This window comes from Boleophthalmus pectinirostris, unplaced genomic scaffold, assembly GCF_026225935.1.
Source record: "Boleophthalmus pectinirostris isolate CB_2022bp ecotype Guang Dong unplaced genomic scaffold, ASM2622593v1 HiC_scaffold_19, whole genome shotgun sequence".
Lineage (NCBI taxonomy): Eukaryota > Metazoa > Chordata > Actinopteri > Gobiiformes > Gobiidae > Boleophthalmus > Boleophthalmus pectinirostris.
In genome coordinates this window covers 39,172,916-39,282,298 of record NW_026571140.1, presented here as the reverse complement: position 1 = coordinate 39,282,298, position 109,383 = coordinate 39,172,916, and the positions used below count along the sequence as shown (strand labels likewise).

Below are 109,383 nucleotides of genomic sequence, written 5' to 3'. Positions count from 1 at the left end.
TACTACACAACAACTTAGTTTAAATAAAAGTTCAAACATTATGAGACTTTTTGAGCCGAATATGACCAGGAAATTGGGGCTTGGTATCGTTAACAAGTTGGCGATACGACACATATCTCGATACACAGGCCACGATATGATACATTAGCCATGATACGATATATTGGCCACGATACGATACATACCATGATACGATACACAGGCCACGATATGATACATTGGCCATGATACGATATATTGGCCACGATACGATACATACCTCGATACACAGGCCACGATACAATACATACCTCTATACAGTGAGCTTTCGATTCGATACGATATATTTAAAATTTATTCTATACAGTTCAATAAAAAATAATGGCAAAGTCATTGTTATGATGCTAAAAGTCTTTTAAAAGTTAAAGTCTTGTGCAAAGTTGATATAAAAAACAAACATTTTAATCATCAAAACAGTGAAAATGTCAAACGTGTCACATAAACGAGTTTCCATCCTCTAAAGAATCAACAAAACTGTAGCACTGTTACAAAATAATTTAGTAAAATACAGCAAAAAATACTCTTGGTGACATATCGATACATTAAACAATACGATAATCGATATTTCAGTATTTTTGCACACCCGTACAAGAAATAGTCTTATTTAATTTATATATCAACCGATATTTAGAAGCCGATATCTGATCCAGCAAATGTTTCAGTATCTTCAGTATCGTTGCAGATATCAGATACTAGGGATGGGACAACATCTCGTGCCACAAAATCTTGCAAAACAAAATGTAGATTTTTTTATTCCTGAATTTACTTTTGGCTTGAGCAAAAAAAAAAAAAAGAGTTAAGAGCTGGTGAGTTACACAATTTGGAAGCTGTAATTTTAAGAAGCAGTTCTACAATGACAGCTAAAGTAGTACATAAAATAAATAAAAATGGTGAAGCCAAAATTGTAAAATGGACTGCACTACTTATTAGGCAGAGAAATTTGGCGTTTCGTTACTGCGGCCAAGATAATTACGATTAACGATAATACCACGATAACTATTAAATCTGCTGAAGACTGATGAATTAAAAATATTATGGATATGAATAATTTGAATAGGTTCCATATTTAAACAACTTTTATAAAATTGTACTTTTTTATTTATAGTCTGTGATATAATAATCTTAGTCAACTAGACAGACATCAACACAACAAATTAAACAATAAACACAAATAAAAACAATAATATTCAACTAAAATTACAACCAAAGATTAAACCACACTGTACTTTGTTATAAGTTGGAATATAACAAAATCATAATCCCTCGATACGATATTTTCACGATACGCATCTCACGGTTCGATATTTATTGCGATATTTAGTGCAGGCTTTAAAAAAAATTGTGAAAACGCCACTTTTTACTTTTTAAAATGCCTCGGAAAAGCCTTGAAAAACCTTTAGTACTGTTAAAATATGAAGAATTAAGATTTGAAAGTGCTTGATTACAGTTATCTCTTCACGTAGCAGCAGCAAAGGATCATGGTCTATGTAGTTCCTTGTGTTTTTTAGTAATTCAAAGTGGTTTACAGAATAAGAAAGACATTAAAACCACAAATAAAGACATAAAAACTATTAATTTAAGCAAAAAGGACTTGTAATTTGATATATTGTGATGACCCGCGATATTACTGTGAGACATTTGACGATACGATATCACGATATTAAGGTTATAGTCGCATTCCTAGTTGTAAGCGAAAACAACAGTGATCTAGAAGAGTCGTTTAAATGTTATTGGCCTATAAAATGTTGAAACCCAGCAGTTGGATCGGTGCATCTCTATTATATCCACCGGCACCGACCACGTCCCGCCGAATCGGAGCATTCACCCCCCCCCCTGGCCCCTCTCCAGATCGGCCGGGCTCACTCCGCTCAGGCCCCTATCAGCGGAGGATACTTGTGCCGTTAATTGCGTTTAGCCAAGTGCCAAGGTCGAGAGGGCCAAGATTGGGGATGAAAACTTTCCTGGATGTGATGGGACCCACTGCTGCTCAGTAAGTAAAAGCACCGGGCACAAGCCAAGCTGCACCAAGTAAATATATAATTAACCACCCCCAAAAGAATCACAGTGACTAAGACATTAATAAGAAGTGTGGTTTGAATATTAGAAAATGGATCTGTATGTGTGATTCACCAAAAGAAAGACTTGGTTTTCACGTTTGCCCGTATTAGGCTTATCAAAAGTATCAAAAATCAGATGGACCACTATGTAAACTATACCTGGATCACTGAGGGATTACATTAACATAAAAAAGTACTATGATTTAATCTTGAAAATCACATTCTATTGTCTAAATAAATAGTATCGGGATCGAGTATCGGGTCTATTCGAAACACAAGCCCATATCATATTTGCATTTGCCAGAATCTGAACTGTAAGTGAACAAAATTGGGAACTCGCTTTGGCAATATGGTGCAACATAAAGCAATGACTAATAAAAATGTAAAATATAAACTATGATCAAATACGCTGAGCTGAAATAAATAAAATTGGATAAATGCTTGCATAAAAATAAGCGAAACGGGGAGAACAATATTCCTACTACAGATCAATTTTAAGTTTATTTTATTTAGTAGTAAGCTATACTCAAGTCTATGTTAGGTAGACTACAGTAAAAATTATATTAATTATATTAGAATGTGTTTTTTTCCCCAAGATGTTTCTTTTCTTAAAGCTGTGCTGAAGCTGATCTTGTACTGCTGGTTTCAGTTTTTCTTATCCCAGTATTTTCACCAGAGTTACGTTCTACAATGACAAAATGCCCCTGTACAAAATGTGCTTGGGAGAATTAATCTGCATACCTGAAAAGCACCACAGACACTTTCAAAGCGCTTAGTTGGCAGAAAAAAAATTTAAATGTAAAAAAATAAAATAAAATCGTCCAAAAAGTGAGCTACTGAAGCAAGGTAGAATTTCTGATGCAAATTAAACACTGCAGATTTATGATAAAATATTAGAATGCATAATTTATCATAGTTTCTCAAGTAAAAAAAATCCACTTTGCGCAAATTAAATCGCCTCAAGCTTACCTTTCCGACGATGTCTCCTCACACCAAGTTCATACTCGTGGTTAAAAGACGTCTTCTGGTGTCAAAGGCCAGCGAATGCGTGGGTAAAACAGTATAAATCGGGTTATAATTGCTTTAAAAGTCCGTTTTTATGAGTAAGAGTAAAGTCCCGAGGATCCGTGGCCGCGTAGAGTCCAACTTGAGCCGTGAGAGCATCGCCTCTGAGCTGGAGCTGCTCCGCTGCAGCGTCTCTTCAGCCTCAGCCAAAGAGTCACAACACAACAAGAGGAGAAATGTCACCCACTGCTGCGTCGCTTTCAATACGTTTATACGATTTTATATTTATTTCTTATTTTTTATTTTTTATGCTTAGTTTAGTTAAGAGGCATGTTTATAAGGCTTTGGTATTTATTTTTTATTTTTGTATTTGGTAAATGTATTAATTTTTTTTTCCATTATTGCCAAAGAATAAGAAAAATCAAGAGAACTCAAAACGCAACATCAACCACAAAAGGAGTCAAAAAACTGTATCACTAATCAAATTAAAGCAATATAGTGTAGTGTTTTCCATGTAACAAATTTTATAATTCATGTGTACGCAATTAAAAGTGCTTTTTTCCCTTGTTTATAGTGATTTTTAATTAACTTCTGAGAGCGATGTCACGTCATCTCCGCACTTCCCGAAAGTTGTTTAGGTTAGCTAGTAGTGCGAAATGGTAGCAGCATGTTCCCGCGTTATGTTAAATCTACGGTGTTTTGTTGCTTTGTGTCAAACTGAAACATGATAAAAACGGAGAGGGTTCTGCATTTGAAGAGCAGCCGCGGGAGGAAGGTCCGTGTGGTCCGGGAGCATTATTTGAGGGAGCGGGTTCCGTGCTACAGCTCCCTGTGTCAGGCGGACTGTGACAACGGTAAAGAGCAAAACACTGCAGACAGCACCGACACATGTGGAATTATGGGAAGAAACGGGAATAAATATGACTGAAAAGAAAAGTGATGAGCTAACTGCAGACTTTGATTTAATCATTACGAAGTTTTTTTAGTTTGCAAAAGGATGGAAAGCTAACTTGCTATATTTTTGTTTCTTGATCTGGGTAAAGGTGACCAGATGTCCCTCACTGTTTAACCAGGACACTCCCAGTTTTGAGTCCTGTATCCCCTGTCCCAGCAGATTTATCCAAAACCAGTGATTTGTCCCAGTTTTATACAACAAATGTCCCAGGTAGAGATGGGTATCATTCAGTAGTTGCCGAAACGATACATACCTCGATACATAAGCCACGATACGGTGTATATCTCGATACAGTGAGCTTACGATTCGATAGGATTCAATACGATATACTTCAGATCGATTCGATAAAGTTCAATAAAAAATAAAGGCTAAATCGTGGCTGTGGTACTAAAAGTCTTTGTTAAACCACTTCTTGTGCAAAGTGAATATGAAACCAACCATTAATATGAAACCACACCCATTTTACTCATCAAAACAGTGAAAATGTTAAATGTATGTATGCATAAACGAGTCTCCTTCTGCACAAGCAGCAAAACTGTAGTGCTGTAACAAAATAATTGAGTAAAATATACCTAAAAATACTCTTGGCGATATATTGTTTGCCAGGCTGGCCTCTGCTCAGTTTCATTTCTCTCCAGCGACTAGGGAAGGAATCAAAATACAATAGACGGTTCGCAAAAAGGATTTAAAGTCGGAACAAAGAGAATGTTTGGTGAATTTTATCAAGGGGAAAGACGTTATTGTCCTTCTTCCTGTGGGATTTGTGAAAAGCTTAATATACTAGTTAGTCCGTTACCAGCGCATTATATACGTCACGAGTCACGACCAAATAGCAGCAGTTGGATAAATGATAAAAAGTACCCGCCTACCATCGAGCGAACAAAATCTAATGCTGTGAGGTCAGACGGTTTGTACGAAGTGAAACCGGCTGATGAATCAGGCTAACAAAACCGTAGCGTTGTAACAAAATAATTTAGTAAAATATACCAAAAATTACTCTTGTCGATATATTGATACAGCAGCCCTCGATATCAATAGTGTATCATCACATTAAACGATCGATATTTCAATATTTTTGTACACCCATAGTCCCAGGTGTCCCTATTTTTGACCAATTTGATCCCTGCCAACTGTAAAGAGAGACATACATTGTAATTTGTTTAGGTAAAATACAAAAAAGCTGCTTAAAAATGACTAAAACACAAAGAAAATATCACTATACTGACTCACTGTTAGTCATGAATGAGCTGAGCGCAGAACTGTTTTCCTTAATTACACATTCTCGTTTCACAATTTTATTATTACCAACCACCACCAAAAAAAGAGGGAATGTCCCAGTTGAAAAAGCTTGTGGTATAATAATGATAATCAACTTGGGGCTACAGATGTGGGAATCAAATAATCAAAATCATGTACATTTTAGTAGTAATTTAACTTAATTTCTATAAAGATGATATTGTATGGATATAATATTTTATGATTGCTCAGTTAATTATCTAGACCTTCCCATGTGGGCATTGGGAGCACCTCAATGTAACTACAAATCAAAAACTGGTGTGTTTGGTAATAATAAAAGGAAAGGAGAATTGTTATGCACTCGTTTCATTCATGACTAACATGTGAGTCATTATAGTCACATTTTCTTTGTGCTCATTTTTAAGCATCTTTTCTGTATTTTACCTAAACAAATGACAATGTATACCTCTCTTTACTGTCGGCAGGTATCAGATTGGTCAAAAATAGAGACACCTGGGACATTTCTTGTATGAAACCTTAACAAATCACTGGTTTTGGATAAGTCCGCTGGGACAGGGGAAACAGGGCTCAAAACTGGGACTGTCCCGGGTAAATATTGACGTCTGGTCACCCTACTACAGCCACAAAGTTGTAAAATTTTTCTGTAGAAGATTCTGTAGAAGATTGTAGAAGGATTCCTCTTCCAAATAAGGGTGGCACAGGGGTTAGCACTCACGCCTCGCAGCAAAAATGTTTCTGGGTTTGATTCCTGGGTCGTCTGGGCCTTTCTGTGTAGAGTTTGCATATTTCTCTGGGCATTCTGTTTTCGTCCATCAACTCTCATGCACCATAGGTAGAGCTGAGGTTGTCCTGACCAAGAGTAGCTCAAGATCGCAGAGATGGGTCCCTGAGTTGCATCCACTGGTCCTGGCAGTTTGCTCAGCGGCATTGAAGGATGGGTCAAATGCAGAGGACAAATATGGGGACAACATAGTGTATTTTAACCTAAAGTAGAAAGTACAAACAAAGTACAACTACTCTTTATTTCAGATTGTGTCATAGTTAGATCACTGTTTGATTTTGTTTTGTCATTTGCTCGCACTGCTGTAAGGACAATGTGGACAGGATTAATTCACTGGTTATGAACAAACCTAAAATGATGTTCCTCCTCTTTCTCTTTCAGAGGGTAAGGTGCTTCCTGGAGATCTGACCCATTACGTGATTCCTGATGTCGGGATCGTCCTGGACTTTCTGGAGATCCTGGAATTCAGAGAAATCCAGGGAATCATCTTCACACAGACGGCGTGTCAGGCTGTGCAGCACAACAAAGGAAGAAGGTAAGAGATATTAAAGAAGTATGCAAAATCGACTTTTAAGAGCTTTTGATCATTGTTATAGTTGTTTTCTCTCACCATTTACCCTCTCAAAGTTGTTTTTGGAGTCATTCATGCATTTTTGAGTGAACTTTATTATATTCAAGACATCAGCGCACAACCACTGCAGTTTTCCAGTTCAGAAGTCGGCGGGCTTGTTTTGCTTATGAAGTCGTTTTAGATCAATATTGAGATTTTAAAATTCACGAAACATAACATAATGATCCACAGGTGTCATAGATTATAACTATATAACAAACACAAACACAATAGGTCTGTTTTAAGGCTGTCCACTGTATGACAAAGCTACTGAGACTGCATTTGTAAAGTTTTAATTCTATATTTTGATTTTTCCATTGTCCAGGCAGTACAACCGTCTGCGTAACCTGCTGAAAGACCCTCGTCACGACTGTGTGCTGTTTGCCAATGAGTTCCAGGAGTATTCGTACTGCCCCCGAGAGAAAGGAGAGAGCCAGGAGAAATGGCAAACCAGGTCTGGGTTTGGTGGTCCTTCATTTTATTACATTATTGTGTTACATAGAATTTGATTTGAACAAACTATAAGCTGTATAAGATGACTTCAATGTGTAAAAATAATCAGATTATAACGATTTATATTAGAAATTGTTAAATTGTAAAGTTGGTTAGAGATTGAGAACTTGCAGGCACCACGCAAAACATTTACAACTTGACATTTAAAGGTGTATTTGCACGACTTTGTCTCCATGGAGATATTATTGTTTTGTTTGGAATGTTCCACGGTATGGCATTAAACATCTGTCTAGCATTTCATTCATTACGTGTGTTTCTATTGCTCAAAAATACAATAAATCCTTCTGTGTATAGAGTCGACTCTCCACAGATCTGACCTGTAATGTTGCGTAGTGCTGTTACCTGCTCGTCTCCTTCGTGACAGACAGGTTTAATCTGTACTGTGTAACATTCTAGACAAAGCAGTAACATTTCCATGGAGACAAAGATGTGATGGACCCTCCACTAGAAATGTTACGCAGTGCAGTTGTATTATGTAACTTTTCTTTCCAGGATGATTAGGTGTGTGTAAAAATATCGAAATATTAGGGATGTAATGATATCCAAATCTCCGGTATGATATTATCACGATATGCATCTCACGGTACGATATTTATTAAAATATTTTGGAGAGGACACTTTTTTGCTTTTAAAATACCTTAAGAAGATTTTGGTGTGAATCATTTTCGCCATAATACCAAGAATTCAAGTAAAAACACATCTCTTCGTGTCGTTTGCACTGAAATGGATCATGGGATATGTAGTTCCCGATGTTTATAAGCTGTTGCTAATATAAAACAATGCAGTTAAGCAAAGGAACTTGTAATTCGATATATTGTCAGACTTTTGACTATACAATAGCACGATATTTCAGTTATTGTTACATCCCTATGAAATATCGTATAATTTAAGGTGATGATACAGTATCGATATCGTGGGTTGCTGTATCAGTATATCGCCAAGAGCATTTTTTGGTTTATTTTACTGAATTATTTTGTTACAGTGCTACAGTTTTGTTGCTTGTTTAGAGGAAGGAAACTCATTTTTGCGACACATTTGACATTTTCACTGTTTTGAGGTTTTAAGTGTTTGTGTTTTACCGTATTTTCTGGGCTATAGGGCGCGCTCTTAAGCCTCCAACCCCATAAAAATGCGCCCCGCAATCCAGAGCGCCCTATACACGAATCCACTCGAGTGTCCCAGCACGACTTCAATAAACTACAAAGCCGCACCACCCAGAGTGCACGCAAACACGCGCAGACAGTATGAACGTAAATCTGTTGCAAAATGAGAGAGTGTGTACACTTGATTTGAGATGTGTAATGTGTAGAACAAAACTTTGAACTTGTAATTGCCTATTTTCATATACGTGTGTGTTGAATTTGCAGTCACGGTGAAAAAAAACACACGAGTGCTTGAAAAAAATGTATGCACTTGGAGATTGAAATTTTCACTTGTGGAAAATATTCACGCACACGGGAGAAAAAATATTAACAAATATATAGAACAAAACTAAAACAAAACAAATTTTTTTTCAAGCACTCTTATGTTTTTTTTTCATCATGACTGCAAATTCAACACACACATATATGAAAATAGGCAATTACAAGTTCAAAGTTTTGTTCTAAACATTCTCACATTATATTCTACAAGTTCTCAAATCAAGTGTACACGCTCTCTCATTTTGCAACAGATTTACCTTCATAGACAGCGACCATGCAGCGAAACACACCCACAGTCACACTCATCACTCCACGCCGATGAGGAACGGAACGGAGGAACGAACCGAAAAAGCGAGTGCAATGTGCCGCTTCTAGACACAACTGAACAACTGAGTCACTGCGAACACGCCGACAATCCAGCGGTCCCAGACAGCACCCTCCCTACACGCCACAACTGAACAAAGCCCAGAGTCACCGTGAACGCCACAAACAAACAAAACCACTCACCCATCCAACTGTTGTGTTTCCTTTAAAGTCCGGTGCGGTTTATTTGTGAAAAAAGTTCGAAAATAGACCATTTAATGACAGTGCGCCTTATAATCCAGAGCGCCCTATAGTGCAGAAAATACGGTATATGAACTTTGCACAAGAAGTGGTTTAACAAAGACTTTTAGTACCACAGACATGATTTTGCCATTATGTTTTATTGAACCATATCGAATTGATTTGAAATATATTGTAATGAATCGAAAGTTCACTGTATCGAGATATGTATCGTATCGTGGCTTATGTAACGTGTTGGCAACTTCTTAATAATACCCAGCCCTAATGGTGACTGTATTATTTTGCTTAGAACATATCCATCTTACTTATTTACTATTTACTATCTTCCTGTCTCTCTGTTGGCACATCAGGCAGAGCGCGTCCTTCTCCAACGGACCCTGTCCTTGGCTCTGATCTCCAGCTGTTTGTTTTCCCGCAGGCCTGTGTGTCCTGCCTCCCTGTTCTCTTTAGAGTTTCTTTGGGCCTTTCTTTCCGTCTTCCATTTGTCAGTGACCATCTCCAGAGCTGTAGGGGTCTCCTGTGGTTCTGCATCCTCATTACCTGTCCCCAATATGACCATCTTCTTTCACGATTTCGAGGATGCGTTTCATTTTGGGCTCTTTTAAGCAGTTGTTCTACTTGATTTTCACGACGAAATTTTCTCTGAAAGCTAGACAGGTGTTTTTCTAAGTCTTTTGCCATCTTCCATGTTTCAGAGGTATATAAAAGTGAAGTTACAGTGACCAGATGCCCCTATTTACCTAGAACAGTCTGAGTTTTGAGGCCTGTGTCCCCTGTCCCAGCAGATTTATCCAAAACCACAGATTTGTCCTAACCTGATTCATCAGCCGGTTTTACTTTGTAGAAACCGTCTGACCTCACAGTGTTAGAATTCGTTCGCTCGATGGTAGGTGGGTACTTTTTTATTTAACCAAGTCGCTGCTATTTGGTCATGACGTTTTTCCCAAATCCCGTAGGAAGAAGGGCAATAACGTCTTTCCCCTTGATGAAATTCACTGAACATTCTCTTTGTTCCGGCTTTAAATCCTCAATCTTAGGAATCATTGACAGCACTGAATATATGACCCTTCACTGATTGGCTGCCCGAACTTGCACTTCCGGGAATTTTTGCGAAACGTTTAGTGTATTTTGATTTCTGACCTAGTCACTGGAAATTTAGCGGAGGCATTAGGTGGCGCTACTCTAGCTAGATTTGTCCCAGTTTTACACAAGAAATGTCCCAGGTGTCCCTATTTTGACCACTTTGATACCCACCAACAGTAAAGATGGGCATATATGATGGATGATGATGATATATTGTCATTTATTTAGCTAAAATACAGAAAACTGAGCTTGAAAATGACCAGAACAAGTCACAAGTCCCTCAGATTATGATTGACCCACAAAGTAAGTTAAGAATGGACACCCTCTTTTCACAGTTTTATTTATACCAACTCATCCCAACTCGGGTGTGTCCCAGTTTTGAATTTTGAAAATCTGGAAATATCTTAACATAAACCTCAAAAAACATGCACTCTTAGGTTATGGACTGTTAAAATGCAGTCATCTCTAAAATATAAAGCCATGTTGTGTTTGTGACGTTGTTCCTCTGTGTCGTAGATGCGTGTACTCCGCCGCAGTCTGGTATTACAATCACCTGGCCGGGCTTAAGGACGTGGTGATGGTCACGGACGACTCGGAGGCTGTGGAGCAGTACAAAAGCCTCAACTCTGGGGTCTACGTCATCTCAATGCAGGTAACTACAAGACAAACTGAAAATAATAACCTCTGTGAAGTAAATGTATTGATACTTCGCAACATTCCCTGGGAGTGTGACGCTGTCTGTAGGCACTGTTCCATCAGAGACTTGTTAGACTTTAATCTGATCTTTATTTTAATGCAATCTGACCATAAAGAAACTGACTTAATTGAAAATAAAATAGGTGAGCTGATTTTGAACTGTTAAACAAGTCCCTCTCAAACATTATAGTCACAAGATCAGTGTTGCCAGTGTTGAGGAAAACAACCTTTTCCTCTCATGTTCTTTAGTTTCTGCTTAGATAAAAATTACACTTGAAACAGAAATAAAGTCCAAAAATAATTGACTTACTCCAATATTAGAAAGTCATACTTGTACAAGGAGTCTGTGCTGACATTCCCATGCAGAGACTCAAATGTTTTACGCCTGTACAATGACTTTTATACACAAACTATAGGCGAGTTTCAGCTGACGTCATTGTTATTAAAAGCCCGCGTTGCATGCTGGGAAATATTTTGGTCGGAGGCAAGAAACACGGTAGCGTCAAACACAGTGCGTAACCTCGCGTATTTATCCCCGATAATGGTAAATTCCTGCTGCATTATCAGATGCACAAATAGAAACACGGAAGAAGGAAAATGTCTTTTTCGTATTCTGAGTGAAAAGAACCGCTAACGGTGAATTAAACGGCTTTCAAACATTTGCAGAGCAAACGTAGAAGATCCTAACAAACCGTGGACTCCAACAAGTTCAACAACACATCGAGACTCTTGGAGGTTTTCATCTTTTCTGCTGTGAATGGCCCAGGAGTTTCCACCAAGTCATTGTGGATATCGCCAAAGTGAATATTTAGCCAGGTAGTTGGCGATTCTGACCAGAAATTTGGTTTGGTCCACCTTTTGTCGGGGTTGAAAAGGGTGATTTGGCGTCTATCGATGCTTATGACCAATTTCTGGTCAAATGGTCTTGGGTGCTCTGCCGTTAGAGTGGATAAATAACCGGGATCAATGCCCTTTACGTGCTTTCTCGCTCCGTCCGTCATGTTGAATTAGTGTTTCTTGCCGCCGACCAAAATAATTCCCAGCATGCAACGCGCGCTTTTGTCAACAATGAAACTCGCCTATAGTGGGAGGCTACTGCGGTTTAGACTTAGCGCCTCTTCGTTGGTGCACGGACCAGCCAGACCTTTTGGCACTTTGCACAGCCCAGTCAGACTCCATCCGGGGAATTATCTGGCTAACAAGTCATGACATCATCCCTATCAGTAGTTGTTGTCCTATTTAGTTAGTTTGCTGTTAGATAGATTGGAATATCCTGCATTTGTCTTGTATATCTATGAGTCTCACAGCTGTGATCAGAGCCCTTATCTTCAAACGACTTCAGTACAATAATTTATCCTAACACCAGATTGGGCGACTTTCGACAAGTTTGGGCTTTTTTTTGTTTGTTTTCACACCAGTCAACGTGATACACAGTAACGCAAGGAACAGGGACTTTCACTCCCGTCCAGTCTTATAGAAGTGCACTCCGGCCTGTGCACAAACGAATGGATGTCCGCTATGCTCAGACCTCCCTGACAGCTGTTGCAGAAATTCAGTTCTTTGACGTATGAGTAGGTAGGCTATCTGTTTGCCTGCTGTTTTTGCAGTAGCCTAGACCAGGCATGTCAAACTCAGGCCCGGGGACCAAATTTGGCCTGCGATATAATTATACTTGGCCGGCGAGATCATATCAAACATGTTTTAGAGCTGCCCGCCAGCTACAGATCAACTATAGAGACATTATTTATTTAAAATTTTGCTATTATTTTATATTTTGCTTGTTCTAGAGTCAGTGTTTAAGCAAAACTATTATTAAACATTTATTTTAGTAACAAAAGGTTTAACATTACATATCTCGAAAGGAGAGAAAATGTTCAGTAAATATTTAGTTTGGCCCACAGCTTATTCCCAATTTTTAAATTTTGGCCCTCTGTGAATTTGAGTTTGACACCCCTGGCCTAGACTATAGCCAACTATTGATTTTATTAATTTTTATGCATGATGAAAATGCTGTTCTACATTTTACCAAAGGTTTTACAGAACATGTTTCCTCAATCCTGGCAGCGTTTTTAAAAAGACTACAGATTAAATAACCTACAACTTTTTTATTAAAATATCAAATTTCCTTTTTTCTATGATAAATGAAAATGCTTTTCTACATTTAACATGTTTTCTCAATACTGGTAACGTTTTTAAAATTCCCAACAATAGATTACATACTGTACGTTGTTGAGCATTTTTTTTGCTGTGAAGAGGTCGGGTTTTCGAAAGTGATTGGACGGAAATCACTAAACCCAATCTGACAACACTGCACGAGATAACTAGCATTACAGTTTTTCACTCAATCTCACACTTATTGTTGAAAATCAAACTCTTAAACAGGACCCTGAATGCCTCTAATGATCACCCGCTCCTGAAAATGTCTTTTATGAACCCATTTTGTATTGTTTCTTGAGTATTCAGACAATCTAAACACTTCTTTTTGGGCAGTGTTTACTAATTTGTGCATTCTGTCTCCATGGTAACTGCTGGACATTCCATCAGATATACATAAGTGTAAACCCCCCAGTGCGATGTCACTGCAAAATATAGTTAAGATTCTTCAGAGTTTCTCATATATTCAGCTAAGACTATATGGGGACATAGGTAATCTTTATTTTAAGACATTAATTATTACAATTAGTTTGAGTAAAACTGTGATGTAGTGCCTCTCTTTAATATTTAAATGGTTCTTTAGATGGTTCAGTTAATTGTATGTGAAATTGTTAAACAAGCAAAAAGGATCATTTGTAATACCGGTCTATTGTTTGGCTTGTTTTTAGACTGTGAGGGAGAAAATTAGATCAGTCTCCTCCTCTATTAATGGAAAACACTGAATGCTTAACAGGCCTCTTAAACTGCCACACTGTAGTCATTATTCTTTCACTAAACTCCGGTGTAGAGCCGAACAAATTTGGAAAAAATATTGAACTGAAGCGCGCTTTTCATACACAATCTGAAGCGTTAAAGGTGCATTGTGTAACTTTTCTGGTGGAGGGTCCGTCACGTGCTTTTGAGATGCTATTGCTTTGTCTGGAATGTTCCACAGTATGGCATTAAACCTTTCTATCTTCATGGAGACCAAACCAAACAAAGTTACAGGTCAGGTCTGTGGAGAGGCGACCCCGCTCACAGTCAGAATGTCTGTTTTTCTGGGTATTTTTGAGCTCTAAAACCACCTAGAATTGAATAAATGTAAAGTAGAGCTGTTTAATGTCATACTGTGGAACATTCCAGGTAGAGTAATGATGTATCCATAGAAAAGTTACACAATACGCCTGTAACATTTGAGAGAAGACTGAAATACGAACTTCTAAAACTAAAACTAAAAACTCTAAAACTACTGCACATCACACCAGGTTTGTGAAGTTGTAGTGTACAGTTTTGTGTTTTTCAAGCTTTTTTTATATTTAAGAAGACATATTGTGCTTGAGTCTGCTATATTGTTATAATTTACAACACTAGTGGATTATTATGTTATTGCAATATTCATCTAAAATTAAGAAACAAGTCAGCTGATTTTCACGTTAGAAAACGTCACCATAAACGTCATCACAACAAAAAGACGACCCCTCCGATGGATAGCTGCATCCAGTCGAATTGAGAATGCCAGAACTGATGGTTAAATGACTTTTAATCTTTTGCTTGCCGTGTCATAGAACCAATGTAGGAGTTAGACAAGAACAAAATAACAGATATGATGACCATGTGATCGCCGTATCACTAGCTCATTACATTTTAACATTAATTCAATACGAATTACAAAAAGCTCAAATACACAATCACAAATAAAACAAAACTTGTTGCCCTGTCGACTGTTTTTATATTTACGTTTTTTATATAACTTTTAACCATTGTTTTTGTTTTTCACCGTTAAAGTTGCGGTGTTTACTTTGCGTCTTTTCTGTATACCAAGCAACATTTTTACCTTAACTTCCGCTCACACAGGAAGTCACCAAAATAAAAGCGTAACCTTACTATTAAATGCCATGGACTGTATGTTAACGTATATAAGAGCAAACTTGACCTTTGCACCAACCAACTATGAAAATAAGGGCCTGGAGCTTAAAAACGCAAAAATCTAAAACCACTCTCCAGAGTAAAAAAGCTGAATACGCTTCCGCCGTAACTTTTCCGTCTACACTGCCCAAGATGCAAAACTCTGGTCAGATCTGCTCACGTCACGTATGCGTTTACGTCACATACATCATCACCTAGCACAGGGGTGTCAAACTCAAATTCACAGAGGCCAAAATTAAAAACTGGAACAAAGTCGTGGGCCAAACTAAATATTTATTGAAAAACATCTACATGTTTTCTCTTTTTTCGAGATACATAATGTTAAACCTTTTCTTTTCTTATTAAAATAAATGTTTAATAATAGTTTTGCTTAAACATTGAATCCAGACCCAGCATAATATAAAATAATAACATTTTAAATAAATAATGTCTCTATAGTCTGTCTGTAGCTTTAATATATATTTGATATGATCTCGCGGGCCAAATATAATTATATTGTGGACCAAATTTTGCACCCGGGCCTGAGTTTGACATGTCTGACCTAGCATCACCGAGCCGCCTGGCATGCATACTCAATCGAATTCCACAAACTTTTGCGTCATCGTATGCACGCTCGTTTAAATGCGGACTAAAACTATCATCATATAAACGTAGCTTAAAACTGTAGAACGAAGTTAGTTCAGAGCAGCGGTGGTGGTGAACGCGAAAAACAAAGTGAACGAAAGTAAGTGATTAAAGATTACTCAAACGTGCACGATCACTCACATCACTCCAGATACAACTTCAAGAGGGTAAATGAGAACGAAAAACAACTATAATATGGTTAAAGGCTCTAAAACGTCGATTCTGCGTAATAAGTGCTTTAATGAAAAATTGCTGTGTGAACCTGGATAAATGTGAGCAGAGCTGGAAGGAATGAAAGACATCTAAAACCACTTCAGGCGCGTTTTTGACGAGGGAACAACGTTATAACGTGGTAGAAAAGCTTCCAAAAGTCAGTTTTCATTACAAATTAACAAAGGATGGCAGTTGCACACATTGTTCTTACCGCTGTCTGTGATTTCAGATTCAGCCTTTAGAAATCACATCTTGATTTTATGAGAGTCCCGGTCACAATTTCAATTTCATCACAGTTTTGTCAGTGTGTTTTTCGATTACATATTCTCATTGTAGATTCAATACTTTTTCGCATTATTATTTGAAATTAGTTCAGGACAAAACACTGAACAACTGGCTTCTTATTATCCCAAGTGTGTTGAGTGTTAAGTTTGCAAAAGGCTCTCTCCTTTGTTTGTGTTTATACATAATTTATCAGAGGATGGTCCTTAGTTTAATTCAGCGCTGTGGCCTGGATTGCTTAGACTGCTGAAATAATACTGTACTCTTATAATTGTATTACATTAGCATACTCCGCTTTAGGCTGAACCCCTATCTCTGCAGCGAGCGCTTTGACAGCAAATATACACCAGGTGAAAGGAGCTGACGGAAAAAAGGAAAATCTGAATTTTAAGTCCAAATTGTGAATATTGTGAATGTTGTTTTGAAGAAGTGCAAAATTTGAGTGGTTTATTACAAAAAATGAGCAGACACTGAAAATCAAAATGGGAAAAAAAAAGTGAAGGAAATTTACTTTAGATCAGTCTTTGCGATTTACCAATACATGCATCCCGAATTTCGGACTTCCGGGATGCGTCTATTGACGATCTTGTCAAGCCTTTTGAACCATATCGTTTTTGTTTCTGGTTCTGATACTGTCATATTTTAGTTTTGGGATTCGGACTTTGTAATTGTGTGGTTGTTGGAAGTGGAAAACGGGCTTCGGAAGTGAATGAATAGGCAATATTAAAGGAAAAAAGAATACAATGACTTCTAGATGAAGAAAACCAGGCCATTAAGTTAGTTTTTTTCAGATTTTGTCAGAGTTTTCCGGTTTTGTGACGTAAACGTGAATAGAGCCCATTGCGCACAGAGCCTGTTGTGTCTGTTCAAATTGCAATTTTGGTTTGTGCGATTAATCTGGCACCTAAAGTTACACTGTGTAACCTTTCCAGAGGGTGTGCCACCTGCTTATCTCCATGGAGAAGTAAATGCTTTGCCTAGAATGTTTTACAGTATGGCATTAAACATACGATAAAAACACCTATAAATGAATCAAGAAATATAGATGTGTTGAATGTCATGTTCTTAAAAGTATTGAAAATCAGATATTAATCGATGCTAAATAGTAATACTGAAACTAGATATTCATTTGAGCAGGTGTCGATACTAAAAAGTCACATTCACAGGACAGAAATTAACTTTTTGAATAGCTTTAGAATGATCTTGAGTTGTGTCAGAACAAGTATAAGACTAAGTTTACACTGAAACGAATCCGTGTATCACTGTATCGGAAACAATCTGCGTCCAGACATGTTGTTTCTGTGTCCGCAAGCTTTCCCTATCCACACAGCTTTGAGCACATTTGTTTACATTTTACAGAAACGAAACTTAAAACCGCATGGCTCATTTGCATAAATTGAGCGCTCAAAACACAGCTCGCTATTGTGCACTGATGTGGTTCAGCTTCTGTTGGACTAAAGGACACGACTCAGTGGATTAAATGTTTTTTTCTATGACAGAGGGATGTTCTGCTGATGGTGAGTCTGTTCTGTGTTTCTGTCGCTTTGGAGATGGTTCATGTGAAACCTTTCAGAGATTATACGTCTGCAGGTCGTACACACAGACCGTATAGATAAATGGACATATATTCTAGCCTCTTAGCGTTTTGGCAGTGAATTACTTCGCGGTGCATAGACCTACATCAGCGTATCAGTATTTTCAGGCGTCCACACAGCGCCTGATCAGATCTGTACTTAGATTAATTTGTGGGAGCTGATGACACCAGATCGTTCCGTCTCTGGAGCCGTTTTCAATCGGATAAGTGTGAACGAATACTGCATCCACAACGAAAACGACTCAAATACGAACATGGTTGGTGGATAATAATAAAACGAGTGAGTAATTAATTAATTAAGGAAAAAATTGTTGTCAGTATAGTCATATTTTCTTTGTGTTTTTGTCATTTTTAAACCACTTTGCTGTATTTTACCTTAACAAATGACAATGTATGCGTCTCTTTACCGTTAACAGGTTTCAAATTGGTCAAAAATAGGGACACCTGGGACATTTCTTGCATAAAACTGAGCCAAATCACTGGTTTAAAATCTGTATAAATCTGCTGGGACAGGAGACCACTGAGGGATTACACAGACATAAGACCACATGGAAATATAAAGTACTATGATTTCATGTTTTTTTATTATCATTGTGGTAATTGTGGCAAGTCTATTCCTTAGTACCGAAATCTAGTTGAAAATTTTAGTATAATGACAACACTACATTATTATTTTCAGTTATTTTAATTTATATTATGACTGGATAATTACAAAAATATCCAAAGTTAGAGCAGTCACCAACAAGGTATGTGATTGTAGATGTATTTCAGATTGGGTCAGGTATGTCTCTATATTATGAACGCGCGCCGTGTGTCCAGATAGAACCACGAGCGTCTGAGTTGTGACTCGGACACTTCTAAAGGCAAAATGAATTCGATATAAAATATTAACTACGCGCTTCATACTGTGCACCACTGGAGATATACGACGGGCTTATATTCACTGTATTCTGAACGACCAAAGACTTCCATTATAAAGCACATACAATATCTAGATTCTAATTTAACACTAAACTTAAAGCTGCACTGTGTAACATTTCAAGTGGAGGGGAGTGGAGTCACCGGCTTGTCTTGTGAAAATTTGTATTGCTAAAATGTTCCACAGTATGAACTTATCTATCTTGTAGCTATTAATTCAAGGCGTTTTTAGTTCCAAAAATCACATTGGCTTCTTTTTTTTGTGACATTTTGTGGAATATTTCACCTAAAAACTGTGAGGTGGGGTTAAATAAGTTTTCTTCTTTCCATTCCCTTTTGGGTAAATTTTTTGTTGTGGTTATTTCTGTTATGATTTCACTAATGTTATATGTTCCAATTGCCCAAAATAAATATATAAACAACAACAACAGCTACGACATATTGCCCTTTTAATGTAGCAGTATTATACAACATAATTTTTAGGGCTGGGTATCATTAAGACGTTGCCGATATGATACAGTGAGCTTTCGATTCAATATGTATTTCAAATCGATTCAATATGGTTCAATAAAATCATGGCTGTGATGCGAAAAGTCTTTGTTAAATCACTTCTTGTGCAAAGTGAATATGAAACATGCCAATTTTAATTATCAAAACAGTGAAAATGTCAAATGTGTCACATAAACAAGTTTCCTTCCTCTAAACAAGCAACAAAACTGTAGCGTTGTAATAAAATTATTTAGTAAAATATACCAAAAAATACTCTTGGCGATATATCAATACAGCAGCCCATGATATCGATACTTGTTAACAAAATAACCAAGATTTTAAAATGGTAAAACTAAAGTTGTGATTTATTTAGAAAGAATAGTAAGGTAAAACTAACAAAATAATGATATTTATACGAATTAAATTGCAAAATGTATAACTAAAAGTAGGCTATCCAAAACAGGGTATACAAAATGAAACAGAAAAACAAAACCAGTCTAAGTCACAAGGACTCTAGTGTCTCAACAAAATACACCACGAGAGACACAAAGGTAACAGGCAAGTCCACAGACAGAACAGCTGCCCTGAGTGGAAGGGGGCGGGTTCTTTTATAGGGCCGGTCCTCCGGATGTAGGCCCAGGACTGGCCAGGTGTCACTGCTTTCACCAATCAGCAGGAGGGGCTCCAGGTGCCATCTTACATTGAATCCTCCAATCACAGTCATCTGTAGTTGGAGGCTTGCACGCATGTATATAGCTATAGGAGGAGCTAGTATCATCACTAGGGGTGTGCAAAAATATCAGAATATCGACATATCGTATCATTTAATGTGATGATACAGTATCGATATCGTTGGCTGCTGTATCGATATTTCACCAAGAGTATTTTTAGGTGTGTTTTACTAAATTATTTTGTTACAGTGCTACAGTTTTGTTGCTTGTGGAGTGAAAGGAAGCTCATTTATGCGACACATTTGACATTTTTGCTGTTTTGAGGATTAAAATGTTTGTGTTTCATATGAACTTTGCACAAGATGTAATTTAACAAAGCCTTTTAGTATCACAGCCACGATTTAGCCTTTATTTTTTTATTGAACCGTATCGAATCGATTTGAAATATATCATATCGAATCGAAAGTGCACTGTATCGAGATATGTATCGTATCGTGGCCTGTGTATCGAGGTATGCATCGTATCGGCAACTCCTTAATGATACCCAGCCCTAATCATCAAATTAAACGACACAATATATCAATATTTCGATATTTTTGCACACCTCTAATAATTATGCATTTTCTTAACTTGGAAATTGAAAAATGTGGGTATGCTTGTCAGAAAAATCCCAATTCAATATTTTCCCCTATTGTTCAGATCTACTATAAATTAAGTCTTTTCTCATGCTCTATTAAAGGTGCACTGTGTAATTTTTCAACCTGTTGTAACCTGTTTGTCTCCGTGGAAATGTTAATGCTTTGCTTTAAATCATCCACATTATGGCGTTTTCCATTTATTCAACTGCAGGTCTTATTTATTGCTTAAAAATTTAAATATCTTAAAAAAACATTAAATCTTACTGCGGGTGGGCTCGCCTCTCCATAAATCTAATCTGTAATGGAAATTCATGAGTTTATGGCCATACCGTGGAACATTCTTGGCACATCTCCATGGAGACGAGCAAGTTACACAGTGCACCTTTAATAGCACTATAATAACAACACTATTTACAGCCTTAAAGTGTTAAAATGTGTTTGTAATATTTTCTTTTTTAAGTTCATTCTATTTTTAGGTAAGGTTATAGAAAGATCTGTGCATACACTCCCTCTGCACTCCCTCTCCGCTGCTTTAAATTTTTTACATTAATTTAAAGTCTAAAAGTGCCAGACGGTAAAATTGAAATTTGCTCATGCATTTTTCAGGAATATCTGCATAACTTTTGGTCGGACGTGAGCGCCGCCCATGAACTGTACAGCTCCATCGTCCAGGCTGTGCAGGAGAGGGAGAGCGAGGGGTCGGAGCGGGAGTACCAGGAGCACCTGCCCGCCGAGATCCTGGAAGCCGGGATCAAGTCTGGGAGATACACGCAGGTACGGAATCTTGATTTTTACTATCTAAAAAAATGTAAAGTAGTTCATTTTAAACGTTTTGCAGTTATTATCAGTGTTGGAAAGGTGACTTTTAAATTGTATTCCCCTACAGATTACAGATTACACACCCCAAAATGTAGTTTGTAACGTAATCCATTAAATTACTTCAAGTGAGTAATGTAATCTGAATACTTTGGATTACTTGATTTGCTGTAGAGAAGCAAAGATGAGGAAATCTTCACATAAGATGTTTTGTGTGATAAAAGAAAATGAAAGGGCTTTACTTAACCGTATTAAAATATTATTGATAGAAGAGGAGGAGACATGGTCCGCGCAGCATGAGTTAGTCCTGTTAAATCCTGTTTTAGACCTGTTTTAGACCTAGTTTCGTCCTGGTTTAGTCCTGGTTTAGTCCTGTTAAATCCTGTGTTAGACCTGGTTTTGTCCTGGTTTAGTCCTGTTAAATCCTCTTTTAGACATGGTTTAGACCTGGTTTTAGTCCTGGTTTAGTCCTGGTTTAGTCTTGGTTTAGTCCTAGTTTAGACCTGGTTTTAGACCTGGGTTTAGACCTGGTTTAGTATCCGGCAATGAGTGGAATTAAAAAGTGGAAGTGGAAAAAAAAAGAAAAAAAAAAAAGGGGGGGGGGGTATAGCCCCAAATGTGAAAACAGGAAAATCCCGCCGTGTAATCCATTTATTTCAACAAAGTATCTGTAATCCAGTTACCACTCACTGAAACAGTAACTGTAACTGAATACAGTTACTCATAATTTGTACTCTGATTACGTAACTATGGGACATGTAATCTGTTACTCCCCAACACTGGTTATTGTGCATTCAGAACATCATAATTATTTTGAGTTTATGAGCACTTTTCAGAACTTTCAGAGACTGGATTTTAATTTTGCCGTGATTGCGTATAAGAAAACAACAACTAGAATGCTGACAGCGCACTTCTTGCTGATTATTTGACAATGAAACGCTGCTACTTAGATGCAAGCAGAACACAGCAGACTTATTTTGACCTCAAGAGCCGCTTATACAACAAAGTATCTGTACTGGGTCAGTAATAATAGCAGGTTTTTGTTTGACCGTTTTTGTTTTCAGGGTATTCTCAGCGTGAATAAGCACCGAGCCCAGCAGGAGGCGTTGGTCACCACACAGGGCTTCTCCAACAAGAGCACAGGTACAGCGCTATGCCTCATCAACGTGAAAATTCAGTGTTTTTTATTATACAAAATACAATTGAATATAAAAAGGAGGTTGAGAGAGAGGTTGAGAAGGGGGGTATTATGCAAAATGTACTGGAGATTTCCACCATGTTATGACTTTCTCTCATCAAAAACATACCTGAAGAGGTTTTAGATGTCGTCAATGCATGTTTGAGTAATCTAGTGATCTCTCCCAGGCCATATTCAGTACAGTCCACACAACAATTCTCCATAAATTTACAAAAGCAAGATACAAAACGAAGCACAGCAACTTGATAAACCTGATGCGATGTGCAGTAGTTTCATTAGTGGATGACTGTGTTGTGACAGCGCTCTGAAGGAGGAGTGACTTAGCGCAGAGAGCGAAGGGAGGGGAAACTCAGAATACCAAAAAACGAATTTGAAACTTATAAAACGTGTTAATACATACAGTAGCTTATAGAAATATAAATATGTTACGCCTCTTTGATTAAATTCATTGTGTAATTTTTCGGTTAGGGGTCCCTTATTGTCTTGTTGCCATGGATATGTCATTGCTCTGCCTGGAATATTCCACAGTATGACATTAAACAGCTCTACCTTACATTTATTCAATTACAGCTCAATTATAACTCAAAAATGCCTAGAAAAAGAGACATTCTGACTGTGAGCGGGGTCGCCTCTCCACACATCTGACCTGTAGCTTGATCTGGTTTGGTCTCCATGAAGATAGAAAGGCTTAATGCCATACTGGGAAACATTCCAGACAAAGCAGTAACATCTCCATGGAGAAAAGTCACACAATGTACTTTAACAACACAGCTTAGCCCTTAGCCTGTTAAAAGTTCTGCATATGAATCATGTTAATACACTAATGTTTTTAAAAATGAGCTAAATAAATAAACTTGACTTTTTTTTTTTCTTTTCAGACCAGAGCCGGGACGTTCTGGTGTTCGGGGGTAAGAATCGTAACCGGGCGGTGCACGGGGACAGCGTGGTGGTGGAGCTGCTGCCTCACAGTGAGTGGAGAGGAAGGGCCACAGCTCTGACCGAAGTCCAGGGAGAAGAGAAGGGCACGGACGACCAGAGCAGCCAACCTATGCCCACTGGTAAACAAAATATCATCTGTACTCTATGCAATGGGTTAAGAGTCTGTAATTAATTTGTGTCATGGTTTAGGTGTGAAAATGGCGAGAGTGACTAACGGAAAAACTGTTGGTTGTATTTCTATAATCAAGTGATTGCGATAAGTTCGATACAAAAAAAAACAAAAAACTTAATTGGTTTAATGGAGATTCAGTGCAACTCTATGCTCAAACACAGACACACACAGTGAATACACGGTTAAAAATCAGATACTAATTCATAGGGATGTAACAACAACCAAAATATTGTGATATCATATCGTCAAAGTTCTCACAATAATATCGTGGACCATCACAATATATCGAATTACAAGTTTCTTTGCTTAAATACATAGTTATGGTGCAGCAATAGCTAAAAAAAAAAAGACAGAGGGAACTACATAGACCATGATCCTTTGCTCCATTTCAGTGTAGACTACAAGAAGAAATAACAGTTCTAAACACTTTTAAGTCTTAGTTCTTTGGATTAAGTCTTGTCAAGGCATTTTAAGAGGACAAAGTTGTATGTTAACAGTTTTGTTTAGCCTCCACAAAATATCACAGTAAATATCATGCCATGAGATGTATATCATCAAAATATCATACTGAGAGAAAGAACAAAAATGTGGCTGTTTGCTGCAGGTGTTCCAATCAGTAGGAGCAAGTAGAGGGTGCTCTTGGAAAAAAGGATCAAAACTCAAACACAACGGACTCCAGGCACTTCAGAACAGTAGGAAAAGTTAACACATCGCATGAGGAAAAATATAGGCAAGGCAAGTTTATTTGTATAGTTAAAAGATATACTATAAAAAATATAGTTAAAAGGCCTTTATTTGAATGGCCAAAGCCAACATGTTTCGTATCATACTGAGAGATTTGGATATTGTTACATCCCTAGTCGTGAGCCTCCACACCATATCATGAGTTTTCCCACAATATCGCAATAAATATCACACCATGAGGTTCATACTGTGATGATATCGTTTCATGAGACTTGGATATCGTTACACCTCTACTAATTAATACTAAAACTAGTATCTAAACTGGATACTCATTTGAGCTGGTATTTATACTAAAAAATCACATTCACAGGACAGAAATGAACCTTTCCTGAACAGCTTTGGAATAATCTTGAGCTGTATCAAGTATAAGAGCACATAAATTATTATGCACCAGGGACGGACTGGGACTAAAAAACAGCCCTACCATGCCTACTGTCATCATTGTCACCTATGACATTTCTACTACTTTAAATCTGTTTTTTCCACACAGATATATTACACCGGCAAAAAGCTCTGTAAACTTTTTGCATTTTGCTGCTTCATTTGAAAGTGACTTAGCTCTTTAACCTTTTCCCATCCTCCTTTCTTCTTACGTTTTCTGTTCGACATCTTTGGCATGTGTTGAAACCAACAAGTAACCCACTCTTCTTTGTCGCCTTTTAAGCTTATGCAATTTATGCTTGACAAGTGGCCAAATTATCATATTAGCGCCCTTTGCTTTTAGTATGGCCGACAGCCAGTAGCCCAGACGGCCGTTCTGGACTTTTCCACTATGGAACCTACCTGGACCACTGAGAGATTACACAGATATAAGAACACATGGGAAATGAAAAGAAGTAATATTATTTTATGTTGAAAATCACATTATATTCACATTTGTGTTTTTAATTATCATTGTGGTATGTGAAATTTTAGTAATGAAATAGGAGTACTAGTCTTTGTTGAGTCCAGTTCTTTGTACATTGTCATATGTCCCTCCTCTTGTGCAGGTCGTGTGGTTGGGATCCTGCAGAGAAACTGGAGAGACTATGTGGTGACGTTTCCTCCTCGAGAGACTCAGAGTCAGAGCAGAAACTCCCAGAAGATCCTGACCGTGCCCTGGGATCACCGCATCCCCAAGATCCGCATCAGCACCCAGCAGGCCGACACGCTACAGGTCAGACGTTTATCTAACATCTGTCAAACTATGCTCAAATCCAGAAGGAAGAAGTACTCAATTTTGCATGTAAAAGTACAGATATAGGATCAAAAATGCTTGTGTTAAAGAAAAGCATTTCATTTACTCAAGTAGTTTTAAAAGTTTTAAAATATCACATACAAAACTTTGCTAAAAGTGCTGAAGAATCATTTACAAATGTACATCCAGAGTAAAAAAGAGCAGCCACTATCACAGAGTAGGAGATTGGGTTTTTGGTTTTTAAAAAATGTTCTAACTTTATGGACAAATAGGTCAGATGTACCTTGTTCTAAACTTGGATCCGTGCAGTTATATCAGCAGTTTTTCCTCTGTAGGATCACAGGGTGGTGGTGCGTATCGACTCATGGGACAGCACCTCTCTGTATCCAAACGGACACAGCGTCAGAGTCCTGGGCCGAGCCGGAGAACTGGAGACCGAGGTCCAGACCATCCTCATCGAGAACTGCATCAGTGTCCCTCCTTTCTCTGAGGCACAGGTCGGTTATGTGAACATGTTTAATCATATATACAAAGATACTAAGAACTGTGGCTGTAAGGAAATGCCATATCGTCCATGTTTAAGTACACCATCTTCTGTCCCTCAGCTGAGAGAGATGCCGGTGGTGTCCCCTGATCGGCCCTGGACCCCTGACCCGGAGCAGGTGAGCGCGCGCAGGGACCTGAGGCAGACTCACCTGGTGTTCAGCATCGACCCCAAAGGCTGTGAGGACGTGGACGACACTCTGTCTGTGCGGCGTCTGCCCGAGGGGGGGCTGGAGCTGGGGGTCCACATCGCAGACGTCACCCACTTCGTCAAAGAGGGGTCCCTGACCGACCAGGAGGCGCGCGCACGGTGAGAGGGGATATACGTGTGTATAAGTCACTATAGATTTATGAACAGAGATTTAATACAGTTTATGCTTTTTTCCTTTTCTGTGTCTCCCAGGGCGACCACGTATTACCTGGCGGACCGCAGATACGACATGCTTCCTGAGGTGCTGAGTGCAAACCTCTGCTCACTGCTCGGAGGAGTCGACAGGTGCGAATTTCTAACAGCTAAATTATTTATTTTAGAATGTATTCCATATCCTTACCTTTGCTGTATAAATGTGTTACTTTGACTAAGACATAATGGGCTCAGAATTTACCCAGCGGTAGCCTGATTCATCAGCTGGTTTCACTTCGTAGAAACCGTTTGACCCTGCAGCATTAGGATTTGTTTGCTCGACGGTAGGCAGGTACTTTTTTTGATTTAACCAATCACATGTAATGCGCCGCTAACGGGGCTAACTGATATATTAAGCTTTTCCCAAATCCTGTAGGAAGAAGGACAATAACATCTTTTCCCTTGATAAAATTCACCAAACATTTTCTTTGTTCCAACTTTAAATCCTCGATCTCGGGAATCGTTGACAACACTGAATATATGGTTCTTCGCTGATTGGCTGGTGATCGAACTCGCACTTCCAGGGTTTTTTCAAACATGTCACTCAGGTCCGGAGGGCAACTTTGGCCTGCAATATAATTATATTTGGCCCACGAGATCATATCAAATATACATTATTATTTACATTTTTGTTGTTATTTTATTTTCTGCTTGTTCTGGATTCAGTGCTTAAAGAAAAGTATTATTAAACATTTATTTTAATAAGAAAAGGTTTAACATTATATATCTCGAAAGAGAAGATAGAAAACATGTAGATGCTGTGGAAATTTTTCAATAAATATTTAGTTTGGCCCATGATTTAGTGCCAGTTTTAAATTTTGGCCCTTTGTGAATTTAAGTTTGACACTCCTGGTCTAGTGTTTTCTGATTCCTGACCTAGTCGCTGGAAAGAAATGAAATTGAGCAGAGTCACGAGGTGGCACCAGTCTGGATAACCCAGAGCAGTAGTAGCAGTTGAAGTTAGTCCTTTCAATTGATAAATATACTCTGAATCGAAAGGAATGAACAAGGGGCAGTGCGTGAGACTGTTTAAATGCACAATGTGGAGTGCAGTTTACCATATTTTTCGGGCTATTAGGTGCTCTGGATTATAAGGCGCACTGTCATTAAATGGTCTATTTTCGAACTTTTTTCACAAATAAACCGCACCGGACTTTAAATGAAACACAACAGTTGGATGGGTGAGTGGTTTTGTTTGTTTGTGGCGTTCACGGTGACTCTGGGCTTTGTTCAGTTGTGGCGTGTAGGGAGGGTGCTGTCTGGGACCAACGGATTGTCGGCGTGTTCGCAGTGACTCAGTTGTTCTGTTGTGTCTAGAAGTGGCACATTGTTTCGTTCCGTTCCTCCGTTCCGTTCCTCGTCGGTGTGGAGTGATGAGTGTGTCTGTGGGTGTGTTTCGCTGTGCGGTCTCTGTCTGCTCCGTGTGTGTTTGTGTGTTCTGCTGGTGGTGCGGCTTTGTAGTTTACTGAAGTCGTGCTGGGACACCCGTGTATAGGGCGCTCTGGATTTTGGGGCACGCAGTCGTTTTTGAGGTTGGAGGCTTATGAGCGCGTCTAATAGCCCAGAAAATATGGTGAACGGTTGAAAAATGTGCATTTGCCAAGTACAGTTTGTCCATTATTTATTGGAAGACACATTTGTTTTCCAGTAGACATTACTTTCTAAAGACGTCTTCTGGATGTCCCGTTACCATGAACATCCCACACTCCTCTGTTTCTGCAGATACGCCATGAGTGTTTTGTGGGAGCTGGACTCGGAGTCTCTGGATGTACAGAGCGTGTGGTTTGGGCGAACTCTGATCCGCTCGTCCTATCAGCTCCACTATGAACTCGCCCAGGCTCTGCTGAACGGAGAGGACGCCGCTGTACCGGAGCTGACCCGGCTCGACCCAGAGGAGCAGAGTCAGAGGCTGGCCCACCTAAACCAGGCTTTAGAAACTCTGACTCATGTGGCACGACACCTGAGAGCAAAGAGGGACAGAGGGGGCGCTCTTGAGCTGGAGGGAGTGGAGGTGAGGAGGAGCAGATCACAATAACCTACACACATCAATAATAATAATATTTGATCCGATGCAATGGTTACATTCTAGTTCTAGTTGTGTTCATTTGTTAATTAAAAATAGTGCGTCTAAGTTTTGTCAACACTATATTTTTGCTCATGAAAACTGTAAAAAACTAATAATAGAGTATGGAAGACATAAAAATTATCATTATCAGTTATAAACAGAAAAATAAACTAAACTAAATGAAGATAATAAATTTGAAAAGTCCCTTTATAATACAGTTTGGAACTTTTTTTTCTTGAGACTGGAATTTAAAGAGGGGACACTGAAAAAATCGTCTTTGTCGAGGTTTCTACGAACGTTGCTCCGACAATTCTCAACAATTCTCCATAAATGTACAAAAGTAGAATATAAAACTACACTATAACTTCACAAAATAGCTGATTATTTTATTTAGATTATAAGGATTTATATGGGACAACAGCAGAAAGGCGTGAGCTAGCTGAGGATGTGGTATTTTTTGGCATTTATATAAAAAAAGACAGCTTAAACACAAAATTTATGATTCAGAAATTTTATATAAATACACTTTTTCCCAGTATTTTTTTCTGCATAAGTTGTTTTTGCATGAACTCCCCCTGCTGGTCTAGTCTTGCGAGTGCAGTTTGGGTCAGATACACAGAGATACGTAATAGTTTTTAGAGCTTTTGCCATGTCTACTTTTTGGTCGACTAATTATCCAGCAGAACTTGTCTTTAGTCGAACAAGAATTCGATGACGGTCCTAAAAAGCAGTACATACGTGTTTGATTTTCCCAGGTCCGAGCTCAGTTGGATTCAGAGAAGAACATCACAGCCCTGGTCCCTCGTCAGCCTCTGGAGGTGCATGAGACTGTGGCCGAGTGCATGATCTTCGCCAACCACTGGGTGGCGCGCAAGATCCAGGAGTCCTTCCCCCACCAGGCCCTGCTCAGACACCACCCCCCTCCCAGACAAGAGCACTTCAGTCAGCTGCAGGAGAGCGCCAGGGCCCGGGGCTTCACCATAGACACCAGGTACTGTGTATGGATTATTCCAGCGTTAAAGGTGCATCTTTGATTTGCTCTCACGTGTTGTTGATGTGGCCAAACCTCCTTCTTAAGCCTCATCTCATTTTCATTGTGTCATTGGTGTGCAAAAATATTGAAATATCGATGTATTGTATCATTTAATTTGATGATACGGTATCAATCGTGAGCTGCTCTATCGATATTAGGGATGGGAATTTGATAAAATTTTATTAATCGATTGTCAGGAGAATTAATGATCGATTTTCGATTAATTATTAAAGTTTTTATATGAAAAGTATCATCATTATTATTACTATTACTGATCTGCATAAATAAACTCAACTTTACAACAAATAAACCTTAACTACTGTAAAGCCACATCAGCCCATTTGAGATTAGAATGTGTTTAATTCAGTTTTGCACAAGTCTTACAGAAACTGAACTTAAAACTGCATGGCTAATTTGTATAAACTAAGCAGAGAAAAAAAAAAACAGCTCTTGTGCGCTGATGTGGTTCAGCTTTTGTTGGACTAAAGGACACGACTCAGTGGAATGTAGGTGTTTTTTCTGTGACAGGGGAATGTTGATGCTGATGGTGAGTCTGTCACGTTGGAGATGATTCATGTTTTCAGAGATCATATGTTTGCAGGTTTAGCACAGCTCTTTATGTTGCAGCAACCAGAATACTGCGTTTACATGCAGCATGGTGAAACCGGGATACACATGTGCATGTAAACACACTCAGTGAGAGGTGCAGTGATCTCCAAGGAGCCTGAGCCGAAACGTGGGACTGTGAGCCTGCATCTCCAGTGTTTGCGCTGTCAGATGCAGCTTCGTCTCTATGCACAGAAACCTACATTTGGTTTGTCGATTAGAAATGAACGTAATCGATGAAATTCTTAATGATCCATTTTCGATTAGTTGACTAATCATGCTCATCCCTAATCAATATATCACCAAGAGCTTTTTTTTGTTATATTTTACAGAATTTGGTGAAAGAGCTACAGTTGTGTTGCTTGTTTGGAGAAAGTTCACTTGTTTATGCGATACATTTGACATTTTCACTGTTTTGAGTAAAATAGGTGTTTTTCATATGAACTTAGTGGTTTAATACAGACTTTTCGTATCAGAGCCATGAGTTAGCCTTTGTTTTTTACTGAACCGTATTGAATCCTTTTGAAATATGTTGTATTGAATCGTACCATATCGAAGACCATATCATATTGTGGCCTATGTATCGATGTATGTATCGTATCAGCTATATTCCAAATTTAAAAATAAGATAAATGCAGAATAGGTGGAGGAGGTGTGACAGGTAAAATGCACTGCTGTGGTTGAAATGATTTGGTGAGTGTTTTTTTTTCCTCTGTGTCAGATCTAATAAGTCCCTGTCCCTGTCTCTTAGGTTTAATAAGTCCCTGTCCTTGTCTCTGTCTTTCAGGTCTAATAAATCCCTTGCAGACTCCCTGGAGCAGGCTGTGGACGTTCAGGACCCTGTGGTGAATCGTCTGCTCAGGATGATGGCGACTCAGGCCATGTCCCAGGCCATGTACTTCTCCACTGGAGCTGTGCCCGCCGAGCAGTACTACCACTACGGTAAAATACTACCACTGCGGTAAAATACTTCCACTGCGGTAACGTCTGTCACTACAGTAACGTCTGTGTTTAGACTTGGATAAACTTATTATTATACTGTTGAGTTACTGTGGCATAATTCCCTAAAGTTCAATAGACAGTGCAAGGAAGGAAATTAAAGAAAAAATCAGGAATACTGATGATAAAATATGGGAGATGCACAATAAAATAAAACAACTATAGATAGATATGTAGAAGGAGGAGAGGAGTAGCTGAGGTGGCTCGGGCATCTGTTCCAGATGCCTCCTGGGCACCTCCCTCGGGGGCTGTTCCAGGCATGTCCCACCAGATGTAGGCCCCAAGGAAGATTCAGAACACGGTGGAGGGACTATGTCTCTTTGCTGGATATGCCTTAGGGTCCTCCTGAAGGAGCTGGAGGAAGTGTCCGGGGTGAAGGACGTCTGGGAGTCCCTGCTTAGACTGCTGCCCCCGCGACTCGACCCCGGATAAGAGGAAGAAAATGGATAATATAGAATTTGTCTCAAATGTATTATTATGTATAATGTATTATCGCAAAATATTATACTAATAGTGCCTTCAGTTAACAAATAACTTAAATCACAATCACTTATTTAGTAGTCCCCAATATTTATTTTTGTGATTGGTCATCTGAGCAAAGGTTGAAATATGGCTAGTTCGAGATGAGAGTGATTAGACATTACATTTTAATAATGCCTGTCTTTATTTGAAAAAGTCCCTTGGAATGTGTTTTAGAGTCTGTATAGTTTTTCTAGAAGTGTATTTTTAATAGTCAAAAATGTATAAAAAAAAAAAAAAGGAATCACTGAAGTCCACACCTTCACCTTCACACACTGACAGCGTGTTTCTCCTCCCAGGTCTGGCTCTGGACCGGTACACTCACTTCACGTCTCCCATCCGCCGTTACGCCGACGTCATTGTGCACAGGCTCCTGATGGCGGCGCTGGACCTGGAGCGAGGCCTCAGCTCCGCGGTGGCCTCCAACCGAGAGCTAGAAGAGACGGACTCAGCACATCAACAACAGGAACAGGGTCTGAACCAGTCACTAAAGCGTAGAAACACAGACATATAATTAGAATGTTCATGGGTAGTAGAACGGTGATGGTTTTTCTTAAAGAATTAATTATTTTTTTTACATTTTGCAGTAGTCCAGTGTTATTCCTCCCTTACCTTATGCACTCAGATCTTTCTAATTATTTCCTGTGAGTTGATAAGAGCTCTTCACAACTATCAGATACTAGTGGAGAGTTTGTCTTGATGGTAAAGCTAAAGTTAAATAACACTTGGCGTGCTCGAGTGTTTGAAAGTGTATTGGCCTAGCTCTTATGCCCTCTGCCACTTGATAAGAGGTTGTGTGATACCAAATCAAAACTCTCTCTCTCTTTCTCCCTCCTTTCTCCTTCTCTCTCTCTGTCCCTGTTCTCTCGTTCAGGCAGCTCAACACGCTCAGAAGTTGTCCACCGAGCTGTTCCAGTGCCTGTTCTTCAGAGACAGAGACCCCGAGTCTGACCCGAGCTGCGTGTCTGACGCTGTGATCTACGCCATCAGGGACAACGGCCTCCTCGTCTTTGTGCCACAGTAAGTTTGGATCCATTAAATTACTTAAAGTGAGTAATGTAATCTGAATACTTTGGATTACTTGATTTGCTGTAGAGATGCAAAGACTCGGATATCTTCACATAAGATGTTTTGTGTGCTAAAAGAAAATAAAAAGCCCAGACTTTACATAACTGTATAAAAATATTATTGATAGAAGAAGAGGAGACACGTCCGTGTGGCATGGTTTAGTCCTGTTAAATCCTGTTTTAGTCCTGTTTTAGACCTGGTTTAGATCTAGTTTAGACCTGGTTTAGACCTGGTTTTAGTCCTGGTTTAGACCTGGTTTGGATCTAGTTTAGACCTGGTTTTAGTTCTGGTTTAGACCTGGTTTTAGACCTGGTTTTAGTCCTGGTTTAGACCTGGTTTAGACCTGGTTTTAGCCCTGGTTTAGACCTGGTTTTAGTCCTGGTTTAGACCTGGTTTTAGTCCTGGTTTAGACCTGGTTTAGACCTGGTTTTAGACCTGGGTTTAGACCTGGTTTTAGTCCTGGTTTAGACCTGGTTTAGATCTAGTTTAGTGCTGGTTTAGACCTGGTTTAGACCTGGTTTTAGTTCTGGTTTTAGTCCTGGTTTAGACCTGGTTTTAGTCCTGGTTTTAGTCCTGGTTTAGACCTGGTTTTAGTCCTGGTTTAGTCCTGGTTTAGACCTGGGTTCAGTCCTGGTTCAATCCTGATTTAGTCCTGGTTTAGTGTCCAGCAATAAGTGGAATTACAAAAAAAAAGGATGTAGCCCAAAAAGTGAAAACAGGAAAATACCGAAGTGTAATCCATTTATTTCAACAAAGTAACTGTAATCCAATCACCACTCACTGAAACAGTAACTGTAACTGAATACAGTTACTCATAATTTGTACTCTGATTACGTAACTCCGGTACATGTAATCTGTTACTCCCCAACACTGGTTAACACTGGGAGCAAAGGAAGAGGAGACTCAGTGAAACTTTTAAAACATGTTGATAAGTTGTTTTCCAAGATCCGTTGGGCATAAGAAATAAAATATGTAATAACTAAATGAAACAAGGCACAGTATTTCTCTCATCAGGCTGATATCTCTCTATTTTAAAAAAATCCAGGCCTATAGAAAACAAAACCAAACTCCCCCCAGTCGCTTTGAAGACCTGTAGAAAACGTAACGCATCCAACCTTTTCATTAACGCGTATTCATGATTGTGTTTCAGGTACGGAGTGAAGGGCCCGGTGTACCTGAGGAGCAGAGAGGGGGAGGTTCTGACCTTTGGAGCCGACGGTCTCAGCGAGTGGAGCAGCGGAACAGTGAAGAGACACTCAGACCACATCACCACCTCCTCTGTGAGCGGGAGCGCCACCTTCAGGCTCTTCCAGCACATCACAGTGAGTATAAGGGGACATTTATCGAGAAACCACTTCTGTCGGCATACTGTGAAAGTATAATGTTATAAAGTACAGATTCTTTGTGTTAATTTACTTTGTTTAAATGGATAACAATTACACAACAATTACCGTATTTTCCAGGCTATTAGTTGCTCTGGATTATAAGGCGCACTGTCATTAAATGGTCTATTTTCTAACTTTTTTCACAAATAAACCACACCGGACTTTAAAGGAAACACAACAGTTGGATGGGTCAGTGGTTTCGTTTGTTTGTGGTGTTCATGGTGACTCTGGGCTTTGTTCAGTTGTGGCGTGTAGGGAGGTGCTGTCTGGGACCATCGGATTGTCGGCGTGTTCGCAGTGACTCAGTTGTTCAGTTGTTTCTAGAAGTGGCACATCGCGCTCGCTTTTTTGGTTCATTCCTTCGTTCCGTTCCTCGTCGGCGTGGAGTGATGAGTGTGTCTGTGGGTGTTTTTCGCCGTGCGGTCGCTGTCTGCTCCGTGTGTGTTTGCGTGTTCTATGGGTGGTGCGGCTTTGTAATTTACTGAAGTCGTGCTGGGACACCTGAGTGGATTCGTGTACAGGGCGCTCTGGATTGTGGTGCATGCGGTCGTTTTTTGATGGGGTTAGAGGCTTAAGAGCGCGTCTGAAAGCCCGGAAAATACGGTAGGTTTTTGTCTATATAGATTGAACATTGCATTTTACAAAAGCACACTTAGAAAAGTCTAGGGGTATGATTCTCGCTTGGGGTGCAAGAGGTTCCAGGTTCAGATCCCAGACGAGCCCCCATTTGTTATGTTCCCTTTGTTAGGGGAGAAGGGAAGTAACAATAAAAAAAAAAAAAATTTTAAAAGATGTTAAAAATTATGGATTTATTATTTTACAGTGTCGGGAAAAAAACAGAAAAGTAGTAGCGAAATAAAAGGATTTAAACAAAGATAAACTACTAAACTAAGGAGCCCTAACTAAGTACAACAAAAAAAACTACCGTATTTTCTGCACTATTAGACGCGCTCTTAAGCCTCCAACCCCATCAAAAAACGACCGCGCGCCGCAATCCAGAGCGCCCTATACACGAATCCACTCGGGTGTCCCAGCACGACTTCAGTAAACTACAAAGCCGCACCACCTGCAGAACACACAAACACACACGGAGCAGACAGCGACCGCACAGCGAAACACACCCACAGACACACTCATCACTCCACGCCGACGAGGAACGGAACGGAGGAATGAACCCAAAAAGCGAGTCCAATGTGCCACTTCTAGACACGACTGAACAACTGAGTCACTGCGAACACGCCGACAATCCGTTGGTCCCAGACAGCACCCTCCCTACACGCCACAACTGAACAAAGCCCAGAGTCACCGTGAACGCCACAAACAAACAAAACCACTCACCCATCACACTGTTGTGTTTCCTTTAAAGTCCGGTGCGGTTTATTTGTGAAAAAAGTTTGAAAATAGACCATTTAATGACAGTGCGCCTTATAATCCAGAGCAACTAATAGTGCGGAAAATATGGTAACTAAAGTTGTACGGCAAACGAGGTGTTCAACGAAATCAACTCTCAAAAGGCAAGAGCCGGCATCTTAACAAAAAATGAGACACTCAACAAAAAAAAAACAACCAAACAAAAAGGGTGAGCTGACACACAGGGATCCAGCCGCCCCGAGCAGGCGGAAGAGGGGTCTTTTGTGGCATCCGTGGATTGGTGGGGGTGGAAGGGTGTCTGACCAATCTCTGGAGAGATCCGACGCCCAGTCTCCGTCCGGCGGTCTCTGCTCCCGCTCATCCAAGTCCAAGGCTCGCAGACTGATCACATACACACACACAAAAGAAACAAGAGACAACAGGAGCACTAATAATCAAACACCAAATGGCCGAGGCTCGTAACAACCTACAGGATTCTCCCAGACGAAGGCAACAACACCAGTGTTTTCCTGCTGATGATATTTGGATATTTCATGGCAAAGTACAAATGCAAAATCACCAGTGTTCAACCTGATCATTTCTGTTATTGACTAGACAAGACTAATGACAGTTTACACATAAAAATATTCTTCTGGAGAGAAATGTATGATCAGATTTGACACTCACACAAAGATCAGAATACAACAGGTATGAGGAAAGCTGGAAGCCATGGAAAGACTTTGTTAACACCCAAACATTAAAAAAAAAAGGAACATCAGTGACAATCCCTGTCCACTGCTACTCAAATGTTCAAATATTAGTTTTTTCTTGTTTTTTATTTTATTTTATATTTTACTTTGTATTCTTAATGGAATAACGGGGAAAAAAGAACATTTTCAATACTATAATAGACAGATATTATAATATATGTGCAGTGAAAGAAGGACGAAGGGGAAAAAAATTGTACATTTGTGATTTGAAACTGTCAATAAAAATGTATTATGATCAGATTTGACAGGACTGGACTCCTTCCCATCTCCTCACAATATTTTTCAATGCATAAAAGAAACAAAACAGATTCTTCTTAAAATATCGGACTCCACAGAGGCCCAAGTTTGGCTCGCACACCCCAAGAACTTGCAATATGACCACACAAATCTGCATTTTAACAATATTATATTATATTTTAACTGCCCATCTGTATTAAATATTATTGGCCTCAAATGTAGTGTGCACTGTAATTGACTCATGATTCCGGTTTCATTTTGGTTCCACACTGACAAAAACAAAACTTAAAGGTAGAAAAGAGCGATATAAATGTGATTAGTTACCATTTGGTTGAAAATACTAATTGAAATCCTGCTTTTCGTTCTCAGGTGCGTATCTCGGTGCAGTCAAACCGTTGCCACGCCGACTCTCTGAAACTGGAGGTGCTCAGAGACACGCCTCACGAGACCCCGAACCCAGACCTGGCCCAGACCCAGTCCAAGGTCCAGCTGATCCGGGAGGTCCAGAGACAGGCCGAGGAGTCCCTGCAGAAGGCTTCGCTCAGACCCAAACTGTCCCGGGAGGAGAGGCAGTACAGTCAGAGCAAACAGCCAAACCTGTACTCTCTGCTGGAGGAGATCAGGGAGCTGTCTCTGCTGGACGACGAGGCCAGTGCCAAGAAGTTCTGCGCCACCACGGCTTAAGGAGGAACTGTGGGTCTATATTACACTGTGTTCTGATTTGTTAAAAAGTTTCTTCATCAAAAACAGACCCCGAGATGTTTTGCTTCATTCACATTTTTTTAAAAAGCCACACATATTTAGGAGGTTTTTTTTTTTTTATCTGCAAACAGAAAACTTGTGACACCCTGTGATGTCATGTGGAGAAGAGGTGCTTCACTGTGTTATTAGGTTCTTTTTTCAGACTAAGAGTTTGTTTTCATACCTGACAGTTTCATGGTCTTTCTCAGAGTCACGTGATGTTGCTGTGACTTTGACTGGCCTGTGATTTAAACATGTTTTGGCGCCGTCTTCTAACTGGTGGAGGCAGGACGACAGCGCCATCTGCAGTCCGACTTGCACAGGACAGTATCCCAGGTGTGAGAGTAAAAAAGCCCCCTCGTCCCAGTTTATAGTCTCGTGGGCATGTTTTCGTATTTCGCTTGACTCTTTAATCCAGGGGTGTCAAACTCATTTTGGTCCGGGGGCCGTATCCAACCTACTTTGATCCCAAAGGGGCCGGATCAGAAAACTCCTGGCATATAAACCCTATAAATAACAATAAGTTCAAATATTTGTGCAGAGAAACACAAATCTATTGCAGACATATTTTTTAATTGACTCTTTCGTTTATAAAAGATTATATTATGACCAACCTGAAACCTTAAGAAAGATGCCATTTCAACACAATGTTTTAACATTAACTTGTCTGCAAATAGGAATAAGTCCATTTGTTTTGGAAAATCCTGCTCTCAGTGTCCACTTTTCTCGTTTTTGACATTTTGCTGATGAGGGTGTCACGGTCAACAGTCAAAACGATCGTCCTTTAAGAGCGTTTGGAAAGAGACAAGTCTTCATTTGTGCTGCTCTGGTGGGAGGGGCCACGTACAGAGACGCCAGAGACGCTGCTGTGATAAACACCACAGAAAATTACCAATATTTTAATAGAAAATATAAATAAAATATTTTAGTAGAAAATAACATAAATTATCAGAAGACCAGATGAACCTCATTGGACTGGTGCTTCACTGTTTTTAAACTCCATACACCTTCACTAGAATCATTTGGATGATTTCAGCCCTGGAATTGCTACTTTTTACTGAACTAAAGGTAAACTAAATTTGTACGTGGTGTTTTAGTAGCATTATCTGCTGCATTTTTGGCAGCTTTAGTGCAAATTAAGTAAACTTTGCTTTATTTTGAAGAGACATGATTCACCCGCTCACTTTGACCAGCAGAGGGCACCAGCCTCGAATCCCAATGTTTGAAGGGACAAACATTGGGATTAATTTTAATTACTTGCTCAGAGGATTTTTTCGAAACATATACAGTATTAAGTTTTGAAACATGAAATATTGATGCTATGATGTGTTACATTTTTAATAGAAACCAGGTTCTGTAAGAATAATGTCTACTGCTTCTATATACCTCAGAATGATACAATATTAAGCACTGATGTTTTGGTCGCAAACATTTTAAACAAAACAAGATTTTAACTTTTTATTACTGTATATGTACCAAAACCAAACATTTTAATCCTTAGAATCATGTTTACATTTTTGTTCCATTGACGGGTGCAGAAAGTTTTCTTAATTTAGTTTTTTACCAGAGGTTTAATGAATTAAAGTAGCTAAAGGTAAATCTTAATACTCAGCTGGTGGTCACATGGGGCTGCCAAACCTGCTTTTAACATTTTTGAAAATGTAAATTATTTTGACGAATAAACCATTTTTAGAAAATACAGTTTGTTGAATCATTTATAAACACATTAAAACATCACTCCACTATTTTTGGTTTTGCAACACTACAAAACTTCAAATAACTAGTGTAGAATTTTTGAATGAAACGTGTTGGTAAAAGTAAATTTATTGGGTTTTCACAATAAAGTGAAGGTAAAGGAACTTAAATAGATATTCTGGACAAACTGTACGTTAATAGGTTTGTGTTTTCACTTTCATTTACTAAGCCATTAAGTACTGAGTCTCCCAAAAACTTTAAACTTATTGAATATAAAATGCAACTACTCTTCCTCTTTAGTATCTTGACCCTCCTCTTCTCGGTTTTCCTCTGGTTCAGGGGCAGGACTTGGACTGGCCTCAGGTTCTTTGGGGTCTGGGGTTGACTCCACATGGTTTTCAGTGTCCTGGGTTTGAGGTGTTTTTTGTGGCTGACTGCTGCTGTTGGTCACTAGGTCCTGGTCCTGGTCCTGGTCTTGGGTCTCGTCTTTGTTCATGTCCTGGACTTGGTCAGGACTCTGGTCTGGTTCAGGGGGGACCTCTGTGGACTCCTCCATTGGGACCAGCTCTGACTCTTTGGTCTGGGACTCTGAAGGCTCGGACTGTGTGGATTGAGACTCCAAAGACTGAGATTCTGAGAGATTAAACAGAAAAATCATATGTTATAAAAGTGTAATTAACTCTTACAGAATATTGTAGAGGTTTCAAAATATTTCAAAATGTATGTGCATGAGCATTAAGGCTGGATATCATTAAGAGGTTACCAATACGATATGAAATATATCTCGATAGAGTGCACTTTCGATTTGATATGGTTCAATAAAAATAAAGTCTAAATCATGGCTGTGATACTAAAAGTCCTTATTACAGGGCCCATCTCATGCAAAATAACTCTTTTCACATTGTATCTTCTGCACATAAACAAGCACAATTTAGGTTTTGGAACATCCATTACACAATAGTTATGAAATCTTACTGATTTCTTGGAGGCATCACAGACCAGGAACTATGAAAGTCAGACTATTGCTCCTCCCCTCGTCCATCCTGAGAAAGCACAGGCTCCGCCCTCCAAACGTGACATAGGCTCTGAGTGAGCCGCCCTTCCTCCGCCATCTCAGGGAGGGAGGGGGAGACAGACGTGCACCTTGATAGCGGCAGGAATAAACTTTTATTCATCATGGTGATACAGCGCGTTCACCCGCATGTGTTGGACGAGGACTTTGAGGAGCACGAAGCTCAAGCACCATGTCGACATAAGCTGAACATTACTGATTGGTAAAGTATTAATAAACACTAATAGATAAACTTATATCGTGTTCGCTGTAGTGTAGAACAATGAGCTTATGCTGTCGCTTTTGTTTAGGTGTTTATGTGGGAATTGTCAGACGATGCAGGGTGGAGGCGGTGGAGCGGGAAGGGAGGCGGGTGTGAAGCGCTTTCTGCTACATCAAATGCGTCATAGGTGTAGCTGCCGCGTCATCGTTGTAGCAGCTTTAGTTCGTTGTCACATGGGAGGATGAGAGAAATACGCTGCAATTTGTTAAAAAATCAGTCAATCTAAAAACTACTTCAGCGACATATACTAGGTCCACACATCACTCTTAGAAAGTAGAAAGCTCTGAAAAGTTGATTTTGCATGAGATGGGCCCTTTAAATCACTTCTTGTGCAAAGTTCACAGAACACGCAAATTTCAATCCTCAAAACAGTAAATATGTCAAATGTGCATAAACGAATTTCCTTCCTCTAAACAAGCAACAAAACTGTAACAAAATAATTGAGTAAAATTTACGAAAAAATAATCTTGGCGATATATCAATACAGCAGCCCATGATATCAATACTGTATCATCACATTAGGCGATGCGATATATCGATATTTCAACATTTTTGCACACCCCTAATGAGCATGTGATTTCATTTCCAAAAAAAATCTCTCCTGGAAATTTGACCCATTTTTAAGGTTGGGGTCACATCTGTCAGGAGCAGTGGGTGAGTGTAGTGCAGCCCAAACTCTTGAGCTGCTTGAGGTTTGATCAGAAATACTTGATTGAAGAATTAACAAAACAGGGAGAACAGGTCTGCACATGCTACTAATTAAACACTGATAAGAGCAATTTCTATTTTACAGCTTATGAAATGTCCCTCTAATAATAATATATATTTTTTATGGTCTTAAAAAGTGTTTCGATAAATATAATTCTCACCTGCTTGCTGTTTCTGCCTCGCTAGTCTCTTCTCCAGAGCCTTGAGTCTGTTCTCGGCCATCCTCCTCTGCTGCTCCTCGGTGAGAGAGGGCGGAGAGGGCGGAGAGGTGGGAGACGAGCCCAGGAAGGGGTCAACGCTCTGGGCTGTGAAGGAGCTCGGGGCTGGGGTGGAGTGGGTCATCCGCGGAGTAGAAGCGCTCAGATGTTCTCCAGCAAACGGATCAGGATCACCAAAAATCTGCATTTCTGCGGGCACCTCCTCCTCTCCTGAGATACACAAGAAAGAGTATAATGTTTACTCCTGTTTAATTTTTATGGTTCTATCAATAATAATTAAAGGTTGTATGGAGGATTTTATTTTGGTTTCAAATTGTCAATGAAAGTTTAAAATACCATTACAGAGACGCAGCAACCTTGTAATTATGATGACCAAAAAAAAAAAAAAAAGAATGAAAACCTATCAACTGTGGACGTGTTGAGGCCAGATAAACATCAGCCAATAGAAAACGAGGCTGCCTCTTTATCTATTGTCTGTTAGGTTGTCAATCAAACTTCCCTCCGTTTCTAGTGTAACTGACTCGCCGGCGCGCAGGGATTACGTGGTTTATGCAGCGGTTCATAGAGGCTTTTTCTAACTGTAGCTTCCTCACATTTCGCACAAAGTTTGTTGCGATGGCGGACAAGAATCCACGACCAGTTCGCCGCAAAAGAAAGTCCGTTTGTGAGGTCGTTGAAAGAAGAAGAGAAGGAGAAAAGGAGCAAAGCCGATCTGAGGTGATTCGTGGAGATTCCTTCCAGCGATTTCACGACTGAATCAGACGAAGGGTCTAAAAACTGATGCATCGGTCGCTAAATTATTTCTAGACAGGTCACTTCAACAGTAATTCTGAACGCGCACTGGATGTAAACAAGCGTGATTTCTAGAGTCAGGAGGCGGGAGGTGTTTCTACTGAGGGAGCGGTGAAGGAGGAAGGTGGTGTCACACATGCACAACATTTGAAAAAGGACTGTCGCTGTATTTCTCTTCCCTTAAAAAAATCCTCTATACAACCTTTAAATGCTGATGGATTCTGTTAATGGTAAAATGTAAGAAATCTCACCCTCTTGTGTCGTGTAGTCTTCGTGTGTTAATGGCATGTCCAGTCTTATCCTCTTCAGGCATGTCTGTCACAAAACACAAAAACAGATTCAGAAATTTTGCAATATCTGTTTAAAAAAAAGTAGGTTTTTGGTCAGAGTTTAAGATTTTTACAAAAGAGGATGCTTCGAATGTCTGCAAAACAATCTTCTAAATAGTGGCGGCCTTTGCAATTTGATATCAACTCAAACTGCGATTCAGATTTGATTGCAGTATATAGTGCAGCTCTACCAATAAATAATCAGACAATACAAATATTCATAGATATACACAATGTTAAATAGTGAGAGTTTTATTTATAAAAGTTCTCTTGTCTGACCTGCACTTCCTTCTTGGCTCCGAGTCGTTCCACTTTGTCCATGAAATCCTCGAACTGAAGTTTAGGGAAAAGCCTGTGCGCCCAGTTCTCCATGCTCTTCATCAACAAACGCAGGTCCTCCGCCTAAAAACACAATTTTCTTTTCAGCACTTGACATATTTGAGTTATGCTGTGTTCAAACTGCAGTATGTGCTGTAGAAAACGCTCACCTCGTGCCCTTTGCCTTTAAATTTCACGTTGTTAAAGAGCGTACGCAGAGCTGGGAGTCCTCGCTCAGAGGTCAGCCTAAAACAAAGGAACCAGAATGGAATTAAATAACAGTGTATTTAAAGGTGCATTGTGTAACTTTTCTGGTGGAGGGTCAGTCAAATTATGTTATTGTTTTGTCTGGAAAGTTTCACAGTATGATATTAAACCTTTCTATCTTCATGGAGACCAAACCAGACCAAGTTGCAGGTCAGATCTGTGGAGAGGCGACGCCGCTCACAGTCAGAATGCCTGTTTTTCTACGTTTTTGAACTATAAAAACACCTGTAATGGAATAAATGTGAGGTAGAGCTGTTTAATGTCATACTGTGGAACATTTTAAGCAGAACAATGACATATCTGTAGAAGCAAGCAGGTGACAGACCCCTAAACCAAAAAGTTACACAGTGCACCTTCAAGTCAAACAGATGATAATACCATGTAAAGTACCTATGATTTAATATTGTAAACATTTATATACCATAATATAGAAATAAGATAAAGGTTGTTTAAAAGATACTCTTGGGTGGTTGTATGCAGGGCATGTGAGCCATTTTTTAATGGACAGGAAAGAACGTTGTATTGCATCTTTTTGTATGAAAAAAGGTTAATTACACTTAGACTTTATTGATCCACAAGGGAAATTACTTGGGCACAGTGGCTCACACATCACAATTTATTATAATAACAAAGAGCAAGAATATAAATGTAATAATTAAACCAAAATGAGAAGCAAAAATAAATAAAGTTTCATTTAATAAGAGTGAAGAATGAAGTTATAAAGATTTTTTTTTTTTTATCATCTTTGCTTTCATCATCATTTGTGTGAGCTACTGTGTCCAAATAACTTCCCTTGTGGATCAATAAAGTGTCGAAGTCTAAGTCTATTCCATTGGACTCCTGTGTTCACCTGTTTGAGTCGAGTTTGGGCTGTGGTCTCTTCACCCCTTTCCTTTTCGCCTCTGGGACCTCGGCCAGCTTAGAAACCTCTCCATTTTCACCATCACCTGGACAACAACAAGTACAACCACATTATGATGCACAAAATAATAAATAACATGTGTAATAAATCTGATATGCTATAAATACGACAAAAAAATATCCTAAAATGATCCTCTCACCAAAGGGGTCTGCGTTGTCCTCCCCCGGGGACCGAGGAGGCGGTAGAGCATCGAAACGCTCGTCCTCAATGCGGCTCTGATCAAACAAAGCGTCGTCTTCCATTGGATCAGATTCAGAGTGAGATCACTGCAAAACAAACAAAGCAGTTTCATTCAATCAAGTTTGAATGAGATGTGGAAATATTAGTTTGTTTACAAATAATTCTATATAACATGACCATGAAAAGAAAGAAAATGCATTAATTCCACTGGTTTTAAGTCTGTTTAAAGGCGTAATATGCACTTTTTAATGGGGGACCCACCACCTGCTGTTTTCAGTTCAGTTTTATTTTTTCTACAATTTTAAATTATAATCCCACAAAGGTACACATTTATATGTAAATCATGTTCATACAATTTACAATTGACATATATGTTTTGTATAATAAATAATATAGTTAAATAAAAATAAAGATAGATTAAAAAAACAAATTAAAATAAATAATAATATATAATAAAATGAAATAAAAAATAAATAAAATTAAGTAAAGAGGTCCGTATCTTTCCCTTTTTCTCTTAGATCAGATTAGATTTAGGTTATTTTATTTTATATTTAACTAAATAATTTAATTGTTTCTATTTATTTCTATATGGGTTTGAAACAGAAATATGTCACTGCATTATGTGCTTTGTTAGAAATATTCCACAGCTGTTCCATGGAGATAGATGAGGAATGATCAATACCGGATAATTCTGGGACATTCCAGGCAAACGATAACACTTCTACTAGGAAAGTTACATAGTTCACCTTTAGTAATCTAACAAGCGACTATGACTAAAGCTATTTTTTTCTTTTAAACGTTCGTGACACTGCCTGTTAAAACTACTAAAAGTAAACAGAAGTCACACAGATTACACTGTTTATTTATCACAAAACATAACGCTGACAAAATAACCACAAGTACATTTCTTAAAAATATATTATATATTTATTGTACACATATACCGTTGCCAAACTTAACCCATGATGCAAAATGAGAGTTAGAATCGCAGTGTTTTCACTAAAATGTAAAAATGTTCCTTTATTGAATGAAATTATTGCTGCATTTGACCACCATTTCACCGTGGAATTAGGTTAACACGTCTCAAAACACCAATCTTAACATTTGAGAGAGTCTTATCACGCTATAGAAAGGGAAATATATGATGTTATTTAATCAAATCTAACTTTAAAGCATAAAAATGCGTAAGTTTTACCTGTAAACCGAAGAGTAACAGCAGCTGTGGCAAATGTTCAAGGAAGGCGGCAAAACTACATCAACTTCCGGCAATAACAGGAAGTAGATGAGATCTTTTCAAAATAAGACCCTTCTTTGATATATCACTTTCAAATATGTGCAAAACTGTTTCTATAATAAAAGAATAATCCAAAAACGTAATTTATATTAATATTAGAAGCATAATATAAATTATGGATCATACTAAAGAAAAAAGACAGACCTTTAACACAATCACAACAACGTAGAGCTTTGACTTTGAAGGCAAACCAATGACCGCATTATATCTGAGAGGCAAGCTTATTTTTAAGGTACACTTTATTAGTTATTTAAGTACAACAATCATCCATTCTTTTTCTAGTAAACAAACAAAACACAAATAACAGTGTTTTTTTATGAGACAAGTGATGTTAATCCAATAACCTAGCCTACCAAGCCTGAGTAAGGTTTTAACTTGAAAATGATCACCTTAAAAAGCAGAATCACATTACAAAAAGCTCACTCAGGTAAGTTCAAATAAGTCATATACAATGCTAAGGTAAGTCTACTATTATTTCTGGTTGTTCTACATGATAGGAAGTAGTCTAAAATATTGTAAACCTTTTTGACTGGTTAAAGGTCCTATATTACACAAAATGGATTGTGTTGTTACCTCTTTAAAAAAAAATCACCAGAGTTGTGTTTTGTTTCATTCACACATGTCTGAGTAATCCTTTATTATTAGTTTCAGAGAAGAATTCAGTCTAAATATGCAGGGTTTGTGTGTTAAACATGTGTGAATGTAATATAGTCCCTTTACATTGTTCCTGTGTTTTTTTAAAATACATTTTCTTTTTAAAAACGCCTCCGCAACAGGAACATGAGGAGCACAGCGCTGAGGAGGATACAGAGTGTGCAGACTGTGGGGACGACTATCTCCGTCACCAGCTCCATGTGGCCGATCAAAGGGTCTAAAAACAGAAGAAGAGAGAGAGACAACAGTAAGAATACACCAGCACATTTATATTGGTGGTAGTGCAGGTTTCACTTTGTGGAAAACCGTCTGACCTCGCAGCATTATGATTCGTTGGCTCGACGGTAGGCGGGTACGTTTTTCATTTAACCAATCGCTGCTATTTGGTCATGACGTATGTAATGTGCTGCTAACAGGGATAACCGGTAGAGTCCGATGAGGTTAATTTGGTCTTCCGATAATTTATGTTATTAGGTTCTTTTTTCAGACCGAGAGTTTGTTTTCATACCTGACAATTTCGACTGTTCACTAGCGGTCTTCCTCAGAGCGGTGGCTGTTTAAGTCAGCTGACCGGACACGTCACAGCAACATCACGTGACCACTCTGAGGAAGACCGCTAGTGAGCAGTCGAAACTGTCAGGTATGAAAACAAATTCTTGGTCTGAAAAAAGAACCTAATAACATAACTGGTATATTAAGCTTTTCCCAAATCCCGTAGGAAGAAGGACAATAACGTCTTTCCCCTTGATAAAATTCACCAAACATTCTCTTTGTTCTGTCTTTAAATCCTCGATCTCGGGAATCGTTGCCAACACAGAATGTCTGTCTTTGTCTACATCCATCTCGACCACTTTGTTTACGGTTGTGCTGTTCCACAAAAGGGACCCAGAGAGACGCTTGTGTTTGACTTCACATTAAGCTGTTCAATTTGTCAACTGAAATATTATATTTTCACAAAAGCTTCAATGTGTGGTGGTGGTCACAAACATGCGATTGTTGCCATACAAGTAATATGTCAAGTTTATGGAGCCAGTTCCAAACAGTGATGAGGTTTAATATTTCTGGACATAAATTTGGATGTTTCTTTCAAAACAGTGAAACTTATTAGGACATACAACGTTTTGACAAATCTGTTAGGTATTTTCCTGACGAAGGTCTAGTGCCTAAACATTGTATGGCCTGATAAATCTCACATTTTGTAAGTAAGACAGTGTGTGGGATTTTTCTCTGTGTTCTTGGGCTGCTCCCTCTCGTCCAACGCACTCGTCTCAGTTAACTGATGTGGAAAGTTCTTAATCTTTCAAAATAGTGAACAGAGTTAAATATTTGCCAACCAAATTCTATAAGGTGAATGCAACTTATTTATTTATTTATTTATTTATCGCCATTTGCCTGTTTAGTTTTTGGTCCTGAGTTACATCTTACACACTTTAACTCTCAATGTTTAACTTAAGTGTTTGGAAATTACATTTTTTTGAACTAGAAGTGCCTTTCTAACAAAAATACCTAATGAAAAATGTATGAACTAAATTGGCTCGGGCAGGCGGGACAGACCCAGGCCCTACTGACCACATTTCTGAGTAGGGTTGAATCCAAGTATTGAAAATCAGATGCTAAAACTAATATCAAAACTAGATACTCATTTGAGCAAGTTTTGATACTGCAAAAAACATATTATCAGGACAAAATTTGATCCTTCCTGAACATAAATGAAACTTATTTATTTATCTGTCATCATTTACTTGTTTTGTTTTTGGTCCTGAGTTACATCATACAAACTTTTTACGTTTAATATTTAACTTAAGTGTTTGGGAATTCAATTTTCTGGAACTAGAAGTGCCTTTCTACAAAAGCAAATGAGCTAAATTGGCTCAGTGAAGTGTATCTTTAAATGAATTATGGCACAGTACAAACCTGCAGCCAGTAACTGATTACTGGTGGAGCACATCTCTTTAGATTTCCTCTTCCAACTCTCCACCTGAAGAAATGTCCATGGATTACTCAAAAATATTCTCTCAGACTGATTTAATAAAGTTAAATCTGTATTCGTGTCACCTCTCTCTGGTTGGGGAAGCCGTTGGAGCTGATGATGCGTTTGTAATACTGCACTGACGCTTTGGGATAACGAGGTTTATTTTTGCTGCTGAAGTCGACGTAGAAAAGTCCAAATCTCTCGGAAAAACCCTCGTCCCACTCGAAGTTATCCAGGAGCGACCAGGCCGTGTAACCTTTAACGTTCACTCCATCTTTAACAGCTGAGGAAAGGAGAAGAAATACAATTAAAAACAGTCAATATTCACCCTATATGCACTTAAATAAATAACGCCATGTTTTGTCTAATTATTTTATATTGATCCAAGGCATTAATATGATCTATTTACAAGTATTTAAGTTCATTTAAAGAGGGAGTATATTAACTGCAACATAACATATTTAGATAACCATGTTACTTTTTATTGTTTGGATAATTGTATTCACTGAAATCCAAATATTAACTTGTTTTATAAGTTTTGCATTTGTTTTTTATGAAGGAACATAATTATAACATGGTGGAAAGCTCAACATTTTTTGCATAATAGCCCGTCAAAACTAAAATATTTAAATGAGAAGAAAGTGACTCATAGGGCCAAGCCAGTTTTAACAATTTTACCAACACTTACACATTCATTATACTCCTATTTAATAGTCATTATCCTATTATTACTCATTATATATTACACATTTATTATTATTTATTTATCAATCATTGATTGATTGATTAATATTATTATTTATTTATACACTTAAGAGGGAAACACAATTTAGATTCTTCATCGTTTCATATGAAGAACTGACAATAAACTTTTATTATTTGAATTTGAATTTGACAACTCAGTTTGAAAATTGAGTTGTCAAATTAAATACTTTGGTTTGGTTGGTTTAATACTTTAATACTACTGCTACTCCTACTAGTACCACAAGCTCATACTGTTGTCCCCAAACATGCTTCACTGCAAGCTTTAGTTCACATTCGACATCTTTTTGAACAAACTTTACTTCTTATATTATGCTTATTTTAACATAACAAATCAAAGTACAGTTATATACACTACCAGTCAAAAGTTTTAGAACACCGCAGTTTTTCAAAGTTTTTCTTTTGGCTCGTTCTTTTTACAATACAAATCAAAAATTTTCTTCAGAAAGTTCTTCCCAATGCTGTTCCAGAAGTTCCCATAAATGTGTGGCACTTGTAGTTTTCTTCACTCTTCTGTCCAGTTCATCTTGTGTTTTGTTCTTTTATCTTTTTTTTTAACCTCTGTCTGTTCAGTTCTTACCTTTGCATCATTTCAAGCTCTTCATTGGACTTGCACAACTTGAATTGTAATAAATAACTGGAAAAATTAGGATGTTCTAAATCTTTTGACCGGTAGTGTATGACTTGTTATGTTGTACTAAAAATGCTCTGTTATGATTAATCAGCCTAAACCTCTGCATCATTATATCTGTATATAACCACATATATATGTATTTATTATAGGACTAAAAACACCTGATGAGAAGCACCTTTGAGCATCTCGTTGATGTAGTCCTTGTAGTAGTGGATTCTCCAGTCGTCACACAGGTCGGTGCACATCATCTTCTCCGAGACGCCGTTCTCCGTCACGTACACCATGGGGTTTCCGTACTGACTCTGAGGGGGAACAGGAAATCAATAAAGGCAACTACAACCATACAACAGGCCTGGAGTTTGTGGTAAAGTTTGTGGAAAATAAGTCAGAGGTGACAGAGTGGCCAGAGATTTTACCCAAGTAAGAGCAAGGTTTCTGCAAAATAATATTATATTAGATTATTAGATACAATACTCATCAAAATCGTAATTTTCGTGTTCCAAAATGTGTTACATCAAGGACCCTTTTTTGCATCGATACAGAAATTCTGGAGACAGTTTTCACATCTGGTTAGTGACAGCAGATCAGAAATGTTGTTTAAAAAGAGTTTGAGGAAATGTTTAATAAGTCATGATAATGTTTGATATTCATTCAATTGTGGATGTTTCATTGTATTTTAATCCATGTTTGAATCAAATGTATTTAGTCTAAGGTGTGTAAATGTATTTTTTAAATAATGCACAGCTATAATGTTCAATTTTAATGTATTCATAAGGTCGAGATTTTAAAATAAGCCCTTTTGCCTCTTCCCAAACCTACTTTTTTATCTAGCTTTTTATATGCTATATACGTGCAACATAAATAAATAAAATAAATAAACTCAAGTAGAAGTACAGAATAAGAGTAAAGAAGTATCTGAGAAAAGTACTACCCCAGTTAGAGTTACTTAAACTGTTTTTGATTCATAATTAAAGTTAATATAATTGAAATCTACCTGTGCCTAGAAAAGAAGCTTATAAGAATTTACAAACTTTACATTAAACATGAATCAATTTTCATTATTTTATCTTATTCTGTTATGAAACAATAGTATATCTACCATTTATTTTACTAATTTGAGGTCAATACTAAGGAAAGAAAAGGACTCGATACTCAATACCGATTCCAGTACCACAATGATAATAAAAAATACTCTTTCTTTAGTCAATAGAATGTGATTTTCAACATTACATCATGGTACTTTCGTTTATTTTATTACCATGTGGCCTTATTAGGGATGTAACAATATCTAAATCTCTCTGTACGATATTATCATGATATAAATCTCATGGTACGATATTTATAGCGATATTTTGAAGAGGCTAATACTTTATAATTGTAGATAGGAGACTTTTCTGCTTTTAAAATACCTTGACAAGATTTTGGTGTGAATTATTTCCATCATAATCCCAAGAATTCAAGTAAAAAAACATATTTCTTCATGTTGTTTGTGCTGAAATGAATCATGGGATATGTAGTTCCTGATGTTTATAAGCTGTTGCTGTTATAAAACCATGCATTTAAGCAAAGGAACTTGTGATTCGATATATTGTGACAGCCCACGATATTATTGTTGTGACTTTTGACGATATGATATCACGATATTTTGATTATTGTTACATTGCTAGATCTTATATCTGTGTAGTTCCTCAGTCAGGTAGGTTCTGATGCAGCTCTAGCTTAATACTAGTTTCAGCATCGATTAGTATCTGATTTTCGATATTTTTGACAACACGAATTACAACATTATTACCTTGATAAAGTTGAGCATTCGTCTGAAACCCCAGGGCACAGCGTAGAGCCACTCAGATCCAGGGTCCGGCCACACAGGGTCCACCAGCTCGGCCAGGTCTCGGTCGGTGAAGTAGCTGTCTCCCAGAGCGGAGGGCTGGTTCCTCTGGGTGACGTAGCGCGTGGTGAAATGCCCCACACCCAAGAAGTCGCAGGTGCCTTTGACGTAGCTCTTCTCCTGGGGTGTGAACACGGGCAGGCGGGACAGACCCAGGCCCTGCTGACCGCTCTTACGACCTGGAGAGACAATGGAAATCAGACGTAGTATTTCTGAGTTGGGTTGTCAAAAGTATCAAGAATCAGACGCTAATTGATACTAAAACTAACAGCGAAACTAGATACCGTATTTTCCAGGCTATAGGGCGCGCTCTTAAGGCTCCAACCCCATCAAAAAACGACTGCGCGCCCCACAATCCAGAGCGCCCTATACACGAATCCATTCGGGTGTCCCAGCGCGACTTCAGTAAACTACAAAGCCGCACCACCCGCAGAACACGCAAACACACACGGAGCAGACAGGGACCGCGCAGCGAAACACACCCACAGACACACTCATCACTCTACGCCGACGAGGAACGGAACGGAGGAACGAACCGAAAAAACGAGTGCAATGTGCCACTTCTAGACACGACTGAACAACTGAGTCACTGCGAACACGCCGACAATCCGTTGGTCCCAGACAGCACCCTCCCTACACGCCACAACTGAACAAAGCCCAGAGTCACCGTGAACGCGCTAAACAAAGCCCCATTGACCCATACAACTGTTGTGTTTCGTTTAAAGTCCGGTGCGTTTTTTGTGTGAAAAAAGGTCAAAAATAGACCATTCTATGACAGTGCGCTTTATAGTCCAGAGCGCCGTATAGTGCAGAAAATACGGTACTCATTTCAGCAGATATCGATACTAAAAAAGTCACCTTTACAGAACAGAAATGAACCTTTCTTGGACAGTTTTAGTGTTATTTTGAACATTATAAGAACTAGTATAAGATCTCATGGAAACATAAAAAAGTTAAATTTTATCTTTATTGTGGTCTCGTAATCGGTATCGAATACTGATTCAAGTTCTTAGTATTGAAATTGAGTTTGAAATTTCAATATTGTGACAATAGAATTTTTGAGGAGGGCGGTGGCTCATGTGGTCTTGTAAAGGGAAAGTTGGTGTTGATCTGTGGAAACTGCAGTTGTGTCCTTAGGCAAGACACTTCACACACAGGGTCAATGTATGAATGTAATGTAATAGGGTCATCAGAAGCAGTAAAAAAATTGATGCAATTTGATCAAACTAAAACAAGTATCGTTACTGAAAATCTCATACATAGGACACATTTGACCATTCCTGAATAGTTTTAGGATGTTTTTTTATGGATCTTTAGACTACATGGTAACAATAATAAAAGTACTACTGTTTAAAAAGGAGGCGGTATCACAAAATCGAGTTTAAAATCTTAGGATTGTGACAAGACTATTAATTAATAAGTGGAGGATTTTAGTTTGGCCAGCCACACATAGAGAGTAGTTTCTATGTCAGACTAAAGGCCATCACACACCACAGGATTTTTCGGTCTTAAACTATTTTTAAACGTGCAACAAAAAGTGCAGACCACAGACACGACAAGAATCTTAAAAGACTTAAAATCTCCGATCACAAAGACTACAGTGAGATATGTCTGAGGATTACAGGATATAAAGTTGTGAGCACGATCCACTCACTTTGAGACTCTTAAGTGTTCAAAAGATCAGCTCTGCATTTCTGGTTTAGATACAAGCCAAAACTGTGTTATTCTTACTTGTGAAATGTGGAGCAAAACTTCAGATACGTGATTTTTAAAGCATAAAAGATTGGCGATAAAGCTGCACCTTGATCCGTACGCTGTGTGGATGTAAACAGACACACGTGAGGAACTACTCCCACCTTTTTACTTTCAAAGAACGATTCAGACTGGATTAATAGCGTGATTTTGTGGACTGGAGGTTATTGTTTGCAGAGGATAATTTCTGTGGATAATCTGGATGAGATGCTGCAGTTTAAATTTACAGCTTTACGAGAGGTGAGGAATAAAGTCGCCTCATTATTTTTGCTATTTCCTAAGTTTGTATCTTGCTTCTCTGTGTCCATCCCTCCTCTGCCCCTGATGCTCTGTTTTATCGGCTGTTATCGTAGCGTTGCTGATGTTTGGTGGTTACGATCTGGCAGAGCAGCTCAGAGTCACACTGACAAGACACAAAGTCGGGTTATGCCTCCTCGAACTCGATGAGAAACAAATCGCTGCCAGAATCGGGCAAATTCTCCTGTAATGTGTGGTGGCCTTGGCTATTTTGGCGGCCCTGGTTTGACGTTGGTTGTGCACCACGTTGTATCCATTGCCAAATACTAAATTAAATTAATTATTTTACAACAGCGATGTGGCTAAGTTGATTTAGATTAGAATTTGTTAGGGTTTAAAGATGCGCTGTAGCCAGACTCTTCTCCGTAATGTTAATTCTGTGGTACATATTCCGTAGATGAGACAGTGGGTCATACCGATGTACTCCTTCATGACCTGGGGGTAATCTCCGTAGAAAACAGGTGAAGCGAACCAGCCCAGAGAGAACTGCATGTATCGGTCCGCCGCCTCGATGTCCCTCTGGTTTGTGCTGTCCACAGGCTCGCCCCAGTCTGCGGTCAGGGAGATGCCCACCATACCTACGCCGACAATACAGCAACAGTTCAAGAAACAGAAATTAAACGTAACAGGATTTGTAGCTGTAGTGTAAATTTGAAGTATATTGTAAGCAGAATTGCACATTATTTTATTCTTTGCAAATGACAGAGTGAAATGCAGCTAAGATTAAATAAAAAAACATCTTTAATTTCTTTCTCCAGATTGTGGATTAACTGTTGAGCGTAAGATTATTTTATTTATAGTACACATTATTATTATTGGGGCTTTTCAAACGTGTAAAAAAACACCAAAATGTGAGAATGTCTTATGTCTTTTGTCTATTTATAATTTTTTCCTGCTGCAGTTTTGCTCTATCCAAGTTTTGTTGTATTTTGTCTAATCTCTTGTTAACTGTTAATCTAAAACTCCAAAATATTGGTAGTTTTAATTACATTATTAATTAGATATTACGCAGCAAAAAGTGGAGTGCTAAAATTGACTCTCACAGAATCAATTTTAACATTTTAACAGGGAGTCCAATCTGTTCTAGGGTTAATTTAATATTTTTGGAAATATTAATTAAGTAACACTGGACCAAAGTTCCTGTTTAACCCCGAAATCAAGAGTTATATTTATATAACGTTTTGAGAGTAAACAGATAACACTTTGTACAGTTATCCTGATTTAGCTAAACAACACACAGAGGTGTTTTATTTTTAGACTATTTTAGTTAATTTAAGATGAAATTATGTACAAAACTGGTTCAGATTGGTCTTCTCTCAGGAGAGTTTGAAGTGGTGGGTGGGAGGAGCCAAATTAACACTAGAGGAAGATGAATTAACACTAAAGGAAGTTGAATTAACACTAGAGGAAGTTGAATTAACACTAGAGGAAGTTGAATTAACACCAAAGGACGTTGAATTAACACCAAAGGACGTTGAATTAACACTAGAGGAAGTTGAATTAACACTAGGGGAAGATGAATTAACACTAGAGGAAGTTGAATTAACACTAAGGGAAGTTGAATTAACACTGAATTAACACTAGGGGAAGTTGAATTGACACTAGAGGAAGTTGAATTAACACTAGAGGAAGTTGAATTAACACTAGAGGAAGTTGAATTAACACTAGGGGAAGTTGAATTAACACTAGAGGAAGCTGAATTGAATTAACACTCAGGGAAGCTGAATTAACACTAGGGGAAGTTGAATTGACACTAGAGGAAGTTGAATTAACACTAGAGGAAGTTGAATTAACACTAGGGGAAGCTGAATTAACACTCAGGGAAGTTGAATTAACACTAGGGGAAGTTGAATTGACACTAGAGGAAGTTGAATTAACACTAGAGGACGTTGAATTAACACTAGAGGAAGTTGAATTAACACTAGAGGAAGCTGAATTAACACTCAGGGAAGCTGAATTAACACTAGGGGAAGTTGAATTGACACTAGAGGAAGTTGAATTAACACTAGAGGACGTTGAATTAACACTAGAGGAAGTTGAATTAACACTAGAGGAAGTTGAATTAACACTAGAGGACGTTGAATTAACACTAAAGGAAGTTGAATTAACACTAGGGGAAGTTGAATTAACACTAGGGGAAGTTGAATTAACACTAGGGGAAGTTGAATTAACACTAGAGGACGTTGAATTAACACTAAAGGAAGTTGAATTAACACTAGAGGAAGTTGAATTAACACTAGAGGACGTTGAATTAACACTAAGGGAAGTTGAATTAACACTAGAGGAAGTTGAATTAACCTTAACCATATCAGCTCTGGCAAATAAACCCAACTCAAACCCCCATTTAACTTTCAAATACTTAAAATAACACTTTTTGCGTTAATAACAACTCTGAAATATTTTACCCTCCAGTTTCTGTTCTGTACTTTCCTATGAAATATCCAAAAGGTAAATGTTGAATCTGATCATTTCTTTTCATGACTAGACCCAAGAACTCACTGTATTATTGTTTGTAGCACTAAAAACCTCATTTTTAACAATATTAATTTTAGCTGTTCTCATCTGTATTCATTATTGGTGTGTAAAAAAGCAGAGTAAAAAGTGGATACCTTTCTGTTTGCTTCTCCACTGTGTGTCGTAGGTGTGCCAGACTTTAGCGTGAGCCTGGAGGAAGCAGTCGTTTTAAATAATACATAACTTGACTAATGTACATTTGCAAAAGCCTTAAAAAATTTTGTCGTATAAACTTCACCTTTATGATGTTATGCGCAGCCTTGTACGCGCCGACTCCTCTCAGCTTCAGCCCTGGAGCGTGTTCACCCGTCTCATATCCTTCCACGGCAATGGACTACAACACAAAAGGGTCCAGCATATATAATTTTGTTAAAAATAATTATAATAATTAGGGGTGTAACGATATCCAAGTCTCACGATACGACATTGTCACGGTATGAACCTCACAGTACGATATTTATTGCGATATCATGGGGAGGCTCATGATTAGGATGTAACAATATCCAAATCTCTCGGCACGATATTTTCACAATGTACATCTCATGGTACAATATTTATTTCAATATTTATTTTGTGGAGGCTGACAAAACTGTTAATATGCAACTTTTTCCTCTTAAAATGCCTTGACAAGACTTAATCCAAAGAACTGTTTAGAACTGTTTCTGTCTTCTTGTAGTCTGCACTGAAATGAAGCAAAGGATCATGGTCTATGTAGTTCTCTCTGTCTTTTTTTAGCTTTTGCTGCACCATAACTCTTAATTTAAACAAAGAGACTTGTAATTCGAGAACTTTGACGATACGATATCACGATATTTCGGTTATTGTTGCATCCCTATTAATAATAATACATTTCTGAGACACAGTTTAAAGAAAATATAAAGACAGTTATATTTAAATTTTTAAAAAATGATATAATGACTCATTTGTCAGAAAAGTTAACTGCAAGTTGCAAGACAGATATGTGTAATGCCATAGTGTGTGGAACAGTGTTGACTTTTTGGTACTACACAACAGTCAGACTTGAGTCACTATTTTTAGGACTTGAGACTTGATAAAATGGACTAAGACTTGGGACTCGACGTTGGACTTGAAGGTCAGTGACTTTGGACTTGACTCGGACTTGACTCGAGAAGACTTGAGATGCGTCTCCTGAAATAATATGTTTTTAGAAAATACTTTTCTCTTTACAGTTGATAAATGCGGTGCTGAATTTTACAGGAACAAACAGGAACATGTCCCTCCACTTCTCTGTTTATTAGTTTGGTTGTAACTGAAGTACTGTGAGATGGTGTCCTTAAATGTATTACAATAATATGCAGTACAATAATGCAGTAAACAGAGGGAACTACATAGAACATGATTTTTCTATTTCAGTGCTGACTACATGATAAAATAACTGTTATTTAGCACAAAAAAATCCTAATTCTTAATAATAATATCAATAAAATCTCATAATAATAATATCAATAAAATCTCAATAATAATTCACACTAAGATCTTGTCACATTTAAAATGGAAAACTAGCATTTCTACAACTTTTATAAATACTCGTATATAAATATACAATGACTTTTTGAGCACAATTTAGTTTAAAAGTCATATAAATTGCAAAAATCTAAGCTATACTTTGGTTTAAAGACTTGGATTTGCCTGTACTTGACTTGGGACTTGACTGGGACTTGAGGTCAGAGACCTGAGACTTGCAAAACAACAACTTGGTCCCACCTCTGCTACAGAATCATAGGTTACAACTTAATTTTGACAGTTTTTTTTTTTTTTTTTTTTTTGCTTCTGGGGTTATAATGTAATCCTGTGATATATAAATGTAAAAAAGATCTACCATCTGATTTTATACCCACTTTTATTACCTGTCCAACTCACCCATGGATTATTAAACGTGATCCAGTACTTCACTTTGTTTCCAAACTTCTCAAAACACAGATTTGCAAAGTCGTTGAAGTAGTTGATCATGCTGCCGTTCTGCCATCCCCCGTACCTCTCCTGGAGCAGCTAATAAAACAAAATAAAAATAAAAAAATCATCAAAAATGCATGAATAAAGTGCCCTCTAGTGGCTGCTTTAAAAATGTAAGACATATATATATTGTACCTGTGGCAGATCCCAGTGGTACAGAGTGACTACAGGAGTGATCTTATTCTCCAGTAGCATATTTATCAGGTCGTCATAGTATTTGAGTCCTTTTTCATTGATCTGTTCATCTGAAAGTACAAAATGTTAAATAGCAACTGGAGAGTACATCTTAGGGGACAAATTAAATTAGTTATTTTTTTCTGATAAATATTGTGACTAGGATTAGTATTGGAAATGTTTTGCCTGATATGTTCCACAATTTGGCATTAAACTTCAATCTAACATTTATTTTTTCCACTACAGGTGTTTTATTGCTCAAAAATAACTTGGAATGTTGTTCTTTTGTTACACAATAGTGAGAAGAGTCTTACTTTTCAGTCCGTTTGGTAAAATCCGTGGCCAGGAGATAGAGAAACGATAATGGTTCAGCTTCATGTCCTTCATCAAACCAACGTCGTCCTGTAAGAAAATAAACTTAACTGCATCTGTTTTTTTGACAGTCCTAGAGGTCATGGTACAATTATAGTGATTACTTTAAACTTGTAGTAGCCCTCACAGGAGGAGTCTCCCGTGGCGTTGGAGAAGATCTTTCCTGTCTTGTGAGCGAAGGCGTCCCAGATGCTCAGGCCTTTCCCGTCGATGTTCCAGGCTCCTTCAGTCTGATAGGCCGAGCTGGCAGCACCCCACGAGAAACCTACACACACGGGACGGATTTAAAGACAATTTATTATTATTAAGGCTTAGGACTTAGTTAGATAGTTGTCAACTATTTTAGTAATTGAATAATTGTGAACTGATTCATACGAAGCCTTCAAAACTTGATGAGCTGAGAGAAGAGTTTTATGACTTAGACCAGGGGTGTCAAACTTATTTTGGTCCGGGGGCCGTATCCAACCTACTTTAATCCCAAAGGGGCCGGATCAGAAAACTCATGTCATATAAACCCCAAAAATAACAATAAGTTCAAATATTTGTGCAGAGAAACACAAATCTATTACAGAAATCTTTTTTAATTGATGAACTCTTTCTTTTACAAAATATTATAATATTATGAACAACCTCAAACTTTAAGAAAAATTCAATTTCAACACAATGTTTTAACATGAACTTGTATGTAAATAAGAATAAGTCCATTTATCTTGGAAAATCCTGCACTCGGCTCCACTTTTCTCATTTTGGACATTTTGTTGATGAGGGTGTCACGGTCAACAGTCAAAACGATCGTCCTTTAAGAGCGTTTGGAAAGAGACAAGTCTTCATGTGTGCTGCTCTGGTGGGAGGGGCCACGTACAGAGACACTAGAGACGCTGCTATGCTGAGCACCGCAGAAAATTAACAATATTTTAATAGAAAATATAATTAAAATATTTTAGTAGAAAATCACCCAAGGGCCACATTAAAGGTCTTGGAGGGCCGGATCTGGCCCCCGGGCCTTATGTTTGACACCTGTGACTTAGACAGAGAAGGAATTACAAACAAGTGACACAGGTAATGTGAATTTTTTATTTTTTTTCTTAATAAAAACACTTGTTTGTCTGTAAATATGTTCTACTGGGAAGTTCTACTGGGATGTTCTTCTGGGATGTTCTACTGAGATGTTCTACTGGGATTTACTTGGAATGTTCAACTGGGATGTTCTACTGGGATGATCTACTGGGCTCTTCTAGGATGTTCTTTTGGGAAGTTCTACTGATATGTTCTACTGGAATGTTTTGTTGTGATGTTCTACTGGGATCTACTGGGAAGTTCTACTGGGAAGTTCTACTGGGAAGTTCTACTGGGAAGTTCTCAGGCAGCTTCACTTCAGGTTTATTTGGGGACAATTTATTAAAGTCTCATATTCACAGGTCTTTTGCTGTTTAAACAACTAATTGGTTGATTGAAAGAATAGTCACTAGATTAATCCTTTAGCAAAATAATTGTTAGTTGAAGTCCTGTAACTTATTACCCTACATTTCATTCATTAATAAATATAAGCAAAATATAAAGCGATATCTCAAGAGAAGAAGGTGGCAAACACTCACCAGAAAAGAAGAGTTACAAACCTTCATTTATTATCTGTACTGTTAATTTGGCGTGTGTGTGTGAGAGTTTGTGGAGGTCAGAGAGGCCGATGGTGAAGATTGGCCTTGACTACAGAAATATCTTACCACTGCTGCATGTGGAGTGAAGGAATAATGCACTTTAATGCATAACAATGTGCTCTATATAAAAGTATAAAGCATTAAGAACACGCAAAAGTACAGCTCTTTGTCGCTGACTTCTCCTCACCTCTTATGACTCAGTTGTACTTTTTCTGTGTCTGTACTCACCAGGTGGGAAAGTGCCGTAGTAAAAGGAGGTTCTCTGGTTCTTGGTCCAGTCGAAGTCTTCGCTCGCTGAGACCAGAAGGACCAGAGCTACAACATGGGCCCACCTCTGCATTCTGTCACTGCTGCTCACTCACACCTGCAGAAGAAAATAGAAAAACAAATACACATCTTTGTCTGATTTGAAGAAAGAAAAAAGATCTCGCTTTCTGAGTACTACAAGATCTAAACCAGGTCCCTAAAAGGACTATTCCAGGTCTAATCTAGGGCTAAACTGGGTCTAAAAGTGGACTATCTTATTTCCACTGTAGTTCTAAATAAGAAATGATCTAAAGGAGGACAAAAAAGTGCATAAAATGAACTTCACACCCACAAATTGAAGATCTGTCCAAGTACAATTTGCAGGAGATCGACAAAAACAGTCTGAAAGTACTTTATTCACCCTCTAAAAAAAGAAATTAATGTGTCCAGTGTCCATTTCCACCTTTCTTTCCACGTTCTCAACTTTAAAATCATCTCTGTAGCCACAAACGTCCTGAAGCTGGTGAACTGAAGCCGAGAAACGTGAACTGACAAACTGAGACAAGAATCACATTTCAGAACCTGTTTGTACAGATCTAAAATATTTAATTTCTCTACAGCGACTAGGTCAGGAATCAGAATACACTAGATCAGGCATGTCCAAACTATGGCCCGTGGGCCAAATGTGGCCCTCGGACAAATTTTCCTTGGCCCTCAGGCTTCCAGATGAATTGACCCAAATTACCTTCCATCAATTAAAATGAACTTTTTACTGCAAGTTTTTTGAAAATCTACCTTGATAAAGCGAATATTGAATATTTAGTGTGTGGTTTTAAGGATCTTAGCATGAATAAAGACTGATGGTTCATTCTAACGTGTTAAACATACACACATTTCAATTATTCACTGTACTGAGCATCAGTCTATGGCCCTCAATCAGCTGTCTGCTTCATCTGTGCTTAGATATGTGACCCTTGATGAAAAAAAGTTGGGACACCCCTGCACTAGATGGTTCGCAAAAACCCCGGAAGTGCGAGTTCAGGCACCAGCCAATCAGCGAAGAGACAGACATTCTGTGTTCGCCAACGATTCCGAGATCGAGGATTTAAAGCCAGAACAAAGAGAATGTTTGGTGAATTTTATCAAGGGGAAAGACGTTATTGCCTCTTTTCCTACGAATTTAGGAAAAGCATCGCGTTACATACGTCACGACCAAACAGCAGCGATTGGTTAAATTAAAAAGTACCCTCCTACCGTCGACCGAATGAATCCTAATGCTGCGAGGTCAGATGGTTTCCTCTATTGGGTTAGCAGTTTTTACACAGAATAAAACAGGAGATTTTGTTGTTTGTGGAGGAAATTGTTACTTAAATAACTGTGGCCTTAGTGATTTGCTAATTTCGTCCAGTCAAATAGCAATTTCGACTCAGTGATTTCTTAAATAGCAACACTATCTTAAACAATATCACGCTAGGTACTTTTATACAAGCAGAGACTGTAAACTGCCTTGCTCAAGGGCAATACAGCACTATAAAGTCAGCAGAGTTTGAATCTCCAACTTTCTAGTTTGTAGGCACACAAATATACATTAAGTTACATTCACACAGGTCCGTCGACAGAAATTTGAGGGCCCGGGGTCAAAAGCTTCACATGGGTTCCCCTGTAATATAAATTAATAGGAAGATGGTTCGATTCTGGGCCCTTAAGACCGTGGGACTGTCCTGCATTCACTTCATTACTGCCCTAAATTTACATATTTCAATCTTCTTGTTAAATTACAAACAAAACAACAAAACAATTCAACTTAAAAAATAATTTTCTATACCCAGGGAAGTTGGACTATCTTACAAATATTTTAATTTCAGACCATTGTACGACATTATAGACACAAACAGAAGACATAGACAGAAAATTATTCCGTGTTTCATTCGTTCATTCGTATTTCAATATAAAACCAAAAATAAAAAAACGACAAAAACAACTATTTTCTTCATTATTTGTCTCCAAAACCAAAATGTTTAAATGAAGAATGTAAAAAACGGACTGAATCAGGATTAAACCAGGACCGGGACCGGGACCGGGACTGAAACCCGGACTGAGACTGGGAACAGGACCAGGACTGAGACCAAGACTGAGACCGAGAACAGGACCAGGACTGAGACCAGGACCAGACCAGTTCTGTTTAGTCCTGGTTTAGTCCTGTTTTAGTCCAGGTTCAGACTGTTATACATTTTTTCCATTCTTCATTTAAACACAAAATCGAAAACTGAAAAAACGAATCGTAATCTGTTTTTTTTATTTTAGTTTTGGAGACAAATAATAAAGAAAATTGTTGTTTTTTCATGTTCTTATTTTTGGTTTTATATTGAAAAACGAATAAACGAATGACACACGGATTAAAATTACTGAACTGCAAAAACAGATCCTCATTTTGAAAAACTATCAAAAAAAAGTCATTTCTTTTCTACAGACAACTTTCAAAAACAAAAACATTACGACACAAAGAGTAAAACGCAAGACTCCAATTACTTTTTAAAATGACTTATCTGTTTTTTGCAAATTAACGCTTCAAATTTTAATTCTGAATAACAATTTTTACCAACTTACTTGTTAACATAATCCGTTTTGCATTGTCCAACTTGAAAAATCTCCTCTACAGAATTTCATTTCACCCAATTGTACGAAACAGTCACACAAAACGCGATCAGTGAGAGGAAGTACGCGAGCTTATCCAGCACGGTCAAGAAGAAGGACATCGCCAAACCTTTTTCAATTCTGTCAAACTAACAAACTACGAAATCTAAAATATTCTGTCTCGCTCTGAACTGCCTTTACTCTAGTCACCGCTCTCTCTTTGTAAACAGATACTTATCTAACCTGGGGCGCATTTGTGTCCGGGAAATGTCCAAGAAAAGTCCACAAATTTCTGGATCTGGTTGGTTTGAAGTTCAGGGTCAAAGCTGTAGTGTACACGGCCCGGCGAGAAGGATCCAGGGTCTGTGGGAGTCTATGGGGCCTATTGGATTGTACTGGCGTGTATTGTTTTGAATGCGGGGCTATTGGAGGGCACTGGGCTGTGAGTTTAAAAGTGCTGCTGCAGACGGTTCTTTTCACACTGTTGGTCATGTGATTGAGGCCTGTACTTTACAACAGGACAGTGTGGGCGATGGTAAAATGGCGTGTTGTATTGTTTACAGTTTTGGTAGAATGAAATGATCAATCGAGTCGTTTTTAACCCTCCAGGCGCCACCGTCAACTTAAGATGACAAGATGCCGCTCTGAATAAAATGGAGGATTTTGCCAAATAGGATGTTAAATTTAATTCAAGCTAAACCAGGTCTAAACCAGGTCTAAACCAGGTCTAAACCAGGACTGAACCAGGACTGAACCAGGTCTAAACCAGGATTAAACTAGGATGAAAACAGGACTAAACCAGGTCTAAACAAGGACTGAACCAGGACTAAACCAGGATGAAAATAGAACTAAACTAGGTCTAAACCAGGTCTAAACCAGGACTGAACCAAGACTGAACCAAGACTGAACCAGGCCTAAACCAGATCTAAACCAGGACTGAACCAGGATTGAACCAGGATGAAAATAGGGCTGAACCAGGTCTTAACCAGGATTGAACCTAGGACTGAACCAAGACTGAACCAGGCCTAAACCAGGTCTAAACCAAGACTAAACCTGGTCTAAACCAAAACTAAACCAGGATGAAAATAGGATTAAACCAGGTCTGAACCAGGTCTGAACAAGGTCTAAACCAGGTCTAAACTAGGACTGACCCAGGACTAAAATAGGACTAAACCAGGTCTGAACCAGGACTAAACCAGGTCTAAACCAGGCCTTAACCAGAGCTAAACCAAGACTAAGATGTCAAAAGTAAACATTTTGGGAAAAAACCTCTGGCGCCTAAAGCGTTAAACTTGTTGTGACGGCTTTGACTAAAGAGAATCTTACAAACACTCAATCAAAAAGTGAATGTTAAGTTCTTTATTGTTGGAAAAATGTAAATCATCTCCATTATAATGTAATTTAAATTATTTAGGTTTATCTAGGGCAGAGGTTTTCTACAAGTATTGCCCCCAAATAGAGATGAGAAAAGATCTTGTATCATAAAGTCGCAAGATTGTGCACATATATGGTGAGGCAGTACTTCACACACATTTACAATTACATTAACATTTACAATTACATTTAAAATTAAAAGTGCATTGTATAATTTTTCTTGTGGAGGATCTGTCAAATGCTTTTCTCTATGGAAATTCTATCTTGATGTGGACAAAACCAGACCAAGTTGCAGTTCAGATCTGTCAAAATGCCTGTTTTTCTAGGTATTTCTGAGCTATAAAACCACCTGTAATTGAATAAATGTGAGGTAGAGCTGTTTAATGTCACACTGTGGAACATTCCAGGCAATGAATATCGATAAAAACAAGCAGATGACGGACCCTCCACCAGAAAAATTACACAATGCACCGTGAAAATACCAAATTACAAATCAAAATGAGTAAAAATTGAAGGTCCCATCAGATGGTCTCATCTGATGGGATCTGTGTCTCTTTCTGAATTGTTTTCTTTTATATATTGAAGGGAGAGATATTAAAGAAAACAATACACGTTCAAGAACAACAAAGATAAAATACTTGCTTAATTTAATTGTTTTCTGATTATTTTGTGGGGATTGAACGTTTTGGGGAAATGTGCACACTACAGCGGGGGTTAAATCTATTAAATATACTGTATACTTTATATTTTTTCTCCGTATATTTGCCCCTCTCGTCTCTGGGGTCATGACCAGTGCGGTGAATACAGTGGGTGCTACACTACAGTTAAACCTGAGTCCCATTGTCCCGGAGCATTGTGTTAAACTGCTGAGCTTTGTGAATGAAAGGACCGGCCTCACCGCAGTACTACTCCACTCATGTACTTTCTACTTCAAATATCCTGCGTGTACCTGCGCGTTTGTGCACCGCTTGCATTTAAACCTGTGCCACTTTAACATATGAATGGTGCCCAGTCCAGAACACATTTGAGTTTTCCAGCACTGAGCTTCTGCAGTATTTAAGGGCCTTTGTAGAGGCAGGTACGAGCTGAAATGAACATCTTTAACAAGGTCCCAGGACTAGTCCAACAAACCAGGTATGTGTAGATCCAGGCTCAGTACCAGGGGTAAGAATAGAGTTAGTTTAGACCAGGGTTAGTCCTCAGGTTAATACTTTGCAGCCGATATCATCACTGTTCCGTTGGGGTGTGATGGTAACTGGAGACACTGCTCTGTCTTTAATCTGAGCTTTGTTTTAACACAATCTGACCAAAAGAACTGACTTAGTTGGAACAGGCGAGCGGATTTGTAAACAAGTCACTCCCAAATAAAATTTCAGTCACAAGCTGGCAAGCATTAGACATCAGTTTTTTGACTGGTCACTCTCACCTTTTGTGTTGAAAATCAAACTCCTAAATATGACCTTGAATGCTTATATCCATTTTGTAGTTTTTCTTGAGTGTTCAGAAGGTCTTAAAACTTTTTTTTTTGGCAGTGTAGTGTTTTCTAATGTTCGGATTGTGCCACTATATCTGCTAAACTTTCAGCCATAGACCTACATACAGAACCCCCCAGCAGGATGTCACTGCAAAGTATCAAGATCCTTTGTTTTAGCTGTAGGGGAAACCGTAAAAGACAAACTGAACCGGGGACCTCCTTAACCACTGAGCCACCGCCACCAGACGACTGATAGCAGCGCGCTGGACAAAGTCAAATACGTTATCATCAAAGTGTTAAAAACAAAATTACAATTGGAAATAAATAAATTTAACTCATCTGTGTAAAAAATGTTCAGTCTCGTTGAATTATGTGGCGAATTACGTGGGTACAGTCATCTTCAGCGGCTGAGTTCAACTTGAAAATGGCTTAGGACAGGGTTTCTCAAATTGTGGTACGTGGGCTGCCAAGATAGAAGATATTTATGTTTTTGTTTTTTTTAGGATTAATCTTCATTTAAAACTAGACCTTATCCCTATATCTTATCCAAGTCTTCTCATTTTAGACCTGGTTTAATCTCATTTTAGATCATGCCTTATACTTTATACAGTTTATACACTTTATACCTTCAGGGTTTGGTGGAAAGACTTCTTGGGAAGACAAATATTCTCTTAGGTGGTACTTGGTGTGAAAAGTTTCAGAACCGCTGACTTAGAGTGAGTTTCTATTCTAAGAGGAAAATGTGTCTGTCACTGATACAGACATGTTGCTCCTCTATATATTGACTGAATGAACAAGTCAAAAATCGGCTATTACATTCCATTTTTGTTGTTTCTGTCTCTGCAGCAAGCTGGGGTCTGTGCTCCAACGTGCCTTCTACGGGTCCAGTGGGAGGGTGAGTCACTGTCCCTGTTTTAATAAAAATAATATGATCAGTAATTAGTAATAATTAGCTTATTAGTATTCATAAAATGTGCATAAATTATAAAAAAGGTTGACCTCTCTCCTCTGGTCTGGAGCAGGTGACCCTTTTCGAGCAGAGGAACTTTGCAGGCCGTCGTCTGGACCTGAGCTCAGACTGCTCTCGTCTCAGTGACCGCAGCTTCCCCGAGAGATGTAACTCTGTGCAGGTGGAGAGCGGAGCGTGAGTACAGCGCCCCCTGAAGGACACGGCAGGGCAATTCACAATAATGTTTCTTTAGTTGGCACAAAAAAAAAACTATGAAAGAATATTAATGTATCAAGATTTTACAGCTGTTTTTGTAAGTGAACATTTATGTCCTTAGGGTCATAAGTGTGACAATTTTTTGAGCATTTCAAAAGGGTAGCAAAAAGAATATTGAAACTAAAATCCAGAAACTAGACAAGAAATATGCCTGCTCACATAATTTGGTGTCACTAACCTTAACTCAACCAAAATAGTGGGCGAACAAAGATAGAAAAAAGGCAAAATGTACAGAAATGTCCAAATTGAAGCCTGAGGGTTACATATCCTCCCTGAAGTTTGTGTGTTAAAGTCTTTATTTCTCTGTATATTCCAGATGGATCGGGTACGAGCATGAGAACTTCCGCGGGCGTCAGTATCTGTGGGACATGTCGGACAGAGGAGAGTACAACTGTTACGACAAATGGTGCGCTCAGGCCGACCACATCGCCTCCGTGCGCTCCGTCAAACAGGTAAAACCGACCAAACCAGTCGATATCGAACTAGGACCAAATCATGACAAGTGTGAACATCATGAGGCAGGTTCAGGGTTTTAGGTGGAACTTTTGGTTTTTCAGGCCGGCGTAGAAACTGTAAACAGATTTTTTAATGAATGCATTGACTCTTTTGTAAACTCCTTGATATCAGAGAAAGATCGATATAGGGGTTGGCCGATATTTTGGGCCAATATTTGCACTTTTGAAACTCCAACATAGGCCAGTATATTATTTCAGGTGACGACTTGACTAAAGGAGAGACTTTTAGCTTCATTGTCCCTATATATTGGCCCAAAAATATCGGCAGAGCTAATTGGCCATCATTTGCTCTGGTTTCCAAACAATCGGCATCGTCATCGTCCATAAAAAAACAATATCATCCCATCTCTATTTGATGTGAATCTCTTGTACCAGAGTCGTCATAACAGAAATGCATTAACCCGTGTCTCCTCTTTCCTTTTCCATCCTTCACTCTGCTCCAGGACACAAACCCGGCGCGTGCTCAGCTCTTTGAACGCGCCGGATACTCTGGAAAGAAGATGGACATCCAGGACGACATCCCCAACCTCATGAGCAGATACAGCCTCAACCGCATCGCCTCCATCAGGGTCATGGGCGGAGCGTGAGTCACACAAACTTTAACAACATTTCATAAAAACTACACTCCAATTAGTCTTACTTAAGCATGAACAAAGGCTTAAAGGGCCCGTAAAATGCTATTTTCAGATCGATGTTACAATGTTGTTTCCTCATTACAAACAAATCCGTGTATCATTCGTTCATTCGTTTTTTCAATATAAAACCAAAAATAAGAAAATGAAAAAACAACAGTTTTCTTCATTATTTGTCTGCAAAACCAAAATGAAAAAACGGATAATGATTCGTTTTTTCAGTTTTCGATTTTGTGTTTAAATGAAGAATGAAAAAAACGGATAAACGGATAGCGGCCGTTTCCCGTTTATGTGATTTCCGTGACCGCGAAGCCGGACTTTTGCACCTGCATACAGACTGAACCAGGACTGATCCAGGTCCGGGACCAGAACCGGACCAGAGCGGACTCCAAGCTTTAATTCCGAGCCTTTGCGGGGTCCGAGCTTCGGCTTCGAGCTCCGGCCCTGCCATGGGCTCTGAGCCTCCAGTCTGGTCCCAGTCTGGTCCCAGCCTGGTCTCGGTCTCAGTCCCTGTCTGGTCCCACTTTGGTCCCGGTCTGGTCTCGGTCTCAGTCCCAGTCTGGTCCCGGTCTGGTCCAGGCCTCGTCCTGGTCTGGTCTCGGTCTCAGTCCTGCTCTGGTCCCAATCTGTTCCCGGTCTCAATCCCGGTCTGGTCCCGGTCTCAGTCCCAATCTCAGTCCAGGTCTGGTCCTGGTCTGGTCCTGGTCTCGGTCTCGGTCTCGGTCTCAGTCCCTCTCTGGTCCCGGTCTGGTCTCGGTCTCGGTCTGGTCCCAGTCTCAGTCCTGATCTCAGTCTCGGTCTGGTCCCGGTCTGGTCTGGTCTCGGTCTCAGTCCCGGTCTGGTTACGGTCTGGTTCGGGACCTGGATCAGTCCTAGTTACTCAAATATGTGTGAATGACTCAACTCCAGGTACATTTCTAATGAGGAAACAACACTATAACATGTCTTAAAGCTCACAAGAATCAATTTTGCGTAGTCTAGGACCTTAACTCCCATTTTTATCAACTTCTTTTGAGTTCAGATGTACTTAAATCTCCTCGTATCTTGAGCAGGTGGGTGGTGTACCAGGAGCCAAACTACAGGGGGCCTCACTACGTCCTGGAGAAACGTGACTACAACAACTTCACCGACTGGGGCAGCCAGAACAGCACCGTGGGGTCGATGAGGCGCGTTCGATTCAGCTAAAGACAATAACAACAACATCACAAACAAAATAATACCAATGTAACAGCAAAATGAACCGGACACATCTGCAACAATAAACCAAACTTTTACTACAAACTGTTTCTGTGTACATCTGCTTTTTCTGCTTTAGAGCTGTAGGTCAATCAGATATTTCTTCTCTATTTCTATTTTTACACTGAAACGGAGCAAAGGATCATGGTCCATGTAGTTCCCTCATTTTTTTTTTAGCTATCAACAAAACAATGCATTTAATAAAGAAGCTTATAATTCTGTATACTGTGATGGCCCACAATCATCCGAATAGAAAGTGTTCATGGGACATTTCCAGCTTTTTCTGAACCTGCTCCAATTTAACGTCAAACTTCACACTGGAAAATTGTCACCCCTCTCTCTCTGTAACTGCTGCAGTGAGCCACGTCATTTTGGTCCTAAAATGTTCATATAAACCTGCTCTACATGATCCCTGTATTTTTATTTTGCCATTTTAACATTTTGTCTCTAAGTAAATTCCTATTCCTAATACAGAAACACTGCTACATATTCGCTCCTATAACTGCAAGCCTCAATGAGCTTCATTTGACTGGACACTCCCTTAGTCTGCTTCTTTCAAGATTCCTACAGGTTTCTTTTTAAGACAATTTATATAAAAACTTAATACCTATTTCACGACCTATTTCATGGACCTAATGGCAAAGAAAAACACAATTCTCAAATTTGTGTCCATTAATTTATCAAACAAAGGCATTTGGGGAGTGAAGAGACTCTTCCCCATAACTTCAGCATGAAATGTGTCGCTCGGTAACGTAAAGCCAACGTTAAAAACAACAGAACAGAGTTCTGTTGCATTAACACAAAGTTAATAAAACTTTGTGTCCTGCTAAAATAGTCTTTGATTTTACGCTTTTCTGCTGAGCTTGTTGCTTGTGCTGCTGTAGCGTGTGATGTTCAGAGGATTTTGACCCAGGGCTGTTGTGTTCTCAATTATTGGTTCTGCTACTCTTTTTTTAGGCTACGTTATTTAACCAAATAATGGCAGTTGACAAAGTAAACTTTTCAGGAGAAATGTGATATGGAGAGGTTGCGTACTATACAAATTTGAAGACCCAGATATAAAAATTCAAGACTTTTTCAGGTCTTTTTAAGGTATTATTTCCAAATTCATAAATTCAGTGCTTTTAAGACTTTTTCAGACACCGCAGGAACCCTGTTCTTTATTCAGTCTATGCCTATGATATTATTATGAGATCTTTAACAATACGATACAATATTCCAGTTATTGTTAAACCTGGTCCCCGAAGGGTTGACCAGGTTTTGTATTCACCCTGTGTGTCTGTCCACCCGCGATAATTCCACCATTTATAGACCGATTGTCACCAAATTTTGTACGTGGGTGAAGCCCCAGTGCCCTATGCCAAAAAAAAAATATTGGTGACGATCCGAGGTCATTTGAGGTCACAAGGGTCAATTGAAAGGTTATTATAAAGGATCGGCAATTTTGGCAATTTCTAAACCATCTGCGGGCTACAATATGCACCCAATCATCACACAAGTTGGCACACACATAACCGAGGCACACTGGATGTTACAGGTTGAAACCCGTAAAGGTCACTTGAAGGTAACCAAGGTCAAATATGTGTTTTTGGTCATAACTCCGCGAAGGATCGAACTAGAGCAACGGGAGTGTCTCAAAATCTCAGAAAAATCATCATCTATTTATAATTCTATGCATTTGTATAGTCAAATATAATAGTTTTCAAGAGAATCACTAATTATAAGAGTTCCTTTCTCTTTCAGTGTAGCCGTTAAAATTCTAATTGGAACGAAAATAATTTCCATTTCCAAATGTTCATGGGCCTGTACAGATACACACATTGTATTGTGGATATAATGATCATGTAATATGGGCTGAGCTCCTCATAAGCCGATTCTGTTGTGATGAACTGCCCCCACCGATGCTTTAAGGGGGACCAGGTTGATATCTCTGATTGGACGACAAAAAGCTGAAGCAAAAATAACCAGACGGACGGTAGATTTTATTTAAAAATCTGCTCATACAAATGACAAAAACAAAGACAATACTTCCCTATGTAAAACTTTATACAGGATGAGGAGGATGTAGAAATAAAGGCCTTCAGTGTAATATCTGTAGAGGAGACACACGTTTATGTGAAAGAGCTGCTCAGAAAACCCAGTAAACTCTTCTCTTATAAATGATCCAAAAACATGAAAACACGCTGTAGTTTAAAAGTTTAAACTTGTGAAAACTGACAAAGCAAATTCAGCTAGTTCTTAAAAACTTCATTTCAAAGAGTCCTATTCAGCCATTTATATATTTTTATTTTTTTCATTCTTGCATCTATTTCCTTCTATTACTAATCACTACGTATATGTAATTATTAAAGCCACACTGTGTAACATTTCAACCATTAAACAAACTAAAATCAAACATTATTACTTTTTTATTACAAGAGTTTTTGTAAAATACCATGAAAATATGTTTAATACTTTCATTATAGTCTAATTAATGGCTGAAATGTTACGCAGTGAGGCTTTAATTTTCAGCAACTGCTTTGTCAGATCACAAATTGTAGTTTCCGATGAGCAGTGGTTTCCCCATTTTTAATATTTACTTTTATTGCACAACTTATTTATACAATTCTGCCTATTTTTTTTTTTTTTACTTAATTACACATTTTGCCCACAATATTCAAAATGTATGAAATTAACTAATATTTGACCCATTATTATTATTCTTTTTCTGCCACTGTAACTTTAAATTTCATTGGAAAAATACCAAAAATAAGAAATTATTTTTAGTAATATGGCAGTGTCAGATGTTCCACCAGTTTTGTTTTTTTATATAAATCCTACTTTATCAATTATTCTATTACATTTAATTACATCCACCATTTCCAAAATATTAAAAAATGAACTTGCTACAAAAGTGTATGATGTGTTGAACTAGAATGGCCCCATTATTTGTAAGTTGTTTGTAGGAGATAAAACAGGAAGTCTTTATTCAGTTGCCGTTTTGGTTCATTTGCAGATATTCGTTGTGTAGTTTTTCCTGAGCTTCGAAGAGTTTCCTCAGTTTTTTGGCCTGGCCTTTGCTCAGCTCCTTCCCTTCTGTGTCGTGAGTCGGAAAACCCTGAAAATGGAAGACACAAATAAACTATTAAAACAAATGATTAATTAGTAAATACATTTTTTCGATTGCGATTTTGATTTGTGTGTCAAATGATCTCCAAACTCATAATTGAGTTGAAAGATGCACTCGTTTAGCTGGATATTTATATGCTATTTTGGATACATTTATGTTTTTTTATGTCTTTATTTTAGGGCCAGGCACGTTAACTCGTTAATTTTGCGTTAACTAATTAATTCATTATTGCCGACAATTATTTTAACGCCGTTAACGCAGTTTTTATGTATTTATTTTTTTATTGTAAATGTCTGTTGCTCACTGGATTTTATTTTGAAAAAGTCCACCACGTGTGTTTCTTTAAGTTTGATGTCTTTTCTTTACACTTTTTTCACTTTTTTCTGACCACGTGAGATGCAAAGTGTCTGAGCCTCCGCAGGTCACGAGCTCGGGTTCACGGGTCTTTCTCTTTCTTCTTCTTCCAGACCTCCCTGATGCATCCAAATCGAGGTGTCCAGTGTGTTTTTTGTCGTTGCGGTCTCGCTTACATTTGCTATCACAGGGTTTTTGCGAAGGCCCGGAAGATTTTGTGATATGATCCTGCCCATAACTCAATTAAATATGATCGGCTCAGACAACTGTCAATCTCAAACTCCTTTCCAGCCACCGAAGGTCCTGCAGGTGTTTGTTTAGTTCAGCGCTGCAGAGGGAGTCACTGATTTACCCAGATTCCACTGGAAGAAAAACTGTGATTACTCCATTTCCATTCCATTATATTAACGCTTTGTTTCTCAAGAAATATTAGTCCAAGTTTATAACAATGATTTAGAAATTATTACTAGTGTAGTGTTTATTACTCACTGAATAAAAAAATATTGAAAAATATATTAGTAGTACAAAAATTCATTCAGTATTTTTTCTTGAGCCTTCAGAACACCTTGAAGGCTCTGAGGGTTTCCCTCTGAAAGAAATGCTGTTTGCACAACAAATGTGTGGCTCTTTCATTTACATTTCCAATAAAAGTGCACTAAACGCTACTTTTTAATTCATTAATTGGTTTTGTGTATAACATGTGATTAATCACGATTAATCACATTCGAACTGATGCGATTAATGTGATTAATATTTTTAATTTTTGCCCAGTCTGAATAATCGTGATTTCAATATTGACCAAAATAATCGTGATAATGATTTTTTTCCATAATCGAGCAGCCCTGACAGGAAATACATGAAGAAGAAGAAGGGAAGGTTTAGTTATTATTATAGGAGACTCTGCTATTTCATACTACACTCACTACACTGAACTCAAAGTTGAATCCACTTCTTGTGCAAAGTTTAAATGAAACACAAACATTTTAATCATCAAAACAGTGAAAATGTCAAATGTGTCACATGAACGAGTTTCCTTCCTCTAAACAAGCAACAAAATTGTAGCTCTGTAACAAAATAACTTAGTAAAATAAATCAAAAAATACTCTTTCTGATATATCGATGCAGCAGCCCACGATATCGATACTGTATCATCACTTTAAACGATACAATACATCGATATTTAGATAATTTTGCACACCCCTAGTGAGAATTAGTAAAGATTTAATTACTTCCTCCTGCTTTTGGCACCATATTAGGCAAGTTGGGTGAAATGTCTTGCTTAAGGACACAACAACAGAGCTCGGGTCTGAGTGGGTGGACAAGTGCGCAAACCACTGTCACCTCCACTCCTTATTCTAACGCTTTTAATCATTTCCTTTTATAAGATTTATAAGAGGACTGGAGTAAGTCTGTGTGATGAGTTTAATCCCAGAGACACTGAAGGACGGGTCAAACACAGAGGACACATTTCCCCACATAATAACGTCCGGGACCTCACCGTTTCATCAAACTTTGAATATTTGTCAGTCTCTGAGCGGAACAGTTCACACGGAGGGATCTTCATCTTGGCCAGTTTAGCCATCTGCAACAACAACAAAAAAGAAAATATGTGTTGAGAATGAAATTATCTTAACAGAATTCATGAATACAGAGTTAGTTTCGGACCTCTTGTTCTTGTTTCTTTTTAGCTGCCTCTTCCTTCTTTCTCTTCTTTTCCTCTTCCAACTGTAAAACAAAACACAACACACAATAAATGACAATTATTTAAGCTGTAATGCAATAAAAAACTATTTTAAATTTAAAAATATGGCATGTTTTTAGACCAAAAATGCACAAGTTTAATATTGGTAGCTTTTCTTGTTGGTAATTTCTTTCCAAATCAGTGACTTACGCCCTAAAACTCTATATTACTGTGGACACAACCTATTAAGAAATCTCAAATTACACAAATCAATACATTTTATTTTTTATTTTTTTTACCTTTTTCTTCTCTTCTCTCTCCTTCAGCAGCGTCTCTCGGTCGACCAGCTTCACCACAGTGGGCAGTCCTGCAAAAACAATAAAGCATTTACACTTTAGTTAAACTCTCCTCATCAAAACATTTAATTTAATATGTTAATTTTACATATAGTTTGATTTTTTTTTTTTACCTTCGTGGTCCTCCAGTCTGACGCCGAGTTCTGGCAAAGTGTCGTCACGAACCACATCACAAAGCTGCAACAACTCAGTCACTGAAATATAAGAATTTAAGATTATAAATTCCTTAAGGTATGTGACGTTTCTTAAATATTTAATTTTATGGAGGCTGACAAAGCTCTGCATGTGTTACTTTTTCCTCTTAAAATGCCTTGACAAGACTTAACCCAAACAACTAAGACTTAAAAGTGCTTAGAAAGGTTATTTCTTCTTGTAGTTTGCACTGAAATGGAGCAAAGGATCATGGTCTATGTAGTTCCCTCTATTTTTTTTAGCTGTTGCTGCACCATAACTCCTAATTTAAGCAAAGAGACTTGTAATTCGATATATTGTGATGGTCCAGGATATTATTGTGAGAACTTTAACGATATAATATCACGATATTTTGGTTATTGTTACATTCCTAATTTTAATATATTTTCCTGACATTTAAACCCCTAACCTCTGTATAATTTTATAGGTGATAATTAATACAGGAGGTGCTCCACTGTGTTTTTAAACTCCATACACCTTCACTAGAATCATCTGGATGATTTCAGAGCTAGAATTGCCAATCTTTAAGGCATTGTTTCCCAAAGACTGAATTGCAAGAGATTTTTTTGGGGGTCACCTTGTAACGATCTGCATGTAGGTCTGAAATATACAATTCTGACACGTGCTGAAATGTTAAGACATGTTTTGCATAATTTTGAATCTTTTTGTAATTATTTATTGATTATTTTGTTATAATGTTGCTGATTCAGTTGAATGTTGAAAAGAAAATGAAATGGGCTACATTGTCAATACAATGTCCAAATAGGCGACTTATGGCTGTGATCCCTTTTAATATCAAAATGCACCTGTCAAGAGACATGATTACAACGCCGACTTTAAACTCAAGGCTGTTATAAAGTGAAAGTGCGAGCTGCGTGGGAGCAGTGGATGAGAGAAGGAGAACACACATTCACCAAGACAGAGAGACAGCGCCGAGCGACTTATGCCACGATCTGCCAACGGATCGTGGACGCCCGGGCTAAGGATCAGTATCAACTGTGGTCTGAGCTTTCACCAAGACCAGAATCATCACTGAACTGTCAGGGAACAGTAACCACACTGACTCGGATAATGATGAGAGGGATGTGGGCGTGCTGGACGCTGGAATCACCCAACTGTCTGAACAATTATGAGTTACTGTGAATAATCAATTTAGCGTCTCAGACAGGATTTTTTTTTACGCGTTACAACTGAACAAAGTTGAGAGTTATTGTGAATGCGTTAAATAAAGTTTGACACTAACTAACTGTTGTGTTTTGTTTAATGCGCCTTATAGTCCTGGTGAGGTTTATATGTGAAAAAAGTTTGAAAATAGACCATTCGATGACAGTGCGCCTTATAATTCAGAGCGTCCTATAGTGCAGAAAATACGGTAATAATAACTGTTCAGAGAGACAAGATCACTCAGTTGACAATAAAATATCCTCATTAATGTTCAATAATGGTCAAATCCACCTTTATTTTGTGATTTACGAATAATGTCTATTGACTTGGGTCACGAAAGTTTGTGACTTTTAAAATATGGATCCCCAGAAAAAAAGTTTTGGAAACATTGCTCTACTGAACTACTTGAAAACTACTGCTTCATGACATCACAAGGTGGAACAGAGCATTTTTGAGCTTTGGACATGTAGGCACATATTTCCAGGTAGGTGTTTGACAAGGTAACAACATTCGACAAGAGTAAATTTTGCATAATATAAGACCTTTAACTGATAACAACTATAATTTAATTGATTCACAAATGTTAAATTCCAAAATAATCTGCACCGACCTTTCTGTTCTCTGGCGATTTTGCGAACTTTCTCTCTGAAGTCCGATAACACTGTGAGGTACGGCATCACTGTGCTCTCCAACTGGAAGCAAAATATTAAGAAAATATATAAATGTTTTACAGATTACAGAGACATTATCTCGCTGTTAAAGAGTAAAGATTCCAACATGACTCACATCCACGCTCTGGCCTTGTCCTCCCACTGGGAAACCAATGGGCTCTGATCCTTCAATGGCTCCAAACACCTACGAAAGATTAAGACGTCATAATGTTACACGGGCTTGGGGGTTATCAGGGTTTATGCAGAAGATAAAGGCAAGTTTAATGACACTTAATCCAATTTTAAAACCTCAATTATATACTTATATGTTTTATGACATATTTAAGATGTAACAAAAAGTGTATTATTTATCAAGCTTATTAACAGAAATTGTGGATATATTTTATTGTGAAAATATGAAATAAAACTATACTGTTATACTGTTATCGATATCCAAATCTCTCGGTACAATATCCATTACGATATTTTGTGGAGGCTGCAAACAAAACTGTGAATATGCTACTTTTTCATCTTAAAACCCTTTGACAAGACTTAACCCAAACAATTAAGATTTAAAAGTTCTCATAACAGTTATTTCTTCATGTATTCTGCACTGACATAGAGCAAAGGATCACGGTCGATGTAGTTCCCTCTGCTTTTTTGGCTATTGCTGCACCATAACTATTAATTTAAGAGAAGAAACTTGTAATTTGATATATTGTGACGGTTCACGATGTTATTGTGAGACCTTTAATAATACGATATCACGATATTTTAGTTATTGTTACATTTCTAATTTTAATATATTTTTGACATTTTAACAACTACCCTTTGTATAATTGGATAATTGATTATTAAACATGTTGTGGAATTTGCATCCTCTCCAGTTCATGGTTGACATTTCTCTGTGATGCTCTCGCCTCATCCAACTATTACAGAATTTGTCCTTCTTTAAAGACCCATTAAACACCCTCCTGAAGCTTTACTCCGCTGTTAAGCAAAATCTGAAAACTCCTCTAGCGGTGTTGAGGGGAGCGAGTGTGGGGCGGCCTCTGGAGCAATGTTTGACAGCTGACCGACAGCCACAACAATCCAAACACGGCGAGGAACGGTGCGCTCTGGACTTTGAAAGAGAGCGGACATTTGTGCTCTGATCACACAGTTTCCCTTTTCTCCAGACATGGCGGGACATCGCAGTGACCAGCGGTGTCAGGTAGAGGCGGGGCTGAGAGGGGCTCCTCACGTGCCGCCCATAGACACCAGCTCATCACCTAATACCCTGCATCTAACTCATCAGCGGCCGTTAGTCCAGCCTGAAAATTCAAATGGCTGTAGTTGGTCCTAAAGAGGCCGTTACAGACAAGGCTTTTGACCCAAAAGTTAGATTTTTAACAAATACGCACTAAAATAAGGTCAGGGATAGGTATACACTTCTATTTTAGACAAATTTTCACAGCTAATCAGGAGAAAAAAAAGTGATTCTGGTGTTTAGTGGCCCTTTAACATTATAAATTCCTCTGGTTAACTCATTTCACAGAAGCGGTATGTTGTGCTCTTCTCATTTTATCTCGGCCAGCTCGTCTCCAGGCTGTTGTTTTTGGTTCCTATTTAAACCTCCTTGTGTGGAAGCATAATTAAGTTCAGCGGGTCCTGGACTGATGTAAATAAACTTCTCCTGCCTCAGTCTCTGTCTCTGTCCAACTCTGGGACTCGTTTGAGAAAATACTAGAAGTGTTGTCCTAACTTACATAATGCTTATCAAACTTTTTCCCAGTTTGGTTTGTCTTTCTTGCCAAATCTCCTTAGTGTTTCGTTCCCACGGCTCCTCACCTTGAGCATGTATGTGAGGTAGGTTGCGATGCTTTCCAGTAGCATCCTGTTGGGTCGTAGTTTCGCGCTCTTCCTGTTGGCGACGTAGCTGTTGCTGTGGCTGACCAGGAGCCTCATCTCCTCCAGAGCCGTACGAGTGTCCATGTTGTCACACAGGGCCTCGTGCACCAGGCGCTTCCTCTCGTAGAAACTAGAAAACAAAACGCATTTTAAAATCTGATGTTACATTTATGAAGTACATTCGTTTTAGAGGTGGAAGATAAATAAAAGAAATGGTTAATATTGCAAAATTGTATTGTTTTGGAGATAATTGCATGATTCCACTGAAACGGAAAGTTAAAACTACACATCTAAACTTAGAGATAGATATGTTTTAAGCCATACTGTGGAATATTATTGTCAAAGAAACGACACTTCCACAGAAATAAGCAGAAGGAAGCCCTACTCCAGGCCAAATAAGTCAGTTTTGTGTCAGCTTTGTGAAGATGCAAGCCTGTTCAGAATAAAGATAAATGTTTTTTTACCCTTTTTCAGTGCAATAACCTCATCCAAAATGAAAAAAAAACATGCTTTAACTGTAGTCGATTTTGGCTAAAAGGTTACATTTCTTTCACATTTTAAGTTATAAGTGAACCTGAAGCATGAAAGTTTTTTTTTTTTACCTGTTGTTGAGCTCGATCTCTGGCTCCTCCCACTTCTCAAAGCGCCCTGTGATGTCAGTGGGCGCTCGGAGGACGTCTTTTACGTTCAGGAAAAACTCCTACACAAGGAAGAAAATATAAATGGAATGGAAAAAAGGCACAGTTTAAATTATATTATTAACTATCCACCCACACTCATGAACTTCTCGTACTGCACGGCCGACTCCATGGTGTTGGAGGAATAATCCAACGTGTCTTTCCAGGCGTGCATCAGGAACGCCAGACGGAGCTGACGAGCTGAAAACAGGAACACAACATAAGTATAATCTACTATTAACTGACCTACTGTATTTTTTGGACTATAAAGAGCACCGCACTATAAGGTGCATTAAGCGAAACAAACGGACGACACTTGAGACGGATCCTTTAATCCAGGCGTCCACGATCCATTGGCAGATCGTGGTGTAATTCGCCCAGCGTTTCCTTCCTGTCTTGGTGAATGTGGATTATGTGAATGTTGGTGGATAATTTAAGTTTGTTTTTTTATTTCCTATGAGGAGGACTCAAATATACATTGAGTAATAATGTGTTTAATGAAGCTTTGCACACATTTGTTTACATTTTACAGAAACAAAACTTAAAACCACATGTCTAATTTGCATAAACTATAAGCTTTGAAAAAACAGCTTGCTTCTTGTGCCCTGATGCGGTCAGTTTCTGTTGGACTAAAGGACACGACTCAGTGGAGGTCAGTAAGCACAACCAAAATTAATACATAAGGCGCAATGTCGATTTTTGAGAAAATTAAAGGATTTTCAGTGTGCCTTATAGTCCGAAAAATACGGTAATGTGCATGTGGAAAGGGAATCATTCAGTGTTATGGGTGGTCAGCAGGATCATACCGGTGTTTTTGGCCAGAGCGTCTTTGATGGTGATGAAGTTCTTCAGAGATTTGGACATTTTGCAGCCGGCGATGGTCAGATGCCCCGTGTGCAGGAAGTAACGCACCCAGTAATCGTTATCAAAGTAGGCCTAACACAGGAGAGAGGTTAGAATGTGACTTAAAATATTTATTATACAAGAACGGTTCATACTAGAGATAAACAACATTAAAAAACGTACTTCGGACTGAGCGAGTTCATTGTCATGGTGAGGGAAGCGCAGGTCGAAGCCTCCTCCGTGGATGTCCATAGATTCTCCCAGAATGGTCCCAGCCATCGCAGAGCACTCGATGTGCCAGCCCGGTCTGCCCTGAGAGAGACAGCACACGGTCCATTTCACAAACACTCCTCTGGGATAAATATATGTAATAATATTTCATAAAAACATGTCTCCAGACCTTTCCCCAGGGGGAGTCCCAGGACGGTTCCCCAGGTTTGGAGGCTTTCCACAGGGCAAAGTCATTCTGAGACTTTTTCTCACTCAGTCTGTCTGCGGAGATGCTCAGGTCTCCTACAGAGAAAAAAATATACAGTTCAAGTTTACAAATGAAGTACGATAAAGCTGTTCAAAGCATAAATATAATCTTGTAGTACCCTCTCCCTCCTGTAGGGCCTTCTGATCTCCTACTGCCTCTGGGACCAGTTTGGCGTACGAGTGCTGAGGACTGCCATCGAACTTCGCCGTGTCAAAATACACCGAGCCGTTTGATTCATATCTGAAAACAAAGAGAAAAATAGTTTTTATTACCACTATATATTACATTTAAAGTTAACCCAAACAGTGGAGCAGACTGAATGAAGCTCTCACCCGTATCCATTTTTGACGATCCTCTCGACAAACTCCACGATCTCTGGCACGTACTCGCTGACCCGAGTCAAGACGTCGGGGGGAAGGACCTGGAAAAACAGGTATTTGTTTAATTTCTCTCTCGTAGCTGCAGCTGCCCTGGGACAGAAACATAACTACCATCCTGAGCCGCCTTCCCTTACCACCACAAAAAAAAAAAAGAACATTAGTGAGCGGTTGTACATAAATTGTTCATAAACTGTCTTACATTGAGTGCGTCCATGTCCTTGTGATACTCGGCCTCCCAGTATTTAGGTAAAGTGTTGAAGATGGAGTTTTCGGTGACGGAGCTCCCGAACTGTTTGTCCAACCAATCAGAGAGCAGGTCCTTAGAGCTCTCCAACAGGGTCTGAGAAGAGACAATACGAGACATTTTATTCCACTGTTTTTTTGTTAGGGGCTTAGTAGAAATAGTATTGTCATAATATCCTGTACACATCGTACCTGTGCGAGCGGCTGCAGCTCTGTGTCTGGGGCCTTGTTGTTCACAGCGGCCTCTAGTGGCTGAAGAGCAGCAGTGACAGCGGCGTCGAGTCTCTCCATCATCTGCTTCTTATCGGGATCTGTGGTGGAGGACAGACTCGACTGGAACGGCTGCAGAGGAGAAGAGGAGAGGAGGAGAGGAGGAGACAGGAGGAGAGGAGGAGAGGAGGAGGAAAAGAGGATTGGAGGAATGAAGGAGAGGAGGAGAGGAGGAGAACAGGAGAGGAGGAAGAAAAGAAGATTGGAGCAATGGAGGAGAGGAGGAGAGGAAAGGAGGAGAAGAGGAGAGGAGGAGGAGAGGAGGAGAGGAGGAGAGGAGGAGGAAAAGAAGATTGGAGGAATGGAGGAGAGCAGGAGAGGAGGAGAAGAGGAAAGGACGAGAGGAAGAAAGGAGAAGAGGAGAGGAAGAGGAGAGGAGGAGGAGAGGAGAAGGAGAGGAAGAGAAGAAGAAGAAAAGAGGATTGGAGGAATGGAGGAGAGGAGGAGAGGAAGAGAGCAGGAGAGGAGGAGAGGAGGAAAGAAGAGAATGAGAAGAGAGGAGGACAGGAGGACAAGAGAAGAGTAGAGGAGAAGAGAAAGAAGAGAAGAACGAGAGGAGGAGGAGAGAAAGAAGAGGAGGAGGAGACAAGGAGGAGAGAAAGAAGAGGAGGAGGAGACAAGGAGGAGAGAAAGAAGAGAAGGAGGAGAGAAGGAGACGAGGAGGAGAGAAAGAAGAGAAAGAGGAGAGGAGGAGGAGAGAATGAAGAAAGGGAGGAGAGGTGGAGGAGAGAAAGAAGAGAAGGAGGGGAGAGGAGAGAAAGAAGAGAAAGAGAGAGGAGGAGAGAAAGAAGAGAAGGAGGAGACGAGGAGGAGAAGAGGAAAAGAGAGAGGAGGAGAGAGGAGAGAGAGGAGAGAGAGGAGGAGAAGAAGAGAGGAGGAGAGAGGAGAGAAGAAGAGGAAAGAGGAGGAGGAGGAGAGAGAGAAGAGAAGGAGGAGAGAGAGGAGGAGGAGAGAAGGAGGAGAGAGGAGAGAGAGGAGGAGAGGAGGAGAGAGAAGAGAAGGAGAGAGAGGGAGGAGAGGAGGAGAGAAAGAGAGAGAGAGAGGAGGAGGAGAAGAGAGAAAGAAGGAGAGAGAGAAAGGAGAGAGAAAGAAGAGAGAGGGAGAAGGAGAGAGAGAGGAAGAAGAGGAGGAGGAGAGAGAAGAGAGAAAGGAGAGGAGGAGGAGAGAGAGAGGAGAGGAGAGAGAAAGGAAGGAGAAGAGGAGAGAGAGGAGGAGAGAAGGAGAGAGGAGAGAGAGACGAGGAGGAGAGAAGAAGAGAGGAGAGGAGGAGGAGGAGAGAAAGAAGAGAAGGAGGAGACGAGGAGGAGAGAAAGAAGAGAGGAGAGAGGAGAGAAAAGGAGAGGAGGAGAGAGGAGAGGAGAGAGAGAAAGAAGAGAAAGGAAGAGGGAGGAGGAGTGAAGGAAGAGAGAGAGGAGAAGAGAGAGAGAGAGGAGAGGAGGAGAGAGAAGAAGGAGAGAAGGAGAGGAGAGAGAGGAAGGAGGAGAGAAAGAAGAGAAGGAGAAGACGAGGAGAAGAGAAAGAAGCGGTGAAGAGGAGGAGAAGAAGAGATGTTACTCACAGATAAATGAAGATAATTATAAGTAAATTATAGTTAAAAGTTTCTCCCTCACCCCTCGGGCGCTCACGACGTCCTGCAGGATCTGAGCGGCTGAGGGATGTTTGTCTCTGTACTGCTCCAAAAGGTAGTTCTGTCTCGCTCTTTTAATGATCTGAAACAAAGACAAATAAAATCTACTTTTTTATCCTGTCCACACACAACAAAAATACAGCGTTTGGGTCTTGTGAATCATCGCAGCATGGGTCTTAGACAGGTTTTTACATGTATCTGCACGGCAATCCTTTAACTATGAGCTGAAATTCAGATTTTTATTTCCGGTTTTACCTTATCATCGATGTCTGTGATGTTCATGCAGTAAAGGACGTCATATTTAAAATAGTCCTTCAGTATCCTCCGCAGAATGTCAAAGGAAATGTACGACCTAGAAGGAAATGATGGGGACATATATGAATGTAAAGGTCAGATAGAGATAGACATGTGGAAAGTGCACAGATGCAGAGCTATGTTTATATAAATATCTGTAGAGTGTAGAGTGTGTGTAAATTACATGTGTGTAGAGTGTGTGTACCTGGCGTGTCCCATGTGCGAGGCGTCGTACACTGTGGGGCCGCAGCAGTACCATGTGACTTTGTTTCCCTTCTGAGGAACAAACAGCTCCTAAAAACAAAATGAGGACAGTTCGCAGTCACACATGCTTCGAAATTACTGTTGTAATGATACTAAAATTTCAAACTCAATTTTGATACTAAAGAACAGACTGGATAATCGTTACTGCTTCTGATACCAGAATGAGGCAGATTTCATAATGGTCCATGGGTGTCTACTAGTCTAGGTGCGCTTATACTTGTTCTGAACCAGATCATTTTAAAGCTATTAAGGAAAGGTTCATTTCTGTCCTGTAAATGTGACTTTTTTAGTATTGATAGTATTGATTGTCTGCAGGGGCAGAGTTTGGAGTGTGTGCATATGTAATACATGTTTATTATTGTGTTAGTGCTTTCACTTTCTGCAGAAGGTCTTGTACCACAAGATCTCATGAGAAAAAATTGCCACAAGATTGTGCACATGAGAAACAAAAGAACAAAACAAAAAAAAGAGTTATGAGTTGAGAAGCTGTAGTTCCAAAAAGCAGTAGTACAATGCTACTAAAATATTACAAAAAATAAATTTAAAAAAGTGAAGCCAGAATTGTGAAATGGATTGCACTACCTATTTATTACAAATTATGTACAAATCTTGTTTTGTCTTGTTCTCATGGACCTAATCTCCTGATGTGTCTCGTCTTGTTGTTGCCGAAATTTTCAGCTTGTCCAAGAAAGGGTGGAAGTAAAAGGCTGGGGACCAACTGGACGTCTTACGCAGGAAAAGTTTATTTACCATCAATAATACAGCCCGGGGGAACTTGACAATTCAACGTGGTGTGTTTGAGTGAAATAAGTGTGTGGTGAGACTATGAAGGCCAGTAGACACCGGTTAGACAACAATATGCCACAATTTAGATAATGGGATAATAATAATTTTAGATAATTTAGATAAGGGAAGATCATAGTGTAAATATAGCTTTTGTGAGTCAATGTTTAAGTGAGATGTACGTGGAAGATAAATTACTTTTCTCTTTTAAATTCTCTTTTAAAATACTTTTAAATTACTATTCTCTTACACTCGTAAAAATGTTGTCTTGTCCCACCCCTACAGAGCAGAGCATTAATACTATAACATGTTTGTACCTTGCTCCTGGTGAGGCTGTTGTAGAGTCTGAGCTGAGGGACTTCAGTTCCTGATGGAGCCGACCAGGACGGCTGCACACGCTTCCCTTTCACTAAAACAAAACAAGACGAGAAATAAAACCGAGAACCTTACAATGTTTAATAAATGATTGATAACAGAAATATAATAATCCCACTACATGCTACACTCAAAAGAAGAACATCTCCTCACTGCAGACAGGTTTAGTTTAGATTTTATTCATGGGTTTCAGCTTTCTGTTTAAAGGCAAACACGACGTTTTGAGGACTTTTGAGCACTGAAAAGATATAATATTTTACTTTGAATGTTAATAATCACTCTGAAACCCATGGATACATTACAGTCCTACACTAGCGTTGTTTAAAGTTATATTTTGCCAAATGTTGCGTTTTTAAAAGCTCTCCAGAGGTTTGCCAGCACAGGTTAGTACAGACCAAATATATTGTAAGAAAGACATTGCTGCATAGAGTTTTCAGTAAGAAACAACTTAAATATAAAACATGCAAACAGGTCAAACAGTTTCACATATTTTCGGGATTACCACTGATGACAGGTTTCATTTTTGTGTCTGTTCAGACGTCACAGAAATGAAGAGAATGGAAACAAAAGATTAGAAAAGTACAAGGTGAGACAGCGGTAAAAACAGTGTCGGCTCACGTCTAATGAGCACTTTGAGTCAAAAAAACAACAACTCCAAGATACATTTTTGCTGCCGATAAGAAGCACAAAGCAACATCAGTCCATGCTTTTGCTTTTTCAAACAAAACAATTTTAGTTTATCTATTACTACGCCCTCCCTTTGTGTCTGAACGAACTGAATGCGGTGGTAACAGAGCAGTAGACAGCAGAGGGACAAAAGGGTCTATTGTCCCGGGCCCAAGGGTTTTAGGGGCCCAGAATTGGACCCTCTTCTTATTAATTTATATACAGGGGGGCCCATGTGAGTCGTCTTGCCCTGGGCCTCCAAATTTCTGTCGACGGGCCTGGATGTGAAAGAGGAGTCATGAGAAAAGACCAGCTGCAGAACGCTGTGCTCATGGGCGCAGAACAGAGTATTCACAACAAGACCGGTCTGTGTTTTTAAGAGGTTTTTCATTAAGGTGAAGCAGTGAGATTAGCCAAGCAGGAAATCAAACACTAGAAACGCAAGGGAAGTGTATCCAGCGTAGAGACGGACCGATATATTGATGGCCGATGTCTGTACTGTGTTTTTGTTGTATGTGCTGATGTTGCAGAGCGGTTTCTTTTTTCTTTATGTACTGGTTCCAGATTGTTAGTGTCCCAGATTCCAAATAGTTCATTGTAAAAAAAAAAAGATAATTATGTCACAGATAGTAATCTCAAGACCAAACTGTTTATCTTAGTTTTGTGGGATTGTTTTTAATCACTGTAAAGCGCTTTGAGTTGCATTTTTTTTTTGTACGAAAAGCGCTCTATAAATAAAGTTTGACTGATTGACTGATCTTCAAATCTCCAGCACAGGCCAATATTTTGTTTTGGTTGATCTGCGGCCAAAAAAATACACACAAAGTTTTCAGTAGTTACCTTTTTGCACTATACAGCTCTTTTATAGGTTTATGGTTAAAAACAATGGCGATGGATGTGTTTGTAGTACATTTTAATTACATCATTTGGGGGAAATAATCAGAATCAGCCCAAGATATCGAACCAAAATATCGACAGATCTTATCAACTATCACCCTTAAATCTCCAGCACAGGCCGATGCTTTGTTTTGGTGAATTTGCTTGCTAAAAAAAACACACACACACAAAGCTTTATTTTAACGCTTTAGTGCAAAAAGGAAACTGCTGAGAACATGATAATACAGCTCTTTTATAGGTTTATGGTTAAAAAAACAGTTATGGATAAGTTGCAGTAAATTTTAATTACATCATTTGGGTAAAATAATCAAAATCAGCCCTTATTCCCCAGCAAATCTTATCTGAAAGACTGCATTTGACATACAATATTTTAAACTATTTATTGTTTTTTTATGCTGCTGATGGCCTGGACCTGAGTAAGGTGTTTTGTTTCTGTGTATTTTTATACTGAAATGACAAATAAGTTCAGATTCTGAATTCTAAACAATCAATAACAGCACTGGCCATGAATAAAAACACATCGGTCGATCTCTAATCTGGTGTTTCTGAATAAAACCACACTAAAAAAGAAATTCTTGGTTGAAAGTAATGGGCATTTTTGCTGTTGTGCACATGAATCCTTTATCCTCCAAATAAAATGATTAGTAAAAAGTTTTGTCAACTAGAAAAGTCACCATAGACGATTAATTGATTATGAAAACTAAAATCTACAACCTAGAAACTACACAAACTTCAAACTGGAGACCCACACCACATTCTCAGTCTGTGCTCTGTCTACTCACTGCAGTTTGAGTCCTGCCCTGAGTCTTCGAGTGGCTGCAGCGCAGTTATGTGCCTGTACCAGCGGAGGGCGTGCTTGAGTCGTGGGGGCGGGGGGGTACGGAGCAGTTTAGCAGTTTTGTGGTCGATGTGGGAGGGGCCGAAGCCGCTCAGGTAACTGCGTGTCTCCAGGTAACGGTCCAGAGCTTCGGAGAGCTCGGTCGCGTCTGTGATCTGGAGCAGGGGTTCGAAGGGGAACACTGTGGGACACAACAGGGGGACAGAGGGCGAAACGTTACCCACAAACAGACACTGCAGCTGGGGCAGAGGCAGAGGGACTAGAGGGGGGTACGGAGCTGGGGCAAGACTATAAACGTGACTGTCACTGGGGATGCCATATTCTTCAGTTTCTTGTTTAAAGGTGAAATTTTAAGGACTTTTAAAATTTGTTTTATATGATTATATTGTTTTATATGATTATATTATTATCTTGGTTTCTTATATCCTTGGATACATTTTTGAAACGCGATATCTAGAGGTTAATGGTTCACTATGTAACTTTTATGACCTGCTTTAGTGCTTTGCCTGAAATGTTCCATAGCATGACATAACACAGGGCTGTCAAAAGTACACGGCAAAAACTGGAGGGTTAAAATTTCACTGTAAAATATTTCAGAGTTGTTTTCAACACAAAAAGTGTTGTTTTAACTATTTAATAGTTAAACGGGAGTTCGAGTTGGGATTATTTTCCAGAGTTGATATGACTGAAGTTAATTCAACTTTCCCTCGTGTTCATTAGGATGAGAGAGAAGACCAGTTTGAACCAGTTTTGTACATAATTTCATCTTTTACAATGTTTTAAAGAAAATAAAGGCTTTACATGCATACAATGTTTTTTGTTTTTTTTTATAGTGTACCTTAATTTACACTTCACAGTCTGTAGTTACTACTGACCAAAATGTTAAATTAACTAAAATAAAAAGTAAAAACAAAACACCTCTGTGTGTTGTTTAGCTAAATCAGGAAAACCCTACAAAGTGTTATCCGTTTACTCAACACGTTAATATAATTCTGGATTTCAGGGTTAAACAGGAACTTTGGTCCAGTGTTACTTAATTAACATTTCCAAAAATGTTAAATTAACTCCAGAACAGATTGGACTCATATAAACCCTGACAAAAGGTTTAAATTTATTCTGTGAGAGTCAATTTTAACACTCCACTTTTTGCTGTGTAGCAAAAATCAGATACTAATCAATACTAAAACTTGTATAGAAACTAGATACTCATTTGAGCAGGTATTGATACAAAAAAAGTCGCATTCACGGGACAGAAATGAACTTGAGCTGTATCAGAACAACTATAAGAGCACAAAGACTAGTACAAGGGTTCTTAACCTTTTCAATCTTGGGGCCCAGCTTTTTCTGAACAAAGTAAGATGGGGCCCTGTCTCATATTCAGTGCATTATATTGTACTGATTGTGAAGCCCCAAAGGAGGTGGTTCCAGCCCTACAGTTAAGAATCACTGGACTAGTATACGCCTATGGACCATTATGGAATCTACCTGAACCACATGGGAATAGAAAAGAAAGTTCTACGATTTAATGCTGAAAATCACATTCTATTGTGTTTTTATTATCATTGTTGTATCGGAATCGGTATTGAGCATCAAATTTCATGTCTGTTCCTTAGTATTGAAATAGAGTTTGAAATTTCAGTATCATTACAACACTAGGCATTAAACTCGGATACAAGCAGGTGATGCCATCAGGTCAAGTCAGTTCTGTAGAGAGGCAACCCCTAGTGCATAGACTGCTGTATGAATGTCTGTGTGTGTGTGTAAATGGTAAAAGTTGTTGCTTGATGTGCAGCTCTTGAGAGTGAAAAAGCTCTATATAAAAATGACACTATTTACCATCTACAGTGCTCACCGTAAAAATTGTAAAAACACTGAATTTAATAAATGCGAGATAGATACTGTACATTTCATGCCACTGAGGAACATCTCAGGTAGAGCAATAACATTTTCATGGAGATAAGCAGACAGTGCATCTCATTTAACCTAAATCAATATTAGCATGTCATGACACATCGTAAACAAGTCATTTTTTGCCTGATATTTTGGGTTAACGGTTTGTTCAGTGACGCTGCATTGTCTGGTTTCCTGTCCTCGCAGCGGGACTCAGGGTCAGTAGGAGACTCTGAGGAAGGGCTTAACTGACTCAAACTGAAACCGACTCAAATCAAGACACAAAATCAGACGGTAAAAATGAAACTGAAGGATCTGAACCAAAAGTGTGGTCAAAATGAAAGAGAAGAACTAGTCTGTAAACAGCAGAGACAGAAGAGAAACTGGCAAATGACTAAAGAAGAGTTCATTCGTGTTTTTGATTTTTATTTGACAACATATAGCAAATATTCAAGTCTTGCATTTTTTTTTTTTATTACTGCCAAATTATTATTTAGAGAGAATTTTGTGTCTGTAACATGATTAGTTGAATTTATACTGTTGACTAGAGCTTGTATGATTTAAAAGGAAAATAATGTTTTGATTTGCATCTTCACTTTGCTGAGGTTAAAATGAGAGAGTTAATTTGCAAAAACAGCCATCTCATTTTTTAAATTTTGTCAAAGCATTTCCTTTATTACGAATTATTTCATTTGTTTTTTGCACTTAAATATATTTGCCGAAATTGAAATCACTGCTATAAAGAAAGTAAAATTTTATCTATTCACATTTCTAAAGCTCATAACCACAAGTGCAGAAGCAAAAAGTAACTGCAGAAAGAAATGAAAATGATTCGGAAACAAATCATCTGTGACACTATCGTCTCTCTAGAAAACAAAATTCTTATCCAAATAATCAGCAGTGACAGACATAACATAAATATGAATTATTATGAATTTAATATCGTATCTGTAATCATTGTTTTGACCTAATGAAGTGAGATGACCCAACAGAGGCTAAAGAGGAGTCATGCAGAGTTAGACTGTAAAAAAACAAAACAAAACAAAAGGAACAGCCGCCCTTCCTCCTCACCCTCCCCTCGCACTCTCTTCAATCCTCTGCACTGGTACATTTAGGTGTGGGGTCTTATTCAGAATGAAACAGAAAGCAAAGCAAATCATAAAGAAACTGTAAGAATAAAACATGAATGAGCCCAAGAACAAATTATGAAAGTTAATATAGAAAGAAGACTGAAGAATGAGTGGAAGTGGCTGTGTTACATGCAATAATTCAATATAAATTACCATAAACTAAATCATAAGAAAGCATGGGTATATTAGAGTGGGTAATATGCAGCAATTGTCCTACATATGATACTTTTATTCATTCTAAAAAGGTTAGAATGTATGATTTTTTGTTACAAGTTTAGGAATTAGGATTAAATAAGAAGTTAGGTTCATAGTATACATTTTTTAAACAGATATTGGAGCAGTCACATTAGAGAAGAAATAAAAACTGATAAGCAAATACAAGAATTATGCATTTGAGAAAATGTCTGTAGATGTCTAAACTACATGGTTTGATTTTGTATACTTTTAATACTACAATAAGAAGACTTTGCAAAGAATATTCTATTACTTACAAAATTTGCAGCCGTAATTGACATGTAAATGTTTACATTCAGAAACAGTGCTGTCAAAATCCACTGTCTGATGCAAGCTCCATTGTAACCACTCTAAACAGCTGCTGCAGGTGTAGTATTTGTGTTTTGATTCTCTTTAATCTCTTAAATTTGTCAAATATTTCACTCTTGAGCTATAGTTTATACATCAATGACCATATTTGGGGCATACAATTAGTAGTAGGCTAATTAAACCACCTTAAAATATGAAGTTAATCCGGTTTTGCAACTCTATATGATAAATATATATTTATAACATTATCTTAATCAATTCAACTTCCAATACTGGCATGTTTCCTGAGATTTCTTTGTTTTTCTCAAGGTAAAACTATACATTATTCACGTATAAGACCATTCCTGGCTTCTACTACAACTACTAGTACTACTACTAATACTACTGTAGTAATAGTAGGACTTTCATTCACATAATCTGTTTAAAAGTCACAGGAAACGCGAATCCTTGTTTGTCATTTAGATTAAGATTGTCGCGTATAATTTTAAAGACACGTGTGTTTTAAAGAGTGTCTATCAGCTGTTTCTTTGGCGCATTCACCTTCTGCTCAATGGACTACAAATGGACTACAAATTAGCCGGTTAGCGTTAGCCTAGCGTCAATGACAGTTCTCGTAAACTTCGCACCCGATCCGTTACTACTATCAAATACATGTTTCTATACAACAAATAAATAAGAAATATGAGTTGGTTTACTGCACCTGGCTCTCCTGAGGTCGACATTGTAGACTGAGGATGGTTGGGTGCTGATGCAACAATAACGTGCCCGGAAGATGAGCCGATACTTTATGCTGACGTTTAGGAACCGGAACCTTCGTTTGTACTATGGATTCGGTGGGAACGGTTTTTGCAGTGGGACCAACCTGACAGGAAGTTTACCTAAAGAAGTTCTACAAAACGAAACTGTCAACAAACCTGCGGTAGATCGGGTTATTTCCTGCAAAACACGAAACTAATGTGTCGTACAGCGGTTTAACAAATGTCGGATTTAATGGCCAATGTGAAAGAGTATTTTGAGCGGTATATCGAGTATGTGCGGAAAAACCCAGCGGCAACTGCGCAGCTGGAGAGCACCGTGCGGACTCTGTCATACCTCTTAGCAGGTCAGTTCACGTTCAAGATCAAGATCAGCAAAATGCACATGCTAAAATACGTCCATAATTAATTAATGACAAATAAATAGCAATAAAAAGTTAATGGGAACGTGCTGTACTAGTCGATATTATTAGTTACTAGAGCTGGAAACCGAAATATCGTGATATCGTATCGTCAGAAGTCTCACAGTAATATTGAGAGCTGTCACAATATATTGAATTATAAGTTGCTTTGCTTAAACGCATTGTTCTTTAGCAGGAACAGCTAATACACGTGGGGAACTACATATCCCATGATGCATTTCAGCGCAGTCAACATAAAGTTATACGTTTTTTAGTTTAATTCTTGGGATTCTGACAGTAATAAATCGCACCAAAATCTTCTCAAGGTATTTTAACCCTCTCAAGCTCAAATTAAATTTTAGTAACAGGAAAAAATCTGATATTTGGGGAAAATGATCATATGTGGTAGTAATATACAATCCTTACTTTTTTTTTTGAGAGAGACCTTAACATCCACTGTGTTCTGGGATGTTGCAGATTGGCAGCATTGGTCTGGTGTGGTAAATTAACACTGAAGACTGAAAAAGATATGAATGCTAACTTTATGTGTATACCACTTTTCATAACAATGAAAACATAAAGCAGAGTGTAACACCTTTACAGTGGCAGAATAACATCACTTTTTCGTGTGGTGCTCCAAGAAACAATTTTTATCCTTTGTAAACAACAAAAGTACTTTACACTTCTGGCAGGCCGTTTGTGTGTAGCCGTTCTTGCACTGTCTGCATCGTCCATGTTTATCAGTATGGACGGGGAAAAAAGGCTTCTGATTAAAAAAAGCTCATAAAATATGGATTTGGAGTAAGTAGGTAATTCGCATTTAGTTGTTACAAATCTGCAACGCCTGCCTGGAGAGGGTTAAAAGCAAAAAAGTGTCCCATCTGAAATTATATTTGAATTATATAAAATATCGCAATAAATATTGTACCGTGAGCTGCATATTTTGATAATATCGTACCAAGAGATTTGGATATCGTTACTTCCCTACTGAGTATCACTAAGAAGTTTGTGATATGATACACACCTCGATGCAAAGGCTACAATATGACATGTTTTTTCAATTCAGTGCACTTTGGATTCAGTACAATTCGATACGGTTCTGTGAAAAAAGACTAAAAAAATCATAGCTGTGATAATCAAATTGGTCAAAAATAGGGACACCTGGGACATTTCTTGCATAAAATTGGGACAAATCACTGGTTTTGGATAAATCTGCTCCGACAGGGGCTCAAAACTGGGACTGTCCCGGGTAAATAGGAACATCTGGTCACCCTAATTTAAAGGCACATGAAGCTTACTAACGACGCCGATTATTAATCATGTCTATCTTTCTGCTCTAAAACTGAATTTTATGTTAATTTGTTATTTTGTCTATTTCAGGACGGTTCACAGACTCACATGAACTTTCTGAACTCGGTAAGGGCTTTTTGCATCTTTCAGTCATGATAGAAATATGGTAGTAGGGTAGAAGATTTAATCATGTACACTGCATATTAAAGTAACTTACCACCTGTAGGTTTATCTGATTTTGTTACCAGCAGATGGCAGATGTGTTTCTAGCCTTTGGGTGAGACACAGGGAGGAGAGAGAAACAGAGGAGAGAGGCAGGATGAAAAACAAACTATAGAGTGAATGGGACAGACTTTCTTCAGACGCAGATTCTGTCCAAAATAACCCTGTAGTGAGAATTATACTACGTCTTATTTTATATCATTATTCTAGGACTTCAGATCAACAATTTGCTTTGAGAAAATGGGTTTGAACATATGTTTTAAGTGAGGAAAGAGAGTTGTGTCCTCTGGCCTTCTTCTGTCAGGCCGAAGCTGGCACATTATCAGACAGATGGAACGTAAACAGCATCTAGTGGTGATATGCGAGAATGCAACAGAGACAGGTCAGCCAATCTAATTACAAAGGGAGACTTTTGTAACTTTTTTAACTAGCTCTGTTATTGGAGAATATGGGTTACTATGGCATTCAAGTGAAATAAATACATATGATCTTTTAATATGGTGTTGTTGGTCTCTTTTCCAGTGTCCTCTGCCGCCAATCTCCTGGTGCTGTTCAATGACAGCATCCTGAGAAAAAAACTGAGAAGTGCCTTTCCTGTGGTGAGAAATTACATTAGTACAATATTATTCTTGTAATTAAATTCGTCTTCATTAGGTGTGACACGAGTTGATTATCGAGTCAGCAAGTGTAAAAAACATTTCCTGGCATTTGACGATAACAAAAAGCTGACAAACATACTGCATTTTGAGTGCTTTTAAAGATTAGAAGATTAGATTAAATAGTTGTATAATGGAAATTTCAGTCTTGCGAAGCAGAATAGCAGCAGTTCTAAATCCTTAAGGTCCTATATTACGCAAAATTGACTCTTGTGAGCTTTAAGTCATATTAGAATGCTGTTACCTCCCCCAAAAACATACCCTGTGTTGTGTTGTGTTTAATTCACACATTTTTAAGTAAACACGCATTATTAATCTGCCTACGTCTCTCAAGCTCAATATGCTTTTTTCCAACTTGTGATGTCATAGTAAATGGTCACATTTTTATACAGCGCTTTTCCACCTTCATGTCTCAAAGCGTTTTACATCAAGGAACCAGTAACCAATTCATGCACCAGTGTACGCAGATACTAGGGGTGCTTTGTGTTGCATTTTTTGTGTGAAAAGCACTCTATAATTAAAGTTTGATTGATTGAGATAGGTGAAGTGTCTTGCCCATGAACATAACGACAGCATTCATCTGTGGGAGCTGAAATCGCACCACCAAACTGTGGGTCTGTGGATCTGACTGTTAAACCAATGATGTTTATTCCGAGAGCAGGATTTGAACCTCCAATCTTCGGATCAGCGGACAAACGCGCTTACCAAAAGATCTACTGCCGCCCCAGGTCATGAAGCGGTAGTTTTCAAGTTAACAGGAATGAAATAATCCAAATTATTCTAGTGAAGGTGTATGGAGTTTAAAAACACAGTGGAGTACTTCTTGTATTACCACATGACATCACAAATTGGAACAGAGAACTCAGTCTAAATACGCAGGGTTTGTGTGAATGAAACAAAACACAACTTCAGGTCATTACATCAACATTATAACAGATCAGGAAGAGTAATATAGGCTGTTTGAAGCTTTTTGTTTTTTTTAATCGATCACATTTTGAATTTGAGTAACGTTTTTCCTCTGCCCTCAGTGTCTGTCACAGCAGAGGCTCCGGACATGGCTCTCGGTGCTGGAGTCTGTGGAGGTGTTCCTGGAGATGGGGGCCTGTAGAGTCGGGGGAGAGGTCGGGCGCTGGGTCGTCATTGGGCTCATCCAGATCATAAAGTATGACAGCGTTTTGAGTTTTTGTTTATTTTTTGGGATGGAATTTCCAGTTTTTTCCGATGACAGATAAGCATTTTGTTTAAGAACTTACTGTAACATCCTGGATTTTTGTACATTTCTTGTTCAGGTTCTTCACAAATTATGATAAATATTTACCAAAAGCACTGTCCCGGAGATATGCTCTGCTAAGTGTCATAACAAATAACTTTTATATTCTGTAAAATGGTTAAATGGTTTTTGACTTCTCATTTTATGCTTTTCCAGGGCAGTTTTCCGGCTCATTCTTCTGCTGTGGTACAAATCGGGCATCGGGACTTCACCTCCCGTAATCCCTCTGGACAGGAACACAGACTTTGGAACAGAAGGTCAGACAATCACAGCCACACCTCTCTTATCTCTTATCTCTTTATTCAAGCAGGAAGTCGGTTTTTAACACTTTAACTTTATTTCAGGGTTGGTAAAATCAGATAATAATCGATAATAGTCCAAAGCCACATTCACAGAACAGAAATGAACCTTTCCTGAAGCTTTAGAATTATCTTCAGCTGTATCAGAACAAGTATAAGAGCACACAGACTAGTATAATAGTTTTGTGAGATTTTGGGAGCGCGGCAAATTATGGATTGACTGAACATGTCTTTAGTCGACCAAGAATTTCTTTTGTCGACAGGAAATGCAGTAACTCGGTGACAGACCCCCTTCCAGAACCAGAAGAGTTACATATTGCACCTTTAAATAAGAACTATGGTGCTTTAATTTGCTATATAGTTATAATCTATGACACCGTGGATCATTATGTTATAATTTGCACATTTTAAATCGAAATATTCACCTAAAACGACTTAATAAAAGAAGCAAGCACACTGACTTCTGCGTTCTGCTGTAAACATCATCAGAACAAAGCGCTGAGTAGCTGGCAGTCGGATTATTTTTCATTTGTACCGAAACGACCACACGACGCTGCTGAATCATACACTTATCGTCGATTAAGAAAATAAAACTGGAGGACGGAGTAAACAGGCGGCAGTGAAAACGGGTTGATGGGCAAACTGGTTGTCTTGAAACTGAGTGATTAAAGATTGCTCAGACATGCATAAATCAATCCTAATACAACTTTAAGAGGGTAAATGAGGAGGGGAAACAACTATAACGTGATTAAAAGCTCTGAAAATTCAATATGGCATAATAGATCTGCTGGAATGTCATTAATTGAGTTCCTAACAATGCACATACACAGGCTCAATGTTTTTCAACCTGAGGGCAGAGCTTAATCATTGCTTTAGAACGTCTGGAAATGTTAAGTATGTATTTCAGGCTCCTGTTGCTTTTTGATTGATTGAGTTTGAAAAGAGACGAGCTGGATGAAAGGATCGAAGCGCAAAAGTACACGCGATCTCTGTATTCACGTTTTTCTATACCAGCTAAAGGAGTGGAGGTTGAATAGTACGAATATGATTACTTCCTTCTTGATTTAAACTTCCTTAAACATCACTAAGACTCACGACCTGAACCCCAGCGCCTGCCAATCATTACCCAGGGCATTTGCTGCTCCTGTACGTGATTCATACACTGAGAATGACAAAAACGTGTACGAGTCCTTTTAGTGTTCTCATGATACCAACATTTTAAACTCGATTTTGATGCTAAGGAGTAGACTCTATACTCAATGTTGATTCTGATGCCTTGACATTCATGAAAAAAAACAAAACATCTCTTTTCTTTAGACAATAGAATGTGATTTTCAACATTAAATCTTGGTACTTTCTTTAATATTCCCATGTGATCTTATATCTGTGTAATCCCTCAGTGGTCCAGATCGGTTCCATAATGCTTCATGGGCGTGTACTAGTCTATGTGCTCTTATACTTGTTCTGATACAGCTCAAGATCATTCTAAAACTGTTCAGAAAAGGTCAGATTTTGTCCTGTTTATGTGTTTTTTTGAGTATTGATACTTGTTCAAATGAGTCTCTGTGGTTTCAAGACAGGTTTTAGTATAGCTTAGTGTCTGATTTTCCATACTTTTGACCACCCAAATCCTGTATGAGCAAGTTAAGGCACTGTTAACCCAACTTCAATTGTGATTATATATATTTTTTTTGAAAACTGTAAGAGGGCAGGCTATGTACAGTTCCTTTAAAAATAAGTTTAAGTCTATATTATCCTATTTTCTGGTCTATGTTATAATGTTTCCTCATCACAAACAGACCTGGAGTTGTGTTTTGTTTCATTCACACATGTTTAACGCACAAACCCTGCATATTTAGTTCTTCTCTCAAACAGAAAACACCCTCTTCCACCTTGTGATGTCATGTGGTGATACAGGCAGTGCCCCTCTGTGTTACTCCAAACTCCGTACACCTTCACTAGAATCATCTGGATGATTTAAGCGCTGGAATTGTCAATCTCTACTGAACAAATGATTTTAAGTAGAAAAAAGAAAAAAAATCGCTTCATGACATCACAAGGAGGAACAGAGCATTTTGAGCTTTGGAGATGTAGACAGACAACTCCAGGTCTGTGCTTGACGAAGTAACAAAATTCTAACATGTATTAAAGCTTACAAGAGTAAATTTTGCGTAATATAAGACCTTTAACTGATAACAACTATAATTTAATTGATTATTGATAATAAAAGGTTACTGAATGAAACAAAACACAACTCCAGGTCTGTTTTTGATGAGGAGGAAACAACATTATAACATAGATCAGAAAACAGACCTTTAAAGTTTTGTAAATAGACTGTTTAAGTTGTTTATAAATGTTTTGTCTACAGATGGCGCTAGTGCAGAGCAGCAGGAGGACGCCTGTTTTGTGGGTCAAAGGTCGGGACGAGTGATTCGACCGATGAGTTCAGGTGAGTGGGAGTGTGTGGTTTGATTACTGTTTGTAAAGTTTATGTTGCAGCACTGTAATATCACCAGTGTGGAACAAATGTATCTTAGAGGTGCATTGTGTAAGTTTTCTGGTGGAGGGTTCGTCACCTGCTTGTTTCTATAGATATGTCATTGTTCTGTCTGGAATGTTCCACAGTATGACAATAAACAGCTCTACTTTACATTTATTCAATTACAGGTGATTTTATAGGTCAAAAATACAGATCTGATTTGTAATTTGGTCTGGTTTGGTTTCCATGAACATAGAAAGATTTAATGCCATACTGTGAAACAACAAAACTGATTGATTATAGAAAAAATCATTATCACGATTATTTTGGTCAATATTGAAATCACGATTATTCAAACAATTATTTTTTAGTTACATGATGGATTTATTCAGCATTTCTCTCTCTCAAAAAACAAAAAACTTTCAAACGTTCAATGTAGGCTTGTAGGCAATGTAGGTTTAATATAGGCTACAAATATGAACCTCAGAGCAGTTTTGTGATCTATAAAACATAAAATGAATAAAATATACTTATAAAAAAATATAAAATATACAATACTGTATACTCTTATACATGAAATAAGACATGTTATAACAGTGGTAATAAAAGTCTGGAGCCGGGGATGCAGTTTAGGTTATTTATTTAACATGAATGGACAAGTTCGGGAAAAGGGAAGTGACCGGAAAAAACAAAAAACAAACAAACTACAGGACAGCAAGGACAATGGCTAACTGTAAAAACACAAAAATCCAAAATGACAAAAAATGGACAGGCTTGATAAACTTTAATAATTTTAAAACGATTTAAAAATGTTGCTACCTGTGTCGTAAATCCCACACACAGCTACCGCGTAGCACCGTTCAGCTTTTTTAAAAACAGTGTGGCCACCCAGTATCCTCGGCCAAACGCACACACACGTGGGTCCAGCGGTCTACCTGGCCACCCACGGAAACTGACACCTCCCAGACAATTTCCCCTTAAATTCTGTTTGGCCGTGGCCCAGCAGCGACACCCCGTGGTACCGCCCGCTACACATAGAAAAACATAAATGCATCCAAAATAAACTCTACATCCAGCTGTTCTACAATCTCTATATTTAAAAAATCAAATAAATACACTTATTTACATTAAAAATATCCAAAAATAACCTTTGTTAAGCTTTAAATCATTTGAACTGGATTATATGAGTTTGGAGATTGTTTGACACACAAATGGAAATTGCGATCAAAATCTGATTAATTGCACAGATTTACTATGAAACCTTACAAAGCAATCACATTTCCACTGAGATAAACATTTGATGAATCCTCTACCAGAAAAGTTACACAGTGCAGCTTTAACAGTGCCTCATGTGTTTTGTGTTGTAGGTTCTTCGTTGCAGTCCAGGATTTGGGGTCCGGCTCAGACCAGGTCCAGCGCTCGGTCCCCAGAGGAGCAGCTCCAGCTCAGATCCACAGACCTGAACCTGAACCAGATCACAGCGGAGACCGTCTACATCACGAGGCCGCTGGTGCACCGTATCCTTCACACGGGCTAACCACTCTGCCACTGTAGCACGCTCAGAGAAACCAGGAGTCTAGCCCACAACCTCCTTACATCAGTGGGCGGGTCCAGGGGGTTCAGGTCTCACAGGGCAGTCTGAAGAGGTGGGTTTTAAAAGGATTTGAAAGAAAAGAGATGTTCAAACTGCAGCCTTAAACCGATTTTTTCAATACAAAGTGAATTAGAGCTGATGGAGCCGTCTAGCGGATTTGCTCTGTCCATTTATACAAACAGTACAGTCTGTGGGAGAAACAGGAGAGTGCAGAGAGTGTGAGGGAGTGTAATGGGATGCAAGATTTTGAAGGGCTTTGTATTTAAGAAGAAGGATCTTATGCTGCAACTGCTACTTCAACTTTATTTATAAGTAGAGATGTATCAGAATCTCTGGGTACGATATTGTAGTGGCAGTTTAACTCCAGAGTTTGTCACTATAGAGGCTTTGCACTGTCACGTGTCCCCCATGGCAACGGTACCTACGCCGCCATGACACCGGGCACACTATGTCATTGACTTCAGTAACATCGGAGAAACATGGGCAGGTTTTGTTGTGTATTTGGTTGTTCTAGACGCTCTGAAAGGGATAAAACGATTAGATTCTTCACTGTTCCTCTGGAAATTACTCATCAGGAGCTCAAACAAGGGAATTATCGAAAAAAAGACGGGAATTATGGCTAGAGAACATAAACCGCAAAGAGATTTCCTATGGTACCATCAAGACACACTTTTGTCATTTTCATCAAGGCATTTGCTATTTAAATAGTTTCACAGCTTATTTAATGAGAGAAGCACATTTACTGAACTAAAATGTAAAAAGAAAACATTTGCAGTGTGAGTGGCAGTAGAAACTGTATCTTCCAACGCACATATAAACATGTCACTCGTTGTAGGACCCATGTTTTCTTCATTGTCTTGCTTATCCACAACTATGTCTTCAAGAATTAATCACTTTTTGCGAGTGGATCTTTCTAACGTTCGCGAGGATCTTTTCATGGTTGATTCTTTGGAGGTTCGGCTCACAGACTCTTCGACTCGTGCGTCATGTTGATCACAGGAGACCAGTGTGGGTTCGTTGAATCGTAAACTAGTGCAGGTTTTCCTGGATAAATTAATGAAATTTTAGTTCAGTAAATGTGCTTCTTTCATTAAATAAGCTATGAAACAATTTAAAGAGCAAATACCTTGATGAAACTTCGAGTGTCTTGATGGTATCATTGGAAATCTCTTTGCGGTTTATGTTCTCTAGCCATAATTCCTGTCTTTTTTCGACAATTCCCTTGTTTGAGCTCCTGATGAGTCATTTCCAGAGAAACACTGAAGAAACGATTCGTTTTATCCCTTTCAGAGCATCTAGAACAACCAAATACACAACAAAACCTGCCTATGTTTCTCCGATGCTGCTGAAGTCAATGACATAGTGTGCCCGGTGTCATGGCGGCGTAGGTACCGTTGCTATAGGGGTCATGTGACGGTGCAAAGCCTCTATAGCTGTGAGGAGCTGTGTGGCTTTAGCTTGACTCACGTGTCTTAGATGAAAACGGAAAGATTCAATGTCCAAACTTACAGAATACTGGTTATAAGGTTTAATTAAAGATGCAGCTTCCACAACTGAAGACTACACAATATATCCGGTCAAAAAACTGTACGGCCTTAACCCCCTACAGCTTCCACACAAAGAATAATCAGCATAATGATAAGAAGAATAATCGAGGTTGGCGGGATGGAATAAAGTGGATAAAACAGAATCGAATAAAAAAAGAGTCAGAAAAATTGTAAAATTGATTGGAATCTAACAGGAATCTAACCCTCAACCTCGTCACTGAAGGGAGGGGACGGGCTACACCTCTGCCACAGTCGCACAGGGAGAACATTTGCATTCAACTAGAAGAAACTTTGTACAAGGTAAAAGAAAGTATTTAAAACTGCCAGCATGTTCGTGTCGTTTATGAGTTTAATTACAGCCTGGCTTCAGTCGGTCCTATAGACTCGAACTGGAATGAGACTCGTGTCATTTAAACATTTCACAGAGATTAAGTTTAAAGGTGTCACGCTCACGCAGGAGCCTATAGAGACTCTACAGAGACTCACTGTTCTCTTCAGAAACACAAATGTTCAACCTCATCACTGGTTTAGATCTGGTTTAATCCTACTTTACTCTTAGTTTAGTTCTTTCTAAGTTCTGGTTTAATCCTGTTTTTGTCCTTGGCTTTTTGGTGTAGTCCTTTTGAAGTCCCAGTTAAGTCCTGGTTTAGTAATGGTTTAGTTTTGTGTATAGTCTCAGTTTAGTCCTGGTTTAGTCTTTTTAAGATCCAGTGAATTCTTGGTTTTGTCTTTTTTAAGTCCAGTTTAGTCCTGGTTTAGACCTTTTTAAGTCCCAGATTAGTTCTTTCTAAGTCCTGGTCGAGTACTTTTTTTAAGTCCCAGTTTAGTTTAGTCTGGCTTAGTTCTTATATAGTCCCATCTTAGTTGGTTTAGTTCTTTTTAAGTCCTGATCTATTCCTATTTTAAGTCCCAGTTTAGTCCTGGTTTAGTTCTTTTTAGGTCCTGGTCTAGTAATTTGTAATTCTTGGTTTAGTTCTTTTTAAGTCCTGGTCTAGTCCTTTTTTTAAGTTCCAGTTTAGATTTTGTTTATGTCTGGTTGAGTCCCGGTTAAGTCCCAGTTAAGTCCTGGTTTAACCTTTTTTAAGATCCAGTGAATTCCTGGTTTTGTCCTTTTTAAGTCCCACTTTAGTCTTGGTTTACTTCTTGTTTAGTCCCAGTTTTGTCCTGGTTTAGCCCAGGTTTAGTCCTTTTTAAGTCCTGGTCTATTCCTTTTTTTAAGTCACAGTTTAGTCCTGGTTTAGTCCTTTTTAAGTCCGGTTCAAGTCCTTCTTATTTCTTGGTTTAGTCCTGGTTTAATCTTGGTTTAGTCCTGGTTTAGTCCTGGTTTAGACTTGGTTTAAACCCAGTTTAGTGCTGGTTAATCCTGATTTAGTCCTCGTTTAGTCCTGGTTTAGACTTGGTTTAAACCCAGTTTAGTCCTGGTTTAGTCCTGATTTAGTCCTTTTTAAGTCCTGGTCAAGTCTTTTTTAATTCTTGGTTTAGTCCTGGTTTAGTCCTGGTTTAGTCCTGGTTTAGACCTGGTTTAGACCTGGTTTAGACCCAGTTATGTCCTGGTTTAGTCCTGGTTAAACCCTTAAATCCAGCGCAGTGCTGAGTCTTGGAATTTGTGGGAAAAAGTCTTGGAAACCTTGGATCCTGTCTGCGGTCCTTGAACTCTCCAGGTCTGTGTCAGTTTATGTGGACGAAATACGATCATTATTACAGAATATTTAGAATTATTTAGTTTATAATGTGTTATAAATGTTTTTTTTTTATTTTCAGTTTTGCGGTTTTGAACAACACAAAGTTCCAGACCCGTTGGGAGAAAGCCGAGATGAGGAGGAGAGGGTTCCTGCTGCTCTATTACCTTCTGCGGTCTCCATTCTACGACAGATACTCAGAGTATGTATTTCTAAAAACACAAACTCAAAGGAGGGCTGTGCTGTGGATTGTGTATTATGGTAAATTTACTTTTTTTAAGCTATTAAACCATATTATATTGTTGTCCCTTCATCAAAAGCATACCTGGAGTTGTATTTTTACTTCAATAATTTTGTTGTCTTCTCTGAGCACTCAAAAGTACTTTCATTTTGCACGGATTGTTACGTCATAGTTAAAACTACAGACTTTATTTATCAGTATAACTCCAGTTTGACTTCAGTTGGTTCTTTAGTCCAGGAGTGAGCAATTATTTTTTCCCTGGGGCCACATGAGAAACTAAAAATATTGTGAAGGACCAAAACGCTTAACTCAATTCTGCATAATATTAATTGTATTTCTTTATAAAAAGCAGTAAATATCATTGTTTTGACGAACTGGTAAGAGTTTATGTTATGACTAAGCAATGAAAAAGTGAGGTTGCCTTACAAAAAATGTAATACAAAAAAAAAAAAAAAACACCTCTAAAATAAAACCAACTGAGCTTTAATATGTTTATTTTGTAATTCCAAATGAGCTTAAAGGGGCTGGTCAGAATCAACCAAAAGGCCGTATGTGACGATCTGAACAGACGAAGCAAAAGTGTCGTCACGTCTTCACTTTTTATTCTGTGTACGTGACGTGAGCAGATCTGACCAGAGTTTTGCGTCTTGGGCAGTGTAGACGGAAACACTACAGCGGAGCGTATTCAACTTTTCCACTCTGGAGGGGAGTTTCAGATTTTTGCGTTTTTAAGCCCCAAAAACACTGTCACCGTCTAAACGAAAGGCACTTCCGATAAAATATTTAGTAGTTTTTACCCCCAAGCGTTCTCGTGTAAACAGTCCCTTAGACTGAAACTGGAATGAGGTGTGTGTCATTTCAATATTTAACAAAGATTATTTTTAAATGGGTTACACTCACACATGGGCCTATGTAAGTTTTCATTCGTTTTTGAAAGAAATATACAATATATAATGTATGAGCCACATTTTGCACAGATTGTTGCGTCACAGATGAAAACTCCAGACTTACACAGTTTTTAATCCTGTAAATCCTGGAGGACTAAAGGGGAGAGGGGAGGAGGGACGGGGTCTTGACTCCGCCCCCCTGCAGGTGTCCATCTCTCATGACATCAGAAGCCTCTTTAAATGCAGAAGCAGAGTTAAACCGTAGTTTCAAACTCGAGATTTAACAGTTGACACAAAGCTGCAAATGAAGAGATTTTCAAGTAATTGGTGAAAAAAAGGACTAGGGACAGTAAACAGTGCAACTAAAACACAATCCACACATTTAAGATGCAAAAAAATAGTACAATTAACTTGTAATGTACAGAGCTGCCTGGTAGTTGAGTGGCTAAGACCAGGCTTCAAAGTTTTCCTGAATGTCACTTTAGACTTTACTGTCCCTGTCAACTGAACAGGGCAAAAACCTTAAAAAAACGTGTATATGTTAAGTTGTAATCACTGGTTTTCTTTCTTATGTTTCAGGGAGAAGATCTTGTTTTTGCTCAAACTTCTGTCAGACTATGTTCCTGGAGTCGGACTTGTGGCTCGTAAGTTACTACTAATATTATTAAAGTTTTATATTATGCAAAATTGACTCTTATGAGCTTTAAATCATGTTGTAATGTTGTTTCCTCCTCAAAAACAAACCCGAAGTTGTGTTTTGTTTCATTCACACGTTTGAGTGACACTTTATTATTAGTCTGTTTACATCTCCAAAGCTCAAAATGCTCTGTTCCACCTTGTGATGTCATGAAGCAGTAGTTTCAAGTTAACAGTGACTTTTTACTTTCTGAAATGATCCAAATGATTCTCGTGAAAGTGTGCGGAGTTTAAAAACACAATGGAGCACTTCCTGTATTCCCACGTGACATCACAAGATGGAACAGAGTGTTTTCTGTTTGAGAGAAGAACTCAGCCTAATAAATAACCAGGGTTTGTGTGTTAAACTGTCAGGTAGAAAGAGAGGGAGGACACAAAATACAGGACTGCTTCAGTTGTTTAATGTAACAAATCCAAAAAAACAGAAGAAACCTACGGAAGCCCTGAGAGGCAAGAGGGAAAAAAAAGAGAGCGTTCTAAGCGTTTTTTTTTCACCAACTCAAAAAAAAAAAAAAAATTTTTTTTCTTAAAAAAAAAAAAAAATAATAATAATAATTTCTAAAAAAAAATTTTTCACATTTTTTTTTTTCTACAATTTTTTTTTTTTTACCATTTTTTTTTTCTCTTGTGTTTTTTTTCCCTTCATCAGCAACATCAATGGTGGAAAAAAAACAAGAAAAAAAATTATAGAAAAAACATTTTTTGTAGAATTATTATTATTTTTTATTTATTTTTTTTAGTTGGTGAAAAAAAAAAAAAAAAAATAGAAAATAGAGCCCAAATGACCTGCTTATGACCTGCTTCTTTTTTCTCTCTCTCTTGCCTCTCAGGGCTTCTGTAGAACCAAATCCAATTTCTTTTTTCAACAGAAATCAAATATTGTTCAGAAAGTTCTTCCCAAGTCTGTTGCAGAAGTTTCCATAAATGTGTGGCACTTGTCGGTTGCTTTACTCTTCTGTCCAGTTCATCCCAAACCAGCTCGATGGGGTTTAACTCCATGTTTTCAAGCTTTACCATCTTGTTCTTTTTTTCCTGAGGTAGTTTTGGCAGAGCTTGGACTTGTGTTTTGTTCTTTTATCTTTTTTTTAAACCTCTGTCTGTTCAGTTTTTACCTTTGTACCATTTCAAGCTCTTCGTTGGACTTGCACGACTTGAATTGCAATAAATAACTGGAAAAATGAGGGTGATCTAAAACTGTGGGACCTTTAATTATGTATTATGTCATTATTTCATTTCACATTTTAACTCTCTCGCTCTGTGTTTTCAGGGCCGCTCATGGACTACCTTCCCACTTGGCAGAAATCTACTTCTACAACTGGGGTTAAATCTTCCTGTACTGTGACCAAGAAAATCTGGGTTTATATGAATAATGTAAAATATTTGTTAATAATGAGTTGGAATTGTCCGTGGGCAGTTTAGAGAAAGAAAAAAACATCTTATCTCCTACTTTTGAGAGCATTTCAAGGTGCGCTATGTAACTATTCTGGTTTTAGGTTTGTTACGTGCTTGTCTTCTGGAATGTTCCACAGTATGGCATTAAACTTTAAATTTGTAGGTATTTTTGTCGCTAAAAATACTTTGACATTTGACCTCTTCACTTGTCCTGCCGGCGTTTCCAATTTGTCTCTATGGTAATAGTGACGTTAAACGGAACATTCCAGACAAAGTAATAGATCTTTTTTACAACGACCAGAAGCAGAGGTGTGGACTTGGACTCGAGTCAGACTTGAGTCACTATTTTTAGGACTTGAGACTTGACTTGATAAAATGGACTGAGACTTGGGACTCGACTTGGACTTGAAGGTCAATGATTTGGGACTTGACTCAGACGTGAGGCCTGTGACTTGAGAAGCACTTTTAAATCTGAATTCTTTCTATTCTGACCGTAATGATTCACTTGAAGATCTTGTCAAAACATTTTAAAAGGAAAAAATTACAATTCTACAACTCTTATATACTCTATAAATACTCATATATAAATATACTATGATTTTTTTAAGTACAATTTATCTTAAAATTCATATAAACTGTAAAAATCTAAGCTATATTTGGTATTTTGGTTTGAAGACTTGAAATGACTTGAAGCTCAAAGCAGACGACTTGGACTTGACTTGGACTTATGGGCCAGTGACTCGAGACTTGGACTTGCCCGTATTTTGACTTGGGACTTGACTCAGACTTGAGGCCAAAGACTTGAGACTTACTTGAGACTTGTAAAACAACGACTTGATGCCACCTCTGGTCAGAAGTGCTGCAATGTCGGGTAAACGTCAATTATGTTAATGGTTTTCAATGGCAAAATATCTGTGGAAATGACTTGTGTATTTTCTAGCAGCTTCATAAATCTGCCCCATCACCAAATCTTCATCCAACAAGATCGACAAAGGATAAACATTCTAACATGAAGAATTTATCCACAACTATCAAGGGAAGAAAGATGAAAACTTGAAGGCGAACAACGACGACGCATTAGTGAACTACTGAGTAAAACTGATGTTATGGTCATGAATAAAACAGAAGTAACTTGTTCACTCAGACTGATTCTAGAATTAAAATTTAAAAATCTATTTCATGATGTAGATATTAGCACAGACAGAGAGATTTGTGCAGTTCAAATGCTTGACATGTAATCTGTGAACATCTGTAGCATTCAAACTGCTCATATCTGCGTGATTTTAAAATTTTAATTCTAGAATCAGAATCCGTGTATCATTCGTTTGTTCGTTTTTCAATATAAAACCAAAAATAAAACGAAAAACAACAGTTTTCTTCATTATTTGTCTCCAAAACCAAAATGAAAAACAAAAATAAAACGAAATTGAAACTTTTCCATTATTTGATTTCCAAAATCAAAACCAAAATGAAAAACAATTCATTTTCAGTCATTTTTTTTAAAGTTTGAATTGTGAAATCACGGATAACGCCATTTCGGATTTTCCGTTTCCCGTTTGACTTAAACTGCGATTCTGGACTTTTGCGCCACATACGGACTGAACCAGGACTAAAATGTTTTCAGTCCTGGTCTCAGTCCCGGTCTGGTCCCTGTCTGAGTCCTGGTCTGAGTCCTGGTCCTGCTCTAAGTCCTTGTGTCAGTCCCGGTCTGGTTCCTGTCTTGTCCAGGACCTGGTTCATTCCTGGTTCAGTCCTGCATTGCAGTTTAAACACAAAATCAAAAACTGAAAAAAAAAAACATTTTTTCTTTTTTTTTTTTATTTCTGGTTTTATTTTGAAAAACAAATGAACGAATGACACACGGATTAATCAGTCTGAGTGAACAAGTTACTTCTGTGTTATTCATGACCATAATGTTAGTTTTGTTCAGTAGTTCACTAATGCGTCGTCGTTGTTCTCCGTTACGTTTTCGTCTTTCTTACCTTGATAGTTGTGGATTAAATCTTCATGTTTGTCAATCTTGTTGGTTGAAGATTTGGTGATGGATCAGATTTATGAAGCTGCTGGAAAAATATACATGAGACATTTCCACAGACATTTCACCATAGAAATTTTTTTTTTTTTACCAGAAATCCCGCAAACCTACAGCTGGACACTTCCCTCTGTTGTGAAAAAGTTCTATTACGGTACATCTCCATGGAGACGAGCAGACCGGACGCCAGCAAAGTTACGTAATGCACCTTTTAGCGTCTCAAAATCTCCCGTGGATTAACACTGAAGTGCATATGACAGGTTAAGACCACAAAATCTCTCACTGTATTTAAAATTTTACTAAAATCTCCTTTATTTTTTGTAATTTTGATGATGTTTTTTACTTTACTATGACATACGTAGAGCTGTGTTGCCTAGCAACCATAATGTAAACAAGAGCCAAAACTTGTGAAAATGACACAATAATTATGATTTAACAAATACATCACCTTTATTTAGCTGAATCAGTGTCTAAACTGTGAAAAAAATGCCTTTCTTGTGTATAAACTGTCTTTTTATTTTTGATTTTTCCATTTTGTTGACATGGGGATTAGAGGGATTCTGTTTTTGAACTGTAATTTTCTCTCAACCTTTATTTTTTTCCACAAATCGTCGCTTAAACTATGATGAAAATTCCGCCCAGGTTCTCTCCCACTGCTCTCAGAACTAGAAATACATGAAAACTTGTCAAATGCACTTTAAGATCATTATTTTCTGTTTGATTTCTATGAATGAAAAGCATCGCCGAGCCTAAAAATAATGTTCTTTGATAAAAACGTTGATTCGTCATTACCCGTTTTGTAATATTATCTGTTTGTATTTATATATTATGCAGTTCATACTTTTGTCCAAGAGCAAATTCTGACAAGATTCTTAATAATAATTTAATCATTTCACAAGATAAGGCTTTTCAAGTGGTGAGATTTTGCACTAAAACTGTACAAAATAATGACTGTTTCCCCAAATGTGTTAATATGCAATCAAATAAAAGGTTTTCTGTTTTTGAAATGTTAAAATTTCAGTTCCCACGTGTTTGTGTTTTCGTTTGTCTAAAGAGAGCGTGTTTTAGTTCAGG

General features: G+C 38.4%; 6 protein-coding genes across 7 annotated transcripts; 3 read left to right on the top strand and 3 right to left on the bottom strand.

Moving 5' to 3' along the window:
- Nucleotides 1-3,732: 3,732 nt before the first annotated feature.
- On the top strand, nucleotides 3,733-38,931 carry dis3l (DIS3 like exosome 3'-5' exoribonuclease). The gene is given in 19 exon segments (XM_020922613.2): nucleotides 3,733-3,955; nucleotides 6,476-6,629; nucleotides 7,030-7,158; nucleotides 10,802-10,937; nucleotides 21,076-21,243; nucleotides 22,350-22,428; nucleotides 23,362-23,541; nucleotides 25,328-25,494; nucleotides 25,851-26,012; nucleotides 26,121-26,368; nucleotides 26,462-26,554; nucleotides 28,184-28,472; nucleotides 29,282-29,517; nucleotides 30,953-31,107; nucleotides 31,983-32,128; nucleotides 32,130-32,156; nucleotides 32,558-32,703; nucleotides 33,902-34,073; nucleotides 36,863-38,931. Coding segments are annotated over 19 exon segments (3,132 nt in total). The 5' UTR covers nucleotides 3,733-3,825; the 3' UTR covers nucleotides 37,178-38,931.
- A 111-nt stretch (nucleotides 38,932-39,042) lies between these two features.
- Nucleotides 39,043-45,284, bottom strand: tipin (timeless interacting protein). Its single transcript, XM_020922629.2, has 8 exons — nucleotides 45,193-45,284; nucleotides 43,957-44,083; nucleotides 43,746-43,842; nucleotides 42,799-42,874; nucleotides 42,590-42,712; nucleotides 42,233-42,296; nucleotides 41,133-41,399; nucleotides 39,043-39,562 (listed from the first exon to the last, which is right to left on the bottom strand). The coding sequence occupies exons 2-8, from the start codon at nucleotides 44,057-44,059 to the stop codon at nucleotides 39,213-39,215; spliced, it is 1,080 nt and encodes a 359-aa protein (XP_020778288.2). The 5' UTR covers nucleotides 44,060-44,083; nucleotides 45,193-45,284; the 3' UTR covers nucleotides 39,043-39,212.
- Nucleotides 45,285-45,660: 376 nt separating this feature from the next.
- Nucleotides 45,661-58,494, bottom strand: lctla (lactase-like a). The gene is made up of 12 exons (XM_055154726.1): nucleotides 58,412-58,494; nucleotides 58,227-58,314; nucleotides 57,874-57,983; nucleotides 57,646-57,774; nucleotides 56,003-56,098; nucleotides 55,860-55,914; nucleotides 53,667-53,828; nucleotides 51,106-51,380; nucleotides 49,489-49,615; nucleotides 48,001-48,200; nucleotides 47,860-47,923; nucleotides 45,661-46,162 (listed from the first exon to the last, which is right to left on the bottom strand). The coding sequence occupies exons 2-12, from the start codon at nucleotides 58,297-58,299 to the stop codon at nucleotides 46,047-46,049; spliced, it is 1,407 nt and encodes a 468-aa protein (XP_055010701.1). The 5' UTR covers nucleotides 58,300-58,314; nucleotides 58,412-58,494; the 3' UTR covers nucleotides 45,661-46,046.
- A 6,789-nt stretch (nucleotides 58,495-65,283) lies between these two features.
- Nucleotides 65,284-69,224, top strand: crybgx (crystallin beta gamma X). The gene is made up of 6 exons (XM_020922603.2): nucleotides 65,284-65,327; nucleotides 66,514-66,562; nucleotides 66,690-66,811; nucleotides 67,209-67,344; nucleotides 67,851-67,990; nucleotides 69,092-69,224. The coding sequence occupies exons 1-6, from the start codon at nucleotides 65,284-65,286 to the stop codon at nucleotides 69,222-69,224; spliced, it is 624 nt and encodes a 207-aa protein (XP_020778262.1).
- A 2,012-nt stretch (nucleotides 69,225-71,236) lies between these two features.
- Nucleotides 71,237-91,727, bottom strand: cars1 (cysteinyl-tRNA synthetase 1). 2 transcript variants are annotated; one of them, XM_020922608.2, is made up of 23 exons: nucleotides 91,570-91,721; nucleotides 87,251-87,487; nucleotides 84,848-84,939; nucleotides 83,689-83,777; nucleotides 83,445-83,541; nucleotides 83,173-83,271; nucleotides 81,485-81,634; nucleotides 81,249-81,389; nucleotides 81,002-81,090; nucleotides 80,788-80,909; nucleotides 80,592-80,704; nucleotides 80,375-80,503; nucleotides 80,155-80,284; nucleotides 79,446-79,549; nucleotides 79,274-79,371; nucleotides 78,612-78,801; nucleotides 76,918-76,986; nucleotides 76,742-76,823; nucleotides 74,889-74,969; nucleotides 74,719-74,786; nucleotides 74,404-74,463; nucleotides 74,237-74,320; nucleotides 71,237-72,372 (listed from the first exon to the last, which is right to left on the bottom strand). In XM_020922608.2, the coding sequence occupies exons 1-23, from the start codon at nucleotides 91,589-91,591 to the stop codon at nucleotides 72,244-72,246; spliced, it is 2,475 nt and encodes an 824-aa protein (XP_020778267.1). In that variant the 5' UTR covers nucleotides 91,592-91,721; the 3' UTR covers nucleotides 71,237-72,243. The 2 variants fall into 2 exon arrangements, with proteins under 2 accessions (XP_020778267.1, XP_020778268.1); XM_020922609.2 differs by lacking the exon at nucleotides 87,251-87,487 and having other exon boundaries at nucleotides 91,570-91,727.
- pex16 (peroxisomal biogenesis factor 16) lies at nucleotides 91,702-107,648 on the top strand. The gene is given in 12 exon segments (XM_020922614.2): nucleotides 91,702-91,971; nucleotides 93,406-93,441; nucleotides 94,060-94,136; nucleotides 95,222-95,355; nucleotides 95,620-95,720; nucleotides 98,131-98,211; nucleotides 99,609-99,758; nucleotides 102,971-103,043; nucleotides 103,144-103,263; nucleotides 104,769-104,833; nucleotides 106,153-106,185; nucleotides 106,188-107,648. Coding segments are annotated over 12 exon segments (1,017 nt in total). The 5' UTR covers nucleotides 91,702-91,847; the 3' UTR covers nucleotides 106,211-107,648.
- Nucleotides 107,649-109,383: the final 1,735 nt, after the last annotated feature.

What these genes read in the sequence shown, in the direction of transcription:
- tipin (XM_020922629.2), bottom strand. Translation starts at nt 44,059, where the DNA reads ATGGAAGACGACGCTTTGTTTGATCAGAGCCGCATTGAGGACGAGCGT. An exon ending in TTAAAGGCAAAGGGCACGAG is followed by an intron (nt 42,713 to 42,798) that starts GTGAGCGTTTTC and finishes TTGTGTTTTTAG; the next exon opens with GCGGAGGACCTGCGTTTGTT. An exon ending in AGACTACACGACACAAGAGG is followed by an intron (nt 41,400 to 42,232) that starts GTGAGATTTCTT and finishes TGTGTATCTCAG; the next exon opens with GAGAGGAGGAGGTGCCCGCA.
- lctla (XM_055154726.1), bottom strand. Translation starts at nt 58,299, where the DNA reads ATGAAGGACATGAAGCTGAACCATTATCGTTTCTCTATCTCCTGGCCA. An exon ending in GCTTCCCCAACCAGAGAGAG is followed by an intron (nt 47,924 to 48,000) that starts GTGACACGAATA and finishes ACATTTCTTCAG; the next exon opens with GTGGAGAGTTGGAAGAGGAA. An exon ending in TAATCAGTTACTGGCTGCAG is followed by an intron (nt 46,163 to 47,859) that starts GTTTGTACTGTG and finishes TTCTGTTTTTAG; the next exon opens with ACCCTTTGATCGGCCACATG.
- crybgx (XM_020922603.2), top strand. Translation starts at nt 65,284, where the DNA reads ATGAACATCTTTAACAAGGTCCCAGGACTAGTCCAACAAACCAG. An exon ending in TCTACGGGTCCAGTGGGAGG is followed by an intron (nt 66,563 to 66,689) that starts GTGAGTCACTGT and finishes GGTCTGGAGCAG; the next exon opens with GTGACCCTTTTCGAGCAGAG. An exon ending in GTGCAGGTGGAGAGCGGAGC is followed by an intron (nt 66,812 to 67,208) that starts GTGAGTACAGCG and finishes TGTATATTCCAG; the next exon opens with ATGGATCGGGTACGAGCATG.
- cars1 (XM_020922608.2), bottom strand. Translation starts at nt 91,591, where the DNA reads ATGTCGACCTCAGGAGAGCCAG. An exon ending in GAGATCGAGCTCAACAACAG is followed by an intron (nt 78,802 to 79,273) that starts GTAAAAAAAAAA and finishes TTTGTTTTCTAG; the next exon opens with TTTCTACGAGAGGAAGCGCC. An exon ending in AAAAGAAACAAGAACAAGAG is followed by an intron (nt 74,321 to 74,403) that starts GTCCGAAACTAA and finishes TTGTTGTTGCAG; the next exon opens with ATGGCTAAACTGGCCAAGAT.